The sequence below is a fragment of the Rhinopithecus roxellana genome, chromosome 8, assembly GCF_007565055.1.
Source record: "Rhinopithecus roxellana isolate Shanxi Qingling chromosome 8, ASM756505v1, whole genome shotgun sequence".
Lineage (NCBI taxonomy): Eukaryota > Metazoa > Chordata > Mammalia > Primates > Cercopithecidae > Rhinopithecus > Rhinopithecus roxellana.
The window spans coordinates 9,700,093-9,836,507 of record NC_044556.1 but is presented as its reverse complement, the minus strand read 5'-3'; the positions used below and the strand labels follow the sequence as shown (position 1 = coordinate 9,836,507).

General features: G+C 52.5%; 8 protein-coding genes across 14 annotated transcripts; 3 read left to right on the top strand and 5 right to left on the bottom strand.

Annotated features, from left to right (window-relative positions):
* The first annotated feature begins 26,243 nt into the window (after positions 1-26,243).
* CLPP (caseinolytic mitochondrial matrix peptidase proteolytic subunit) lies at positions 26,244-34,790 on the top strand. Its single transcript, XM_010367177.2, has 6 exons — positions 26,244-26,558; positions 26,657-26,728; positions 27,207-27,303; positions 29,522-29,709; positions 31,023-31,128; positions 34,424-34,790. Exons 1-6 carry the CDS (start codon positions 26,361-26,363, stop codon positions 34,594-34,596), a joined length of 834 nt encoding a protein of 277 aa, XP_010365479.1. The 5' UTR covers positions 26,244-26,360; the 3' UTR covers positions 34,597-34,790.
* A 3,674-nt stretch (positions 34,791-38,464) lies between these two features.
* ALKBH7 (alkB homolog 7) lies at positions 38,465-41,242 on the top strand. The gene is made up of 4 exons (XM_030936400.1): positions 38,465-39,064; positions 40,282-40,455; positions 40,544-40,668; positions 40,802-41,242. Exons 1-4 carry the CDS (start codon positions 38,861-38,863, stop codon positions 40,962-40,964), a joined length of 666 nt encoding a protein of 221 aa, XP_030792260.1. The 5' UTR covers positions 38,465-38,860; the 3' UTR covers positions 40,965-41,242.
* PSPN (persephin) lies at positions 41,139-43,188 on the bottom strand. The gene is made up of 2 exons (XM_010367176.2): positions 41,691-43,188; positions 41,139-41,605 (listed from the first exon to the last, which is right to left on the bottom strand). The coding sequence occupies exons 1-2, from the start codon at positions 41,983-41,985 to the stop codon at positions 41,283-41,285; spliced, it is 618 nt and encodes a 205-aa protein (XP_010365478.2). The 5' UTR covers positions 41,986-43,188; the 3' UTR covers positions 41,139-41,282.
* Positions 43,189-45,467: 2,279 nt separating this feature from the next.
* Positions 45,468-60,703, bottom strand: GTF2F1 (general transcription factor IIF subunit 1). Its single transcript, XM_010367175.2, has 13 exons — positions 60,210-60,703; positions 60,079-60,125; positions 59,147-59,219; positions 55,835-56,028; positions 53,490-53,660; positions 49,159-49,343; positions 47,558-47,711; positions 47,396-47,457; positions 47,200-47,319; positions 46,963-47,036; positions 46,743-46,881; positions 46,417-46,534; positions 45,468-46,329 (listed from the first exon to the last, which is right to left on the bottom strand). The coding sequence occupies exons 1-13, from the start codon at positions 60,219-60,221 to the stop codon at positions 46,125-46,127; spliced, it is 1,554 nt and encodes a 517-aa protein (XP_010365477.1). The 5' UTR covers positions 60,222-60,703; the 3' UTR covers positions 45,468-46,124.
* Positions 60,704-63,253: 2,550 nt separating this feature from the next.
* LOC104665472 (adenylate kinase isoenzyme 5) lies at positions 63,254-80,514 on the top strand. The gene is made up of 3 exons (XM_010367326.2): positions 63,254-63,460; positions 79,784-79,973; positions 80,333-80,514. The coding sequence occupies exons 1-3, from the start codon at positions 63,294-63,296 to the stop codon at positions 80,384-80,386; spliced, it is 411 nt and encodes a 136-aa protein (XP_010365628.2). The 5' UTR covers positions 63,254-63,293; the 3' UTR covers positions 80,387-80,514.
* Positions 80,515-81,160: 646 nt separating this feature from the next.
* KHSRP (KH-type splicing regulatory protein) lies at positions 81,161-92,923 on the bottom strand. 5 transcript variants are annotated; one of them, XM_030936147.1, is made up of 20 exons: positions 92,738-92,755; positions 92,505-92,601; positions 90,360-90,456; positions 89,669-89,707; positions 89,310-89,349; positions 88,455-88,504; positions 88,109-88,180; positions 87,235-87,292; positions 86,750-86,924; positions 86,537-86,635; positions 86,033-86,131; positions 85,802-85,904; positions 85,056-85,156; positions 84,810-84,954; positions 84,569-84,729; positions 84,377-84,486; positions 83,884-83,972; positions 83,611-83,811; positions 83,457-83,534; positions 81,161-83,379 (listed from the first exon to the last, which is right to left on the bottom strand). In XM_030936147.1, the coding sequence occupies exons 6-20, from the start codon at positions 88,495-88,497 to the stop codon at positions 83,102-83,104; spliced, it is 1,812 nt and encodes a 603-aa protein (XP_030792007.1). In that variant the 5' UTR covers positions 88,498-88,504; positions 89,310-89,349; positions 89,669-89,707; positions 90,360-90,456; positions 92,505-92,601; positions 92,738-92,755; the 3' UTR covers positions 81,161-83,101. The 5 variants fall into 5 exon arrangements, with proteins under 5 accessions (XP_030792007.1, XP_010365473.2, XP_010365474.2 ...); XM_010367172.2 differs by having other exon boundaries at positions 81,428-82,197; positions 83,219-83,379; positions 92,505-92,857; XM_010367174.2 differs by having other exon boundaries at positions 81,428-82,197; positions 83,219-83,379; positions 83,686-83,811; positions 92,505-92,857.
* Positions 92,924-94,081: 1,158 nt separating this feature from the next.
* SLC25A41 (solute carrier family 25 member 41) lies at positions 94,082-102,545 on the bottom strand. Of its 2 annotated transcripts, XM_030936654.1 has the most exons (8): positions 102,269-102,545; positions 100,334-100,489; positions 98,813-98,910; positions 98,278-98,430; positions 97,992-98,099; positions 95,372-95,539; positions 95,139-95,286; positions 94,082-94,604 (listed from the first exon to the last, which is right to left on the bottom strand). In XM_030936654.1, the coding sequence occupies exons 4-8, from the start codon at positions 98,377-98,379 to the stop codon at positions 94,432-94,434; spliced, it is 699 nt and encodes a 232-aa protein (XP_030792514.1). In that variant the 5' UTR covers positions 98,380-98,430; positions 98,813-98,910; positions 100,334-100,489; positions 102,269-102,545; the 3' UTR covers positions 94,082-94,431. The 2 variants fall into 2 exon arrangements, with proteins under 2 accessions (XP_030792514.1, XP_030792513.1); XM_030936653.1 differs by lacking the exon at positions 98,813-98,910 and having other exon boundaries at positions 102,269-102,539.
* Positions 102,546-110,572: 8,027 nt separating this feature from the next.
* SLC25A23 (solute carrier family 25 member 23) lies at positions 110,573-131,622 on the bottom strand. Of its 2 annotated transcripts, XM_010367169.2 has the most exons (10): positions 131,301-131,620; positions 130,018-130,144; positions 128,981-129,068; positions 127,890-128,001; positions 126,035-126,193; positions 125,799-125,951; positions 125,456-125,563; positions 123,798-123,965; positions 114,717-114,867; positions 110,573-112,786 (listed from the first exon to the last, which is right to left on the bottom strand). In XM_010367169.2, exons 1-10 carry the CDS (start codon positions 131,454-131,456, stop codon positions 112,602-112,604), a joined length of 1,407 nt encoding a protein of 468 aa, XP_010365471.1. In that variant the 5' UTR covers positions 131,457-131,620; the 3' UTR covers positions 110,573-112,601. The 2 variants fall into 2 exon arrangements, with proteins under 2 accessions (XP_010365471.1, XP_010365472.1); XM_010367170.2 differs by lacking the exon at positions 123,798-123,965 and having other exon boundaries at positions 131,301-131,622.
* Positions 131,623-136,415: the final 4,793 nt, after the last annotated feature.

Genomic DNA, 136,415 nt, shown 5'->3' with positions numbered 1-136,415 from the left:
CACCTGGCTAATTTTTTTTTTTTTTTTTTTTTTTTTTTTTTTTTTTTTTTTTTTGAGACGGAGTCTCACTCTGTCGCCCAGGCTGGAGTGCAGTGGCCGGATCTCAGCTCACTGCAAGCTCCGCCTCCCGGGTTCACGCCATTCTCCTGCCTCAGCCTCCCAAGTAGCTGGGACTATAGGCGCCCGCCACCTTGCCCGGCTAGTTTTTTGTATTTTTTAGTAGAGACGGGGTTTCACCGTGTTAGCCAGGATGGTCTCGATCTCCTGACCTCGTGATCCGCCCGTCTCGGCCTCCCAAAGTGCTGGGATTACAGGCTTGAGCCACCGCGCCCGGCCTAATTTTTTATATTTTTAGTAGAGACAGGGTTTCACCGTGTTAGCCAGGATGGTCTTGATCTCCTGACCTTGTGATCCGCCCGCCTTGGCTTCCTAAAGTGCTGGGATTACAGGCGTGAGCCACCGTGCCTGGTCCACAGTTTGTCTTTCTATGGAGACATCGCGTCAGCTCACTAAATCTTCACAACAGGCCCGAGAGGGCAGTACCATTATTATTTTCACCACCTTACAGGTGAGGAAACTGAGGCGTCAGACAGGTGGTGTGGCTTGCCTGTCTCTATCATTTCCTAATTGTGTGATTTATGGTAAGTTCCCTAACTTCTCTGGGCTTTAGTTTCCTTGCCAGTGATTACTAGCAAAAGATAGGATCGCATGAGCTCAGGATTTCAAGGCTGCAGTGAACTATGATTGCACCATTGCACTCCAGCCCGGGCAACAGAGCAAGACCCTGTCTCAAAAGAGAAAAAGAGGCCGGGTGCAGTGGCTCACGCCTGTAATCCCAACACTTTAGGAAGCTGAGACGGGTGGAGTTCAAGACTAGCCTGGCCAACATGGTGAAACCCCGTCTCTACTAAAAATACAAAAATTAGCCTGGTGTCGTGGCACACACCTATAATCTCAGCTACTCAGGAGGCTGACGCAGGAGAATTGCTTAAACCCAGAAAGCGGAGGTTGCAGTGAGCCGAGATCACGCCACTGCACTTCTGCCCAGGTAACAGAGCGAGGCTCCGACTCAAAAAAAAGAACAGAAAAAGAAAAAGAAAGAAAGATAAATTGTGGTGCTATGTTGCCCTGCATTCCAAATCACTGAACTGGGCCGGGCACGGTGGCTCATGCCTGTAATCCCAGCACTCTGGGAGGCTGAGGCAGGTGGATCACTTGAGGTCAGGAGTTCAAGACTAGCCTGGACAACATGGTGAAACCCCGTCTCTACTAAAAATACAAAAATTAGCCTGGTGTCGTGGCACACACCTGTAATCTCAGCTACTCAGGAGGCTGACGCAGGAGAATTGCTTAAACCCAGAAAGCGGAGGTTGCAGTGAGCCAAGATTGCACCACTACACTCCAGCCTGGGTGACAGAGCGAGACTCCCTCTCAAAAATAAAACAAAATTAAATTAAAACAACAACAACAATAATAATAATAATCCCTGAACTGTCTGAAAATAATCAACTTTTTCAATATCCAATTCTTGCAGGAGAGAGGCTCAGTCAGTGCTAATATGTTTTATGTCTCTTAACACTTAATGACTTTGACAAAAAAGAAAATAAAAGCCCTTCATTAAGCAACAGTACTCACTTGGAATTTAGTAACGTGGTTCGTTTATATTGTATTTATTTTTTGATAAGCTTGTATTCATGGTAAGCCATATCTACTTTCCATTCACAGTAGGGTTACAAAGTTTCCTTTTTTTGTTTGAGATGGCCTTTGCTCTGTTTCCCAGGCTGGAGTGCAGTGGCATGATCTCGGCTCACTGCAATGTCTCTGCCTCCCAGGTTCAAGCGATTCTCTTGCCTGAGCCTTCTGAGTAGTTGGGATTACAGGCATGAGCCACTCGGCCCGACCAAAGTTTTCTTTTTCTTTTCTTTCTTTTTTTTTTTTTTTTTTGGTAATGGAGTCTCGCTCTGTTGCCCTGACTGGAGTGCAGTGGTGTGATCTTGGCTCACTGCAAGCTCCGCCTCCCGGGTTCACACCATTCTTCTGCCTCAGCTTCCCGAGTAGCTGGGACTACAGGCACCCACTACCATGCCCGGATAATTTTTTTGTATTTTTAGTAGAGGCGGGGTTTCACTGTGTTAGCCAGGATGGTATCAATCTCCTGACCTCATGATCCATACACCTTGGCTTCCCAAGGTGTTACAGGCGTGAGCCACCGCGCCCAGCTCCAAAGTTTTCTTTTTAAAATAATAATATTTTGGCCCAGTGCAGTGGCTCATGCCTCTAATCCCACCGCTGCACTCCAGCCTGGGCAAAAAGAGCGAAACTCTGTCTCAAAAAAAAATTAATTAATTAAATAAAATAAAAGTAAAATAATAAATAGATATATTTTTAAAAGATGGAGTCTTGCTCCGTTGCCTAGGCTGGAGTGCAGTGGTACAATCCCAGCTCACAGCAGTGTCAATTTCCTGGGCTCAAGCAATCTTCTCACCTTGGCCTCCCCAGCTGCGGGAATTACAGGTATGAGCTACCGTGTCCTGGCCAAAATAAATTTAAGTTTTACAATTGTGGTTCGGCCAGGCGCGGTGGCTCACTCCTGTAATCCCAGCACTTTGGGAGGCCGAGGTGGGCGGATCACAAGTTCAGGAGATCAAGACCATCCTGTCTAACATGGTGAAACCCTGTCTCTACTAAAAATACAAAAATTAGCTGGGCATGGTGGGTGCCTGTAGTCCCAGCTACTTGGGAGGCTGAGGAAGGAGAATGGCGTGAACCTGAGAGGTGGAGCTTGCAGTGAGCTGAGATCGCACCACTGCACACCAGCCTGGGTGACAGAGCGAGACTCCGTCTCAAGAAAAAAAAAATTGTGGTTGTGTTTGCAGAAATCTATACATGTGATCGTATTGCATAGATTTGTTCCCATTTTTCTGAGAAAATGAAAAGAAAATTGCCTAACACATGAATGCATGGGAAAAGCTGTTGAAATCTGAATATGGTCTATAGGTCATATTTATGTCACCGTTCTGGTTGTGAAATTGTATAGTCATAAAAGAGGTACCACTGGGAGAAACTTAGTGAAGATTACCTGGGATTGTTCTATACTATTATTGCAGGTTCCTGAAAGTTTATAATTATTCCAATTTTTTAAAATGTTTTTGATAGATGGTCTCACTCTGTTGCCAGGCTTGAGTACAGTGGTGCAATCACAGGCCACCACAGCCTCAAACTCCTGGGCTCAAGTGATCCTCACACCTTCACCTCCCAAGTAGCTGGGACTACAGGCCAGGCAAATGTTTTCTATTTTTTTGTAGAGACGGGTTCTCACTATGTCTCCCAGGCTGGTCTCTAATTCTTGAGCTCAAGCGATCCTTCCACCTCAGCCTTCCAAAGTGCTAGGATTACATGTATGAGCCACTGCACCTGGCCTAAAAATCTTTTTTTTTTTTCTGTCGTTAAGACCAAGTCTCTCCCTGTCATCCAGGCTAGAGTGCAATGGCACAATCTCGGCTCACTGCAACCTTCGCCTCCCGGGTTCAAATGATTCTCCTGCTTCAGCCTCCCGATAGCTGGGATTACAGGCGCCCATCACCATGTCCAGCTAACTTCTACATTTTTAGTAGAGATGGGATTTCACCACGTTGTCCAGGCTGGTCTGGATCTCATGACCTCAGGTGATCCTCCCGCCTTAGCCTCCCAAAGTGCTGAGATTACAGGCGTGAGCCACCGTGCCCGGCCTAAAAATCTTTTTTTTTTTTTTTGTTAAAGGTATTGAGTTAGAGTTTTAATTAATACATGAATGGATAAACACAATCTGTGTGGTTCATCCATACCATGGAATATTATTCAGCCCTGAAAAAGGAAGGAAGTTCTGACACAGGCAACAACATGGATAAACTTTGAGGACATCAAGCTGGGTGAAATAAGCCAGATACAAAAGGACAAATCCTGTGTGATCCCACTCCTAGGAAGTCCCTAAAGTCCTCAGAGTCACAGAGACAGGAAGTAGAATGGGGGGTATGAGGGGCTGGGGAGGGGGATGTGGAGTGAGTGTTTCTTGGGGACAGAGTTTCAGTTTGGGAAGATGAGAAAGTTCCGGAGGGGATGGTGGTGACGGTTGCACAGACATGTGAATGTGCTTGATGCTGCTGAACTGTGCACTTGATGATTAAAATGATCAGTTTCCTGTCATGTATCTTTTACCATAATTTTACAAAGTATTGATTTAGGTTTTTAAAAGAGGGGTTTGGGGCTGGGCATGGTGGCTCACACCTGTAATCCCAGCATTTTGGGAGGCCAAGGCTGGCGGATCACTTGAGGTCAGGAGTTCAAGACCAGCCCGGCCAACGTGGTGAGACCCTGTCTCTAATAAAAATAAAAATAATAACAGGGTGTGGTGGTGCCTGCTTATAGTCCCAGCTACTCCGGAGGCTGAGGTACAACGATCGCTTGAACCTGGGAGGTGGAGGTTGCAGTGAGCCAAGACCACGCCACTGTACTCCAGCCTGGGGTACAGAGCAAGACTCTGTCTCCAAGGAAAGGAAAGGCAAGGTAAGGAAAGGTGGAAAGAAGGAGGGAAGGAAGGAAGGAAGGAAGGAAGGAAGGAAGGAAGGAAGGAAGGAAGGAAGGAAGGAAGGAAGGAAGGAAGGAAGGAAAGGAAGGAAAGGAACTAAAGTTTGACGTGACTCTGTATAGCACCCCTCCACAAACATACACCATTTAGCCACAGCCCTAGCCCCCAAATCCCCTCCCCAGGTGGACCAGGAGGGCAAACAGACACCACCACTGCCACCCCAGCTCCCAAGTAGCGACCCTGACTCCTTCCCCATGGAGTAATTTTGAAACAGTCTCCGCCCTGTGTGTAGGTGGAGCAGATGGTCTCTGAGGCCCCTTTCTGCTCATAGCTGGAACAGGACCCAGTTGCTGAGATCCTGAATCTTGGCGAGGGTTTAATAGCAGGCAGTAAGGTAGTGACTGGCGCCCACGCCCAGCCCAGACTGGAGAACTTGGGCAATCATGGTGCTGACTAGGGAGGACAGAGCAGCCAGGCAGGTGGGTGGGAGCCCGGAGAGAGCTCTGCCTTTGCTAGGAGGAGAGGAGGGGCTAGAGAGAGGGTGACAAACAGAGGCATGTGAGCTCTCAGAGGTTATTGTAACAAATGGCACAAATTTAATATCTTAGAACAATACACACTTACCATCTTACCTTTCTACAGGTCAGGACCCTGAAATGAGTCTTACAGGCTAAAGATGTCATCACAGCTATGTTCCTGGTGGAGGCTCCAGGAGAGAACCCACTGCCTGCCCTATGCAGTGTCTAGAGGCCACCCATGTCCCTCAACTCGGGGTCCTGTCCTCCACCTTCACAGCCACAGTGCAGTCTCTTCCAGTCTCTCTCTGACTTTCTTTTTTTTCTTTTGAGACAGAGTCTTGCTCTGTTGCCCAGGCTGGAGTGCAATGGCACGATCTCGGCTCACTGCAACCTCCACCTCCAGGGTTCAAGCAATTCTTGTTGCAGGAGAATCGCTTGAACCCAGGAGGTGGAGGTTGCAGTGAGCCAAGATTTCGCCACTGCAATCCAGCCTGGGCAACAGAGCGAGACTCCATCTCAAAACAAAACAAAACAAAAATTACAACAACAAAAAAACAGTCTAGGCAACATGGGGACCCTATTTCTATAAAATATTAAAAAGCCAGTGGGGGTACACACATGTGGTCTTAACTTCTCAGGAAGCTGAGGTGGGAAGATTGCTTGAGCCTAGAAGGTCAAAGTTGCAATGAGCTATGTATGCATCACTGCACTCCAACCTGGGCCACAGAGCAAGACCTTATCTCAAAAAAAAAAAAAAAAAAAAAGGAACTATATCCATCTTAGCATTGGGCTTTTTTTGTTTTCTTTCTTTTTTTAGGATGGAGTCTTGCTCTGTCACCTAGGCTGGAGTAAAATGGTGTGGCCTCCACTCACCACAACCTCTGCCTCCTGGGTTCAAGCAATTCTCCTACCCCAGCCTCCCAAATAGCTGGGATTACAGGCACCTGCCACCACACATAGCTAATTTTTTTTATTTTTAGTAGAGACGAGATTTCACCATGTTGGCCAGGCTGGTCTCGAACTCCTGACCTCATGATCAGCCCGCCTTGGCCTCCCAAAGTGCTGGGATTACAGGCGTGAGCCACCACGCCCCGGCAGTATTGGTCTTTATACCTGCTTTCTATTTATTTAGTAGCTTTCCATGTAGTGGAGCAATATAAAATTTCCTTTTGAAGTAAATGTATGCATTAATGTTTTTGGAAAATGAACTTGTTTAAAGACAATGTTTAAGTCAATAATGGTTACTGTACAGATTGGCAAAATTTTAGTATGACAATGCCCAAAATCACAAAGAACATTATTGGGTAATTGGTGAAATTTGAATATGGAATATAAAGTAGATAATAGTATTGTGTCCGTGTTCGTTTTCTGAAGTAGATAAATGAATTCTGGTTGTGTAAGAGAGTTTCTTAGTCTTTTTTTTTTTTTTTTTTTTTTGAGATGGAGTTTCCCTCTGTCACCCAGGCTTGAGTGCAGTGGCTTGATCCCGGCTCACTGCAATTTCTGCCTCCTGAGTTCAAGAAATTCTCCTGCCTCAGCCTCCCGAGTAGCTGGGATTACAGGTGCCCGCCACCACACCCAGCTAATTTTTGTATTTATAGTAGAGGCAGGGTTTCGATATATCGGCCAGGCTGGTCTGGAATTCCTGGCCTCAAATGATCTACCCACCTCGGCTTCCCAAAATCCTGAGATTACAGCCATGAGTCACTGTGCCCAGCTCTTTTTTTGCAACCTCTGCCTCCCGGGTTCAAACAATTCTCATGCCGCTGCCTCCGGAGTAGCTAAGATGACAGGCGCCTGCCACCACACCCGGCTAATTTTTGTATTTTTTTTTTTAGTAGAGACAGGGTTTCCCCATATTGGTCAGGCTGGTCTTGAACTCCTGACCTCAGATGATCCACCTGCCTCAGCCTCCCAAATTGCTGGGATTACAGGCGTGAGTCACTGCACCAGGCCAAAAGTTTTTTCTTTTTTTTTTGAGACGAAGTCTCGCTCTGTCGCCCAGGCTGGAGTGCAGTGGCACAATCACGGCTCACTGCAAGCTCCGCCTCCTGGGTTTACGCCATTCTCCTGCCTCAGCTTCCCGAGCAGCTGGGATTACAGGCGCCCACCGCCACACCCGGCTAATTTTTTGTATTTTTAGTAGAGACGGGGTTTCATCATGTTAGCCAGGATGGTCTCAATCTCCTGACCTCGTGATCTGCCCACCTTGGCCTCCCAAAGTGCTGGGATTACAGGCTTGAAAGTTTTTTCTTTAAGTTGCTGATGCTGAGTACTGGTGAGGATGGGAAGTGGGGGAGTGGTGGAAATGTGAAGAGGCCAACCACTTTGGAAAATAATTTGACATTACCTAGAGCATTACTGGGGACAGTAGCTCAACTGTTAGAACAAGACAATTCCACAAATATCAGTGTCCTAAAAGTTATATCTCACATAAGCAAAGAGCATGGAGGGTGAAGTCATCCCAGAAGGCTCAGGCAAGTAGGAATTTAGCAATCCAGGCCCCTTCCTTCCTTCTCATGATGCTTCCATCCCAGCATGTGGCCTCCATCCCAACACGTGGCCTCCATCCCAACACGTGGCCTCCATCTCAACACGTGGCCTCCACTCCCAATATGTGGCCTCCACTTTCAACATGTGGCCTCCATACCCATCATGTGGCCTCCATCTCAACGCGTGACCTCCACTCACAAAATGTGAGGCTCCTCCCAACTTGTGGCTCTCCATCCCAACATGTGCCCTTTGCTCCCAACATGTAGCCTCCATACCCATCATGTGGCCTCCATCTCAACATGTGGCCTCCATACCCATCATGTGGCCTCCATCTCAACATGTGGCCTCCATACCCATCATGTGGCCTCCATCTCAACATGTGGCCTCCACTTCCAATATGTGGGCTTCACTGCCAACTTGTGACCCTCAATCCCAACATGTGGCCTCCATCTCAACATGTGGCCTCCACTAACAAAATGTGAGCTTCCTCCCCAACTTGTGGCTCTCAATCCCAATATGGCTTTGGTGTACCTCCTATTGGTCAGAACTAGTCACATGACCTCCACTAGATGAAAGGGTTGCTGGGAAATGTAATCTCTAGCACAAAAGCCACTTCCTGGTATCCACTTTACCCTGTGGGAAAGGAGCCTGAATCTTTAAACTACAACAGGCTGCCTCCATCACATTTAGTAAAGGTGAAAATGAACATGTCCTACAACCAGGAACTCACCTCCTGGATTTATATCCCCCTGAGAAACTCCCACAAACGGACCCAGGATTCCAGTACAAGATTACTCAGAGCAGCCCTGCCTGCAATAGCAAAACCATGGAACTATTCACAAACATTACTGAGTTAAAGACTTGATAAGTAGGCCAGGCATGGCGGCTCACGCCTGTAATCCCAGGAGCCCAAGATGGGTGGATCACCTGACATCAGGAGTTCGAGACCAGCCTGGTCAACATGGTAAAACCCTGTCTCTACTAAAAATACAAAATATTAGCCAGGCGATGGGAGGCTGAGGCAGAAGAATGGCGTGAACCCGGGAGGTGGAGCTTGCAGTGAGCCGAGATTGCGCCACTGCACTCCAGCCAGGGCAACAGAGCAAGGCTCTGTCTCAAAAAAAGAAAAAAAAAACATTAGTCAGGCATGGTGGGGCGGCTTTAATCCCAGCTACTCGGGAGGCTGAGGCATGAGAAGTGCTTGAACCCAGGAGGCAGAGGTTGCAGTGAGCCAAGATCACGCCATTGCCATTGCACTCCATCCTGGGCAACAAGAGCAAAACTCCATCTCAATTAATTAATGTATCTATTAAAGACTCATTAAGTAAATAGTGGATTCTCCTGCCTCAGCCTCCCTAGTAGCTAGGACTACTGGCGCCCACAATCATGCCTGGCTAATTTTTTTGTATTTTTAGTAGAGACAGGGTTTCACCATGTTGGCCAGGCTGGTCCTGAACTCCTGACCCCAAGTGATCCTCTTGCCTCAGCCTCCTAAAGTGCTGGGATTACATGCGTGAGCCACCGTGCCCGGCCTGTGCGGATGTAAGTTTTCAACGCATCTGGGTAAATACCAGGGGGCACAATTGTTGGATTATTTTGTTGGTTTTTTTCTTTAAACCACATATGTTTGTTATATATCCTCTTGTGAAGGTATATTTCACAACAATCAATTTATTTTATTTTATTTTATTTATTATTATTATTATTTTTTTGAGATGGAGTCTCGTTCTGTCATCCAGGCTGGAGTGCAGTGGCGCGATCTCAGCTCACTACAAGCTCCGCCTCCCGGGTTCATGCCATTCTTCTGCCTCAGCCTCCCAAGTAGCTGGGACTACAGGCGCCCGCCACCGTGCCCAGCTAATTTTTTATATTTTTAGTAGAGACGGGGTTTCACCGTGTTAGCCAGGATGGTCTCGATCTCCTGACCTCGTGATCCATCCGCCTCAGCCTCCCAAAGTGCTGGGACTACAGGTGTGAGCCACCGCGCCTGGCCTTTTTATTTTATTTTTGAGATAGAGTCTTGCTCTTTTGCACAGGTTGGAGTGCAGTGGTATGATCAGCTTATGCAGCCTCCAACTCCTGGGCTCAAGCCATCATCCTGTTTGGCCTCTCAAGTAGCTGAAACTACGAAAGTGTGCCACCACTCCTGGCTAAGTTTTGTATTTTTGTGGGGTAGGGATGGGGTTCCACCATGTTGCCCAGGCAGGTCTCCAACTCCCGGGCTTAAGTGATCCACCCACCTAAGCCTCCCAAAGTGCTGGGATTATAGGCCTGAGCCACCATGCCTGAACAACAATCAATTTAAAAATTAGAAGTGTGGGCTGGGCGTGGTGGCTCACACCTGTAATCCCAACACTTTGGGAGGCCAAGGCGGGCAGATCACGAGGTCAGGAGATCGAGACCATCCTAGCTAACATGGTGAAACTTCATCTCTACTAAAAATACAAAAAAAATTAGCCGGGCATGGTGGCAGGCGCCTGTAGTCCCAGCTACTCAGAGAGGCTGAGGCGAGAGAATGGCGTGAACCCAGGAGGCAAAGCTTGCAGTAAGCCAAGAGCACGCCACTGCACTCCAGCCTGGGTGACAGAGCGAGACTCCGTCTCAAGAAAAAAAGTAACCACAGACAACTTACAAACAAATGGATGTGGCTGTGTGCCAATAAAAATTTATTCACATAACTTCATTTACAAACAATACACGGAGGCCGGGAGCAGTGGCTTACGCCTGTAATCCCAGCACTAGCACTTTGGGGGGGCGAGGTGGGTGGATCACTTGAGGTCAGGAGTTCGAGACCAGCCTGACCAATATGGTGAAACCCCCGTCTCTACTAAAAATACAAAAATTAGCCAGGCGTGGTGGCGGGTGCCTGTAGTACCACCTACTCAGGAGTCTGAGGCAGGAGAATCGCTTGAATCCAGGAGACAGAGGTTGCAGTGAGCCGAGATTGCGCCACTGTGCTCCAGCCTGGGTGACAGAGCGAGACTCTGTCTCTAAATAAATAAATAAATATAAAACAAAATAAAACACAAACAATACACTGGCTGTAGTTGCCAACGCCTGGCCTAGATTCTACAATTAACATTTTGTTCTATGTGTTCAAATCACATAGCTGTTAATATATCCATACTTTCATCTCGTCATCACTCCATTTTATTTATTTATTTTTAAAAATTATTTAATTATTATTATTATTATTGGAAACAGGGTCTCCCTGTATTGCCCAGGCTGCTTTCAAACTCCCAGGCTCAAGTGATCCTCCCACCTCAGCCTCCCAAGCTGCTGGGATTCCAGGCGTGAGCCACTGCGCCTGGCCATCACATTATCTTCCGAGGTGGGTTAATTCCATGACTTACCAGAAGAAGGGTTGCCAGATAAAATACAGGACACCCAGTTAAATCAGAATTTCAGATAAACAAGGGATAAGTGTTTAGCATAAATATGTTCCAAATATTGCATAAGATCGGATTATCCTCAAAATTATTCTTCATGTATCTGAAATTCAAATTTAAATGAGCCTCCTGTATTTTTAGGTGCTAAATGTGGAAACTCTAATCTGGAAGTATCTCTTCAACTGAGCCTGTCTCATTCCTTCCTCCAAAAAAGAGTTTGAAAAAAGTTTTCATTAAGTGGCATTATGTCATTTCTATTGCCTCCTCTACCAAAATCCAATAACCTCAAATGGGTACTCTGAGGTTAGCCTTTTATTTCACTCATTCTTTCCTCCTCCTCCTCCTCCTCCTCCTCCTCCTCCTCGCCTACTCCTCCTCCTTCTTTTCTTTTTTGACAGGGTCTTGCTCTGTCACCCAGGCTGCAGTGCAGTGGTGCTAACTAAAAAAAAAAAAAAAAGATAAGTTACAGACCCCCTAGTCCCTCCTAATGTGATCTTGCTTGGACATAGGCTCTTTTTCTTTTTCTTTATTCTTTTTTCTTTGAGACAGAATCTCACTTTGTCACCCAGACTGGAGTGCACTGGCACGTTCTTGGCTCACTGCAGTCTCAACCTCCTGGGTTCAAGCCATCCTCCCACCTCAGCCTCCTTAGTGATGACTACAGGTGTGCACCACCACACTCGTGTAATCTTTCTGCATTTTTTTTTTTTTTTTTTTTGAGACGGAGTCTCACTCTGTCGCCTGGGCTGGAGTCCAGTGGTCGGATCTCAGCTCACTGCAAGCTCCGCCTCCCGGGTTTACATCATTCTCCTGCCTCAGCCTCCTGAGTAGCTGGGACTACAGGCACCCGCCACCTTGCCCGGCTAGTTTTTTTGTATTTTTTAGTAGAGACAGGGTTTCACCGTGTTAGCCAGGATGGTCTCGATCTCCTGACCTCGTCATCCGCCCGTCTCGGCCTCCCAAAGTGCTGGGATTACAGGCTTGAGCCACCGCGCCCGGCCACTTTCTGCATTTTTTGTAGACATGAGGTTTCGCCATGTTACTCAAGCTGGTGTTGAACTCTTGGGCTCAAGTGATCTGCCCGCCATGGCCTCCCAAAGTGCTGGGATTATTTAGGCACGAGGCACTGTGTGGAAACAGGGTCTTTAGAAAGGTAATTGAGTTAAAATGATGGCTGGGCGCGGTGGTTCACGCCTGTTATCCCAGCACTTTGGGAAGCCGAGGTGAGTGGATTACCCGACGTCAGGAGTTCACGACCAGCCTGACCAACATGGCAAAACCCTGTCTCTACTAAAAATACAAAAATTAGCCAGGCGTGGTGGCAGGTGCCTGTAATTCCGGCTACTCAGGAGGCTGAGGCAGGAGAATTGCTTGAACCCGGGAGGTGGAGGCTGCAGTGAGTCCAGATCGTGCCACTGCGCTCCAGCCTGGGCGACAGAGTGAATCTAAAAAACAACAATAAAGAAGTTATTAGGGTAGGTCCTTGTCCTCCATGACTAGTGTCCTTATAAAAAGGGAAAACGGCCGGGCGCAGTGGCTCATGCCTGTAATCCCAGCAATCTGGGAGGCCAAGGTGGGTGGCTCACGAGGTCAGGAGTTTGAGACCAGCCTGGCCAAGATGGTGAAATTCCATCTCTACTAAAAATACAAAAATTAGCCAGGTGTGGTGGTGGGTGCCTGTAATCTCAGCTATTTGGGAGGCTGAGGCAGGAGAATCGCTTGAACCTGGGAGGCGGAGGTTGCAGTGAGCCGAGGTCACGCCACTGCACTCCAGCCTGGGTGACAGAGAGACTCCATCTGGAAAAAAAAAAAAAAAAGAAGATTAAAGACTGAGCCCTGGAGCTCTCCCAGACAGAAGGGTCTCTTAAAGGACCGATCTGATGAGAGGGAAAAAATCTTTCATCACAAAGAAAACATCCATTTACAGGGGGCTAGTTAACTAAAGTATGGGTTTTGATATCATGGACATGGAATACTTCACAGGCATTAAAAAAAAAAAAAAAAAAGATGACAAAAGTTCTGAGTCACCATTTGGATTCTCCAGAACAGATCCTGAGAAATAATTTGGGGTGTGAGATTTTTATTGGGAATCACAGTTGTCACAGAAAGAAGCAGAGCAGGCCGGGCGCGGTGGCTCAAGCCTGTAATCCCAGCGCTTTGGGAAGCTGAGGCGAGTGGATCGTGAGGTCAGGAGTTTGACACCAGTCTGGCCAATGTGGTGAAAACCCGTCTCTACTAAAAATACAAAAATTAGCTGGGTGTGGTGACGGGCACCTGTCGTCCCAGCTACTCTGGAGGCTGAGGCAGAAAAATCGCTTGAACCTGGGAGGTGGAGGTTGCAGTGAGCTGAGATAGCACCACTGCGCTCTAGCCTGAGCAACAGAGTGAGACGCTATCTCAAAAAATAAAAAAAATAAAAAAAATAAAAAAATAAAAGGCCAGGCGTGGTGGCTCAAGCCTGTAATCCCAGCACTTTGGGAGGCTGAGACGGGTGGATCACAAGGTCAGGAGATCGAGACCATCCTGGCTAACATGGTGAAACCCCATCTCTACTAAAAATACAAAAAACTAGCCGGGCGATGTGGTGGGGGCCTGTAGTCCCAGCTACTTGGGAGGCTGAGGCAGGAGAATGGCGTGAACCCGGGAGGCGGAGCTTGCAGTGAAATCCGGCCACTGCACTCCAGCCTGGGCGACAGAGCAAGACTCCGTCTCAAAAAAAAAAAAAAAAAAAAGAAGCAGGGCTGGGCTTGGTGGCTCACGCCTGTAATCCCAGCGCTTTGGGACGCAGAGGCAGGTGGATAGCTTGAGCCTAGAGTTTGAGATCAGCCTGGGCAACATACGGAGCCCCAGTCTCTTCAAAATAAAAGAAAGAGAGAGAGAGAAGAAAGGAAAGGAGGGAGGGAAGGAAGGTAGCGAGGGAGGGAGGGAGGGAGACAGGAAGGGAGGGCAGGCAGGACTGGGCAAAGGGAGAAGTTAAAGTGGTATTGCTCATGGACAAGGCCTTGGCTAATCAGGCAAGGGGCTCTAGAGCCAGTGAGCCCCATCAGAGCATCCCACGTGAAGTCAGAATACCCAGACCTTTATTCTTCTGCCTTGCCCAGTCACTGGCTGTGGGCTGCCCTGGGACAGATGGGGCTTTGAGGGAGGTGGCTCTCTGCACCTGAAGGTGACCCTAAACATGGAAGCCAGAGGTTTCTGCTTACCATACATCCCTTGGCTGGGCGGCAACTCCCTCCTTGAAAGGGGATCTGGGCGCCGGGCGTGGTGGCTCACGCCTGTAATCCCAATACTTTGGGAAGCTGAGGTGGAACAAACACTTGACCCCAGGAGTTCAAGACCAGCTCAGGCAACATAGCAAGACCTCGTTTCTACCAAAAATACAAAAAGTAGCCCAGTGTGGTGGCACATGCCTGTGGTCCCAGCTACTCTGGAGGCTAAGGCAGGAGGATCACTTGAGCCCAGGAGGTTGAGGCTGCAATGAGCCATGATTGCACTACCGCACTCCAGCCTAGGTGACAAAGTGAGACCCTGCCTTGTGTCAAAAGAAAAAGGAAAGAAGGTGCCGGGTGCAGTGGCTCAAGCCTGTAATCCCAGCACTTTGGGAGGCTGAGACGGGCAGATCACAAGATCAGGAGATCGAGACCATCCTGGCTAACACGGTGAAACTCCGTCTCTACTAAAAAATACAAAAAACTAGCCAGGCAAGGTGGCGGGCGCCTGTAGTCCCAGCTACTCGGGAGGCTGAGGCAGGAGAATGGCATGAACCCTAAAGGCGGAGCTTGCAGTGAGCTGAGATCTGGCCACTGCACTCCAGCCTGGGCAATAGAGCGAGACTCTGTCTCAAAAAAAAAGAAAAAGGAAAGAAGGAAAAGGAAGGAGAGGGGAGGGAAAAGGAGGGAAAGGGAGGGGAGGGAAGGGGCCGGGCACGGTGGCTCACATCCATATTCCCAGCACTTTGGGAGGCCGAGGCGGGTGGATTACAAGGTCAAGGGATCGAGACCATCTTGGCCAACATGGTGAAATCCTGTCTCTACTAAACATACAAAAATTAGCTGGGCATAGTAGCACACGCCTGTAATCCCAGGTACTTGGGAGGCTGAGGCAGGAGAATCGCTTGAACCCGGGAGGCGGAGGTTGCACTGAGCCGAGATCGTGCCATTGCACTCCAGCCTGGGCGACAGAGTAAGACTCCGTTTCAAAACAAAGACATAAAATAAAATAAAAGAAGAGGAAAGGAAGAAGGAAGGAAGGAAAGAAGGGAGGGAGGGAGGGAGGGAGGGAGGGAGGGAAGGAGGGAAGGGAGGGAGGGAGGGAGGGAGGGAAGGGAGGGAGGGAGGGAAGGAAGGAAGGAAGGAAGGAAGGAAGGAAGGAAGGAAGGAAGGAAGGAAGAGAGGGAGGGAGGGAGGGAGGGAGGGAGGGAAGGAAGGAAGGAAGGAAGAAAGGAAGGGAAAGGAAAGGAAGGAAGGAAAAGAAAGAGGATGTGGGAGCTGCAGAAGGAAAACTCCATGAAAGCAGGGATTGTTGTCTGTTTTTCTTTGCATTTGCTTGCTTTGTTTTATAGGAATCAAAACAACAGGAGCTGTACTCCAATGCTGTGTACATAGTAAATGCTCAGTAAATATCAGTGGAATAAATAAACAAATTTCCCAGCTCCTCTGCAGCCAGGTGTGGCCATGTGAGTAGATCCTAGCCAATAGAAACTTTGTGTGACACAATCACCCTACCAACTGGATGCCAACCTCGACTGTGACTGGGAGAGAAAGACATGTCTATCTTATCTAAGTCTTTGGTATTTCTCTCCCTCACAGTCATACCTAACCACGTAATTAAACCAGTGAAGGCACTCAATAAATATGAGTTACGGGCCGGGCACGGTGGCTCACGCCTATAATCCCAGCACTTTGGGAGGCTGAGACGGGCGGATCACGAGGTCAAGAGATCGAGACCATCCTGGCCAACATGGTGAAACCCTGTCTCTACTAAAAATACAAAAAATTAGCCAGGCATGGTGGTGGGCACCTGTAGTTCCAGCTACTCGGGAGGCTGAGGCAGGAGAATCGCTTGAACCTGGGAGGCGGGGGTTGCAGTGAGCCGAGATCGCGCCATTGCACTCCAGCCTGGGCAAAAAGAGCGAAACTCCGTCTCAAAAATAATAATAAATAAATAAATAAGAGTTATATTCCATACTATGGATGCTTGATAATTTGGTTTAAAATTTGGCCAGGCACAGTGGCTCATGCCTGTAATCCCAGCACTTTGAGAGGCCGAGGCAGGAGGATCGTTTGAGACCAGGAGTTTGAGTTCTGCCTGGACAACATAGCAAGACCCTACCAAAAAAAAAAATTAGCCGGGTGTATTGGCGTGCACCTGTGCTCCCAGCTACTCAGGAGGCTGATGCAAGAGGATCGCTTGAGCCTGGGAGGTCAAGGCTGCAGTGAGCCATGATTGAGCTACTGCACTCCAGCCTGGGTGACAGAGTAAGATGCTGTCTCCAAAAATTAAATAATAAAGTAATTTTAAAATTCAAGCCATTTAAGTCGTCCCCTCTTACGAGGCATTTATTTGCAATTCTTTGCTAATATGGGTATGATAGATTATCTCCAGAGACAGTCGCCATCACTTTCCATCCTGTTATGCCCCTGCCACTCCTCCCCAGAGTCTATTTCGTCTCCTCTTCCCCTTGAATTTGGGTTGGGCCATGTGACTTGCTCTGACCAATGGAATGTGGCAGAAGAGCTACCATGTGGCTTCCAAGCTGAGCATTCAAGAAGACAAGTAGCTTTTGCTAACTCTCTCTGAAGTCAGTTGCCATATGGGGAACAAAGACCACCATACCGTGAGGGAGCCCAAGCAGCCATGTGGAGAGAGAGAGGACTCCCTGGGGCTCCAGATATGTGAGTGGAGAATGTTCCTTGTGGATGTTCCAGCCCCAGGAAATCCTAGCTGAGCCCAGTCCAGATTCTCAAATTATGAGAAATGATAAACTGTGGTTGTTTCAAACTCCTAAGTTTAGGAGTGGTTTGTTACACAGCATTAACTAACTGAAACACAGGTGATGAACAACTCTGCCATAAGCAACTTTGTGGTCAAATCTTAGTGCACAGGTGCACACCTTTGATCATTTCCTAAAAACAAATGACTAGAAGTGGGTTCTGCAAATTTGAAATTTAATGTCAACTTGATTCCCAGAGAAGCTGTAGCAAAGTCCATGAGCCATTTATTGACGCATCCATTCATCCACAGCCTCTTCAGCACTGAGAATTTCCTTTTCTTTTCTTTTCCTGATTTTCCATTTCTATCATTTCAATAGGCCCATTTGCATTCATTCCAGAGAAGGTAACAGCGATGACAGCTTCTTTCTGATCGTGGAGGGATAACCAAAAACCAGTAGGGCAGGTTGATTTGCAGCCAAGAGCCAAAATACTCATTCATTCAGAACTTACTGCCGGGCGCGGTGGCTCAAGCCTGTAATCCCAGCACTTTGGGAGGCCGAGACGGGCGGATCACGAGGTCAGGAGATCGAGACCATCCTGGCTAACACGGTGAAACCCCATCTCTACTAAAAAATACAAAAAACTAGCCGGGCGAGGTGGCGGGCACCTGTAGTCCCAGCTACTCGGAGGCTGAGGCAAGAGAATGGCATAAACCCGGGAGGCGGAGCTTGCAGTGAGCTGAGAATCCGGCCACTGCACTCCAGCCCGGGCGACAGAGCGAGACTCCGTCTCAGAAAAAAAAAAAAAAAAAAAAAGAACTTACTGAGCAAGGTTTAGAGGAACAAAAACATCAAATATTTATGGAGTCCAGATGTGCCGGCTCACGCCTGTAATCCCAGCACCGAGAGGCCAAGGCATGAGGATCGTTTGAGGTCATGAGTTCAATATCAGCTTGGACAACAACATAAGAGAAATTCTGTCTCTACAAAAACAAAAACAAAAACTGGCTGGGCGTGGTGGCTTGCACCTGTAGTCTCAGCGACTTAGCAAGCTAAGGTGGGAGGATTGCTTGAACCCAGTAGGTCAAGGCTGCAGTGAGCCACGTTCACGCCACTGTACTCTAGTCTGAGTGAGAAAGCAAGGGAGACAAACTCACCTTCAACTCCTTCCCTGTGTCGACATCCCAGCGCTTTAGGAGGCCGAGGTAAGAGGGTTGCTTGAGACCAGCCTGGACAGCATAGTGAGGCTCTGCCTCTACAAAATAAAAATCAATAAATAAAGTTGCTTTTTCTTTTCCATCTATTTCAGATCACTATCCACTTTCATCTAAATCGTGGTTATTGGCCAGGTACAGTGGCTCACACCTGTATTCCTAGCACTTTGGGAGGCAGAGGCAGGTGGATCACCTGAGGTCAGGAGTTCGAGACCAGCCTGATGAATATGGTGAAACCCCGTCTCTACTAAAAATACAAAATTAGCCAGGCATGGTGGCACGTGCATCTATTCTCAGCTACTTGGGAGGCTGAGGCAGGAGAATCACTTGAACCGGCAAGGGGGAGGGTGCAGTGCGCTCAGATCACACCACTGCACAACAGCCTGGGCAACAAGAGTGAAACCCCGTCATAAAAAAATAAATAAATAAAAATAAAATAAATAAATAAAATAAAATAAAATAAAATAAAATCATGGTTCTCAGGCCAGCTGTGATGGCTCACACCTGTAATCTCAGCACTTTGGGAGGCTGAGGCGGGTGGATCACCTGAGGTCAGGAGTTTGAGAACAGCCTGTCCAACACGGTGAAACCCCATCTCTACTAAAAATACAAAAATTAGCCAGGCATGGTGGTGCGTGCCTGTAGTCCCAACTACTTGGGAGTGTCAGGCAGGAGAATTGCTTCAACCCGAGAGATAGAGGTTGTAGTGAGCCAAGATCACACCACTGCACCCTAGCCTGGATGACAGAGCGAGAAGCCATCTCAAAAAAAAAATAAATTAAATAAATAAGTAAATAAATAAATAAATTTTGATTCTCAGCTGGGAGCGACTCTGCCCCCTGGGGGATACTTGGCAAATGTCTGAGACACTTTTTATCATTAGGGGAGCATTTTGTTTTTAATTGATGGGGGTAGGGGTGGGGGTGCTCCTGCTATCCAATGGGTGGAGGCCAGGGATGCTGCTCAGCACCCTACAGTGGCCTGGGTGGTCTTTTGTCCTCTCGAAGAATTCTCCAACTCAGATTTTCAATCGTGCCAAGGTTGAAAAACCCTACTTTTAGTGAAATGAAATAGAATAGGATCAAATAGAATAGAAAATATCAAAGGACATTGCTCAAATAATAAGTTTCATTTCATAAGACTTTTGTATTTTTGTGTACTCAGACACTATATTAGATACATTTCACCTTGTGAGCCCGAATCAAAAAGCTTTAATGGACTGAGTGCAGCGGCACACGCTTGTAATCCCAGCACTTTGGGAGGCCAAGGCAGGAGGATTGCTCAAGCTCAGGAATTTGAGACCAGCCTGAGCAACATATCAATACCTTCTCTCTGAAAAAAAAAAAAAAAAAAAAAAACTTTAAAAACATTAGCAGGCCCTGTTGGCGTGTGTCTGTGGTCCCAGCTACTTGGTAGGCTGAGGTTGGGAGGATTTACCTGAGTCCAGAAGTTTGAGGCAGCAGTGAGCTATGCACCAGAGCCAAACAAGATAGCAAAATGTTCTGCAAATAGAAAAATAAACAAACGAATTAATGCAATTGTTTATGCTGGCAGTCACACCAAAATGAAAATTAAACAAGGCAAATGTTCTAGAGTGCCTGGGATATTAGCAAAGGTGTTCAGGGAAGGCGTCTCTCGGGGATGACATTTGAACTGAGATTTTTTTTTTTTTGAGATGGAGTCTCACTTTGTCGCCCAGGCTGGAGTGCAATGGCGTAATCTTGGCTCACTGCAACTTCCACCTCCCGGGATCAAGCGATACTCCTGCCTTGGTCTCCCAAGTAGCTGGGACTACAGGCGTGGGCCACCATGCCTGGCTAATTTTTGTGTTTTTAGTAGAGACGGGGTTTCACTCTGTTGGTCAGGGTGGTCTCGAACTACTGACCTCAGGTTATCTGCCCACCTCGGCCTCCCAAAGTGCTGGGATTACAGCCACTGTGCCCGGCTTTGAGTTGAGATTTACATGATGGAAGAAGCCAGGACTCCAAGCAGAGTAAAGCAAAGGCTTTGTGGCTGGACTGAGCTTGGTGTGTTTGGGGCATGAAAAGTGGACCAGGGTAGGGAAGGAGATAAGGGGAGTCGGCAGGGGGGATGGGAAACTGTGGTTCAATTCAGCTTTCTCAGCTCAGCTCGGTGGCTCACACCTGTGATCCGAGGACTTTGGGAGGCCGAGGCGGGCGGATCACTTGAGGTCAGGAGTTGCAGACCAGTCTGGCCAACATGGTCAAACCCTGTCTCTACTAAAAACACAAAAGTTAGCTGGGCGTGATGGTGGGTGCTACTCGGGAGGCCAAGGCCCGAGAATCGCTTGAACCCAAGAGGCAGAGGCTGCAGTGAGCCAAGATCGCTTCACTGCACTCCAGCCTGGATGACAGAGCGAGAGACCCCGTCTTAAAAAAAAAAAAAAAAAAGGCCGGGCGCGGTGGCTCAAGCCTGTAATCCCAGCACTTTGGGAGGCCGAGATGGGCGGAACACGAGGTCAGGAGATCAAGACCATCCTGGCGAACATGGTGAAAACCTGTCTCTATTTAAAAAAATACAAAAAACTAGCCGGGCGAGGTGGCGGGCGCCTGTAGTCCCAGCTACTCGGGAGGCTGAGGCAGGAGAACGGCGTAAACCCGGGAGGCGGAGCTTGCAGGGAGCTGAGATCCGGCCACTGTACTCCAGCCTGTGCCACAGAGCAAGACTCCGTCTCAAAAAAATAAATAAATAAATAAATAAAAATTAAAAAGGCCGGGCGCGGTGGCTCAAGCCTGTAATCCCAGCACTTTGGGAGGCCGAGGCGGGCAGATCACAAGGTCAGGAGATCGAGACCATCCTGGCTAACATGGTGAAACCCCGTCTCTACTAAAAAATACAAAAAACTAGCCGGGCGAGGTGGCGGGCGCCTGTAGTCCCAGCTACTCGGGAGGCTGAGGCAGGAGAATGGCGTGAACCCGGGAGACGGAGCTTGCAGTGAGCTGAGATCTGGCCAGTGCACTCCAGCCTGGGTGACAGAGCGAGACTCCGTCTCAAAAAAAAAAAAAAAAAAAAAAAAAAAAAAAAAATTGGCTTTCTCGGGGATCTCTTAGAGTGAAGAATGAAGAAGAGACAGTGTGTCACAGTGACATGGGCGAAACTGGAGTACCCCTTAGGGAACTATTAACAATGAAGAAAGTGAAAAGCAGTTGCAATGCGGAGAAATGAAGCTGATTAAACAAAGGGAGACAGGGAGGGCATCTAAGAGGACCTTGCCACCCCACGTCAGAGGTTGGGCAGGCAGGGGGTGCAGGGCAGCGTCCGGAGGAGTGGAGGAGTGGCTGCAGGGATGGTGGCAGCTGCTGTCCTGGCCCTTCTCCCCAGGGCGGGGGCAGGAGCTGGGGCCCTGGGGGAACCGGCCGGGCAGGGCCACCCACCTGACTCACAGCAGAAACTGGGACAGCGGCTGTAATCCCAGCTACTTGGGAGGATGAGTCAGGAGAATCACTTGAACCCAGGAGGCAGAGGATGCAGCGAGCCGAGATCACGCCACTGCACTCCAGCCTGGGCGTTAAGAGCAAAAGTTCATCTCAAAAAAAAGAAAAACAAAACAAAACAACAACAAAAAAAAAACAAATCACAGCAGACTCCTGAAGTGAATTTTGATGTATAAGAAGGAGTTTACCAAACAGTAAGTGGTAGACTCTTTTTTTTTTTTTTTTTTTTTTTTTGGTGACAGAGTGAGACCCTGACTCAAAACAGAAAAAGAGTCTACCGGCCAGGCGTGGTGGCTCATGCCTGTAATCCCAGCACTTTGGGAGGCAGAGGCGGGTGGATCCTGAGGTCAAGAGATCGAGACCATCCTGGCCAACATGGTGAAATCCCATCTCTACTAAAAATACCTCCTACTTCCTCAATCCTAGCTGGAAATAAAAGTAAGATTCCAGACCTCTGCCCAACACCCTCTGAGCCCAAATGCCGGCTCTCCACTGTGAGGCCCTGCCTGCCAGCATTGGCTGCCATGTGGGCTTTCTGCTTTGTGAACCTGCAAGACATTCGCCTAACTCTGTCACCTTCAACTCCTTCCCTCTGTCTTACTCCTGATTCTACAGAACTCAGAGTGTCCGTGTCCTCTTCTATCTCCCCATCGGACTGGAGTCCCCTCAAGGTTACAGAGGGCACAAAATTATTCTTATCTAGGGTACCCAGCATCAAGTTTAAGAGTCTAGTGTCCCAGTACTCGGGAGGCTGAGGCAGGAGAATGGCGTGAACCCAGGAGGCGGAGCTTGCAGTGAGCCGAGATTGCGCCACTACACTCCAGGCTGGACGACAGAGCGAGACTCCGTCTCAAAAAAGAGAGGAAAAAAAAAAAAAAAAAAAAGTCCAGTGGCCGGGCACAGTGGCTCATGCCTATAATACCAACACTTTCGGAGGCAGAGGCGGGCAGATCATCTGAAGTCGGGAGTTCGAGACTAGCCTGACCAACATGAAGAAACCCCGTCGTTACTAAAAATACAAAGTTAGCTGGGCGTGGTGGTGGGTGCCTGTAATCCCAGCTACTTGGGAGGCCGAGGCAGGAGAATCGCTTGAACCCGGGAGGTGGAGATTGCAGTGAGCCGAGATCACGCCATTGCACTCCAGCCTGGGCAACAAGAGCAAAACTCCGTCTCAAAAGAAAAAAGAGTCCAGCACAGCTCGGCATGATGGTTCATGCCTGTAATCCCAGCAGTTTGGGAGGCTGAGGCAGGAGGATCACTTAAGTCCAGGAGTTCAAGACCAGCCTGGGCAACATAGGGAGACCCTGTCTCTAAAAAAAATTTTAAGTTAGCTAGGCATGGTAGCATGTGCCTGTAGTCCTAGCTACTTGGGAGGCTGAAGTGGGAGGATAGCTTGAGCCCAGAGGTTCAAGGCTGCAGTGAGCTCTGATCGCAGCATGGTGCTCCAGCCTGGGTGACAGAGCGAGACCCTGACTTAAAACAAAAAAAGAGTCTACCGGCTGGGCGTGGTGGCCCATGCCTGTAATCCCAGTACTTTGGGAGGCAGAGGCGGGTGGATCCTGAGGTCAAGAGATCGAGACCATCCTGGCCAACATGGTGAAATCCCATCTCTACTAAAAATACAAAAAATTAGCCGGGTGTGGTGGCGGGTGCCTGTAGTCCCAGTTACTTGGGAGGCTGAGGCAGGAGAATGGTGTGAACCCGGGAGTCGGAGCTAGGAATGAGCCGAGATTGTGCCACTGCACTCCAGCCTGGACAAGACTCCGTCTCAAAAAAAAAAAAAAAAAGAGTCTACCACTTACTGTTTGGTAAACTCCTTCTTATACATCAAAATCCACTTCAGGAGTCTGCTGTGATTCTTTTTTGTTGGTTGGTTTGTTTTGTTTTGTTTTTGCTCTTATTCCCCAGGCTGGAGTGCAGTGGCGCGATCTCGGCTCGCTGCATCCTCTGCCTCCTGGGTTCAAGTGATTCTCCTGACTCACCCTCCCAAGTAGCTGGGATTACAGGCATGCGCCACCATGCCCAGATTATTTTATATTTTTAATAGAGACACAGTTTCACTGTGTTGGTCAGGCTGGTCTCGAACTCCTGTCCTTATATGATCCATCCGCCTTGGGACCCCAAAGTGCTGGGATTACAGGCGTGAGCCACCACAACACCTCGCCTGAACCTGCTGTGATTGGAAGGACTGCCCAGGAAAAAAAAAAAAAAAAAAAACAAAACAAAACACACACACACACAAAAACAAAAAATAAAACCCACTTCAAATAGACCCCCATGTGGGAGGACTTGAGGATTTCTCAGACTTCCATGGTCCCTGATCTAAGACCTCAATAAATAATTCAAACTGGGCACTTTTTACACATTTTTGGACCCTTTCTGAGGACCTTCTGCACAAATCTAGGAGGTAGGTTATCATTATCCCCACTCTGCAGATGCCTCCAAAGCCCTCTGCCTTTTACCTATCTCCTTTATCACCTCTTCATCTCTTGGTTCAATGTGCATTTAATGAGCACCTACTGTGTGTCAGGCACCATTCTAGACTTTGGGGATGAAGTAGTGACACTGGCTTTCTTGGGGATCTCTTAGAGTGAAGAGTGAAGAAGAGACAGTGTGTCACAGTGACATGGGCAAAACTGGAGTACCCGTTAGGGAGCTGTTAACAATGAAGAAAGTGAAAAGCAGTTGCAATGCGGAGAAATGAAGCTGATTAAACAAAGGGAGACAGGGAGGGCATCTAAGAGGACCCCGCCACCCCACATCAGAGACTGGGCAGGCAGGAGGCGCAGGGCAGCGTCCAGAGGAGTGGAGGAGTGACACTATCTTAGATAGTGACATTGAACTGAATGATGCAAAAGAATCTGCCTTGAGAAGGTGTGGCAAAAAAACAGAAGTCCCAACATTACCAGGAATCTTCCTACTTCCACCCTTTTGCCCATTCTTTTTCCTCTGCTGGAAATGCCTTTCCCCAGCTAACAAACTCCTACTTATCCTTCAAAGCCCAATTCCAATACCCGCTTCTCCTAGGAAAGCTTTCCAGTCTGATCTCCAGGCAGAATCCGCAACACCCTTCTCTGGGCTCCCACAGACTGGGGTCCCTCGCTCTACCCCACAGGTGGCCAAAAAATGAATGAGGAGATCGGCCACAGCAGGCTGGAGGCTCTTCAAGGCCAAGATCCAGGCTAAGTCCTCTCTGGGACCCCTCTTCCAAGATGAGCTGTGGGAACACTGCAGCTTTTTTTCTTTTTTTTTTTTTTTTGAGACAGTCTCGCTTTGCCACCCAGGCTGGAGTGCAGGGGCACGATCTCGGCTCACTGCAAGCTCGACCTCCTGGGTTCACACCATTCTCCTGCCTCAGCCTCCTGAGTAGCTGGGACTACAAGCGCCCACCACCTCGCCCAGATAATTTTTTGTATTTTTAGTAGAGACGGGATTTCACCGGGTTAGCCAGGATGGTTTCGATCTCATGACCTCGTGATCCGCCCGCCTTGGCCTCCCCAAGTGCTAGGATTACAGGCGTGAGCTACCGTGCCCAACCCTGCAGCTATTTTTAAAATAAGGAAAAAGTGGGTTGTGGTGGCTCACGCCTGTAGTCCCAGCACTTTGGGAGGCCAAGGTAGGAGGATCACTTGAGGCCAGGAGTTTGAGACCAGCCTGGGTGACATAGTAAGACTCCATCTCTAATATATATATATTTGCCAGATGTGGTAGTGCACAGCTGTAGTCCCCGCTACTCTGGAGAGCAAGGTGGGAGGGAGGGTCGCTTGGGCCCAGAAATTTGAGGCTGCATTGAGCTAGGATGGCGCCACTGCACTCCAGCCTGGGCCACAGAGTGAGATTCTCTCTCAAAAAAATAAAAATAAATAAAATAAAGCAGAAACAGTAGAAAACGGAGACGAGGCCAGGCGCAGTGGCTCATGCCTGTAATCCCAGCACTTTGGGAGGCCGAGGTGGGAGGATCACGAGTTCAGGAGTTCAAGACCAGCCTGGCCAACATGGTGAAACCCCGTCTCTACTAAAAATACAAAAATTAGCTGGGTGTGGTGGTGTGTGCCTGTAATCCCAGCTACTGGGGCAGCTGAGCCAGGAGAATGGCTTGAATCCAGGAAGCAGAGGTTGCAGTGAGCCAAGATCGTGCCACCGCACTCCAGCCCGGGTGACAGAGCAAGACTTCGTCTCAAAAAAAAAAAAAAAAAAAAAAAAAAGGGCCGGGCGCGGTGGCTCAAGCCTGTAATCCCAGCACTTTGGGAGGCCGAGACGGGCAGATCACGAGGTCAGGAGATCGAAACCATCCTGGCTAACACAGTGAAACCCCGTCTCTACTAAAAAAATACAAAAAACCCCCGTCTCTACTAAAAAAATACAAAAAACTAGCCTAAAAAAATACAAAAAACTGGGACACCTGTAGTCCCAGCTACTCGGGAGGCTGAGGCAGGAGAATGGCGTGAACCCGGGAGGCGGAGCTTGCAGTGAGCTGAGATCCGGCCACTGCACTCCAGCCTGGGCGACAGAGCGAGACTCCGCCTCAAAAAAAAAAAAAAAAGAAAAAAAAGAAAACGAAGACGAATTGATCGGTAAGGGAACTCGAACTCTGGACTCTAAAGCTTCTCCAGCCCCGCCCACTCTATTTACTTCACTGGCTCCTCCCTTTCAGGTTCCGACCCTAGCCCACCCTTAACGGCACCCGCCCACACTCCCGGAAGTGGGCGGCTTAGCGAGCGTGCTCCTAGGCGCAAAGCACGCCGGAAGTTGTAGTTCCGCCATCGGACGGAAGCCGACCGGGGCGTGTGGAGGGATGTGGCCCGCAATATTAGTGGGGGGGGCCAGGGTGGCGGCATGCAGGTACCCCGCGCTGGGACCTCGCCTCGCCGCTCACTTTCCAGCGCAGCGGCCGCCGCAGCGGACACCCCACAACGGCCTGGCCCTGCAGCGGAGCCTGCACGCGACGGCGGCCCGGGCTCTCCCGCTCATTCCCATCGTGGTGGAGCAGACGGTACGGCGGCCGGGCGGGGACACGGCCCGGGGGCTCCGGGCTGGGTGGGGATCGGGGGTTCTGCCCGCGACCCCTCACCTACATCTTTCTACCCCCAGGGTCGCGGCGAGCGCGCCTATGACATCTACTCGCGGCTGCTGCGGGAGCGCATCGTGTGCGTCATGGGCCCGGTGAGCGCGCCGGGACCCTCCCCAGGACTCTCCCAAGCGCCTGCCCAGACCCCCTGCGCCCCTCCCTCCCTGGCCCCAGACTTTCTTTCCCCAGGCTCCGCTCCCCTTCCAACCCCCTTCCCTCTCCTTCTGACTCCCCTCCTGGCTCCCGGTCTCCCCACCCGCTCCTTATCCCTTCCCCTCTGCTCCTCGCCTCTTGAGCTTCCACTGCCTTCCTGACACCTGGCACCGCTCTCCTCATTCCTACGCGCAAGACTCTCCCCAGCCGTTCTGACCCTTTCCTTTCCTGTGTCCTGAGCCCCCCCCTGGATCCTAGCCACTACTCCCTCCCCATCCGCTTCTGGGTCCTAAATTCTTCCCCACCCATTATATTTAGGCCCTGGTCCCCCTCCCTGGTTCTCTGACCCATCCCCAGCAGCCTTAAAACTCTCTCTCCCCGCCCCGAATCTGGGAACACCCGTGCCCTCTCCACCTGCAGATCGATGACAGCGTTGCCAGCCTTGTTATCGCACAGCTCCTCTTCCTGCAGTCCGAGAGCAACAAGAAGCCCATCCACATGTACATCAACAGCCCTGGTGAGCAGGGGCTTTCCTAGGTGCCAGGGGCGCTCGTCAGGGCGCATGGGTGACTCAGGGGACCAGATTCCCGGGTCAGGGATGTTCTCTCTCTGGGAAAGGGTGTAGAGCGTCAGAGTTCCAGAAGTGGCTTGAAACCGCCAAAAGGTGCCTGTTGCTGGCTTTTGAGCCTCGGTTCACAAGTCAGGATGTGGCCTCTTTGATCCTGCACATACTGTTCTGCCAACCTGACCTGGCTGACATTTAAAAATTGTAAATTAAAAAAAAAAAAAAAATTGTAGATTTTAGGCCGGGCACGATAGCTCTCACCTGTAATCCCAACACTTTGGGAGCCCGAGGTGGGCAAATTGCGTGAGCTCAGGAGTTCAAGACCAGCCTGGGTAACATAGTGAGACCCCCATCTCTACAAAAAAAGTACAAAGATGTGATGCGTGCCTGTAGTCCCAGCAACTCAGGAGGCTGAGGGAGAAGGATCACTTGAGCCCACGAGGTCGGGGGCTGTAGTGAGCCCGTCTCAAATATAATAATAATAATTGGTAGATTTTTCCACTCCCCAAAAAAAGTAGTCAATTTGGATTGAGCACTTACAATTGAGGCTTCTTTTTTTTTTTTTTTTGAGAGAGAGAGTCTCGCTCTGTCACCGAGGCTGGAGTGCAGTGTCGCAGTCTTGGCTCACTGCAACCTCTGCCTCCAGGGTTCAAGCGATTCTCCAGCTTCAGCCTCCCAAGTAGCTGGGAATTACAGGCATGTGTCACCATGCCCATCAAATTTTTTGTATTTAGTAGAGGTGAGGTTTCACCATGTTGGTCAGGCTGGTCTCGAACTCCTGAGCTCAAGTGATCCGCCCACTTCGGCCTCCCAAAGTGCTGGGATTACAGGCATAAGCCACCACGCCTGGCCTGATTTCTAGTTTCTCTTGGAAATTTAGTAGATCTGGTCCCGTGGGTCCACTGGCACATGTGGCAAGAGTCAGCACATTGTAAAGCAAGCACTCTTCCTTTTGTCTGCACCTGGCCTGTGTCACCTGTTGTTGTCGCCTCCCAACCCCTGGAAGCATTTGTGTTTATGAACCCCGCTTTAAAGAGCTGCTTCTAGGCTGAGCGCGGTGGCTGACGCTTGTAATTCCAGCACTTTGGGAGGCTGAAGCGGGCTTCACTTGAGGTCAGGAGTTTGAGAGCAGCCTGGCCAACATGGTAAAATCCCATCTCTACTAAAAATACAAAAATTGGCCGGGCACAGTGGCTCACGCCTGTAATCCCAGCACTTTGGGAGGCCGAGGCGGGCAGATCACGAGGTAGGAGATCAAGACCATCCTGGTTGACATGGTGAAACCCAGTCTCTACTGAAAATACAAAAAAATTAGCTGGGCGTGGTGGCGGGCGCCTGTAGTCCCAGCTACTTGGGAGGCTGAGGCAGGAGAATGGAGTGAACCCGGGAGGCAGAACTTGCAGTGAGCCGAGATCGTGCCTGGGCAACACAGCCAGACTCTGTCTCAAAAAAAAAAAAAAAAAATTAGCCGGGCGTGGTGGCATACTTGTAATCCAGCTACTCAGGAGGCTGAAGCAGGAGAATTGCATGAACCCAGGAGGTGGAGATTGCAGTGAGCCGAGATCGCACCACTGCACTCCAGCCTGGGTGACAGAGTGAGACTCTGTCTCGAAATATATATATATATATAGCTGCTTCTGGCAAGGCGTGGTGGCTCACATCTGTAATCCCAACACTTTGGGAGGATCGCTTGAGCCCAGGAGTTCGAGACCACCCTAGGCAACATAGTGAAACCCAGTCTTAATTTTTTTTTTTTTTTTTTTTGAGACAAGAGTCTTGCTCTGTCGCCCAGGCTGGAGTGCAGTGGCGCGATCTTGGCTCACTACTGCAAGCTCCGCCTCCCGGGTTCATGCCATTCTCCTGCCTCAGCCTCCCGAGTAGCTGGGACTACAGGCGCCCACCACCATGCCCGGCTGATTTTTTGTATTTTTAGTAGAGACAGGGTTTCACCGTGTTAGCCCAGATGGTCTTGATCTCCTGACCTCGTGATCCTCCCGCCTCGGTCTCCCAAAGTGCTGGGATTACAGGCGTGAGCCACCACGCCTGGCGGTCTTAATTTTTAAAAAAGGAAGGGGGCTGCATCTGTTCCACCCTCCCCAGGATTAGGAGATGAAATAGGAAAAGGGTTGGGGGAGCTGGTCCAGCCGCTCACTTGCTCCCCCACTCACAGGTGGTGTGGTGACCGCAGGCCTGGCCATCTACGACACGATGCAGTACATCCTCAACCCTATCTGCACCTGGTGCGTGGGCCAGGCCGCCAGCATGGGCTCCCTGCTTCTCGCCGCCGGCAGCCCGGGCATGCGCCACTCGCTCCCCAACTCCCGTATCATGATCCACCAGCCCTCAGGAGGCGCCCGGGTGAGTGCCAGACACACGAGCTGCTGTCAGGATTCAGGACAGGGTTTAGACAAAAGGACTGACTGGGCGGAAGTCAGGAGTGGGAGTGGATGTCTTAAAATGTGCAGGCTGGGCGTGGTGGCTCAGGCCTGTAATCCTAGCACTTTGGGAGACAGAGGTGGGAGGATCATGTGAGCTCAGGAGTTCGAGGCCAGCCAGGGGAACATAATGAGACCTCATCTCTATTTGAAAAAAAAAAGGCCCAGCATGGTGGCTCACGCCTGTAAATCTCAACACTTTGGGAAGCCAGAGCAGGTGGATCATTTGAGGTCAGGAATTCGAGACGAGCCTGGCCAACATGGTGAAACCCCGTCTCTACTAAAAATACAAAAATTAGCTGGGCGTGGTGGTGCACACCTGTAATCCCAGCTAATTTGGGAGGCTGAGGCGGGAGAATCGCTTGAACCCAGGAGGTGGAAGTTACAGTGAACTGAGATGGCGCCACTGCACTCAAGCCTGGATGACAGAGCAAGACTCTGTCTCAAAACAACAAAGAAAAAAAAAAGAAAGTACACTCAGGAGTTGTTTGCTGTCTCTTAAGAATTAGCTTCAGCCGGGCACAGTGGCTCACATCTGTAATCCCAGCACTTTGGGAGGCCAAGGCAGGAGGATCACTTGAGGCCAAGAATTTAAGACCAGCCTGGGCAGTGGTGAGACCCCATCTCTACCAAAAATTTTAAAATGACTCAGGCATAGTTATGCTTGCCCCTGGTCCCAGCTACTCAGGAGGCTGAGGTGGGAGGATTGAGCTTGAGAGGTCAGGGCTACAGTGAGCTGTCTTGCACCACTGCAGTCCAGCCCTAGGAACAGAGGAAGACCCTGTCTCAAAAAAAAAAAGAAAAAAAAAAAAGCAAGACTACAACTGAGCATGATGGCTCATGTCTTTAATCTCAGCACTTTGGGAGGCCGAGACGGGAGGATCACTTGAGGCCAGGAGTTTGAGACCAGTCTGGGCAACCTAGCAAGACCCCATCTCTAAAAAAAAAAAAAAAAAAAGGTTTAGCTAATGCAAGGCAGAGAGACACTGTTCCTCCCAGTCTGCAAGGCTTCAGATGCAGAAAATAAGAAAATATACTTAATCCAGTCAGAAAGCCTTCCTGGTGGTGGCAAGATTGAAGCAGGATATCAGGGGATTTACAGAACCCCAACCCACCAACCTCAAACCAGAAGCCCAAAGCCCGGGGAGGGCTCCTGAGTACCACCTCCAACCTCCCTGTGAGGGGCTGACACTGATGCCAACCTTTACCCCCTCACTCCCCTTGGACGTCCCTCAGGGCCAAGCCACAGACATTGCCATCCAGGCAGAGGAGATCATGAAGCTCAAGAAGCAACTCTATAACATCTATGCCAAGCACACCAAACAGAGCCTGCAGGTGATCGGTGAGCACCCTCCTTTATTTCATCCTGGTCTATGCACAGGCGGACAAGGCGTTGTTCTAAGCCAGGGCTTCTCCAGCTGGGCCCTGTGGACTTTCAGGGCTGGATCATTCTCTGGGATGGGACCATCCTGGGCACTGCAGGATGTATGGTAGCATCCCTGGCCTCCACCCACTCCACGCCAGTACCCTCCTCCAACTGTGACAACCAGAAATGTCTCCAGACGTCACCAAGTGTTCCCTGGTGAGCAGAATTGCCTCCAGCCAAGAAACACTGTTCTAAGCCCTTTAAAAATATCCTTGGCCATGGTGGCTCACGCCTGTAATCCCAACACTTTAGGATGCCAAGGCAGGTGGATCACTTGAGGCCAGGAGTTCAGCACCAGCCTGGGCAACATAGTGAAACCCCATCTGTACTAAAAATATAAAAATTAGCTGACTATGGTGGTGGGGACCTGTAATACCCACTGCTCTGGAGGCTGAGGCACAAGAATCGCTTGAACCTGAGAGGTGGAGGTTTCAGTGAGCTGAGTTCGTACCACTGCATTCCAGCCTGGGTCACGGAGCAAGACTGTCTCAAAAAATAAAAGAAAAAAATCAGCTTAGCCAGGTGTGGTGGTACACATTTGTAATCCTAGCACTTTGGGAGGCCAAGGTAGGAGGATCACTTGAGCCCAGGAGTTCGAGTCCAGCCTGGGCAACATAGGGAGACCCCATTTCCGTAGAAAATTTAAAAATGGGGCACAGTGGCTCACGCCTGTAATCCCAGCACTTTGGGAGGCCGAGGCGGGGTGGATCACCTGAGATCAGGAGTTCTAGACCAGCCTGGCCAACATGGTGAAACCCCATCTCAACTAAAAGTACAAAAATTAGCCTGGTCTGGTGGCAGGCACCTGTAATCCCAGCTACTCGGTGGGGCTGAGGCAGGAAAATCGCTTGAGCTCAGGAGGCGGAGGTTGCAGCAAGCCAAGATTGCCCCATCGCACCCCAGCCTGGGCCACAAGAGCAAGACTTCGTCTCAAAAAAAAAAATTTTAAAAATTAGCCAGGCATAGTGGCTCATGCCTTTAGTCCCCAGCTACTCAGGAGGCTGAGGCTGGAGGATCTGTGGAATATATGAGAGTTTGAGGTTACAGTGAGCTAATTTTTTTTTTTTTTTTGAGACAAGGCGTGGCTCTGTCACTCAGGCTGGAATGCAGTGACATGATCTCGGCTCACTGCAACCTCTGCCACCTGGGCTCAAGCAATTCTCCTGACTCAGCCTCCTCAGTAACTGAGACTACAGGGATGCACCACCATGCCTAGCTAATTTTTTGTGCTTTTTGTAAAGACGGGGTTTCACCATGTTGCCCAGGCTGGTCTCAAACTCGTGAGTTCAAGTGATCCAACTGCCTCAGCCTCCCAAAGTTCTGGGATTACAAGTGTGAGCCACCATGCCCAGCCATAATTTTATTAAAAACAAAAAATGAGGACAAGTGCAGTGGCTCACACCTGCAATCCCAGCACTTTGGGAGGCTGAAGTGGGAGGATCACTTCAATTCAGGAGTTCAAGACCAGCCTGGGCAATATAGTGAAACCCCATCTCATAAAAAAAATAGGCCGGGCACGGTGGCTCACGCCTGTAATCCCAGCACTTTGGGAGGCTGAGGTGGGCAGATCACCAGGTCAGGAGATTGAGACTATCCTGGCTAACATGGTGAAACCCCTTCTCTACTGAAAATACAAAAAATTAGCTGGGCGTGGTGGCGGGCACCTGTAGTCCCAGCTACTCGGGAGGCTGAGGCAGGAGAATGGTGTGAACCCGGGAGGCGGAGCTTGCAGTGAGCAGAGATCGCACCACTGCACTCCAGCCTCAGCGAGAGAGTGAAGCTCCGGACTGTCTCAAAAAAAAAAAAAAAGAAAGAAAAAATTTTTGCTGGGCGCCATGGCTCATGCCTGTAATACCAGCACTTTGGGAGGCCGAGGCGGGTGGATCATGAGGTCAGGAGTTCGAGACCAGCCTGACCAACACGGTGAAACCTTGTCTCTACTAAAAATACAAAAATTAGACGGGCATGGTGGTGTGCACCTGTAATCCCAACTACTCAGGAGGCTGAGGCATGAGAATCACCTGAACCTGAGAGGTGGAGGTTGCAGTGAGCTGAGATCCCACCACTGCACTCCAGCCTGGGCAACAGAGCAAGACCCTGTCTCAAAAAAAAAAAAAAAGTGAATGTGCCACAGCATCACATATGAATCTTGCAAATATAATGTTGCATGAAAGAAGAATAAACACTCTGTGATTCCATTTATTTAAACCATAAAAAGAAGCAGAGCTAATTTATGCCGTTAGAAGAGTGGTTGTTTTGGGGCACAGGGAGGGGGTGGCAAGGATTAGTGACTGTTGTGGGCCCAAGTAGGGTTTCAGGGCTGCTGGCAATATTCCATCTCTTGGTCTGGGTGTTGGTCCTGTAGGGTATGTTCAGTCTGAAAATCCATCCCACCAGACATTTACGAATCATGCCCTTTCCTGGGTGTATATGATACATCAAGAACAGTTTTTGTGTTTTTTTTGAGATGGAGTCTCGCTTTGTTACCCGGGCTGGAGGGCAGTGGTGCAGTCTCAGCTCACTGCAACCTCCACCTCCCGGATTGAAGTGATTCTCTTACCTCAGCCTCCCCAGTAGCTGGGATTACAGGTGTTTGCCACCACACCTGGCTCATTTTTGTATTTTAAGTAGAGACAGAGTTTCACCATGTTGGCCATGCCTCCCAAAGTGCTGGGATTACAAGTGTGAGCTACTGTGCCTGGCCCAGAAACAATTTTTTAAAAAACAAAATTGAAATTGGTATTCTACTGATACCTAGGGGAAACCGAGGCACTGCAGAATGAGGACATGTCTCAGTCAGCTTGAGCTGCTTAACAAAACACCACGGACCTCCACAGAGATTTATTTCTTACAGTTCTGGGGGCTGAGAAGTCCAAGGTCAGGGTGCTGGCTGATGTGGTTCTTGGTGAGGCCTCTCTTCCTGGCTTGCAGACAGCCGCCTTCTCCCTGTGTATTCACATGGTGGAGAGAGAGCAAGTGCACTCGTGTCTCCTCTTATAAGGCCATTAATCCCATCAGGGGGCCCCGACCCCATCTCTCCCTAAAGACTTCCCAAGGACCCCATCTCCAAATCCCATCCCACTGGGGGTTGGAGCTTCAACATACGAACTTGGGGTGATGGGCACAAACATTCAGGCCAAAACACGAACCAGACCTGGCCCCGGGTCTCTGCTGTTACCCTAATGTGTATCACCTCCTGCTTCCCCACCAGAGTCCGCCATGGAGAGGGACCGCTACATGAGCCCCATGGAGGCCCAGGAGTTCGGCATTTTAGACAAGGTTCTGGTCCACCCTCCCCAGGACGGTGAGGATGAGCCCACGCTGGTGCAGAAGGAGCCTGTACAAGCAGCGCCAGTGGCAGAACCTGTCCCAGCTAGCACCTGAGAGCTGGTCCTCCTCTCCAGAATCACATGGAGGGGCCAGGGGCCAGCCAGACCCCCAGCTGGGCCCTGCTCACCCCTTGCTGCTGGGCCTGGAGGGGCCCCTTGAGGAACTTTTAATTTGCAAGGGTGCCCCCTATGGACGGGGCATTCCAGCTGAGACACTGTGATTTTAAATTAAATCTTTGTGGTCTTTGCTCTGCGTCCGGGACACCCTCCCTCTCTGCACGATGACAGCGTGTACACATCTGTATTTCACAGGCCCCTTGTGTTTTTGTCCCGACCCCAAGAGGTAAGCCATGTCTTCCTTCAGCAGATTCTCCTGATCATATCCTATATTCCAGGCAGTGTTCTTTTGTGAAGAAGACACAAGCGGGGTTGGGCACGGTGGCTCAAGCCTGTAATCCCAGCACTTTGGGAGGCCGAGACGGGCGGATCACAAGGTCAGGAGATCGAGACCATCCTGGCTAACATGGTGAAACCCCGTCTCTACTAAAAATACAAAAAACTAGCCGGGCGAGGTGGCGGGCGCCTGTAGTCCCAGCTACTCGGGAGGCTGAGGCAGGAGAATGGCATAAACCCAGGAGGCGGAGCTTGCAGTGAACTGAGATCCAGCCACTGCACTCCAGCCTGGGTGACAGAGCCAGACTCTGTCTCAAAAAAAAAAAAAAAGACACAAGCAACCATCCTCAAAAGAGCTCCATTCTTGTGGCAGTAGACAGTTACTTAAAAAAAAAAAAAAAAAAAAAAAAGTCCTGGCCTGGTGGCTCATGCCTGTAATCCCAGCACTTTGGGAGGCCGAGGCGGGTGAATCACAAGGTCAGGAGATCAAGACCATCCTGGCTAACACGGTGAAACCCTGTCTCTACTAAAAATACAAAAATTAGCTGGGCATGGTGCACCTGTAATCCCAGCTACTCCAGAGGCTGAGGCAGGAGAATCACTTGAACTTAGGAGGCGGAGGTTGCAGTGAGCAGGATCACGCCACTACACTCCAGCCTGGGCAACAAAGCAAGACTCTGTCTCAAAAAAAACAAAAACAGGAAAGGTAGCATGCAAGCGTGAGGGTGAGTGTGTTACAGTTTTCTATGGGGTAATCAGGGAAGCCCTCACTGAGAAGGTGGCGGTTGAGCAAAGCCTCAAAGGAGGGGAGGGATGGAGCCTGTGTCCAGGCAGGGGACACAGCCAGTGCAAAGGCCCTGTGGCAGGATGGTACCTGGCATGTGAGAGGACCTACGAGGAGGCCTGTGGTTGAGGGAAGGTGGAAGAGATGAGATCAGAAAGTAGAGGTGAAAATTAGCCAGGCATGGTGGTGTGCTTGAACCCGGGAGGCAGAGGTTGCAGTGAACCAAGATCGCACCACTGCACTCCAGGCTGGGCAACAGAGCGAGATTCTGTCCAAAAAAAGTGGAGGTGATTGAGGAGAATAGATCATAAAAGGCCTGACATCTAAAAGGAGGGAGGTGAACCATGGAGCGTTTTGAGAAGAGGAAGGAAAATAAGGATGACTGGGACTCCTGAGGAGTGCACCCTGGACAGAAACTGGAGAGCAGTTAGGAGAGCTGGAGTAATCCAGATGAAAGCTGATGGCAACCCTGGCCGAGTGGCGAGAAAAAGTCAGATTCTAGCTAGGTAGGATGTGACAGAGAGACCAGTTTCCAGAAACTCCGAGCTGATGGCCCAAAGCAGGAAGATGGAGACCTGTCACCTGAGATGGGAAGTGTAGGGAAAGGAACAGGCTTGGGGAGGGATCGGGACTTGATTTTGGATTATGACTGGTGTTTGTTATGTCCCTCGACATCAGGGTCAAGAGGTTGAAATAAAAATGTAGGCGGCATTAGCATGTAGGTTAATTACCAGTCAGACTGAGACCTGGCTATTGGATTCGGTGCTGTGGATGTCACTGGTGGCCTTAAATCAGGGCATTTCTGGTACTGTGGGAGCCAAAAGCCAGGCTGGAGTGGATCCAGAAAGAATAGGAGGAAACATCAGACATAGACAAGTCTTTCGAGGAATTACACTATTTCCTCGATAGTGTAGTGATTACTACACTAAGTGGAGCAGGAGGTTGGGGGGTGGATGTAGCCGGAGGGAGAAATGGGGTCAATAGTTTTCAAAATTAAAGCATTCGGGAGGGGGGCAGGCTATGCTTAGCAGTTACAGTGTTGCACTTTGCATTATGGACATTAAAAATACATAACAAAAGTACCCTGAGCTTTGAGAGGCTGAGGGGAGAGGATCACCTGAACCCAAGAGTTCGAGGCTGCAGTGAGCTACAATCCTGCCCGTGCACTCCAGCTTGGGCAATAGAGGGAGAAAATAATAAAACATTTTATTATTATTATTCTGCAAAAAATAATAATAAAATATAGGCCGGGCATGGTGGCTCACTCCTGTAATCCCAGCACTTTGGGAGGCCAAGGCAGGCGGATCACCTGAGGTCAGGAGTTTGAGACCAGCTTGGCCAATGTGGTGAAACCCCATCTCTACTAAAAATACAAAAATTAGCCAGGTGTGGTGGCAGCTGCCTGTAATCCCAGCTACGTGGGAGGCTAAGGCAGGCAAATAGCTTGAACCTGGAAGGCTGAGGTTGCAGTGAGCCAAGACCGCACCATTGCACTCCAGCCTGGGTGGCAAGAGGGAAATTCGGTCTGAAAAACAAAACAAAAAAAGTTGGGCATGGTGGTTTGGTGCCTGTAATCCCAGCTATTTGGGAGGCTGAGGCATAAGAATCACTTAAACCCAGGAGGCAGAGGTTGCAAATCTCCAGGGCCCAAGATCGTGCCACTGTGCTCCCGCCTGGGCAACAGAGTGAGACTGTCTCAAAAATAAATATAAATAAATATAAACAAAAGTAGAGAAAACAGGATAATGAGACCCCACGTACTTATCACACCAGTTCAACAATTAATTCACGGTTAAATGTGATTCTTCCCTACCCGACCCCCTCCCTGCCTCCACAGCCTGGATTATGTGGAAGAAAATCCCAGAGATCTTTTCATCTGTAAATATTTTTTTTTCAGTTTGCATTTGTAAAATACGAGGACTTTTTTTTTTTCTTTTTTTTCGATACAAGAGTTTTGCTGTGTCGCCCAGGCTGGAGTGCAGTGGCGGGATCTCTGTTCACTGCAACCTCCACCTCCTGGGTTCAAGCAATTCTCCTGCCTCAGCCTCCTGAGTAGTTGGGATTACAGGCGCGCGCGCCACCACGCTCGGCTCATTTTTTTTTTTTTTGAGACGGAGTCTGGCTCTGTCGCCCAGGCTGGAGTGCAGTGGCCGGATCTCAGCTCACTGCAAGCTCCGCCTCCCGGGTTTACGCCATTCTCCTGCCTCAGCCTCCCAAGTAGCTGGGACTACAGGCGCCCGCCACCTCGCCCAGCTAGTTTTTTGTATTTTTTAGTAGAGACGGGGTTTAACCGTGTTAGCCAGGATGGTCTCGATCTCCTGACCTCGTGATCTGCCCGTCTCGGCCTCCCAAAGTGCTGGGATTACAGGCTTGAGCCACCGCGCCTGGCCTTGTATTTTTAATAGAGACTGGTTTTCACCATGTTGGCCAGGCTGGTCTCGAACTCCTGACCTCAGGTGATCCGCCTGCCTCGGCCTCCCAAAGTGCTGGGATTACAGGCGTGAGCCACCACGCCCGGCCGAGGAATCAAAAAGACAACCATAATGCCATTTTCAAACCTAAAGCAAAGTAATACGGAGACAGGGAAATGAATGAAGCCTCGCTTTGACCTTTTACTGTAAGCCCTAACTCTGAATAGCTGGCCCCACCACACTCATAATCGTGGCCTTGACGTCAGTCCCCTCACCCCGGACCCTCATCTTGGCCTCACTGTACTCTGCCCTTAACCTCTAGCCCTAGTCGACTCCATAACTGTGGCCTTGGCCCCAGCCCCCCTGACCTCCAGACTTCAGACCAGGTACTGCCCATATCCCCTTGTGGGGTCTTGGTCAAGCAACCCCTAGGTTGTACGTTTTCTCTTTAATCATTAAAGAGGCGGTGCTAAGCTAAAGACTGACTTCCGACTCAGCCAATGGTGTAAACCAGGCAGGAGGTGGCGCCCAATAAGCTCGAGAGGAGGCGGGTTCTGGAAGGAAGCCAATAGCTTGTCGAAGACGAGTCTAGCAACAACCAATAGACATGAGGGAGAGGCGGGACTCCGAGTGAAGTCAATCGCTGGAGGGGTCTGGCGCAGCTACAGCCAATGACTTTTGGCGGAGGCGTTCCCCAACCCTGGCCTCTCCCATGACCCCGGTCCGGGGCTATGGCCGGGACTGGGCTGCTGGCGCTGCGGACGCTGCCAGGGCCCAGCTGGGTGCGAGGCTCGGGCCCTTCCGTGCTGAACCGCCTGCGGGACGCGGCCGTGGTGCAGCCTGGCTTCCTGAGCACGGCCGAGGAGGAGACGCTGAGCCGAGAACTGGAGCCCGAGCTGCGCCGCCGCCGCTACGAATACGATCACTGGGACGCGGTGAGACTGGCAGCGCGGGGGGCGAGGGGCGGGGGCTCGTCGGGGGCGCGGCCTGGGGACGTGGAGCACCGGATGGGGCGAGAACACGCTGGGGGCGGTACCTAGAGCGGGGATTTGGAGCTGGGACAGAGGATACGAGCGCCGGGACGGGCCAGGGTTACACTGGGGGCGGTTACAGTGCAGTCTAGCGTTGGGGCGGGGATACGGTGCTGGGCGGGGGGGAGGGGCAGGGAGTCGGGCGCAGGAATGGGGCGGGGCCACGCTGGGGCGGGGACAAAGACCAGCGCAGGGATGGGGCGGTGACACTCTGGGGGCGGGGACAGGAGTCTAGCGTACGGACGGGGCGTGGCCACGCTGGGGGCGGGGACAGTGGGGACCTGTGCTGGGATGGGGCGTGGTCACGCTGGGAGGTGGTTACAGCTCAGTCCAGCGTGGGGGCGAGGCTTGGTGGGGGTGGGCCAGGGGGTTGGGAGTTGGGTTGGGGTGCGATTACGCTGGCAGCAGTTAGAGTGCGGTAGAGCGTGGCAGTTGGTATTGGGACGTGGTCAGGTCGTCGAGCGCATGGATGGGGCGGGACCAAGCTTGGGGCGGGGTCCGAGGAGTCAAGCGCACAGAAGGGTTGGGGCCATGCTGGGGGCAGGGTGCCGGGGAAGTCGTTTAGAGACGGCAGAACCAGGCTGTGAGCGGAGATAGGGGAGACACACATGCTGGGATGGGGCAGGGCCTTGTTGGGGTCGGTAGCTAGAGCAGGGATTTGGGAGCCGGGCTATGGTGGGAGCCGGGCTCTGGTGGGAGCTAGGCTGAAACTCAGGCTGTGGGAGGGGTGGGACCTGGGGGATGAGAACACTGGGGTCAGGGAGAGCACTTCCGCGATCTGGGACCAAGGTTAGGGTCAGAAACGGATGTGGAACCAGATGATGTTGAGAGACAGAGACAGGACACTTGGGTGGGGTCAAGTTGTGGGGAGACTCAGCCAATTGAATATTGGGGCCGGGCCAGCATTGGGGACCTGAAATTGTAGCCTCATGGTGAGTACTAAGGGCTGAGGTCACACCTAGGTAGGGCCATGGTTGGGGGGACTAGGGGAGTTTGAGTTGAGGGCAGGGTCGAAAGTCACATTAGGGACACCAGCCCCTTTCCCTGTTTTCTGCCCCTCCATGCCTCCATTTCCTTGTTCCCTCTGGGAACTCCCAGGCTTGACCAAGCTCTCTGTGCAGGCCATCCACGGCTTCCGAGAGACAGAGAAGTCGCGCTGGTCAGAAGCCAGCCGGGCCATCCTGCAGCGCGTGCAGGCGGCCGCCTTTGGCCCCGGCCAGACCCTGCTCTCCTCCGTGCACGTGCTGGACCTGGAAGCCCGGGGCTACATCAAGCCCCACGTGGACAGCATCAAGGTGGGCAGAGGCCTACGCCTTGGCACTCCCATCCAGGGGATAGGCAGGCCAGACCAGAGCCTGACCCATCCCCACACCCCTTTTGCAGTTCTGCGGGGCCACTATCGCCGGCCTGTCTCTCCTGTCTCCCAGCGTTATGCGGCTGGTGCACACCCAGGAGCCGGGGGAGTGGCTGGAACTCTTGCTGGAGCCGGGCTCCCTCTACATCCTTAGGTACCTCCAGCCCTCTCCAAAGAAGCCTTTACCCCAGGGCCTGTGTGGGAGGCAGCAGGGGGCTGGAATCCAGATCTGCCTGGAGCAGGGGCTGCCCTCCTTGCACCCAGTCACAGCCTGTTTCCTCTTGCAGGGGCTCAGCCCGTTATGACTTCTCCCATGAGATCCTTCGGGACGAAGAGTCCTTCTTTGGGGAGCGCCGGATTCCCCGGGGCCGGCGCATCTCTGTGATCTGCCGCTCCCTCCCTGAGGGCATGGGGCCAGGGGAGTCTGGACAACCGCCCGCAGCCTGCTGACCCCCAGCTTTCTACAGACACTGGATTTGTGAATAAAGTTGGGGAATGGACAGCCTAACTGGGACATTGCAGTGGCTGCTTGCTGGGGCCGGGATCTGCAGGGGAACCCAGGATGTCACTGGCCCACAGGGAGCTCCAAGTGTGGCTGGCTGGACACACGGTCAAGGTCACACAGCCGGGAGAGTGGTGTCCTTTATTGCATTCATTGCTGGTCGCCCCCGCCCACTCCCATCCTTGTTGTCTCTGCATCCTGGTCTCCAATAAATAAATCAGCCGAGCTCCCCCAGCACTGCAGCTCCTGGGTGCCAGGCCGGGCACTCAGCCACCACAGCCGCAGGCAGCCGCCGAGAGCTGGGGCAGCCGCTGCCAGCGGTGGCGGTCGTCAAGAAAGGCCACGTCGGTGTAGCGAGTGGGCCAGCAGCAGGGCCCGCCGTGGGCTCGGCCCTGGCCCTGCAGCCGGGCCAGCGCCAGGCCGTGCTGGGTGTGGGCACCACGGGGGCAGCTGCCGGCGCAGTAGCGGAAGATGACCTTCTCCTCTGAGGCGTAGCCCAGGCCCAGCTCTGCCACCGATAGGGTCAGGCTCCACAGCTGGCATGGACCGGACGGGGCTCGGCGCAGGCGGGCAAGGGGGCGGTGGGTGCCTGTGGGAGAGAAGGGCGCTGACAGTGAGCAGGTTCAGGGCTGGGGGATGTTGGGAAGTCACAGAGGGTTCCTGGGGGTCCTTACCCAGCCAGGTCCCTCCAGCCTTTGCCACCTGCTCAGACGAGAACTCTCCATCGGCCACCGGAGCCCCATGGGCATCAGGGCCCCAGCCCTGTCCCAGCTGCAGGGACAGGAGCAGCAGAGAGCCCAGCAGGACCTTTCCCACAGCCATTGTGATGGGCAGGTCCTGAGGGTGGGAGCTGTCCCCCGAATTTATGCCCTGCCTGGGCTGGGAGCTAACCTCTTCACTGCCGGCCCCTGCAGCCAGGAGGCCCCACGTCTGCACCAGCCCATCTCCTGCACCCTGGGATCCAGGCATCTCCTGCCCTGCACCCCACCCTTCTAAGAGTTAAGGGCTCACCCCCAGCCTACCCCACCCCGACATTCCACACACCCATTTCCTACGCCCCAGACACCCCCTGATTTACGAGTGCTGTGCTGGCGGCCAGGGCAGGCAACTGGTGTGTCCCCCGACCTGCTGCCTGGAGCGGAAGTCGGGGGGCTTCGTGGGACCCCATTGGGGTCCCTCCCCACTAAGTCAGGGTGCTGGGGCTCAGGAGCCCCCACATGTATCATGTGCCAGGCGGGGTGTATGTGAGTGCTGGGAAAGGTGGCTTGGCAGGAGACCGAGTCCACGGGAACCCTCCGTGGTGGCTCCCGCCTGGAGGATTAGGACATCATGCCCCTGTCTCCGGGCCTGGCTGAGCCAGCATCAAAACAGGAAAAGGGAGAGGCCTGGGGACAGCCAAGGGTGGGGACACAAGGGGACAGGGACGCCTGTCTTGGGAAGGCCAACCTGAGAGCCCCATAACTGCAGCCCCATCCTGGGATCTGAGCGTGTCAGAGCCCCTGGGGTGATGGAGGCCGTCCAGGTCATGGTAATGTCCAGCATGATGCAGCCAGTGAGAATAAGGGCTCTCCAGGCTTCCATACCCAGCCCTGTGTGAGCCCAGTCCCCTTCCCGGTACAGGGGAGCTCCTCAGAACCCGTCCTAGTCAGCTTGGTTACAGAGTGTAAGGCAGTACCCGTAGCTTTGAATGCAAAAACAAGCAAACAGCTTGTGATTGTCCGAAGGGGTACTTGACCCTAAGCACCCACAAGATTGGTGAAAATCAGAAAACCCTCACACACAGCCCGCGTGTGACCCAGGCGCACCCCCGTGCTGTTGGTGGGGGTGTAAATTGCTAGCAGCTCTTTGGATGAGCAGCTGCTACTGGGGAATTGTAAATTACACCCTCTGCCCCAGGAGCCCTGTTTGCGGGGTTCCCCCCACACAGGCCAGTGAAACTGCTGGCATAGGGACATCTGATGCCTTCTTCGTATTAGGAAAGACTGGAAGTGACCGCAACTCCATCCATGGGGGATTGCTTCGATGATGATGTTGTGGTTTTTCTTCCTGAAGTGCTTATTGAGATAATTTTCAGATGGAAAGAAAAGCCTGGGCTTGGCATGGTGGCTCACCCCTCGGGAGGCTGAGGCGGATGGATCACCTGAGATCAGGAGTTTGAGACCAGCTTGACCAACATGGTGAAACCCATCTCTACTAAAAATACAAAAATGTGGTGGGCGCCTGTAATCCCAGCTACTTGGGAGGCAGAGGCAGCAGAATTGCTTGAACCTGAGAGGTGGAGGTTGCAGTGAGTTGAGATTGTGCCATTGCACTCAAGCCTGTTCGACAGAGTGAGACTCTGTCTCAAAAAAGCCTGGCTGGGCCCAGTGGCTCACACCTGTAATCCCCACACTTTGGGAGGTTGGGGTGGGAGGATCATTTGAGGTCGGGAGTTCGAGACCAGCCAGGCCAACATGGTGACTCCCCATCTCTAATGAAAATACAAAAATGAGGCCGGGCGCAGTAGCTCACGCCTGTGATCCCAGCACTTTGGGAGGCCGAGGTGGGCAGATCACCTGAGGTCAGCAGTTCAAGACCAGCCTGGTCAACGTGGCAAAACCCCATCTCTATTAAAAAATTAGCTGGGCGTAGTCCCAGCTACTCGGGAGGCTGAGGCAGGAGAATCACTTGGAACCCAGGAGTCAGAAGCTGCAGTGAGCCAAGATTGCACCACTGCACTCCAACCTGGGCAACAGAGTGAAACTCCATCTCAGAAATAAACCCAAAAAACAAAATTAGCTGGACGTGGTGGGGCGTGCTTGTCATCCCAGCTACTCAGGATGCTGAGGTAGGAGAATTGCTTGAACCCAGGAGGTGGAGGCTGCAGTGAGCCGAGATCATGCCACTGCACTCCAGCCTGGGCGACAGAGTGAGACTGCATCTCAAAAAAAAAAAAAAAAAAAAAAAAAAAAAAAAAGCCTGAAGTCACCCAGAATTAAGCAACGGACCTGGCATTTGAACCCAGGTCCTACCTGAATGCAAAGCCCCTGCTCCTAACCACAGGGCCACACCACCCAGCCTCCTTGGATGAAGGTCCATGCAGTGGGGACGGCTGGGGCGAAACTGCTGAGGCAGCAGCTCCCTCGAGGGCTGCCTCCCTGCTGCCCAAGAAGGCCTGGGGGGAGAAGGGGCGGGGAGGTTGGCCTGAACTGGGACATTCCGAGGAATTAGCCGGACATCTCAGGCATTCCTGCTCGGCAGCCAAGGGCTGCAGAACTGGGTGGGGAAGACATCCACCTGCAAGTTTCCAACCACCGGCAAGACGGAAGGGATCGCCCGGAAGATGGGTTCAAAAGTAGTGGCTGCAGCCAAATTCCATTTCCAGCTACATTACTGACCAGGAACTGGAAAAGCCCTACCTTACAGGAGCGCCTGGCAATGCCAGATCAAATATATGCATGACCAAGCTTGTAAGAAGGGAAGGAAGCCCCCCGAAAACATCCCTGGGAACCTGAAACATACGGACCCACCATCGGGGGGGGGGGGGGGGGGTTGGCTATGGCGGCCCCCTAGGGACAAAGCCTGCAAGCCGAGAACCACACACAAAATGAGCTGGGTAGCTAGCGAAAGCCAAGGCGGAACCATCTGGAAGGACTGCCTGCAAAGTAGGCCACCCCAGATTCCCACAGAGCCCCCAGCTGGCCGTGGGCCTCCGATCCCAAATCACAAGAAAATCGATCCCCACGGGGAGTCACAAGAAACAGAAGGCTGCCCAGGAACTTCAGTTTCTAGGTTTATCAGGCCACAAAGTCAGGCTGCGTCAAAAAACATCAGCTGGGCGTGGCGGGAGCGGTGGCTCACGCCTGTAATACCAATACTTTGGGAGGCCGAGGCAGGCAGATCACCTGCGGTCAGGAGTTCGAGACCAGCCTGGCCAACATGGTGAAACACCATCTCTACTAAAAATACAAAAATTAGCCAGGTGTGGTGGCGGGTGCCTGTAATCCCAGCGACTCGGGAGGCTGAGGCAGAATTGCATGAGCCAGGGAACCGGACGTTGCGGTAAGCCGAGATTGCACCACTGGACTCCAGCCTGGGCAACAAGAGTGAAACTCCGTCTCAAACAAAACAAAAACACATTAGCCGGGCATAATCATACATGCCTGGCTGAGCCATGAGTTCAAGGCTGGCCAGGGCAATACAATGAGACCTCACCTCTACAAAAAATTTAAAAATTAGCTGGGCGTGGTGGTGTGCACTACTTGAAAGGCTAAGCGGGGAGGATGGCTTAAGCCCACGACGTGGAGGGTGCAAGGAGCTGAGACAGTGGACACTGCAGTCCAGCCTGGGCAACAGAGCAAGACCCTGTCTCAAAAACTAAAAAATAAAAACCATGAAAGGTGGCACCAAAACATAAGGAACAAGACATTTATCCCCAACAGAATAGCAGATCTAAAACAAAGAAATCTGAGCAATTTATTTTTTTATTTACTGAGAGAGAGTCTCACTCTGTCATCCAGGTTGCAGTACAGTGGCATGGTCTCGGCTCATAGCAACCTCCACCTCCCAGGTTCAAGTGATTCTCGTGCTTCAGCCTACAAAGTAGCTGGGACCACAGGCGCCTGCCACTATGTCTGGCTACTTTTTCGTGTGTGCCAGGATCTCATTCTGTCACCTGGGCTGGAGTGCAGCGGCACCATCAAAGTTCACTATAGCCTTGAACTGGGCTAAGCCTCCCAGGTAGTGGGGACTGCAGGCGCGTATCATCACGCCCAGCCCGAACTGAAGACTTCCTGGGCTGTGCGGTGGACAAGTCACGGCTGTTGAGAGACCTAGGGGAGTGGAAGGGAGAACTGTGGAAGTGGGCAGCACGGGCCCTTGGCCAGTGTGAGGGAGGCTGAGCCAGGAGGACAGTAAGAAGGCCTATCAGGCATCTGAAGATTCCAGAAGCAGGGGCCACAGGGCTTAACCTTTCCAGAATTGCTAACTATGGGGCCCTGGGAGTCAGGGAGCAGGATGGCGAAGGGGCAGTGAGAGGCTGAGTTCGGGGGCAGGGCCGTGTGCCGGACAGTGGAGAAGGGGCAGTGAGAGCCTGAGTTCGGGGGCAGGGCCGTGTGCCGGACGGCGCCTCACTCCTTGAGGGAGAAGTGCATTTTGTCGTTGACCATCTTGCGCTCGGGGTTGAGGCGCTTGAGGATCTGGGCCAGCACGTTCACCGTCTGCTCGCTGCTCAGTCCTGTCTTCTTGGTCTGGAACTTTTTCAGCAGGTCCTTAGTGGTCATGGGCTTCCGTGTCAGGTAGCGGCGCACGGCATCCTCAGTCACCTGCACGTCACTGAGGATGGGAGGGTGGGGAAGGTGGCATCAGTGAGCTTGTCCCCGGTAGCCCTTGCCCTGCCCCCTGCTGTCCTCGTCAACTTACCCGCTACTGGGTGTTGACTTGCCCGATGGCGGCTGGGGGGTCGACTTCCCAGACAGGCTCTGGGGCCCTGCGTCCAGCCGCAACCGCTTGGCTGCAGGCATCTCGCTCACCCGCTTCCCTGTGGGAGTGGCATCAGGGCTGAGTCTTGGGGGCAGGAGGCTGAACCCCTGAGCAGGACCCCGGGCTGGGCAGTGCCAGGATTAGGATTCAGGGGGGATTGGGGACAGACAGGCCTCCACCCCCATCTCCATCTCCTCTCTGTCTTAAGCCCCAACAGAGGTCGGGAGGCTGTGGCTGTGGGGAGTGGGGAGGCCACAGGCACTCACCTTGCTCGAGTTTGCTGGCAGCCGCCCGCAGGGTGGAGGAGGTGCTGCCGCCCTCTGCGCTGGGCGTGCCTGGGCGGCTGTTGCCCCTCGAACTCCCTCCCGACGGCTTCCGCTCTCTCTTGGGTGGCGTCTTCTTCTTCTGCGGAGGTCAGGGTGGGGTGAGGGGTGTGAGTCTGGAAACAGACGCTGAGGCCTCCCCTGTCACCGGGCTGGGCCTTACCGCCATGAAGAGGGCCGAGGAGGCCTCGCTGTCAATGTCGCTGTCCTCTGAGCTGTCCGACTCCTCGCTGCTGTCTGCGGGGCACAGGAAAGGGGTCAGGGCCAGAGCAACCCTGGGACCCGGCATCCACCCGTACCTCCACTGCAGATGAGGGAGGCCTGCAGGGGAGAGGGGAGGAGGCAGCAGAGCGCCAGGGCCTGACCCGAGCCTCCAACATGGGGGCCACACCAGCCTCACCTTTCCTGCGCTTCTTCTCCTGCGGTGTGGGCGCCTTCTTCTCCTCCTCCTCCTCCTTGTCCTCCTCAGGCGGCTTCTCCTCCTCACTCTCCTCGCTACTGTCGCTCTGCTCATCAACACCTGGGGGGACAGGGTATGAGCAAGAGCAGGGATGCACTGCCCCCATCTCCCTGGGGCCCGCCTAGCCGCCACCTACCCTTGGGCCCCTCCTCCTGCTGGGGCGGCTTTGCCTTGCTCTCAGGCTCGTCCTGGGAGCTGCTGTAAGACAGTGACGGCAGAGGGTGAGTGCGCGCCCGCGAGGCCGCACGGGGTCTGGAAGCCGCCTCCCGTCGGCCTCACCTGGAGCCGTCAGCCTCACCTGGAGCCGTCCGACATGTAGTCCACCTCCTGGCCCTCGAAGTCCCCATCATCGCTGTCCTCGAAGGCCTCGTCGTCTGAGCCCTTCTTCTTCTTCTTCTTCCTGCCACCCTTGGCCAGCGGCACCTTCTTCTTGGCCTTGGGGGCTCTGCCGCCTGGGAAGGGAGGAAAGGAAGGAAAAGCAGGGGAGGCAGTGGGTATCTGTTGTGTTTTTCACATTTTGTGCAGTTTTCACATCCTGGGGGGCCTCACTGACTGGGGAGACTGCCCCACCAAGGCCAGCCCGGGAGCTCAGCTCCCCTAAACAAACTCCTGGTCCAGACCCCACACCCCAACCCACGTTCTCTAACGCTCACAGACCACTCCGCCTCTCCCAGACCACCCCAGGCGAGGCACCTGATAACTAGGGACAGCCCCTACAGCCCAGAGCGCACAGGAATTATTGAAACTGGCCAGCCCAGAGTTGCAGTTTCTCATAGGAACCCCCGTAAAGACCATAGCCAGGCCAGGTGCAGTGGCTCATGCCTGTCATCCCAGCACTTTGGCAGGCTGAGGCGGGAGGATGGCTTGAGCCCAGGAGTTTCCAGACCATCCTAGGCAACATAGGGAGTGAGACCCCAGTATCTACAAAAAATACAAATATTAGGCCAGGTGCTGTGGCTCACACCTGTAATCCCAGCACTTTGGGAGGCCAAGACAGGCAGATTACCTGAGCTTGGGAGTTTAAGACTAGCCTGGCCAACATGGTGAAACCCCGTCTCTGCTAAAAACACAAAAATTAGCCTGGCGTGGTGGCTGTAATCCCAGCTACTCGGGAGGCTGAGGCAGGAGAATCACTTGAACCTAGGAGGCAGAGGTTGCAGTGAGCTGAGATCGCACCACTGCGCTCCAGCCTGGGCAACAGGGCAAGACTCTGTCTCCAAAAAAAAAAAAAAAAAAAGAAAACTTAGCCAGGCATGGTGGTGCATGCTGTAGTCCTGTAGCTACTCAGGAGGCTGAGGTAGGAGGATTGCTTGACCCTGGGAGGTCAAGGCTGCAGTGAGCTGTGATTGTACCACTGCACTCCAGCCCTGGTGAGAGAGAGAGCTCCTGTCTCAAGAAAAAAAAAGGAAGAAGGGCTACAGCTCAGTTCTCCCGGGCTCTGGCTTTGCCTCCTGACTGACATCACTGCTCCTCCAGGCAGCCTCGCCTGACTCTCATTCTTTTTTTTCTGAGACGGAGTCCATCTCTGTCGCCCAGGCTGGAGTGCAGTGGCACGATCTCGGCTCACCACAACCTCCATCTCCCAGGTTCAAGCGATTCTCCTGCGTTAGCCTCCTGAGTAGCTGGGACTAGAGGCGTGCACCACAATGCCCAGCTAATTTTTGTGTTTTCAGTAGAGACAGGGTCTCACTGTGTTGGCCAGGCTGGTCTCAAACTCCTGATCTCATGTGATCTGCCTGCCTCAGCCTCTCAAAGTGCTGGATGACAGGCATGAGCCATCCCACCTGACCCCACGTGCCTCGAATTGCAGGGCCATGGTGAGCAACAGTAGACTTTGCCTTCACTGGCACCGCCTGAGCAGGTACCTCTGTAGCCTAATACCCAGGCCCCCGTGCTCACCCTCCTCACCGCTGGCGTCACTGGCATCAGACGACATCTCCAGGTCATCCTCCAGGTCGTGGATGCGCAGCTCGCTTGCCTTCCTGCGGCCGCGTTTCTCCTTCTCCTCCTCGTCCTCATCCTGGTCCTGATCCTTGAGCCGCCGCTGCTGCATGATGCTGAAGTGGTTCAGCACCTTGTTCCTCCTGAGGGCCAGGCACAGGGTGGCTCATGCCGGGCCTGGCACCACCCTGCACCTGCGCTTGCAGGGGGCGAGCCCTAGGGCACCACCCACACAGCCTTCAATGTGATGTGGACCCCGGGGACTTGGGCTGTGGCCCAGGACTCCCTGAAACCACACGGATAGAACCAGCCCTTCCTGCCTTCCCTTTCCACCCCGAGTCCCTCAAAGAACAGGTCCCCATGTGCTGCTGGAGTCTCAGCACCTCCCTTGGCCTCAGAGTCTGGCCCCAATCCAGTCACACTGGTTTCTTGCTATTTTTTTTTTTTTTTTTTTTTGGAGACAGAGTCTCGCTCTGTCACCCAGGCTGGAGTGCAGTGCAATCTTGGCTCACTGCAACCTCCACCTCCCAGCTTCAAGCAATTCTCCTGCCTCAGCCTCCCAAGTAGCCGCGACTACAGGCACACACCACCACGCCCAGCTTATTTTTGTAGTTTTCGTAGGGACGAGGTTTCACCATGTTGTTCAGGCTGGTTTCAAACTCCTGACCTCAGGTGATCCACCTGCCTCGGCCTCCCAAAGTTCTGGGATTACAGGCGTGAGCCATTGCACCAAGCCCGGCCTGCGGTCCTGTTTTTTGAAGCTTCCATGAGCAATGAGACAACGTTACATTGTTCCAGTGGAAACAGTAGGTTTTGTCATTAAAGAAAAAGACATCTATAAATTAAGATGACAAGAGATCTGGCCAGGCGCAGTGGCTCACAACTATAATCCTAGCACTTTGGGATTGGTCACTCCTCACCTGAGGTCAGGAGTTTGAGACCAGCCTAAACAACATAGTGAAACCTCGTCCCTACGAAAACTACAAAAATAAGCCGGGCGTGGTGGTGTGTGCTTGTAGTCGCGGCTACTTGGGAGGCTGAGGCAGGAGAATTGCTTGAAGCTGGGAGGTGGAGGTTGCAATGAGCCAAGATTGTACTGCACTCCAGCCTGGGTGACAGAGTGAGACTCTGCCTCCAAAAAAATAAAAGACTGCATGTGATGAGAAGTGTTAGGAATACATCTAACATGGGCAAAGCCCAGGCTGCTGTGAAAGATAATGCAACTGCTGCATAACACTGTGAGCGGCTTTACCCCACTGAGCGGTGCACCAAAAAAGTGACAGTTGGGTGCAGTGGCTTAAGCCTGCCATCCCAGCACTTTGGGAGGGGAGGCCGAGGCTGGATACTCGCTTGAAACCAGGAGTTTGAGGTTAGCCTGAGCAACATAGCGAGACCCCATCACCATTTTAAATTTTTTTTCTTTTTTTTTTTTTGAGTCGGAGTCTTGATCTGTCACCCATGCTGGAGTGCAACAGTGCGATCTTGGCTCACTGCAACCTCTGTCTCCCAGGTTCAAGCCATTCTCCTGCCTCAGCCTCCTGAGTAACTGGGATTACAGGTGCCCGCCACCATGCCCGCCTAATTTCTGTATTTTTAGTAGAGATGGGGTTTCACCAAATTGGCCAGGCTGGTCTCTTGGCCAGGATGGTCTTGAACTCCTGGCCTTGTGATCCGCTGTCCACGTGCCCAGCCTGAACAGCTCTTAGCTAACTAGATTTAACATCTGATCAAGAGATGGCATTCTGGCCGGGCACCATGAATCACACCTATAATCCCAGCATATCGGGAGGCCAAGGCAGGCAGATCACTTGAGGCCAGGAGTTTTGAGACCAGCCTGGGCAACACGGTGAAACCCCTTCTCTACTAAAAGTACAAAAATCAACTGGGTGTGGAGGCGCACGTTTGTAGTCCCAGCTACTCGCGAGGCTAAGGCAGGAGAATTGCTTAAACTCCGGAGGTGGAGGTTGCAGTGAGCCAGGGAGCTGAGATGGCACAACTGCACTCCACCCTGGGCGACAGAGCGAGACTCTGTCTCAAAAAAATAAAAATAGGCCGGGCGCAGTGGCTCAAGCCTGTAATCCCAGCACTTTGGGAGGCTGAGACGGGTGGATCACGAGGTCAGGAGATCGAGACTATCCTGGCTAACACAGTGAAACTCCGTCTCTACTAAAAAATACAAAAAACTAGCCGGGCGTGGTGGCGGGCGCCTGTAGTCCCAGCTACTCGGGAGGCTGAGGCAGGAGAATGGCGTGAACCCGGGAGGCGGAGCTTGCAGTGAGCTGAAGTGAGCTGAGATCCGGCCACTGCACTCCAGCCCGGGCGGCAGAGCAAGACTCCATCTCAAAAAATAAAAAATAAAAAATAAAAAATAAAAATAAAAAAAAAGGCCGGGCATGGTGGCTCACGCCTATAATCCCAGCACTTTGGGAGGCTGAGCCAGATCACAAGGTCATGAGATCGAGACCATCCTGGCTTACACGGTGAAACCCCATCTCTAGTAAAAATGCAAAAAAACTAGCCGGGCGTGGTGGCGGGCGCCTGTAGTCCCAGCTACTTGGGAGGCTGAGGCAGGAGAACGGCGTGGACCTGGCAAGCGGAGCTTGCCGTAAGCTGAGATTGCGCCACTGAAGTCCAGCCTGGGCAACAGAGCGAGACTCCATCTCAAAAAAGAGATGGCATTTCTCCTTTGGTTAACATTCAGGTTTTACACAATTCTATAAAATCCCAAATTCTTCTCCCTAAAACTTTCAAAGCAGATTCTAAGGAAAATACACCAAAAGGGAACCTGCCCTCCCAGCAAAGACTGATCGATGGATTTTACAATGGAGCCCCAGGAACTCAACCAACGTGGAGCAGGAAGAGCAGGGAATGCTGTTCCAGGAGACCAGGGGCACAGGCTCGGAGGCTCAAGACCTGGAGGGGAAGATGCTCTGACCGCGTGCCATTTACGGGGTTGCTTTTGGAGCTGAGCCAACCTAGGACTCCAGAAATTTTAAAACCAAAGAAAATGACTAAAAACTAAAGTGGGCCGGGCGTGGTGGCTCATGGATGTAATCCCAGTACTTCGGGAGGCTGAGGCGGGCAGATCACCTCAGGTCAGGAGTTTGAGACCACCTGGCCAACATGGGGAAACCCTGTCTCTACAAAAAATACAAAATTAGGCTGGGCACACTGACTCGGCCTGTAATCCCAGCACTTTGGGAGGCAGAGGCGGGCGGATCACGAGGTCAGGAGATGGAGACCATCCTGGCGAACACGGTGAAACCCCGTCTCTACTAAAAATACAAAAAATTAGCCGGGCGTAGTGGCGGGCGCCTGTAGTCCCAGCTACATGGGAGGCTGAGGCAGGAGAATGGCGTGAACCTGGGAGGCGGAGCTTGCTGAACCTGGGAGGTGGAGCTCGCAGTGAGCCGAGATCGCGCCACTGCACTCTAGCCTGGGCGACAGAATGAGACTCCGTCTCAAAAAAAAAAAAAAAAATACAAAATTAGGCAGGCATGGTGGTAGCTAACTGTAATCCCAGCTACTCGGGAGGCTGAGGCAGAAGAATTGCTTGAACCTAGGAGGCAGAGGTTGCAATAAGCTGAGATTGTGCCACTGCACTCCAGCCTGGGTAACACAAGTGAAATGCAGTCTCAAAAACAAACAAACAAACAAACAAACAACACTAAAGCAAGGAGGGAAAAAGGTGTTTTTTAACCCTTTGGGAGCCATCAACTCTTTGAGCATCTGCTCATCTGTGACCTGTGCAAATGCCATTTTGCAGATGCGTTCAGAGTGCCCTCCCCACCATCTGCAAACACCCTTCGGCGGTGGTGGCCCTAAGGTCTCATCCAAAACCACAACATCCAAGACCAAGTGCTCTGGGGCCCCAGCCTCGTCCCCCTGGCCACAGTCACTCTGCACTGGCCTCATGCACTGTGTCTCTCCATAGCCCTTAACTGTACCTGCCCCACCTCTGAGGCCGAGGACACTGCTAAAGAAACCCTCCCAGAATGCCCTTACGGGGTTGCCTGGAGCTGTTGCCCTGCAGTGGATCAGGCTGTGTGACCTGCGGCCTGTGGGAAGCCAAGGGGGCAGTTAGATCCCATCCTGCTCTGCCAATCTGAGCTCCAGGCCACCCCCTCCTATCTGTTTCCCCCTGAATTGACAGCTCCGAGATGGCCGAGTGGGGTCTGCCCTGGTTACCCCTGAGTCCCCAGCTCCCAGCACAGGGCCTGGTGATATACCCACAGCAAGGCACCCCATTTCCCTCCCTTCTGTCCCCGACCGCCACACAGTCCACTCACCTCTCCCACTCCTCCTCGGCCTCCTCGGCAGTGAGCGTGCGGTGCCGGGCCAGCGGCGTGAAATTATACCAGTTGTGCACGGGGAAGGCCTCGAAGGCCCCGTCGGGGCACTGGGTGAAGATGTAGTAGGACGTGTTCTCTGTCACGCCTCCCTTCTTGATGCCCTTGAACCTGCAGGGAGCTACGATCATGGCCTGGCCCACAGAGACCGGCCCAGCCCTGCCTGTGTCCCCCCAGGCCTGCCTCCTTTATGGCACTTGCCATAGGAGGAAGACCAAGGAATGCCTATGAGGCCTTCAACCAGCTGGGCCTCGTCAATTCTCACATCTGGGGAACAGCGCCGGCACGCCTACACTGCAAAGGGCTGGGCATGTGCGCATCAGGATCATTTCTGGTAAGATCATGTGAGATTATCTCAGAAGAGCCTAACCCTGCAGTCAGATCATCTACATTTGCCTCCAGCTCTGCTACTTGTGGGCCATACCCGGGAAACTGAGGAGCCAAGTGAGAGGATGGGGCGGGAAGGCATGGCCAGATATTTTTTTTGACATGGAGTCTCGCTCTGTTACCAGGGCTGGAGTGCAGTGGCACAATCTCAGCTCACTGCAACCTTCGCCTCCCGGCTTTAAGCGATTCTCCTGCCTCAGCCTCCTGAGTAGCTGGGATTACAGGTGTCCGCCACCACGCCCAGCTAATTTTTGCAGTTTTAGTAGAGACGGGGTTTCACCATGTTGGCCAGGCTAGTTTCGAACTCCTGATCTCAAGTAATCTGCCCACCTCGGCCTCCCAAAGGGCTGAGATTACAGGCGTGAGCCACCACGCCCAGACATGGCATGGCCAAATCTGAGTGGACACCTGGCCCCGGCCACCATTCCCTCAAGCCTAAACAACTGCCCAGCCTCCTAAGGCCTCCACTTCATTCTCTTCTACCCTAAAGGTCCAGGCAATCTGGGTGAGCGCCCCTTCCCTGCCTATAGCTTTCCAAGGCTCCACTGGGTCCAGCACATCCTGGCACCCACTGCTCTGTGTGAGCTGCCTGTGTCTGTCACTATCACCCAACTGCTATGCCTGGAGCGCCCTTCATCAACCTAACCTAGACCCGTCCGTTCTGCCCTCAGTCTGCCCCCTCTGAGAGGTCATCTCAAGTGTCATGAGCCCCCAGGGCTGGCCACCCAAGCTTCCTGCATTGTGGTACTCTGAGCTGCCTCAGAGCCAGGCACAAGCACCAACTCAGTGAACTATCTTCAAAAATACAACCCCACGGCCTGGGCGGTGGCTCACACCTGTAATCCCAGCACTTTAGGAGGCCAAGGTAGGAGGATCGCTTGACCCCAGGAGTTCAAGACCAGCCTGAGCAATGCAGCAGGGCCCCATCTCTACCAAAAATACAAAAATGAGCCAGGCATGGTGGGGCACACCTATAGTCCCAGCTACTCAGGGGCCAGGGTGGGAAGATCTCTTGAGCCCAGGAGTTACAGCCTGCAGTGAGCTAGGATCACACCACTGCCCTCCAGCCTGGGCAAAAGAGTGAGACCCTGTCTCAAAATAAATAAGCAGGCTGGGTGGCTGGGCACGGTGGCTCACGCCTGTAATCCCAGCACTTTGGGAGGCCGAGGCGGGCAGATCCCAAGCTCAGGAGATTGAGACCATGCTGGTTGACACGGTGAAATCCCGTCTCTACTGAAAATACAAAAAAATTAGCCGGGCATGTTGGCGGGCACCTGTAGTCCCAGCTACTCCGGAGGTTGAGGCAGGAGAATGGCATGAACCTGGGAGGCAGAGTTTGCAGTGAGCCAAGATCGAGCCACTGCACTCCAGCCTGGGTGACAGACTGAGACTCCATCTCAAAATAAATAAATAAATAAATAAGTAGGCGGGGTGGGGTGGCTCACGTCTGTAATCCAGCACTTTGGGAGGCAGAGGCAGGAGGATCATGAGGTCAGGAGTTCCAGACCAGCCTGACCAATATGGTGAAACCCCATCTCTACTAAAAATACAAAAATTAGCCGGGCCTGGTGGTGGCAGGCACCTGTAATCCCAGCTACTCAGGAGGCTAAGGCAGCAGAATCCCTTGAAACTGCGAGGTGGAGGTTGCAGTGAGCCGGGATCGTGCCACTGCCCTCCAGCCTAGGCGACAGAGCAAGACTCCATCTCAAAAAAATAAATAAGTAAAATAAGATAACATAAATAAATAAAAAACAAAACCCTACAGGGATGAAAGTGCCAGCACCTCCATCGCAGCAGTGGGAATCCGAGGTTCAGAGAGGGTACCCCACAAAGTATGTAAGTTGAGGGGGGATGTGGACCGGTCGCTAAGCCGGCGCCGCCACCGCCCCACCGCTTACTTCCTGCCCGATTTGCCGTTGACGCGGAGCAGCCAGGGCTGGTCCTCGGGCCGGAACTCCTTGAGGACGATGCCGTACTTCTTCCTCCGAGCCTCCTCCCGAAGCTTGCGGTTGAACTCACTGCCCGCGCCCGATTCGGGCATCTCCTCCTCTTGGTAGATTTTCTTGTTGCTCAAGTCCCGCTCCAGCCGAGCCTAGGGGAGCAGGAAGCAAAGCCTCTCAGGGTCCCTGGCTTTGCTTGGGCGGTGCCCCGCTCCAGGAATGCCCTTCCTCACCCTAGGCCAAGCTCTAGATGATCAAAACCAACTTACCACTTGACAACAAGGAAGGAGAATGGTAGCCTTTGATAAATCTGGGTAAAGGGAATTTGAGCGAGCCTTGTGTTCTATTTTTGCAACTTAAAAGCTTAAAATTACTTCCAAATTAAAATTAAAGAGAAAAAGACCACCTGGTGGCCATCGAGCAGGCCATCGGAGGCAAAATTCCTTATCTGAGGAATGTAGAAGGAATGAAGACTTCCCTACTCTGTACGTCAGGCATCTGGTTCCAGGCTTCTTTTCCCAAAATTTATAAGTAACTAGAATGTCTACACATCTCCAGAATGCATGCATATCGAAACTCATTGTGTGGTGGCTCGCGCCTGTAATCCCAGAACTTTGGGAGGCCAAGGCAGAAGGATCGCTTGAGCTCAGGAGTTTAAGACCAGCCTGGCATCAGAATGGCTTGAACCTGGGAGGCAAAGGCTGCAGCGAGCCGAGATCATGCCACTGCACTCCAGCCTGGGTGACAGAGTGACACTCTGTCTTAAAAAAAAAAGCTGGGCGCAGTGGCTCATGCCTGTAATCCCAGCACTTTGGGAGGCTGAGGCGGGTGGATCACCTGAGGTCAGGAGTTCGAGATGAGCCTGACCAACATGGGGAAACCCGGTCTCTACTAAAAATACAAAATTAGCAGGGTGTGGTGGTGCATGCCTGTAATCCCAGCTACTCGGGAAGCTGAGGCAGGATAATTGCTTGAACCCGGGAGGCAGAGGTTGCGGTGAGCTGAGATCACACCACTGCACTCCAGCCTGGGCAACAAGAGCGAAACTTTGTCTCAAAAAAAAAAAAAAAGGCCGGACGCTCAAGCCTGTAATCCCAGCACTTTGGGAGGCCGAGACGGGCAGATCACAAGGTCAGGAGATCAAAAATACAAAAAAACTAGCCGGCGAGGTGGCAGGCACCTGTAGTCCCAGCTACTCGGGAGGCTGAGGCAGGAGAATGGCATAAACCCGGGAGGCGGAGCTTGCAGTGAGCTGAGATCCGGCCACTGCACCCTAGCCTGGGTGACAGAGCGAGACTGTGTCTCCAAAAAAAAAAAAAAAAAAGACCAGCCTGGGCAACATAGTGAGACTCTATATCTATTTTTAAAAAATAAAAAGGCCGGGCACAGTGGGAGGCTGAGGCAGGTGGATTACTTGAGGTCAGGAGATCAAGACCAGCCTGACCAACATGGCGAAACTTCATCTCTACTAAAAAGACAAAAATTAGCTGGGCGTGGTGGCAGGCACCTGTACGCCCAGCTACTTGGGAGGCTGAGGCAGAAGAATGGCTTGAACCTGGGAGGTGGAGGTTGCAGTGAGCCCAGGTTGTGCCACTGCACTCCAGCCTGGGCAACAAGAGACTCCATCACAAAAAAAAAATAAATAAAATAAAATAAATAAAAAGAATCTCATTGTGCAACATTTGCTGACATTAAGGCACCAAAATCTCTACAAATGTTACCATTTATCGTGACCTATGTGGCTAATACGATCCGAATTACCCTGCTCTTGATTTAAGGTCCATATATACCATTTCTAAAACACTCTAGAATCAGCCACATCTCATAACCTCCACTGCCCCCAGTGCCCACCAGGACTCACCTAGACCAGATCAGTAGCTTCTACCTGGTCTCCCTTTAACTGCCCTCAAACCCACAGTCTGTCTCCCCACAACAGCCAGATCACACTACAACCTTTAATGGCTCCCAAAGTCCTTTCTAGAGCCTCTGATGGCAGGGGCTTTGGGAAAGCCCCCAGCCCAGTCCCCTCCCTTGCCCAGATAAACCTTGGCCAAAAATGCCCATCGGTGGGCACAACTTCTAACTGTTCTCCTTTAAGGAGAGGCCTCCGGTGGGCCTACCAAACCTAACTTACAGGGACACCCAGGAGCTTTACCTGGGCCTTTGCCATTCTTTTTTTTTTTTTTTTTTTTTTTTTGAGATGGAGTCTCGCTCTGAGACAGGGTCTTGCTCTGTTATCCAGGCTGGAGTGCAGTGGTGCAATCATAGCTCACTGCAGCCTTGAATCCCTGGACTCAAGCGATCCTCCTACCTCAGCCTCCTATGTAGCCTACAGACCCACACTACCAGCTCCAGCTAATTTCTTTTTTTTTTTTTGAGACAGAGTCTCACTCTGTCGCCCAGGCTGGAGTGCAGTGGCTGGATCTCAGCTCACTGCAAGCCCCGCCTCCCGGGTTTATGCCATTCTCCTGCCTCAGCCTCCCGAGTAGCTGGGACTACAGGCACCCGCCACCTCGCCCGGCTAGCTTTTTTGTATTTTTTTTAGTAGAGACGGGATTTCACCGTGTTAGCCAGGATGGTCTCGATCTCCTGACCTCGTGATCCGCCCGTCTTGGCCTCCCAAAGTGCTGGGATTACAGGCTTGAGCCACCATGCCCGGCCCCCAGCTAATTTTTTAATTTTTTTGTAGAGTTGGGGTCTTGCTATTATATTGCCCAGGCTGGTTTTGAACTCCTAGCCTTTTTTTTTTTTTTTTTTGAGACGGAGTCTCACTCTGCAGCCCAGGCTGGAGTGCAGTGGCCGGATCTCAGCTCACTGCAAGTTCCGCCTCCCAGGTTTATGCCATTCTCCTGCCTCAGCCTCCTGAGGAGCTGGGACTACAGGCGCCCAGCCACCTCGCCCGGCTAGTTTTTTGTATTTTTTAGTAGAGACGGGGTTTCACCGTGTTAGCCAGGATGGTCTCGATCTCCTGACCTTGTGATCCGCCCGTCTCGGCCTCCCAAAGTGCTGGGATTACAGGCTTGAGCCACCGCGCCCGGCCTTAACTCCTAGCCTTAAGCAAGCTTCCTGCCTCGGCCTCCCAAAGTGCTGAGATTAGGGGTGTGAACTACTGCACCCAATCCTTTGTCATCTATCTTTTCTTCACTTTGAGAAAAGTGAGAAAATTAAGACTTAGTTACTATGACAGTTAAACAACTATTACAATCACCAAGGTCAGGGTCATGTTCTCCCACCACCCCAGCCCCCAACCCCCAGGACCCAGGGACTTACCTGATTCCATGTAGCAAAGTTGACTTTATCGGCTGCATTAAAAGCCATGATGTTATATTTTTTGGTTGTATTCCTGGAGTGGATTAGAAGAGGTGGTGTCAATCCAATACAGCAGTTCAATCATTAATTTAATGAATTAATGCGACTGAACCATTAATTCAATCAGCCATCCAACTGGATCATTAATTCAATCAAATCATTAATTCAATCGCTCAATCCAATTGAACCATCAATTCAATTCAATCATTCCATTCAACTGAATCATTTATTCAATTCAATCACTCAACAAACCCACCCCGATTCATTCAGCCTGTTTTGCCTGGCTACACTGGATACAGAAGACTCCAAGGATTCCCAGTCTGCCAGAGAAGCTAGACCCATCCCCTCTTGACCCCAGGCAGAAGAAGAGCAGATGGAGGGACAAAGATTTGGGGGAACCCAAGATGTGGAGATTATTGTGAACTCAGCCTTGGGGAGGAGGGAGGACAGGCAGGGAGTGCTTCCTGGAGGAGGAAGATACTGGAGCTGAGTTTTGCAGAATCAACAAGAATTCACCCAGCAGAGTCACAGTTGAGGGGAGGCACTCATGGCAGAGGGAACAGGATGTACAAAGGCCTAGAAAGGAAAGATAGCCTGACCATTTTGAAACAGGACGAGGAATATGTCCTTACAGCTGGCCTGAGCATCATGGGACCGAAGGTTAGGCCAGGGGGCTGGATCGCCGTGTTATTAATGCACTCATTCATTCATTCGTTTAAAAAAGCAGTGTTGTCCCCAGGGAAGCCTCAGCTTAATCCCAGCCCTGCCCTCCAAGTCTCTCCCAGTCTGGAGGGAGAATCACAGACAAGGCCAGAAACGCCTGGCTAAGAAGACCGTGAAGGTTTTCATTTTTGGAGGGTGGAGAGGAGTGGGAGATGGGGCTGGGGACTTACTTGGGAACTCGAACGACGTATTCAGTGACATTCTGGCTGCTAGGGCCCTGCGGAAAGAGGAACCGGACGGTGAGTGAGGAGTTGCCGAGGTCGCCGTCGGGACCCCGGAACCCCGCCAAATCCACACTCACTAGGGCCGCCATGGGCAATGGTCAGTGGTTTCGATCTGGTCCGACCCGGGCTCCTTTCGTCTCCTCTGGCGTGCGCGTCCCTCGATCCCGGGGAAGCCGCCGCTCGCTGTCGGGTCTCTGTCCCTGAGCGAAGACCCCAACCCCAGGAGCCTCTGGCACTGGGAAAAGGTAACCGGAAGAGGCGCTCCAGCTACTCCGTCTACGCTTCTGCGGCCGCCTAACCCGGAAGCAAAACCCTCCAGCGGCCGCGTCGCGATGGCAACCTTCTTAGCGACTGTGGCCGCCTCAATGCGCAGTCACTTATGCTCCTCGGCGGCTATAGTCACCTCAAAAGGGCCACCACCGTCCCTTCTTAGACTCAGCAAACCCAGGCCGAGTCTGAAATAAACTAACCAGCCTCTGTCGCTGGCGCTCTTTTATATAACACGGTTAACTTCATCAAATGGGGGACCGCCCTCCCTCGTGACGTCAGCACCTAAGGACCGCGGCATCCTGGGTAGGGAGAAGGAGGAGAGTCCTCCTTGCGGGCCCCCATGCACTTTGCGCATGCCCCATGTCGCTCTGGACCTGGTGGGGCCAAGAAGGCCGCGTCACCATAGCAACCGAGGCCTACATCGGTCGGGTCGAACCGCCGTTTGGCTCCCCATGGGCCTGTTTGGGGTTCATTGCCTCTCCCTACCCCGAAGGGGGACCCCGGACCCCGTCATTGTCGCAAAATGACCGGGGCGGGGACCCTTGTGACGTTGTGCCGAGCCAGGAGGGGTCAGAGCCTGGGCGGGGTCGGGGAGCGACCACCCCAAGGGCTGCTGGCTGGATGGGTCTCTGCAAGTCCAAGCTGCCCGAGATGGGCAGGGCTCTGAGGCCCCAGGAGAAGGGTAAAGTCGCGGGGGCGGCTGGCTGGCTTCCTGGGGGGAAGGGAAGGAGGCTGCAGAGAACAGTAGGGAGATGTAGGATCCCCTACCCCGTTCCAGGCATGCACGCACGCCCCAGTCTTGGCAGTAACACAACTGCGCATGCTCACGGCGCAACCATTCATTGCTCCACTTCGGATATACTTGAGCACCTCCTGGGTTCGGGGCCCCGCAAGGTGAATCTGTCAAAACAGCTCCCAACGGAGGGTTACAGTGTCCTCTCGAGGGTTACAGTGTCGTGGGGGAGACAGACTCATAACATGGGAATCTACAACCCAGGAAGGAGCAGGAGAAGCACAGTGGGCTCTGAGGGCTCAGAGAAGAGGGGAGGTTTCAGTTGGGCACTGAGGGATGCATAGGAGTTGGCTAAGCAAAGGGAAGGGGAGCAAGACACAAAAATTGGGCCATGAACTACAGACACCGTCGATGTGTCTGGTTTCATTTATTCCTCATCCACCACTAAATGTCAGGAACTGCCAACTCCTAGGAATATAGGAATGACGGAGGCACAAATAGTCCTTGCTCTCATGGAGTCGACTCTGGCGTGGAGGAGACAAGAACGAGTAAACGGCCGGGCACGGTGGCTCACGCCTGTAATCCCAGCACTTTGGGAGGCCGAGGAGGGCGGATCACCTGAGGTTAGGAGTTTGAGACCAGCCTGACCGACATGGAGAAACTCTGTTTCTACTAAAAATACAAAGTTAGCCGGTCGTGGTGGCACATGCCTATAATCCCAGCTACTCGGGAGGCTGAGGCAGGAGAATCGCTTGAACCTGGGAGGCGGAGGTTGTGGTGAGCTGAGATCGCGCCATTGCACTCCAGTCTGGGCAACAAGAGTGAAACGCCATCTCAAAAAAAGAAAGCAGGAAGAAGAAAGAAGAAGAAAAAAATTAAAAGAACAAGTAAACAGGGAAGATCATGACTGACTGTGGCCATTGCTGTGGAGGAAATAGGTGTCTGAGACAAGGAGTGATGGGGGGAAACTCTAGACAGTGGCTAGAGAAGGCCAGATGGAAGTTGTGGACAGAAGGAACTGGGGCAGGCAGGGATTTTCCAGGCAGAGGAAACAGCAAAGGAGAAATGAGTTTCAAATTCAAAGAACTGGGGCCGGGCGCGGTGGCTCAAGCCTGTAATCCCAGCACTTTGGGAGGCCGAGGCGGGCGGATCACGAGGTCAGGAGATCGAGACCATCCTGGCTAACACGGTGAAACCCCGTCTCTACTAAAAAAAAAAAAAATACAAAAAAACTAGCCGGGCGAGGTGGCGGGCGCCTGTAGTCCCAACTACTCGGGAGGCTGAGGCAGGAGAATGGCGTGAACCCGGGAGGCGGAGCTTGCAGTGAGCTGAGATCCCGCCACACTCCAGCCTGGGCGACAGAGCAAGACTCTGTCTCAAAAAAAAAAAAAAAAAAAATTCAAAGAACTGTAGCCCCCTGGGGCTGGGACAGAGGAAAGGGGAGTATGGGATGGGGCTGGGACAGAGGGAAGGGGAGTATGGGATGACGCTGGGAGCATGGGTAATTCCCTGCCTCTCTCTGAACCTCAGTTCCCTCCGCTGTAAAATGGGATGATAGAGTTCTCAGGATGCTTTAAGGAGATGCCATGTGCGAAGGGCCTGGCCTGCTCAAGTTCACATCATTTTTTTTTTCTTTTGTTTTTTTTTGAGACGGAGCCTTGCTCTGTTGCCCAGTCTGGAGTACAGTGGTGCAATCTCGGCTTACTGCAACCTTCAGCTCCTGGGTTCAAGCGATTTTGCTGCTTCAGCCTCACGAGCAGTTGGGATCACAGGCGTGCACCACCACACCAGCTAATTTTTTTGTATTTTTCGTAGAGACGGGGTTTCACCATGTTGGCCAGGCTGGTCTCAAACTCCTGACATCAAGGGATCCACCCACCTCGGCCTCCCAAAGTGCAGGGACTATAGGTGTGAGCCACCACACCTGGCCTCAAGTTCACATCTTCATCCAAGCGGCACAAATACACAACTTGCCTGGCTATACCCGTGAGAACAGAAACATACCCCCAAGATGCCACCCTACAGCAAAAGAGAGTATGCCAAGAGACTTTGTCCAGTGTCACCCAGGGACACCTGTGCCCCTACAGGCACTAACCCATCTCCCTCCCTCTTCCTGGGTGCCACAGACATCCTCAAGTCCCCTCTGATCATCTTCGTGATGGGCGGCCCAGGCTGTGGCAAAGGGACGCAGTGCAAGAATATGGCGACCAAGTATGGCTTCTGCCACGTAGGGCTGGGCCAGCTACTGCGACAGAGGCTCAAAGGAGCACGCAGCGGGGCTGGCAGATCTGTGACATCATGCTGCAGGAGCTCCTGGTGCCCGCAGTAGGAGCTCATGAGAGGGGGTAGGAAGGAAGGGGGTACGTTGGGACAGCCACCCACCAGCAGGGCTCACAGGACCCAGAAGGTTGCAACTTCCCACGTGGCTATTGCCTTGCTGCACTAAGCTTTCATTTCCTTATCTGTGAAGAGGGGAGATCCCATCAAAAGGCTGTAGGGGTCCGGCCCAGTGGCTCACTCCTGTAATCCCAACACTTTGGGAGGCCAAGGAGGGTGGGTCACCTGAGGTTGGGAGTTCAAAACCAGCCTGACCAACATGGAGAAACCCCGTCTCTACTAAAAACACAAAATTAACTGGGCATGGTGGCACACGCCTGTAATCCCAGCTACTTGGGAGGCTGACGCAGGAGAATAACTTGAACCCGGGAGGCGGAGGTTGTGGTGAGCCGAGATTGTGCTATTGCACTCCAGCCTGGGCAACAAGAGCAAAACCCCATCTCAAATCACTAGGGAACCTCTCGCTGTTTGGTGAAGTGGAGGGTACCCCATTCACGAATTGCAAATAAAGGTCAATTTGAGCTAAACAAAAAAATCACTCAAGGACAGGCACAGTGGCTCATGCCTGTATTCCCAACACTTTGGGAGGCCAAGGTCTGGGCATCACTTGAGCCCAGGAGTTTGAGACCACCCTGGGCAACATAGCAAACCCTATCTTTTTTTTTTTTTTTTTTTTTTTTTGAGTCGGAGTCTCACTCTGTCGCCCAGGCTGGAGTGCAGTGGCGTGATCTTGGCTCACTGCAAGCTCCGCCTCCCGGGTTCATGCCATTCTCCTGCCTCAGCCTCCCGAGTAGCTGGGACTACAGGCGCCCACCACCACGCCTGGCTAATTTTTTGTATTTTTAGTAGAGACAGGGTTTCACCGTGTTAGCCAGGATGGTCTCAATCTCCTGACCTCGTGATCCGCCCACCTCGGCCTCCCAAAGTGCTGGGATTACAGGCGTAAGCCACCATGCCCAGCCAAGCCCTGTCTCTTAAAAAAAATAAATTTATTTGTTTATTTTGAGATGGAGTTTCACTCTTGTCGCTCAGGCTGGAGTGCAATGGTGTGATCTCGGCTCACTGCAACCTCCACCTCCCTGGTTCAAGCGATTCTCCTGCCTCAGCCTCCCAAGTAGCTGGGATTACAGGTGCACACCACCACACCCTGCTAATATTGTATTTTTAGTAGAAACAGGGTTTCACCATGTTGCCCAGGCTGGTCTTGAACTCCTGACGTCAGGTGATTCACCCACCTCGGCCTCCTAAAGTGCTGGGATTACAGGCATGAGCCACTGTGCCTGGACTAAATTATCCATTATTTAATTTATTTATTGACACGAGTCTCACTCTGTTACCCAGACTGGACAGCAATGGCATGATTTCAGCTCACTGTAACCTCTGCCTCCCGGGTTCAAGTGATTCTCGTGCCTCAGCCTCTTGAGTAGCTGGGACTACATGCGTGCACCACCACGCCCAGCTAATTTTTGTATTTTTAGTAGAGATGGGATTTCCCCATATTGCCCAGGCTGCTCTCGAACTCCAAACGCCAAGTGATCCACCTGCCTTGGCCTCCCAAACTGTTAGGATTACAGGTGTGAGCCACCATACCTGGCCAAAAAAAATAATTTTTTTTTTTTTTTTAGACGGAGTCTCACTGTGCCACCCAGACTGGAGTGCAGTGGCCCAATCTCGGCTCACTGCAAGCTCCACCTCCTGGGTTCACGTCATTCTCCTGCCTCAGCCTCCCGAATAGCTGGGACTACAGGTGCCCGCGACCACGCCCGGCTAATTTTTTTGTATTTTTAGTAGAGACGGGGTTTCTTTTTTTTTTTTTTTTTTTTCAGACGGAGTCTAGCTCTGTCGCCCAGGCTGGAGTGCAGTGGCGCGATCTCGGCTCACTGCAAGGTCCGCCTCCCGGGTTTACGCCATTCTCCTGCCTCAGCCTCCTGAGTAGCTGGGACTACAGGCGCCCACCGTCTCGCCCGGCTAGTTTTTTGTATTTTTTTTTTTTTTTTTTTTTTTTTTTGAGACGGAGTCTCGCTCTGTCGCCCAGGCTGGAGTGCAGTGGCCGGATCTCAGCTCACTGCAAGCTCCGCCTCCCGGGTTTACGCCATTCTCCTGCCTCAGCCTCCCGAGTAGCTGGGACTACAGGCGCCCGCCACCTCGCCCGGCTAGTTTTTGTATTTTTAGTAGAGACGGGGTTTCACCGTGTTAGCCAGGATGGTCTCGATCTCTGACCTCGTGATACGCCCGTCTCGGCCTCCCAAAGTGCTGGGATTACAGGCTTGAGCCACCGAGCCCGGCCTCAGTTTTTGTATGTTTAGTAGGATGGGTTTTTCACCGTGTGTAGCCAGCTGGTCTCGATCCCTGACCTCGTGACCACCCTTCTCCGGCCTCCCCCGCCAAAGTGCTGGATTACAGGCTTGAGCCACGCACCAGCCGATTTTTTTTTTTTTTTTTTGAGACGGAGTCTCGCTCTTCGCCCCTAGAGTGCTGGCCGAATCTCAGCTACTCAAGCCCGCCTCCCGTTATCTCCTGCCTCAGCTCCCGCTAGCTGGACTAAGGCCCCGCACCTCCCCCGCTAGATTTTTCTGTTTTTTTACAGGCTTGAGCCACCGCACCCAGCCGATTTTTTTTTTTTTTTTTTTTGAGACGGAGTCTCGCTCTGTCGCCCAGGCTAGAGTGCAGTGGCCAGATCTCAGCTCACTGCAAGCGCCGCCTCCCAGGTTTACGCCATTCTCCTGCCTCAGCCTCCCGCGTAGCTGGGACTACAGGCGCCCGCCACCTCACCCAGCTAGTTTTCTGTATTTTTTAGTAGAGACAGGGTTTCAGCGTGTTAGCCAGGATGGTCTCGATCTCCTGACCTTGTGATCCGCCCGTCTCGGCCTCCCAAAGTGCTGGGATTACAGGCTTGAGCCACCGCGCCCGGCCAGAGACGGGGTTTCATTGTGTTAGCCAGGATGGTCTCGATCTCCTGACTTTGTGATCCGCCCACCTTGGCCTCCCAAAGTTCTGGGACCGCCCCCGGCCCAAAACAATACATTTAAAAAAGTTAGCTGGCACTGCAGGAAAAAGGCATATACTAAAAATGAACCAAAAAATAAATATTTAAAAAAGAAAAAATTCAGCTGGGCATGGTGGCATGAATCTATAGTCCCAACTACCTGGAGTCTGAAGTGAGAAGATTCCTTGAACCCAGGAAGTCGAGGCTGCAGTGAGCCATGACTGCACAACTGCTCTTCAGCCTGGGCGACAGAGCAAGACCCTGTCTCAAAAAAAAAAAAAAAAAAAAGAAAAAGAAAAAAAAAATTCCAGGCGTGGTGGCTCATACCTGTAATCTCAGCACTTTGGAGGCCAAGACAGGTGGATCACAAGGTCAGGAGTTCAAGACAAGCCTCGCCAACGTGGTGAAACCCCTTCTCTACTAAAAATACAGAAATTATCCGGGCGTGGTGGTGGGTGCATGTAATCCCAGCTACTCGGGAGGCTGAGGCAGGAGAATCGCTTGAACCCGGGAAGTGGAGGTTGTGGTGAGCCGAGATCGTGCTACTGCACTCCAGCCTGGGCGATAGAACCAGACTCAGTCAAAAAAAAAAAAAAAAAAAAAAAAAAGGGCCAGGTGCAGTGGCTCATGCCTGTAATCCCAACAGTTTGGGAGGCCAAGGCGGGTGAATCACTTGAGGTCAGGAGTTCAAGACCAGCCTGGCCAACATGGTGAAACCCCATTTCTACTAAAATTACAACAACAACAACAAAATCAGCCGGGCATGGTGGCATGTGCCTGTAATCCCCAGCTACTCGGGAGGCTGAAGCAGGAGAATCGCTTGGACCGGGGAGGTAGAGGTTGCAGTGGGCCGAGCTCATACCATTGCACTGCGGTCTGGGCAACAAAGTGAGACTCTGTCTCAAGAAAAAAAAAAAAAGGCTAGGTGTGATGGCTCACACCTGTAATCCCAGCACTTTGGGAGGCCAGATCACCTGAGGCCAGGAATTCGAGACCACCCTGGCCAACATATAGTGAAACCCCATCTCTACTAAAAAATACAAAAATTAGCTGGGCATGGTGGTGTATACCTGCAATCCTAGCTACCTGGGGAGCTGAGGCAAGAGAATGGCCTGAACCCAGAAGGCAGAGGTTGCAGTGAGCTGAGATTGCACCACTGCACTCCAGCCTGGGCGACAGAGTGAGACTCCATCTCTTTAAAAAACAAAAACAGGCCGGGGCGCGGTGGCTCAAGCCTGTAATCCCAGCACTCTGGGAGGCCGAGATGGGCGGATCACGAGGTCAGGAGATCGAGACCATCCTGGCTAACACGGTGAAACCCCAGTCTCTACTAAAAAATACAAAAAACTAGCCGGGCGAGGTGGCGGGCGTCTGTAGTCCCAGCTACTCGGGAGGCTGAGGCAGGAGAATGGCGTGAGCCCGGGAGGCGGAGCTTGCACTGAGCTGAGATCCGGCCACTGTACTCCAGCCTGGGCGACAGAGCGAGACTCCGTCTCAAAAAAAAAGACAGAGTCTCTCTCTGTTGCCCAGGCTGGAGTGCAATGGCATGATCTCGGTTCACTGCAACCTCTGCCTCCTGGGGCCAGTGATTACACTCCTGCCTTAACCCACCGAGTAGTTGGGATTACAGGCGCCTGCCACCATACCCGGCTAATTTTTTTTTTTTTTTTTTGGTATTTTTAGTAGAAATGGGGGTTTCTCCCTGTTGGCCAGGCTGGTCTCGAACTCCTAACCTCGGGTGATCCACCCACCTTGGTCGGCCTCCCAGAGTGCTGGGATTATAGGCATGAGTCACCACGCCTGGCCAAGTATCTTTTTTTTTTTATTATTATTGTTTGTAGACATAGGTTTCCTCTATGTTGCTCAGGCTGGTGTCTAACTCCTGGCCTCAAGCAACGCCCCCACTTCAACCTCCCAGTGTGCCTGGAGTACAGGCATGAGACCCTGCACCTTCCTGGGAAACGGAGTGTTCTATTATCAAGGGAAAGTCAGGGTGTTGGAAGTTTCTGGAACTCTGATAAGGAGTTAAGGAGCTCTCTGAGGGCAGGGAGGAAGTCATTGCAGTATCTTCCTGCCCAGCTCCTGGCATATGGTGGGTGAACCATTTGCCCACTGAGTAGCGTGTGGGTTTAGCTCCTCCCTAGGCCATACAGAGGGATTCATGTTGTTCATTCATCTGTTTATACAACCACCTGTCCCCGAAGTGTTCTCAGAGCAAGCGCTGCCCTCGGAGCTGGGGTTACAGAGTTTACAGGATGCCGACATCAGAGTGGGAAAGAGAGGCACGGAGTCATGCCAAACAAAAACATTTCTGGGCTGGGTGCGGTGGCTCACGCCTGTAATTCCAGCACTTTGGGAGGCCAAGGTGGGCGGATCACCTGAGGTCGGGAGTTTGAGACCAGCCTGACCAACATGGTGAAACCCCCTCTCTCCTAAAAATACAAAAAAAAAAAAAAAGACATTTAGTCAGGCATGGTGGTGCGTGCCTGTAATCCCGGCTACTCGGAAGGCTGAGGTACGAGGATCGCTTGAACCCGGGAGGCGGAGGTTGCAGTGAGCTGAGATCGCGCCACTGCATTCCAGCTTGGGTGACACATCAAGACTCTGTCTCAAAACAAACAACAACAACAAAAACCCACAAAGGCATTTATGATAGCAGTTAAGTGCGGCGAAGAATAGAAAACAGAATGACATTTGGAGGAACGAGAGTGTGCTCTTTCGGGCGGGGTGGGCTGGATGGTGGCCTCCCTGACGTGGATACACTGGGGCCCTGAGTGGAGGTTGAGGAACTGGTGCTGGGAAGGTTGGAGTAAATTTTTTCAGGTGATTTTCACACTTCAGCGTGGCTTTTGTGCAAGCAGCTGTCTGAACACATGAACAGTGATGATACTGTGGACCGAACAAGGAGGAATCTTTTTGTCTTTTTTTTTTTTTTTTTTTTTTTTTTTCCTTTTTGTGGAGAACGGGGTCTCGCTGTATTACCCAGGCAGGTCTCGAACTCCTGGGCTCAAGCTATCCTCCCGCCTCTGCCTCCCTGAGAGCTGGGATTACAGGCGTGAGCCACCGCGCCCGGCGGAGGAATCTGATTCCATTTGGAAACAGTTCAGCAGGAAAAGAGAGGCCGGGTGCAGTGGCTCATGCTTGGAATCCCAGGACTTTGGGAGGCCAAGGAGCACAGATCGCTTGAGCCCAGGAGTTCAAGTCCAGCCTGGGCAACATAACAAGACTTCTGTCTCTACAAAAAAATTAAAAACTTAGCCAGGCGTGGTGGTGCATGCCTGGAGTCCCAGCTATTCAGGAGGCTGAGGTGGGAGAATTACTTGAGCCCAGAAGGTGAAGGTCACAGTGAGATATAATTACACCATCGCCCTCCAGCCTGAGTGACAGAGTGAGACGCTGTCTCCAAACAAACAAACAAAAAACAGGAAGGAGAAGAGAAACTGTCCGTCCGGCTACAGACCTTAAAGCTTCTCTGAGGATTGCTGGATTCCAGTTAAAATACCTTTCGATTCGAGACCAGCCTGACCAACATGGAGAAATCCCATCGCTACTAAAAATACAAAATTAGGCCGGGCGCGGTGGCTCAAGCCTGTAATCCCAGCACTTTGGGAGGCCGAGACGGGCGGATCACGAGGTCAGGAGATCGAGACCATCCTGGCTAACACGGTGAAACCCCATCTCTACTAAAAAATACAAAAAACTAGCCGGGCGAGGTGGCGGCGCCTGTAGTCCCAGCTACTCGGGAGGCTGAGGCAGGAGAATGGCGGGAACCCGGGAGGCGGAGCTTGCAGTGAGCTGAGATCCGGCCACTGCACACCAGTCCGGGCGACAGAGCGAGACTCCGCCTCAAAAAAAAAAAAAAGAAAAATACAAAATTAGCCGAGTGTGGTGGCGCATGCCTGTCATCCCAGCTACTCGGGAGGCTGAGGCAGGAGAATGGCTTGAACCCGGGAGGCAGAGGTTGCAGTGAGCTGAGATTGTGCCACTGCACTCCAACCTGGGCAACAAGAGTGAAACTCAGTATCAAAAAAAAAAAAAAAAAAAAAAAAACCTTTTGAAGAAGCACTTTGATGGAATCAAAGGTCACGGGGGCCAGGGCAGCTGTCCCCACGTGCAGGTGGGGGCCCTGCCCTTTGTTCACACCTACATGCAAGGAATTCCTTGTGATGGGGTTAAAGGGCAAATCTCAGGTCCCCGCCTCAAGACTGGGAGCTCTCCGAGGGCAAAGGCCGGGCTCATTCATTTCTATGCCTGCCCCAGCCTCAGGCCAGGGCCCGGAAGAAAGCAGGTCCCCAGCTCCACCAGTGTCTTCTAAATCTCAGAACAGAGGCTACAGACCGTGGCGTGGGCCCCTTTGGGTCCACCAAAGTGTTCGGTTTGGACTTTACAGAATTTTGCATTTTCCTTTTTGGATTCACGGCCAACATTCGACAACAGGGAGCTTCCACATCAAAACTCCCAGCTTCTCTTGAAAACCGACTGACTTGGCAACGGAGGGCCTGCACGTCCCCATGGCAACAGCTGCGTGAACGCTTCCTGAGCTTTTATTGAGCCCAGCTCTGTTCTCAACACTCTGCACGGATGAACTCATCTTCTGGAACGTTCCAGGCATTAGCATCCCGATGTTTTGCAGAGCGATCAGGGAGCTGCAACAGGGTCACACAACGTAGGTGGGGGAAGCAAGGCGGAAGCCCAGGCAGCCCCACTCCTTGGGCCCATATTTTTTAACTTTTTATTTTATTATAGAGATGGGGGCCAGGCCCGGTGGCTCACACCTGTAATCCCAGCACTTTGGGAGGCTGAAGTGGGTGGATCACCTGAGGTCAGGAGTTTTGAGACCACCCTTGTGTGATGGCCAACATGGTGAAACCCCGTCTCTACTAAAAATATAAAAATTGGCCGGGCGTGGTGGCTCATGCCTGTAATCCCAGCACTTTGGGAGGCCAAGGCAGGTGGATCACCTGAGGTCAGGAGTTCGAGACCAGCCTGGCCAACATGATGAAACCCCATCTCTACTAAAATACAACAATTAGCCAGGCATGGTGGTGAATGCCTGTAATCCCAGCTACTCGGGAGGCTAAGGCAGGAGAATAGCTTGAACCCAGGAGGCACATGTTGCAGTGGGCTGAGATCGCGCCACTGTGCTCCAGGCTGGGCAACAGAGCGAGATTCCCTCTCAAAAAAAAAAAAAAAAAAAAAAAAAAAAAAAAAAAAAATCAGCTGGGCCTGGTGACGTGAGCCTGTAATTCCAGCTACTCAGGAGGCTGAAGCAGGAGAATCTCTTGAACCTGGGAGGCAGAGCTTGCAGTGAGCAGAGATCACACCACTGCACTTCAGCCTGGGTGACAGAGCAAGACTCCATCTCAAAAAAAAGGGGGGTCTTGCTGTGTTGCCCAGGCTGGTCCTGAACTCCAGGCCTCAAGCTCCCACCTTGGCCTCCCAAAGTGCTGGGATTACAGGCATGAGCCACCACGCCCAGCCACCAAGGCCCCAGTTTTATTTCCTCTACTGTGCAACTGACTTTGCCACAGTCACTGCTATAGGCATTTGGGTCTGCAGTGGCCTTGCCTTAGAGTCTGTCCATTAGTTCCTAGTAGCACAGCATCCCTGGAGCCTGAAACACAGACCATGCCTAGCCCCATCTGGGACCCCAGCTGGCTCATGCATCTTTGTTTGGTGCATTTTGGTGCAGCAGGTCTGGCTTGATGATGGATCCCCAGAACGGAGATCTCCGTGCACAAGAACACGATGTGCAGGAAGGGTGTGTTGATTTCCCTTACGATTCCCACTGTCCTGTATACTCCAGACACCATGGGGGGCCGTCCTGGATCAACCCACTGAAATCCACGGGAAGCCAAGGCTGCACACAGCCTCAGCATTCCAGGGAGACTCTCGCCCCTATTTTATAGATGCGGAAGCCAAGCCCCAAGGAGGAAGGGTTGCCTCCTCTTAATTAAAAGTTATAGGGCCAGGTGAGGTGGCTCATGCCTGTAATCCCAGCATTTTGGGAGGCTGAGGCAGGTGGATCGCTTGAACCCAGGAGTTCCAGACCAGCCTGGGCAACATGGCAAAACCCCATCTGTACAAAAAAATATATATATATATACAAAAAAATTAGCCAGGTGTGATGGCGAGCACCTGTGGTCCCAGCTACTAGGGAAGCTGAGGTGGGAGAATTGCTTGAGCCCAGGAGCGTTCAGTGAGCTGAGATTGTACCACAGCACTCCAGCCAGCGTGGCAGGAGTGAAACCCTATTTCAGAATAAATAAACAAATAAATAAAATATGTGTTTTTGTTTGTTTTTCTTTTTTTTTTTCTTGAGAGAAGTCTGGCTCTTGTCCCCCAGGTTTGAGTGCAATGGCTTCATCTTGGCTCACTGCAACCTCCACCTCCCAGGTTCAAATGATTCTCCTGCCTCTGCCTCCCAAGTAGCTGGGATTAAGGTGCCTGCCACCACACCTGGCTAATTTTTATATTTTTTATAGAGATGAGGTTTCACCATGTTGGGCAGGCTGTTCTTGAACTCCTGACCTCAAGCGATCCCCCCGTCTCGGCCTCTCAAAGTGCTGATTATAGGCGTGAGCCACCTCGCCCAGCCATGATGTCTTAATTGATGGAACTGATGGTCATATAACATCAAAACCAGCCAATTGACATTGATATATATTTGTTTATACAGTTACCTGCATGTGGAGATACCATTGTCTATAAAAAAAAAAGAAAAAAAAAAAGTTTGCCAGGCATGGTGGCTCACACCTATAATCCCAGCATGGAGGATCTCTTAAGCCCAGGAATTAAAGACCAGCCTTGGCAACATAGCAAGACGCCATCTCTACAAAAATAAAAATTAAAAAACTAGCTAGGTGTGGTGGCCCACACCTGTAGTTCTAGATACTTGGGAGGCTTAGGTGAGATGATGGCTTGAGCCCAGGAGGTTGGGGCTGCAGTGAGCTGTGATTGAGCCACTGCACTTCAGCGGAAGTGACAGAGTGAGACCCTGTCTCACAAAACAAAACAAAACACGGATCACTTGAGGTCAGGAGTTCAAGAGCAGCTTGGCTAACATGGTGAAACCACATCTCTATGAAAAATACAAAAATTACCCGGGCGTGATGGCACTCCAGCCCGGGTGACAGGGCGAGACTCCGTCTCAAAAAAAAAAAAAAAAAAAAAATAACAACAGCAACAAAAAATATATATATATACAAAAAACAAGAAAGAAAAGACCTGTCACCTCGGCTGGAGTGCAGTAGCGGAATCATGACTCACTGCAGGCTTGAACACTGCAGACAGAAGGAGCTCAAGCGATCCTTCTGTCTCAGCCTCCTGGGTAGCTGGGACCATAGGCCACCTCTGTTTTTCTTTCTGATGCTAGAGTGCTCACATCTTGGGCTACTAGGAGCAATTTCCTGTTGATGCTGGTGTCCTTTTGGGTTGAATGCTGCCTTTTTTTTTTTTTTTCTTCAAGACAGAGTTTCGCTCTCCGCTCACTGCAAGCTCTGCCTCCCGGCTTCACGCCATTCTCCTGGCTCAGCCTCCCGAGTAGCTGGGACTACAGGCGCCCACCACTGCGCCCGGCCAATTTTTTGTACTTTTTTTGGTAGAGACGGGGTTTCACTGTGGTCTCGATCTCCTGACCTCATGATCCGCCTGCCTCGGCCTCCCAAAGTGCTGGGATTACTGGCGTGAGCCACCGCGCCCAGCTCAATTTTTTGTATTTTTAGTAGAGACAGGGTTTCACTGTATTAGCCAGGATGGTCTCGATCTCCTGACTCATGATCCACTCGCTTTGGCCTCCCAAAGTGTTGGGATTATAGGTGTGAGCCACCGTGCCCGGCTGTGGTTGAATGCTTCTTGTTTTCTGGTACAAGACTTTAAACTCCCACTTTTTTTTTTTTTTTTTTTTTTTTTTTTTTTTTTTTTTGACAGAGTTTCGTTCTTGTCACTCAGGCTGGAGTGCAATGGCATAATCTCAGCTCACTGCAACTTCTGCCTCCCAGGTTCAAGCAATTCTCCTGCCTCAGCCTCCCGAGTAGCTGAGATTATAGGCTGGCCGCCACCACACTTGGCTAAATTTTGTATTTTTAGTAGAGATGGGGTTTCACCATGCTGGCCAGGCTGATCTAGAACTCCTGACGTCAGGTGATCCACCCACCTCGGCCTCCCAAAGTGCTGGGATTACAGGCATGAGCCACCATGCTTGACCTCGTTTTCCCTTAATATGTAGGCCCTCTGTATCTATGGGGGATTGGTTCCAGGACCTGTCTCAGATACCAAAATCCATGGATGCTGAAGTTTTTTTGTTTGTTTGTGTGTTTTTGAGACGGAGTTTTGCTCTGTCACCAGGCTGGAGTGCAGTGGTGCAATCTCGGCTCACTACAACCTTCGCCTCCCTGGTTCAAGCAGTTCTCCTGCCTCAGCCTCCTGAGCAGCTGGGATTACAGGTATGCACCACCACGCCTGGCTAATTTTTTGCATTTTTAGTAGAGACGGGGTTTCACCACGTTGGCCAGGCTGGTCTCAAACTCCTGATCTCATAATCTGTCCACGTCAGCCTCCCAAAGTGCTGGGATTACAGACATGAACCACCACACCTGGCTGCTCACGTTTCTGATATAAAATAACATAGTAGTGGCCAGGTGTGGTAATCACACCTGTAATCCCAGCACTTTGGGAGGCCAAGGTGGGAGCCCAGGAGTTTGAGGCCAGCCTGGACAACACAGTGAGATCCCATCTCTAAAAAAATTACATATTCAGACAGGGCACGGTGGCTCATGCCTATAATCCCAGCACATTGGGAGGCTGAGGCGGGCGGATCATGAGGTCAGGAGATCGAGACCACCCTGGCTAACACGGTGAAACCCCATCTCTACTAAAAATACAAAAAATTAGCCGAGCGTGGTGGTGGGCACCTGTAGACCCAGCTACTCAGGAGGCTGAGGCAGGAGAATGGTGTGAACCCGGGAGGCAGAGACTGCAGTGAGCTGAGATCGCGCCACTGCACTCCAGCCTGGGTGACAGAGTGAGACTCCGTCTCAAAAAAAAAAAAAAAAAAATTACATATTCGAAGAGTTAAATAATAAAATACCGTGGTATTTGCCTAGAACCTATTATCACCCTCCCATATATTGTAAGTCATCTGTAGATTACTTGTAATACCTAAAACAATGTAAACGTTATGTAAATAGTTGTTATAGTGTATTGCTTAGGGAATAATGACAAGGAAAAAATTCTGAGCTGGGTGAGGTGGCCCACGCCTGTGGTCCCAGCTACTTAGAAGAGTGAGTTGAGATCACTTGAGCCCAGGGGTTCGAGGCTGCAGTGAGCTATGATTGCGCCACTGTACTCCAGCAAGACCCTGTCTCAAATTAAAAAAAGAATTTTAATTTGGACATTATGAGGTATGGGGAAAAAACCAGACCCTGTCTAAAAAAAAAAAAAAAAAAAAGAAAGAAAGTCTATACATGTTCAATACAGAGACAACTTGTTTTCCAAATATTTTCTTTTTTTTTTTTTCTTTTCTGAGACAGTTTCCCTTTTGTTGCCCAGGCTGGAGTGCAATGGGGCCATCTCGACTCACTACAACCTCTGCCTCCCGGGTTCAAGTGATTCTCCTGCCTCAGCCTCCTGAGTAGCTGGGATTACAGGTGCCCGCCATCACGCCCGGCTAATTTTTCGTATTTTTAGTAGAGACTGGGTTTCACCATGTCGGTCAGGCTGGTCTCAAACTCCTGACCTCAAATGATCGCCTGCCTCAGCCTCCCAAAGTGCTGGGATTACAGGCCTGAGCCACCGTGCCAGCCCTTTTGTTGTTGCTGTTGTTGAACTTTGCCATATATCCAGAAGATCTCACATTAATAAGTGTAAAGAGATCTTCCTTGTTCCTTTTTTTACAGCTGTGTAGTATTCCATTGTTTGGCCATGCCATTGTATATTCAGCCAGTCTCCTATGGGCCATAAATTACTTTCTTTCTTTCTTTTTTTTTTTTTTTAGGACAGAGTGTTGCTCTATCGCCGGGGCTGGAGTGCAGTGGCCAGATCTCAGCTCACTGCAAGCTCCGCCTCCCGGGTTCCCGCCATTCTCCTGCCTCAGCCTCCCGAGTAGCTGGGACTACAGGCGTCCGCCACCTCGCCCGGCTAGATTTTTGTATTTTTTAGTAGAGACGGGGTTTCACTGTGTTAGCCAGGATGGTCTTGATCTCCTGACCTCGTGATCCGCCCGTCTCGGCCTCCCAAAGTGCTGGGATTACAGGCTTGAGCCACCGCGCCCGGCCTATAAATTATTTTCAGTCCTTTGCCAGTACAGACAATGCCACATTAAATAATAACCTTTGCATGTCATTTCACCTTTTTGCTAGTATCCTTGAAATAGATTAAGGGTGCAATAGCTGGATTAAAGAGAAATGCATAATTTTGCTAGCCATCACCAAATTCCTCTTCATTTTATATTTACAGAAAGACCTACAGAACATGCTGCCGAGGTTTTGGATTTTTGTCAACCTGTGTAGGTGAGAAGTGGTATTTCGGTGTGGTTGTAATGAGCATTTCTCTGGCTACAATTGAGTGTTAAATATCTTTTGCAAAGTTTAAGGGCCACACTGGGCACAGGGGCACATACCTGTAGTGCTAGTTATTCAGAAGGCTGAGGTGGGAGATCGCTTGAGCCCAGGAGTTCAGGGCTGCAGTGAGCTATGATCTTGCCACTGTATTCCAGCCCAGGCAAGAGTGAGACTCTGTCTCTAAAAATACAGAAAGCTTGAAAAGTGTTTTGTTGTCTTCTTCAGTGAACTCTTTATATCTCTATATGTTTGGGTTTTTTTCTAACAGGTTGTTGATTTTTTCCTTCTTCTTTTTTTGTTTGTTTGTTTTGTTTTTGTTTTTGTTTTTGTTTTGAGACGGAGTCTCGCTCTGTCGCCCAGGCTGGAGTGCAGTGGCCGGATCTCAGCTCACTGCAAGCTCCGCCTCCCGGGTTTACGCCATTCTCCTGCCTCAGCCTCCCGAGTAGATGGGACTACAGGCGCCCGCCACCTCGCCCGGCTAGTTTTTTGTATTTTTAGTAGAGACGGGGTTTCACCGTGTTAGCCAGGATGGTCTCGATCTCCTGACCTCGTGATCTGCCCGTCTCGGCCTCCCATAGTGCTGGGATTACAGGCTTGAGCCACCGCGCCCGGTCGTTTTTGTTTGTTTTTTGAGGCAGAGTCTTGCTTTGTTGCCCAGGCTGGAGTGCAGTGGTATGTAATCTCTGCTCACTGCAACCTCCGCCTCCCGGGTTCAAGCGATTTTCCTGCTTCGGCCTCTCCCGAGTTGCTGAGACTACAGGTGCGCACCACTACGCCCGGCTAATTTTCCTGTTTTTAGTAGAGATGGGTTTCACCGTGTTGGCCAGGTTGGGCTGGAACTCCTCACCTCAAGTGATCCACCTGCCTTGGCCTCCCAAAGTGCTGGCATTACAGGCTGAGCCACCATGCTTGGCCACTGCATCACATTTGGATCACATTACAATTATAAACTAGTTTGGGAAGACTCAGCTCCTTTATAATGTTGAGTCTTTCTATCCAAGAATATATACCTGATCCTTTTGTGCAAGTATCCTTTTGAGTCACTTAAGAATATTTTACTTTTTAGGCCAGGTGCGGTGGCTCACGCCCATAATCCCAGCAATCTGGGAGGCCAAGACAGGAGAATCACCAGAGGTTAGGAGTTCGAGACTAGCCTGACCAACATGGCGAAACCGCGTCTCTACTAAAAGTACAAAAATTAGCTGGGTGTGGTGGTGTGCACCTGTAATCCCAGCTACTTGGGAGGCTAAGGCAGGAGAATGGCTGGAACCTGGGAGGAGGTGGTTGCTGTGAGTGGAGATCTTGCCATTGCACTCCAGCCTGTGCAAGAGTGGGTCTCTGTCTCAATAAATACATATATACATACATATATACATACATATAGACCAGGGCGGCCTGATTATTTCTTATTTATTTTTATTTTTTTTTGAGACAGAGTCTTGCTCTGTCGCCCAGGCTGGAGGGCAGTGGCGCGATCTGAGCTCACTGCAAGCTCCGCCTCCTGGGTTCACGCCATTCTCCTGCCTCAGCCTACCGAGTAGCTGGGACTACAGGCGCCCGCCACCTCGCCCGGCTAGTTTTTTGTATTTTTTAGTAGAGACAGGTTTTCACCCTGTTAGCCAGGATGGTCTCGATCTTCTGACCTCGTGATCCGCCCATCTCGGCCTCCCAAAGTGCTGGGATTACAAGCTTGAGCCACCGCGCCAGCCTGATTATTTCTTTTTTTTTTTTTTTTTTTTTTTTTTTTTTTTTTTTTGAGACGGAGTCTTGCTCTGCCGCCCAGGCTGGAGTGCAGTGGCCGGCTCTCAGCTCACTGCAAGCTCCGCCTCCCGGGTTCACGCCATTCTCCTGTCTCAGCCTCCCGAGTAGCTGGGACTACAGGCGCCCGCCTCGTCGCCCGGCTAGTTTTTTGTATTTTTTAGTAGAGACGGGGTTTCACCGTATTAGCCAGGATGGTCTCGATCTCCTGACCTCGTGATCCACCCGTCTCGGCCTCCCAAAGTGCTGGGATTACAGGCTTGAGCCACCGCGCCCGGCCTTCTTTTTTTTTTTTTTTGAGGCGGAGTCTCGCTCTGTCGCCCGGACTGGAGTGCAGTGGCCAGATCTCGGCTCACTGCAAGCTCCGCCTCCCGGGTTTTCGCCATTCTCCTGCCTCAGCCTCCCGAGTAGCTGGGACTACAGGCGCCCGCCACCTCGCCCGGCTAGTTTTCGTATTTTTTTTTTTTTTTTGAGACGGAGTCTCGCTCTGTCGCCCAGGCTGGAGTGCAGTGGCCGGATCTCAGCTCACTGCAAGCTCCGCCTCCCGGGTTTACGCCATTCTCCTGCCTCAGCCTCCCCAGTAGCTGGGACTACAGGCGCCCGCCACCTCACCCGGCTAGTTTTTTGTATTTTTTTTAGTAGAGACGGGGTTTCACAGGGTTAGCCAGGATGGTCTCGATCTGCTGACCTCGTGATCCGCCCGTCTCGGCCTCCCAAAGTGCTGGGATTACAGGCTTGAGCCACCGCGCCTGGCCTAATTTTTGTATTTTTAGTAGAGACGGAGTTTCACCGTGTTAGCCAGAATGGTCTCAATCTCCTGACCTCGTGATCCGCCCGTCTCGGCCTCCCAAAGTGCTGGGATTACAGGCTTGAGCCACCGCGCCCGGCCGCCTGATTATTTCTTATACCTGCCCATGTAATCCTAGATACCTGGTTTCTAGGGAAACCGGGGTTCTGGGACCACCGTGCCTGTCCCTCCTCATCCAGCCCCATTGTTCGGGTTCCTAGGTGGACTGGTCCCCAGTGTCATCAGTTTGACTGCTCCACGGAGACGATGGTCCGACGAGTGCTACACTGGGGCCAAGTGGAGCACTGGGCAGACGACTCGGAGCTGGCCATCTGCCAGCGCCTGGACACGCACTACACCTTGTGTGAGCCAGTCTTGACCTTCTACCAGCAGAAGACCCTGCTCCAAAACGTCGGTGTTCCCTGCTTCTGGCTCACTACACCCCAGCCCCTAGAGAACAAGTCCTGCTTCAACAGCCCAGGGTCAGCCGGGCCTGGTCCTCGCTTTCCTACCAGGTAACCTGGGGGATTCCCATTCCCCCAGGAAATGCTCTGGGAACCCAGCCTCAGCTTATGTGGGCAGGCGATGGGACGCTGGTGGGGCCTCCCTGCACGTCCTCACACAGCAGTCAGCAACACAAGCTTTCCTGACCCTGTCCCCACTCTCTCTTCATGTGCATGCCTCTGGGATTTTCCCAGGATCTGAGCGGGAGAGGGTGATGTCCCTGCTGTGGGGCCCAGACCTGACCCTTGCGGCTCCTTCTTCTCTAGATCCTGGCAGAGGAAGCACCAGAGACCATCTTTGCCAAGCACTGCTGTCATTGAGAGTCTGCAGTGAGATGGAGGGGCTGGGGGTGGGCCTTGCCCCTCACCAGAACCCGTGCAGGACGTGGGAGGGTGCGTGCCTAGATGAGGCCTCCAGAAATGAGGGGTGATGCCCCTGTGATTCCAGAGCAACAGCTTCCCCTTCCCTGGGTCTGTTTCCCCATCAGGCAGGTTGGCCAGGGGCCACCAAGGAACACGCCCCACCAGGCCAGGTGCCTGGCACACCTGCATGGGTTGGGGGGCTGTAAACAGTCCCCCCTAGAGACCACATCTGTGACTGGCTTCTGCTGGAGCTCTCACCGGGCCTGTGAGCCCAGGACATTTGAGATGAAGCCAGTTTTAAATGCTGGCATTCAGCAACAACCTCAGAGACCCTGCAGCTGCATGGGGAGTTACAAGATGCCCGCCCAGGTCCAAACAGCTCAGGTGGCCCCTCAGTGCCCTCTCCCACCTCACATCCAGTGCCATCACCCACTGAGCACTGGCGCGGGCCTGGCTCCTACCTCAGGGCTCTGAACGTTAACAGGCCAGAGGACTTCCTGTAGCAACAGCCCATCCATGGGAACACTGGTCCCTGAGGCCCTCCTGAGCGCCTTGCTCCCCAAGGTGCTGGAGGGAAACTGGGTTGGGGAAGACAGCAGTGCTGGGCTTGGCCAGCCTCCCCTTCCCACATCGGAAGGGGAAAGTCTTGGGGGCCACACCCCACTCTAATAGCCGAGACTTGCTCCTCAACTTGTTTCCTCTCACAAACACAACTGCGGCCGGCACGCAGTCTTTTTTTTAAACAAAAAACACTTTATTTAACAAAAAAAAAAGGTGGGGGGGGGGGGGCAGGGTTAGGAAAGCACATTGCGCCTGAAGAAAACTATTTTCTCTTATACTTTTCTTGAAAAAAAAAAAAAAAAAAAAAAACAAAGTTTGTAATTTTCAGTCACCATTATCAGGCTTTTTAAACAACATCTATAAAGAACAAACATCTGCTTCAAAACTACAGGGAGGGAGGGAAGGAGCGGGGGGAGACAGACAGCACCCGCAGACGGGGAGGTTTTGTTATCATTTATTTGTGAAGTTAAAAACGAGCGATAAAAAGTAAAAACTGCCATACAATTTTTTTTGTTGTTCTCATTTTGTTTTCAGTTTCAATCTCCTCTTGAACAGATGAAAAGACAACAGACCAGTCCTGGGAGGGGACGGGCGGGGCCGCAGGAGCTGAGCCAGGGCGGGAGGAGAGGAGAAGAGGGGGCTTGGCTGCTGGGGGAAGGGGTCCTGCAATACAACACCTGGTCCAAGGAATGTTCCACCTCTAACTAAAAAAAAGAAATAGCAAGAGTGATTTTTTTTTTTCCTTTTTAAAAGTTTATTTTAAAAACAAGAAGAGGGCCGAGGGTGGGAGAAAATGAATTGCTTTATCCTCAGAGAGGCAGGTTCAGGAAGGCTGGGGGGTGAAGAATAGAGACTTTTTAATATATATATATATAATTTTCTAAGTTCTGCTTTGCTCTTTGTGTTTTAATGTTTAAGGTGTTTTTGGCAGAGATCGAGATCTCGCTATCTTCTCTGGCTGGCTCAACATGAAGAATCCCAATTTTGAAAGAAAAAGCATGTGAGACACAGAACAGGCGAGAGAGTGAGGGCCCAGCACACCCCCAAGCCCCCTCCCACCGCTTGCCGCGAGGGCTCCCCAATACTCCCCACGGCAGCCATCGCTCTCTCGCCAAACAAAACAGAAGCCCCCAAACAGAACAAAATGGAAAAAAAAAATAAAGATTTTTCACAGATGAAGAAGTTCACATTCATTCGATTCATTGAGCCTGCGGAGAGGGAAGAGATAGGAATTGGTCACTACGGGGAGGGGAGGGTGGGAGACTAGGGGGCGGAAGAAAGGAGGGGCTGGAACACCGTTGGGGGGGGGGGCAGGAAGCCCCCTCCCAAACCTGCGCTGGCTCAGGCTGGAAGGACGTGCTTGTTAACTGTCTAGCCAGGTGCTCGCGGGACTCGCTGAAGTCACGCTGCTCCCTGATGGAGAAGGAGGGACAGAGCAGGAAGAGAGGAACTGGGGCCGCGGAGGGTGGAGGCGCTAGGGTCGGAGGGGAGCTGCCCTGTCTCCGGAGGGCGGCGGCTCCCGGCGCAGCACAACAACATGAACAATCCAGAGATCATGGTGTCCCCACAACACCCCTGTGAGGTAGGTTGGAAGGTGGCAACGATCTTCATGCCCACTTCACAGACAAGCCCGGGACACAGGCAAGCGCGAGCGCATGGGAGGCTAAGCCCGGCGGGGCAGGGGCCTGGGCCGCTCCCTGCGTCCCCACCAGTCCCTGCCAGAGCCGGGCCGCCTGCAATACAGTCACTTGGACACGGGAAAAAAGATCATGGGTTTAAAAAACAAAAGAATAAAAAGAACAAAAACCAAAAAAGTGATGCAGAGAAGGGGAAAAAATAGACGTTTTCTTCCCAAGTGGCCAGATTGTGAGCAAGGTGGCGGCCGGGCCAGTGCCCACCGTCCGCGCTGTCTGCCTGCCCCCCGACTCCCCAGCAGTTCAGAAGTCCCGCCTGCGAGTCTCAGCGCTCCCCAGCATCACGACAGCGGCACACAGGAACGAGCAGCCGGCGCAGGGAGGCCTCTTCGTTTAACCTCTGGACCCAGCGAATGCTTCCCTGGTGGTGCGTGGGGACTCCCGGAGACCTCCAGCCACACGGCCCCCGCTGCAGGCATCAAGGGCACACCCCGCAGGGGAAGGGGTTTCCGGCGCTACCCACTAAGGCAGGATGGACGGTGGCCGGGGGTTGGAAGGAGAAAGGAGGAGGAGGAGGGTGGCAATTCCCACTTGCCTGCTGCTGTCCCTGCTGCGTGGGCGGTGGCTGGGGGCCGCCAGGACCTGGGGTCTGTCCGTAGTAAGCGGCCTGCTGTCTGTAATATTCCGCCCAGGCGGCACTGTAGTCTGGCTGGGAGCCTGGGGGAGCTCCTGGACCCCCTCCGGTGGCCACTTGAGCTGTGGGTGGACAGACACAGGTGAGAGGCTGTGGGTGAGGGCGGCCCCTGCCCCGTCCCCAGTCGGTGGCCACTCACCTTGCTTCTTGTAGTACTCCTCCCAGGCCTTCGTGTAGTCCTGCTGTGGGGGCGCTCCAGGCTGCTGGGGCTGCTGGCCTGTGGGGGCGCCGAGACAGGTCAGAAACCACTCCCCCGGCAGGGCTGGAGCCCCCCCACCGCCCTGCAGACTCACCGATCTTTTTGTAATACTCTTCCCAGGCCTTAGTGTAGTCCGACTGGCCGGTGGGTGGGGGCTGAGGGGGCTCACCCTGAGCCGGTGGGGCCGCAGGGGCCGGCGCAGGGCCTGGGACGGGGCCCGGGGGCTGCTGGTAGTAGTGTGAGTAGTAGGCGGCCCATGCGGCGTTGGGGTCCGCGGCCGCTGCAGCTGCTTTGCCTGCAGGAGATACCCAGGGTGAGACATGGGCACAGAACAGGGCCCTCCCTCCCCAGGCGGCACACCACTTACTTGGGTCGTGAGGAGCAGGCGGTTGCCACTGGGGGTAGGTATTGCCCCAGCCCTGGGGTGGGTACTGATGAGGAGGGGGCCCCCCGGCACTGCAGGAGAGAAGAAAGGGATGCTTGAGCAGTGGTGCAGGGGTGGCCGCAGTCGGCCCACCTGGGGTGGGCATGTTTTTCAGTGGGGAGGCGCAAGAGACCCAGACCACCAGGCTCAACAGGGCGCCTGGGAAAGGCCTAGACAAGAAGCAACTCGAAGGACATGCACTGTCAGCTTGAGGACACAAAATAAGCCCCCGAAACTTCCACGTGCGCAGAGAGATGCTGAAAGGCATATGTGCTGTAGCAGTGGACAAGAGAGTGCCTGTTGATGGTATCCACCAAAACGGGCTGGATGAGGCCCCCCACCTGCACTTCTAGGGCAAGGGGAATGGGGTCTGTTATTCTTGCCAGCTCAATGAACCCCCGCCCCCAAAGCCCAGGAGGCAGAGAGGGAAACTCACTGTGGGGGAGCCCCGGGTGGCCCTTGGTTGAAGGGCCCAGGATTGAAGGGCCCCATTGGGCCAGCAGGGCCTGGGCCACCTGGGCCTGGTCCAACTGGACAGAGAGGACCCTGGAAGGAAGGAGAGTAGCCGAGGTGAGTGGGCTGGGATCCGGGCTGCGAGCCCAAACCCCCAGAGCCCGCCCCAACCCACCTCGATCTTCTCCTCGATAAGCTGCTTGGCGTGGTCAATCTGCTGGGGCGAACCCCGGATGATGAACAACTTGAAGTTGGGGTCCCCGTTGGGTGGCAGCTGCCGGGAGATCTCTACGAAGGCTCCCGTCTGCTGGTTTATGGCTTTCACATTCTCGCCACCTGCAAAAATGCAGAAGGTAAAGGTGGCCTGCAGGGGTGGCCCAGGAAAGAGGGGGCAAGGAGCAGGGGGCCACACTCACCTCGGCCGATGACCAGCCCACATTTGTGAGTGGGGATGGAGAAGGTCATTTCCCCGCCAGGGGGACCCCAATTGCCTTGGCCTCTTCCTCGGCCTCGCCCCCCTGGAGGCATGCCTGGACCCCCTGGAGGACCTGGGGGACCACTCTGCAAGACAAGAGGAGGAAGAAGATGAACCCTGGAAGCCGGTCTGGTCTCCACACTCCCCTGGAGGCCCTGCCAGCCCTTCAGCAGCCAGGGCCACCTACCCTGAGGCTCTGGAGGAGGTCGTTGATGATTCGGGCTGCGTGCTCGCACCTGTCTGGGGGCCCCATTATATGAGCAATCTTCTCGGGCCCTGTCCCGTCATCTGAGGCCAGCACCAAGAGAGCAGAGAGACAAGTTTAAAAGAGCCCACCCCAGAGCCCTGCAACGCCGCCTCCAGCGCAGACACCACGCTGGCCTGAGCTCTCAGACGCGCTGCGCCGCTCCCAGCCTCCACCCGCTCAGGGATCGAGGGGGAGGCGGCCCACATTCCCAGAGAAGGAAACCCACGGCCAAGCCAGGGGGTGGCTCAAGCTTCTTCCAGCACACAGCACCCCCAGCACTGTGAGACTTTACAGAACAATAAATATCTGAAAAGCCAGAGGGGCCCTTCTCCCCATGGCAGGCAGCTGAGACTGGCTGAGGACTGGCAAGAGTCCAGAGCTGAGGTGGAGTGACTTGATCCAGCCCGTGGGGCGCCCAGGGCTGTCCTGTCAGGATGGGCTCCATCGTGGGGGGAGGAAGAGGAGATCTGACAGGGACAGGAACACCCGGTCCCCCTGGATGTGGAAAGCCCATGTCACCCCCTCATGCAGCCATCCCAGAGGAGAGAAGGGACTGGGCATGTTCTGACGGCTGGACTAGGAGCCATGAGGTGCTATGGAGGCCACCTGGCTGACCACGGTGCCCAGCTCCCTCAGAGCCTGCCTCCTGAAGAGGGTGGGGGGAGGGGCGCTGGCCAGGCCCTGACCTTGCTTGAACTGTATCCGCACGCCAGCATCATTCTGGATCTTCTTGATCATCTCTCCGCTCCGGCCAATGACCACGCCAACAGAATGCCTGGGCACTGGCACCTGAGAAAGGAGGCGGCAGGGTTGTCTCGGCCCGCAGCTCTGCTGCCCTCTGCTGTCCAGTGGCCACGAGGAGCCACTCACCCCGGCCCCTCCCTCCACCGGGGGGTGAAGGCAAGGCCCACACTCACATCGATGCCTCCGCCAATCCGAGATCCGTACTCATTCCGGTCCCCAAAGCCGCCTTGGTCACGTTCCCGGAGGATGTCCATCACCATCTCGCAGGCTTGCTGCAAACACACAGGAGAGGCAGCCCTCACGGGTGAGTCTTGCTGCCCCACACACCCCCCACCTTCTCGGGGGATGTGGGCCTCGGCAAAGGACCCACGAACCCTGGCTGAGCCCAGCATGGCACCCTACTAAGCTTTCTACCTGCCACTTGAATGGGGAGTCACTGCCAACAGCCCCATTTCCAAATAAGAAAGCAGAAAGTCAGAGGTGAGGCCGGTGCCTCACACACACAAAGCTGGGAGTCAGTTCAGGGCCGCCCTCCGAGCCAGCGCTCTTGCAAGCCTCTTGGTGTTATGACCGACTGTTCACGTATCTCTCTGGCGGAATGCAGACCCGAGGCCGCTGGCCCTGCCCACCTGCCATGCTGCTCCAGAGCCCCGTCCACCACCCCAGGGTGTGCTCACCTGCACTTTGTAAGGATCCCCAATGATCCGGAGAGGTTTGTCCACATTCGTATTCTGAGATCCGTCCTGAATTAAGATCATCTTCACTCCAGCACGTTCCTTTACAACCAAGGTTAACTGTTAGTGCTGGGCTCTCCCAGGACTTCCTGGGCTGCTGTGGTGGTGGGGGGTGGTGCACGGATGTGGAGGAAGCTGCCCAGGTGCTGCCCTCACCTGCAGCTGCTTAATGGTCTCCCCGCCCTTGCCGATGACCAGGCCGGCCTTGCCCGCAGGGATCATGATCTCCTGCACAGTGCCGTTCTGACCCCCGTTGGCGTTGTCGTGGAACTGTCCTGGGGGGCCCCCACGACCCCGAGACACAATGTCGTCCAGCATCATCTTCGCTTTCCTGGGAAGGGGAGGAGCGGGTGCCACCACTGGAGAAAGGTACTGGTCTGGTGGCCCACCCAGCTCAAAGGGAAGGCGACCCCAACATGTATAAGGATGACAGGGAAAAAAGGCCAGTCACTGGAGCTGCTCAGGCTCCAGATTCCCCAGGTCTTGGGCTGCTAGGGAATCAGCCTAATGTTAACATGGCTTTCTGGAAAAGGGGGCAAGAGTGGAGCACATGCGAGTTGCTCCCAACTTTCAATTCAAAGGGATGCAGCGGGCTTCTGCCTGTCCCCCACATCACAATGAGAGGTCCTGCGGGGACTTACTGGACAGATTCTGGGGCTCCTGTCAAGGACACGCTGCGCTCGGGTAGGCCACCGCTGTCTGGAAAGAGGAAATAGGGTCAGTGCCCACCCTGGCCCACAGGCAGAGAAAGGCCTGCCTTGGACATGAGACTTTCAGAACAACCAAGAGCCACTTCTGTCCCATTCAGCAGCCTGACAAATCAGTTTACTTCCCCTAAACACCTGGGAGGCTGCTTGAGGCAAGGCCGAGGCTGGGAAGGCGTCCCAGAAGAGAGGCAGGACTTGTAGGGAAAAGGATGAGGTGGAGGGAATGGCAGATTCCAGAAGGTCCAGGACCTGGCCACCCCCACTACCAGCGGTGACCCCCAGAGCCTATTCTACAGACAGCACGTGCTACACACCCACGTGAAGCCTCAAAGGCCCCTACCGAGCAGGCTTTCTGTACCTCAGGACTCTGAGATTCAAAGAGGTAACTATATTGCCTGAGAGCAGATGTACAGCCAGAACTGGGATTTGCACCTGGGCCTGACCTCAAGAGTGATCACTCTTTCCAAGGCACCACCCTGCCTCATGCAGTCTTGCCGGGGTGCTTTCACTCATGCGGCAGGTCAGTGCACTGCTGCGGAGCTTGGTGTCTGCAACCAGGCCCCTGTGTGAAATGCTAGCCCTGCCACCTCAGTCCATCCCTACCCACTGAAAATGAAAGAAGTCACAGCTGCGCCCCGTGGGCAGTACTAGTGCAGTGAGATACTGCACTGAGCCCAGTCCGTAGTAAGCACCAACAAGCGCCAGCTCGCTTCCTGTCCACAGTCCCCATGAAAATTAAGTAATTAAAGGAAACTGCAAAGGGCCCGACCCTGGCCCCCTTTCTGGCAGGAATCTGACGCTCTTGTACCTGGAGAAATCTGTACTTTGCAGCCTGAATCCTGTTGGATTTTGTTTATTTGTTCACCTCCTCTGCCAATAACTGGATGGAGAAAGGAGAAAAGCACAGCGTGATGAGGGAAAGGAGCCCGGGCCTCAGGAGACTGCGTGGCCAGGGCCCCAGCCCCTCTGACGCTCAGGAGGGCAGCAGTCCTCTAGAGAGCTCCTATCCTCTGCCCAGAGGGGACGAAGGAGGGACAAATGAGAACAGCACACAGGAGCCCCCTCAGACCAGGGCTTCTAGGCTGGCAGGAGCTCACAGGACACTTCCTCCTGGGGAAGAGTGGACCTCCCCACCCAAGGTAACCCACACTCACTCAGGCCCACCATGCCGTCTGGGACCCTGTACTCTTCTGTCATTGAAGTCCTGTAAAGAGACATGCCCAAGGTCAGTCCTGAAGTGGGAAGGGAGGAGGACAGAAGCTCTGGAAGGTCTACTTGAAACCAATGCCACCATAGGCCTAAGCAGAATCTGACCAGACAGGCCACCAAACCTCTGGAGGCCTCAGTTTCCCCATCTGTGCCCTGAGAAGTTTGGTCTGGGCATTGTGGGCTGTGGCCCGGTGCCGTCCCATTGATTCAGAGCGGGAGCGAGCACTGAGACTCCCAGCAAACTGACAGTCACTCTATGTTGCTGAGCTCTAAAAAGCCAGCTGTATGTCCTTTTCATCTTATTTTCCTAGTATTTGATGAAACTACCGGCTCATTAAAAAATAAACAAACAAAAAACTGGCCCCCGACGACTGCCCTGTGTCAGGTTCACCTCAGTCCATTGGGTTGGGCAAAGAGCCCTGAGCTCCAAAGCACGGAGCGGGATGGGTACTTGCAGATGTGTGAGGGAGGGAGGCAAGGCCCTCCCAGCCTCTTCCAGGACGACAATATTTGTTCTGCTCAGAGTCCCCACCCCAGCGGAGGAAGCCATAGGGTGCGGAGACCACCCTGTCACTACAGTGACTGCCACGACCCTCTCTTCCTACAGCCCTACAGATAAGGGGTATGAGGAACGGACACAGCTCCTCTGTCTCGTTCCCGTCTGAGCACTCTCTGGTCAACTGGCACTGGGGGATAAAACCTGAGAGATGCGCCCCTAGTCAGAGCCCTCCCAAGTCAGAAGAAAGGCCAGTCTGCTGGCCAACAGACAAGAAAGCAGTGTGGGCCCCACCATGGCTTACCTTGGAGGAGGATGGATGGGTCCAAGTTGAGAACTGATTGCTGTAGAAAGAAAACCCAAAGCAAAGACTGGCTTAGCTCCTCCTTGGGCACTTGGCACTGCCTGCCCCGGGGCAGTGGGAGCTGAGTTTGGCACCATGGTCCCCAGCCTGCTCCAGTGCCTGATGGATGCTGTGGATCCCCTCCCCATAAAAGCAGAGTTCATCTGCCTCAATTTCAGGGGTCCTGGGATCCCTCAAATGTATGGGCCCCAGAATAGAAGCACCACGTGCCTCTGTAAAGAGCTGCCACCTCCTCATTGACTCCTGAAAACCTCAACCCATTGAAGCCACGTATCTGCCTGCAGACCCCCTGGACTTACAGTCTCCCTGGGAAGCCAGCTTCTTGCTCTCCGGTTGATCTGGGAAAGAAAGAGGGTGGCAGATGCAGCACCCACCCACCCACGGCCACCTCGAACCTGATGCTGGTGCCACATGTCCAAGGTAACCAGTGCCCCTCAGCACCCACCCTTAACAGGAGCTGAGACAGGAGCCTAGGAGAGACCGGCCCCTGACGGGGCCAGACTCCACCAATCCCACCACCAACGCCCAGAGTAAAGAAGCCTTCGGAACACGCAAACACCACCAGGCACCTGAGTCCTCCCGGTTTAGGACAGCACCCGCCTCTAGCAGGGAGGGGTGTCACGGATAACAGTGGAGTTGGTCAGGAGATGATCACCCACTACTTGCGGTCACGCGACGCAACCCAGGGCTGGGCCAACTTCACATCAAGCCTCACTAACTGCTCCTGGTTGCCTCAGTCTCCCAGAAGGGGAGGAATCATCTTGGGAACTTACAACTTCGACCCAGTCACAATCAATCTGCCCTCCTTTCTGCCACCTGATACCTCAGGATGGCAGACGGAACAAAAAGAATTAACAAAGCCCGGATTGCTGAAGTTTTAAAAGACCAAACAGCAGCAACACCCACCCCCTCTAAACCACACTCAAACAGAAGCACCTCTTTAGGCCCCCAGCCCTTCCTCCTAAGCTAAAGGCGGCAGCAGGGAGTTACCTCCATCTTCCAACTGTCTCTTTTGGCCCCCAAAACCAAAATCAGGAGTGCTGTTATTCACTGTTGTGGCAGCATCGCCTCCAATTTTGGCTGCAATCTAGAATATAGTAGTAAGCACAGAAGAATTACCACCAAAAACAACCCTCCATGGCACCCAGGTCAACTTCTCAGAACGTTTCCTGGATATGAAAGCCCGTCAGGTCTTGGTGTCTGGCCCTCCAATTTAGGGAAGAGTCAGTTGATTAAAACATCCTAGAACGAGTTTTGAACCGAGGTCTCAAGGTTCTCACCAGTTATCTAGGATTATCAAAATTCCTCTCTTCCCGTCTGCTGTGATTTGTGTCTTAATTGTGGCCAGCCCATAATCCACACTGACTTCATTCTAGGGGTGACGGGAACACAGGCTCAGGTGCCGGGGAGGGTCCCCAGGTCATTCCAGGAGCTTTCAGACACTTCCTCCTGCCAGTGGCCCCAGATCACACAACCAGAAAGTGTGTGTTTTTTTAGCCCAGTTTTCCTGGGATGCTGAAGAGTTCAACTTTCCCTTATCTCCCCCCCTCTCAAAATCCTTTTTCCAATTTACTGAATAAATTTGATCAGAGTGGTCACTTCAAGGGATATGAAATCCTCATTTGACCAAAACAAAAGATTCTTTGGATGGCTGGACGCGGTGGCTCACGCCTGTAATCCCAGCACTTTGGGAGGCCGAGGTGGGCAGATCACTTCAAGTCAGGAGTTCAAGACAGCCTGGCCGACATGGTGAAATCCCATCTCTACTAAAAATACAAAGATTAGTTGGGTGTGGCGGTACACACTTATAATCCCAGCTACTCGGGAGGCTGAGGCAGGAGGAGCACTTCAACTGGAGAGGTAGAGGCTGTGGTGAGCTGAGATGGCGCCACTGCACCCCTGCCTGGGTGATAGTGCGACTCCGTCTCAAAAAACAAAACAAAAGAAAAAACGAAAACAAGACTCTATGGGACACAAGTTCCATCTCAGACACATGAAGAGCAACTTTAAAGAAACCTCAACCCAGCAAACTTAGTATCAGAATCCAGGTTTAGAAACCCAAATCATATTAAGAATCTCCCTTTCTACCTGTCTCCATTTTTCTATGCTGCCCTAGAGCCAAAGTTCATGGGACGCCCACAGGGGGCCTGTCCCCACCAACTGACAGCATCAGCTCCCTCCCTTCAAGCTGCCCCATGGGCAATAAGACCAAGTGCACGCTAGAACCCACCCAACTCCAAGGGTGAGTTAGTCAGAGACCACAGAGGGCCAGAACACAGGCGTTCACCTAACGGGACCTCCCACCTTGGGAGGAGCCAGTCTCTAGCCTCGGAGGCATTGGGACAGCCCAGGAGCCGGTCGGTTTCCTGAAAGGCTGCAAAGTCCTCCCATTCTACAGACCACCAACCCTCCAGGCCATGAGGAGGCTGCAAATGGAGCTGGAGAGGTCAGTCCTAGCAGCATGTGACACTTCCTTGTTGTCATCACTCCTTAATACACGGTGGTGGGAGACCCTCCCTTCTTTCCCCCAAAGAGACAGACCACGCTTTCAAGCCACCAAAGCATCCAAAAGCCAGTCCCCAAAGCATCCAAAAGCCAGTCCCCATGCTCGTCTTCCCCATGTCGCACAAGTGCTCAGTCCTAGACAGGTCCCCATCCACTTTCCCGACTCAAGAGCAAGGACTGTCCCTCCCACCCCCACAATGTCCCTTCCTTCGAGGGAGGCAGCAGAAATGGGATAGGGTTGGGGGCAAACACTGCCCTTTGCCCTGATTTGGGGAGGAGAGTAAAAGCCCTCCGCCCGGGAAGGTGGACTCCTGCCTCCGGGCATGTCCTAAAGCGGGGGGGCTAAGGGGGGCTCCCAAAAGTGCGTCCCCAAGCTCAGGGGCACCTGCACACCCAGGGGCCGCTCCTGGTGACCCCCAGTGCGCCCCTACCCCCTGCAAGGGGGTCACCCGCAGGGAGCCCACTCGAGGCGCAGCGGGAGGGCCAGGCCCCCGCCTACCGCCCACGTGACCCCGCGACAGCCCGGGCCCCCCCTCCGCGACCCCGCGCGCGCGCGCGCACGTGACCCCCGCCCCCTCCCCCGCTTGCGCGCGCGCGCGAGCGCGCCCCTCAGGCCCTCGGCCTCCTCACCTGGCGGGCCCGCTGCACGGCGTCTGCGAAGGCGTCCTTGCGGATTCCCGGGCCGCCTCCGCCGGGTGGCTGAGAGGGGCCCCCGGCCGATCCCCCGCCCGGGCCGCCACCGCCAGGGCCGCCGCCGCCCCGGTCCCCCGCGCCTGGCGGGCCCGGCGGAGGGCCTCCCCCGGCGCCCCCAGCTCCCCCGCCCCCGCCGGCGGGTGGCGGCGGCCCGGGCGGGGGTCCTCCCGTGCTGTAGTCCGACATGGCGCGGCGGGGCCGGGCCTGGCGCGGAGGCTGAAGCTGAGGAGGCGGCGGCGGCGGCGGCGGCTCAACGCGGGAACAAGGCCTCGCTCCACACGGCCGCGGAGCACTCTGGGAACCCAGCCGCTGGGAAGACGACGAGGGGGGAGAGGGTGGCCCCCTCCCGCCGCCGGCGTGACGGACGGCTCCTACGGGCCAATGGGAGGCAGCCGCCGCACCCCGGACACCAATCGCGAGCTCTGAAGGAGGTGGCCAATCGGAGTGCAACAAGGGGCAGTGGGCGGGAGGCTCAGAGTGACTGACAGCTCTCAGAGACAATAGCTGCGAGCTACCGGTGCTGGGCGGGCAAATGAAGGCTATCAGAGAAGGCAGGAGGCCCAATGAAACGCGAGTGCCAGATTCGCGGGGCGGCTTCAGAATTAGATTGACGGTTCTGAAGAGTCACGTGGACTGTAAGGCAGGGCCTAGTGAAAGACTCCTATGGACTGGCTGGGTGGGCGTTCGGCTTGATAGTCGTGGACACAAGCCAATGAATGCACGCGAGAGGTGGTGCTTGTAAAGATGGGCAGTGAATTTAATCCAATCCCTGACGAGTTCTGGGTGATGAGGTTGGCTTTGGACTTTAATTGCTTCCCTTGTTAACCAGAACCCCTTTCTATCTCTGACTTCTAAACCAATGGCTGAGCGACATGGGTGGGTGTTCGGTGACTGACACTGGTCTGGACAAATAGGAATGAAGGAAATCAAGGCGCCCAGTTTTGGTGGGAGCCAGTGGAAGTGCCGCTGCATTGGGGCGGAATCGGCCACCAGACAGCGAGAGGGGATTAGTGGGAGCTGTAGTGAATGGCAGCCGACGTGGGCGGTGGCAACCGGCTGCCCGAACTCAGGCCTGACGTCTGGGTTAGCTCCCTGGGAGCCTGGCTGGGTAGGCCCGGCACGTGGCCCGCTTGAAGCGTTAGAGATCGACCGCTTCTGGGGGTGGGGAGGCCAGAAAGCAGGAAACCTGGGATCCCCCGGGCCCTCTTCTCTCTCGACCCCCCATCTAGAGCATCCAGTTCTCTTGCGGGACTCAAGGAACCAGCCCCCCTCCCGAGTCCAGAGCGGTTCCAACAACCGGGATCGAGGGATCACAGCCCCTCACTTCACACCCCTCACTCCCTTCGCATAATGCCCTGGGAATCGAGCCTCAAGCTCCTATCCTAGGTCCTCACCTCCTCTCCTGGACACAAATTCCCATTCAGGACCCAGAGGCGCAAGGTCCCCAGCTCCCCTACTGGGTCCAGGGATCTCATGCACCCAGTTCCACTCCTAGGTCCAGGTATCCAGACACGTTCAGCAAAAAACATCTCTTTATTCCTTGTTGTGTGACATGTTCACCATTTCGCCCTGGAGCCAGGACGACCCACAAGGAGCCAGCCTGGAGTCCACGTTTCTTGTCTCAGGCTGCACCCCGGGGAGGGAACCCCGGGAATCTTCTGACGCAGCACCACCCCCCACCTACCAATCCCAGCCTCAGGAATCTTCTGACCCAGCGCCCCACCCCCACCCCAGCCCCAGCCTGCTTTTGCCACCAACAACTGCTCCAGGGCCTGAGCCTTGAGGCCTTGAGGGCTCTTTGGGGCCGGGGTCATCAGGTCCTCCTGTCCCATTTCTGCCTAGGCTGTGTCGTCCAGCTCACAGCCTATACGCCCAGGGTTTTCTTCATGGCTTCGTACACCACATAGCTGATGCCACCTGCTGGTAAGACCTTCAGTAGCGTGGGGGTCATGCCTCGGTACAGCCCTAGCCAGCCCTGCTGGGCCAGGATCCGCTGGAGGACTCCGCGCATGGTGGGATTTGAGCCCTCCACGGTATCTGCAGGGACACAGACAAGATCAGAACTAGGCCAGAGATGACCCGGCCTCCTAGGAGTCTGGAATGTTGCAGACAGGTGCTGAAGCCACCGGTAGGGGCCCCAGGGGTCAGTAGGAAAGGAATTTCGAAGAGTCTTAGAGGAAATTGGTCAGTTTTAGGAAGAGTGGGGGAGTGTTTGAGTAGGAGTTTTCAGGATTAATTTTAGGAAATTTTCTTCGGGGGTGGCAGTGGGGATAGGGTCTGGCTCTGTCACTCAGGCTGGAGTGCAGAGGCACGATCATAGCTCACTGCAGCCTCGACCTCCAGAGCTCAAGGGATCCTCCAGGCTCAGCCTCCCAAGTCGCTGGGACCACAGGTCTGTATCACCATGCCTGGCTACTTTATATATAATATTGAGATGGAGTCTCAAAAGCCATCAAAAGTGGGCTAGGATCAGACATGGAGGGTGCCAGACTCAGTTTTGGGGGATGAGAAAAGACAGCCAGGGCCTTGCAGGGAATGGGCATGCGTGGTGGCTGCTGGGGGCAGGCTGACCTTGGGCCTGCATCCTGGTGCGCACTAGAGTCAGTGGGTAGCTGGCCATCTGGCCACAGGTCGTGGATAGCGTCACAGATGACAGACTGACCAGGCCACTGGGGTCCCCCATATCCCTGCCTGACTTCAGCCAGAAGCACTGGAGCATCTGCAAGAGAAGAGGAGCCAGGAGAAAGCTCACTAGCAGCCTGGGCTCCGGCCACCCCTGCCACGCCCTCTGCAGGACCCCGTACCTCATAGACAGCCAGGTCGGTGCAGGCATAGGGGATGATGCCGAGCATATTAGGCAGGTAGCCACGGTAAAGGGCGCGGGCGCCCTCCCGCTGCAAGATCTGCCTGGCGCAGTCCAGCAGCCCTTTGTACTGGCCCGTCCGTCGCAAGGTCAGCCGTGTCTTCAGCACCTGGGGATGGCGGGGAACAAGGCAGCTCATTCAATTGAATCCTGTCAATGATTCTCAGGGGTAGCCATTGTCCCCACCCTACAAACAAGGAAAATGAGGCTCAGGAAGGCAATTAGTGCCTGGGACCAGTAAACGTTAATAAATGCATCTGGGCCAGGCGCAGTGGCTCCCACCTGTAATCCCAGCACTTTGGGAGGCCAAGATAGGTGGATCACTTGAGGTCAGGAGTTCAAGACCATCCTGGGCAACATGGTGAAACCCTGTCTCTACTAAAAATACAAAAATTAGCTGGGTGTAGTGGCAGGCACCTGTAATCCCAGCTCCTCGGGAGGCTGAGGCAGGAGAATCGCTTGAACCCGGGAATTGGAGGTTGCAGTGAGCAGTGAGTCAAGATCGCTCCACTGAAACTCCAGCCTGAGTGATAGAGTGAGACTCTCAAAAAAAAAAAAAAAAAAAGGAGGGTTCCTGGTCCTCAGATGAGGAATGAAAATATGTACGTATACATATATATGATATATATACATATTATATACATATTATATATTATGCATATATGTAGCATGCGTATACATTATTATATATTTTTATATTACATTATATACATACATATATAAATTATTTATATAATATATACATGTTATATGCACAATATATAACTATATAATATAACAAGTAATGTATATATGTATGTTATATATAAAACATATATATATATTTTTGAGACAGGGTCTCCATCTGTCACTCAGGCTGGAGTGCAGTTGTGTGCCATCACAGCTCACTGCAGCCTCGACCTTCTGGGCTCAAGTGATCCTCCCACCTCAGCCTCCTGAGTATCTGGGACTACAGGCGTGCGCGCCACCATACCTGGCTGATTTTTTTTTTTTTTTTCCAGTAGAGATGGGGTCTTGGTGTATTGCCCAGGCTGGTCTCAAACTCCTGGGCTCAAGCAAGCAGTCCTCCCTGCTCAGTCTCCCAAAGTGTTGAGATTACAGGCCTGAGCCATGGTGTCTGGCCTGAAAATGTTTTATATATATATACACACACGTACATATACATATATAAATACATATGTATATATTGTATATGTATATGTGATATATATAATATAATGATATATACATATATAAATTTATAGAAAGGAAGAGGAGATTGGAGAGGAGGAGGAGAAAGAGGTAAAGGGGGAGGAGGGAGAAAGGAGGAGGGAGAAAGGAGGAGGGAGAAAGGAGGAGGGAGAAAGGAGGAGGGAAAAAGGAGGAGGGAGAAAGGAGGAGGGAGAAAGGAGGAGGAGGGAGAAAGGAGGAAGGGAGGTGGAGGGAGAAAAGAGGAGGAGGAGGAAGGAGAGGAGGAGGAGGAAGAGGTGAAGGGGGAGAAGGGAGAGGAGGGAGAATAGAGGAGAAAGGAGAGGAGAAGGAAGGAGAACGATGAGGGGAGGGGGAGGGAGAAAGGGGAGGGGGAGGAAAAGGTGAAAGGGAGGTGGGAGAGGGAGAAAGGAGAAAGGGAGGAGGAGGAAGGGGAGGAGGGAGAAGTGGGAGAAAAGAGGAGAAAGGAGGTGGGAAGGAGGAAGAGAGGAAGGAGGAGGGGAGGAGGAGGGAGAAAGGAGGAAGGGAGGAGGAGGGGGAAGGAGAAGGGGAGGAGGAGGGAGAAAGGAGGAGGGGAGAAGGAGGGAGAAAGGAGGAGGGGAGGAGGAGGGGAGGAGGTGGGGAGGAGGAGGGAGAAAGGAGGAGGGGAGAAGGAGGGAGAAAGGAGGAGGGGAGAAGGAGGGGAGGAGGTGGGGAGGAGGAAGGGAAAGGAGGAAGGGAGAAAGGAGAACGGGAGGAGGAGAGAGAGGAGGTGGGGAGGAGGAGGGAGAAAGGAGGAGGGGAGGACAAGGGGAGAAAGGAGGAGGAGGAAGAGGTGAAGGAGGAGGAAGGAGAAGTGGGAGAAAAAAGGAGGAGAAAGGGGGAGGGGAGGAGGAGGGGAAAAAGGAGGGGAGGAGGAGAAGAAAGTAGGAGAGGAGGAGGAGGAAGAAAAGGGGAGGAGGAGGAGAAGAATGTGAAGGGGAGGAGGAGGGAGAAAGGAGGGGGGAGGAGGAAGAGGTGAAGGGGGAGGAGGGAGAAGTGGGAGAAAAAAGGAGGAGAAAGGGGGAGGAGAGGAGGAGGGGAGAAAGGGGAGGAGGAGGGGAGAAAGGAGGGGAGGAGGAGGAGAAGAAAGTGAAGGGGAGGAGGTGGGAGAAAGGAGGAGGGGAGGAGGGAGAAAGCAGGAGGGGAGGAGGAGGGAAAAGGAGGAGGGGAGGACAAGGGGAGAAAGGAGGAGGAGGAAGAGGTGAAAGGGGAGGAGGGAGAAGTGGGAGAAAAAAGGAGGAGAAATGGGGAGGGGAGGAGGAGGGGAGAAAGGAGGAAGAGGAAGTAGCCCAGCAACGTGGGTAACTAATTTCCACGGCGTTTCCTCACCTGTGGGGCAGATGTTCTCTTACCTCCATGGGGTTAATGAGGGTCTGGGAGATGGCCACAGCCAGGGAACCAGCGAGGAGACGCTCCTGGAAGGGCGGGGACCCTTGTAGTCCACAGAAGTAATTCTTGCACTGGGAGAGGAGAGAGGAGGATGAGAGAGAAGTCAGCCACCCTCCGACACAAAACCCACGCAGGGAATAGGCCTGGGGTCTGCAGGGTGAGCGTGTGTCTTGAACAAGGGCCTGGAGTTTTGGGGGTGTGGGAGGGGTTTGGGCTTGAGCTGGGGGAAGCAGACCCCTCGTTCCCCACCTGCTCAAATACGGAGAACTTGATGGCATACTCAGGAGCAATCTTGAGCACGTTGATGCCGTTGCCCCGCCACAGGGAGCGGAAGCCTCCCTCCTGGACCATGCTCTGTAGCCCCCCCAGCAGGTTGGTGAAGTTCGTCTTGGAGGAGTAGACCTGGGTGGAGGGAGGACCCTGGAGGAGCCCCTCCTTACCTCTGTCTCTGTCCCCATCCCCACCCCAAGTGCAGCCCCACCGGGAACTCCGCAGCCACCCAACCCCAACCCATCCCCATCCCATCCCCATTCCTTCTTCAGCTCCTTCCCCAGCCAGTTCTAGAATCGCACACAACACTGACCCAAAGCCAACATCGACCCACATTCCTGCCTCACCCCTCTTCTTCATCTTCTCCTCAGTTCTTTTCTTTCTTTCTTCCTTCCATCCTTTCCTTTCTTTCTCCCTTTCTCCCTTCCTTCCCTCCCTCCTTTCTTCCTTCCTTCCTTCCTTCCTTCCTTCCTTCCTTCCTTCCTTCTTTTTTTTTTTTTTGACGAGGTCTCACTCTATTGCCCAGGCTGGAGTGCAGTGGGGGGATCTCGGCTCATTGCAACCTCCGCCTCCCTGGTTCAGGCAATTCTCCTGCCTCAGTCTCCCGAGTAGCTGGGATTACAGGCTTGCATCACCACACCCAGCTAATTTTTGTATTTTTAGTAGAGACGGGGTTTGCCATGTTGGCCAGGCTGGTCTGGAACTCCTGACCTCAGGTGATCCGCCCACCTCAGCCTCCCAAATTGCTGGGATGACAGGCGTCAGCCACCATGCCTGGCCTTGTTTTTCTTTTCTTTCTTGTTTTTTTGTTTGTTTATGTTTTTGAGACAGGGTCTTGTTCTGTTGCCCAGGCTGGAATGCAGTGGTGCAATCACAGCTCACTCAGGCTCCTGGGTTCAAGTGATCCTCCCACCTCAGCCTCCCAAGTAGCTGGGACTACAGGTGCATGCTACCATGGCAGGCTAATTTTGTAAAATGTTTTGTATAGATGGGGTTTTACTATGTTGCCCAGGCTGGTCTCAAACTCTCGGGCTCAAGTGATCTTCCCACTTTGGCCTCCCAAAGTGCTAAGATTACAGGTGTGAGTCACCATGCCCAGCTCCTTTTAAAATTTTTATTTAATTAATTTATTATCATTTCGTAGAGATGTGGTGTCACTATATTGCCCAGCTGGTCTCAAACTCCTAAGCTCAAGCAATCCTCCCTCCTTGGCCTCCCAAAGTGTTAGGATTATATATGTGAGCCACTGCACCCATTTATTTTTTTATTCAGGGATCTCGCTCTGTCACCCTAGCTAGAGTTTTTGGCATGATCATGGCTCACTGCAGCCTCCAACTCCTGGGCTCAAGCGATCCTCCTGCCTCAGCCTCCCGAGCAGCTGAGACTATAGGTGTGAGGTATCCTGCTTGAGATAGCTCCAGTCCTACATTGCCTTTATCTTTTTTGAGACAGAGTGTCACTCTGTTGCCCAGGCTGGAGTGCAGTGGTGTGATCACGGCTCACCGCAATCTCCATCTCCTGGGTTCAAGCAATTCTCCTGCCTTAGCCTCCTATGTAGCTGGGACTACAGGCACACGCCACCACGCCCGGCTAATTTTTTTGTATTTAGTAGAGACAGGGTTTCGCCATGTTGGCCAGGCTGGTCTCAAACTCCTGACCTCAGGTGATCTGCCTCCCCTGGGCCTCCCAAAGTGCTGGCATTAGAGGCATGAGCCACCACGCCTGGCCCCTACCCTGTCTTTAAACTCATCCAAAGACCCCGCCCCCAATTCCCTGACCTCCAACCCCTACCTTGGCCCAGCGTTGGTCCCTGTCCCTGGTTAAGTTCTCTGAACTCCTCTAACTCGACTCCAAGCTGGGTCCACACCAGCTCCATCACCACCCACAGCCTCAATCTCAACCAGTCCAGGAGAGCCCAACTCCAACCAGCACTCCCATCCTGAACTCCATCTACGTCAACTCTATCTGTCCTCACCCCACGTTCTCCCCAATGGCGCCAGCACTGCGTCCCGTCCTCCCTCCAACCCACACACACCTGCATGTACACTCTGGCTCTGTCCAGAGGTGCCGTGCCTGTGCGAGACACCGCCCCAGCCATAGCTCCCGAGAGCAGAAACTTCCACAAGGCCCCCTCGTTATCCACTTCCAGGACTTCCACAGGGACCATCAGCTGCTCTCCTGTGTCCAGCACCTGCAGGGCAGACCCAGCCCTTCCTCATCCTCAGCCAGGTAGGGGCACCTTCCCCAGACACACATCTAGGGCACCCTCCTGGTGAAGGACCCACCGGGTTTCCCCCAGTCTGCATTTTTTTTTTTTTTTTGAGACGGAGTCTTGCTCTGCTGCCCAGGTTGGAGTGCAGTGACCCAATCTCAGCTCCTTGCAACCTCCACCTCCCAGGTTCAAGCAATTCCTGCCTCAGCCTCCTGAGTAGCTGGCATTATAAGTGTGCACCACCACACCTGACTGATTTTTGTATATATATATTTTTTATTAGAGACAGGTTTCACTGTGTTGGCAAGGCTGGTCTCTAACTCTTGACCTCAAGTGATTCGCCCACCTCTGCCTCCTAAAGTGCTGGGATTCCAGGCGTGAGCCACTGCACCCGCCTTCCCACCCGTTTTTTTTTTTTTTTTTTTTTTTTAAGGCAGAGTCTCACTCTATCACCCAGGCTGGAGTACAGTGGTGCAATCTCGGGTCACTGCAACCACCGTCTCCCTGGTTCAAGCGATTCTTGTGTCTCAGCTTCCCAAGTAGGGACTATGTCCAAAGCTTGTCCTTATACTGGGTGATAAATCATATCTCTACCGAAGGAATTGATACCATATAGACTCTTTTTTTTTTTTTTTTTTTTTTTTTTGAGGCGGAGTCTGGCTCTGTCGCCCAGGCTGGAGTGCAATGGCCGGATCTCAGCTCACTGCAAGCTCTGCCTCCCGGGTTTACGCCATTCTCCTGCCTCAGCCTCCCGAGTAGCTGGGACTACAGGCGCCCGCCACCTCGCCCGGCTAGTTTTTTGTATTTTTAGTAGAGACGGGGTTTCACCATGTTAGCCAGGATGGTCTCAATCTCCAGACCTCGTGATCCGCCCGTCTCGGCCTCCCAAAGTGCTGGGATTACAGGCTTGAGCCACTGGGCTCGGCCTCTTTTTTTTTTTTTTTTTTTTTTGAGATGGAGTTTTGCTCTTGTCGCCCAGGCTGGAGTACCATGGTATGATTTCGGCTCATTGCAACCTCCGCCTCCTGGGTTCAAGTGATTCTCCTGCTTCAGCCTCCCGAGTAGCTGGGATTACGGGGGTGTGCCAACATGCCCAGCAGATTTTTGTATTTTTATTTTTAGTAGAGATGGGGTTTCACCATGTTGGCCAGGTTGGTCTTGAACTCCTGACCTCAGGTGATCCACCCGCCTCAGCCTCCCAAAGTGCTGGGATTACTGGCGTAAGCCACTGCACCCAGCTGATATAATATAGACTCTCTAAGTTACTCATGGAGGATCCAAGGAGGAATACAAATGTAATTAGGAAAATATCTAGACTCTTAATTTATTCTTATTTTTTGAGACAGAATCTTGCTGTGTTGCCCTGGCTCAAGTGTAGTGATGAGATCTGGGCTCACTGCAACCTCTACCTCCTGGGTTCAAGCGATTCTCCTGCCTCAGCCTCCCGAGTAGCTGAGACTACAGGCACCCACCACCATGCCCAGCTAAGTTTTGTAATTTTAGTAGAGATGGGGTTTCGGCATGTTGGCCAGGCTGGTCTTGAACTCCTGACCTCAAGTGACCCATCCACCTCAACTTCCCAAAGTGCTGGGATTACATGCGTGAGTCATCGCGCCCTGCCTCCCTGCCCTGCCCTGCTTCAAGGTGGAATTCTAGGTCTGCTAGCGGGGGAGTGGGCCCGTAGAGAGTGGGGATAGCCTGGCCTCTCCCTGCAGTCCCGACCAGAGGCGCTCGGACACCGGTATTTCCTGAACTCACCTGCTGTGACAGGAGATGGTCAAGGTTGTTGTCATGCATGTGTCCAAACACGTATTCATACACGTGTGTACAGCCAGGGTTCCAGGATGGGGGTGGGGGTGGAGGTGGTGGGGGAGGCGGGGCTTTGATGAGTAAGGTCTTGACCCTCCTAAACAGCGTCTGGATCCTGGAGCAAGGGTTCTGAGGTTCTCCAGGCTGAGCGCCCATGGAGGAAGTTAGGACACCTGGCTTCAAATCCCTAAGCAGTCGTTTGCCGCTCCAGCTACCATGCGGGAGTGTCTAGTGGGAGGGTTGTGTGGGGGACCAAGAGGAGGATGAAGTCACAAACGCCCCTGTGACCTCGCTGGGTGTGGTGGGCAGCTTGATGGCCCCTTTCCCCCAAATGTCTACCTCCTGATCCTCCAAACCAATAAATATGTTATCATTATAAATTGAATTGTGTCCCATCAAAATTATTATTTTTATTTATTTATTTATTTATTTATTTATTTGAGACGGAGTCTCACTGTGTTGCCCAGGCTGGAGTGCAGTGGCGCGATCTTGGCTCACTGCAACCTCTGCCCCCTGGGTCCAAGTGATTCTCTGTCTCAGCCTCCCAAGTAGCTGGAATTACCAGCATCCGCCACCACGCCTGGATAATTTTTGTAATTTTAGTAGAGATGGGGTTTCGCCATGTTGGCCAGGCTAGTCTTGAATTCCTGACCTCAAGTGATCCACCTGCCTCAGCCTCCCGAAGTGTTGGGGTTATAGGCGTGAGCCACCACGCCCAGCTCAAAATGAATTTTCTGTTAATTTTGTTTTTCAGAGAAGCGGTCTTTGTCTGTTGTCTAGGCTGGGCTGAGAGTGCAGGGGTGCAATCATGGCTCACTGCAGCTTCAACCTCCTGGGCTCAAGTGATCCTCCCACCTCAGCCTCCTGAGTGGCTGGGACTACACAAGCACACGCCACCAGCCTGGCTACTTTTGGTTTTCGTTTCTGTAGGGGGGTCTCGCTATGTTGCCCAGGCTGGTCTTGAACTCCTGGCCTCAAGTGATCCTCCTGCCTCATCCAAAGTGTTGGGATTATAGGCATGAGACACCACACTGGGCCCTATCAAAATTCTTATGTTGAAGCCCTGTCTCCCAGTGGGCTGGAATTTGGAGACAGGGCCTTTGGGAGCTCATTAGGGTTAGATGAACTCAGGAGGATGGCCCCTGCAAGATGGAATTAGTTCCATAAGAAAGAGACAAACCTGAGCTGTTTCTCTCTCATTGTACCATGGGAGTACACAGCAAGAAGGCATGGCAGGAAGAAATCCCTCAGCAGGAACTGAGCTAGCCAGTCACCTTAACCTTGGATTTCCCAGCCTCCAGAAATAAACGTCTGCAGTTTAAGACCCCACTCTGTAGTGTTTCATTATAGCAGCCTGGGCTGACTTACATTTGTTACATGGCAAAGGGGAATTAAGTTTGCAGATACAATTGAGGTTGCTAGGCCAGATGTGCTGGCTCCCGCCTGTAATACCAGCACATTGGGAAGCCAAGGCGGGTGGATCATCTGAGGTTAGGAGTTCGAGACCAGCCTGACCAACATGATGAAACCCAGTCTCTCCTAAAAATATAAAAATTAGCCAGGCTTGATGGCGGGCCCCTGTAATCTCAGCTACTCTGGAGGCTGAGACAGGAGAATTGCTTGAACCCAGGAGACGGAGGTTGCAATGAGCCGAGATCGGGCCATTGCACTCCAGCCTGGGCAACAGAGCAAGACTCCATCTCAAACAAACAAATAACAACAACAACAACAACAACAACAAAAACTTTGCTAGGCCGGGCGCAGTGGCTCATGCCTATAATACCAGCACTTTGGGAGGTCGATGCAGGTGGATCACATGAGCCCAGGAGTTCGAGACCAGCCTGGGCAACATGGCCAGACCCCTGTCTCTATAAAAAATACAAAAATTAGCTGGGCATGGTGGTCCATGGCTGTAGTCCCAGCTACTCAGGAGGCTGAGGTAGAAGGATTGCTTGAGCCTGGGAAATGGAGGCTGCAGTGAGCTGAGATCTTGCCACTGAACCCCAGCCTGGGTGACAGAGCGAGACCCTGTCTCCAAAAAAAAAAAAAGAATGAAGGTTGCTAAACAGCTGATGGGAAGATGGTCTCACTCTGTCACCCAGGCTGGAGTACAGTGGCACAATTAAGATCAATCCCCTTGACCTCTCTGCTCAGGTGGTTCTCCCACCTCAGCCACCTGAGTGGCTAGGAACACAGGTGCGGACACTACACCCGGCTAATTTTTTTTTTTTTTTTTTTTTTTTTTTGAGATGGAGTCTCGCTCTGTCACCCAGGCTGGAGTGCAGTGGCGCGATCTTGGCTCACTGCAAGTGCTGCTTCCCAGGTTCACAACATTCTTCTGCCTCAGCCTCCAGAGTAGCTGGGACTACAGGCGCCCATCACCATGCCCCGCTAATTTTTTGTATTTTTAGTAGAGATGGGGGTTTCACCATGTTAGCCAGGATGGTCTCGATCTCCTGACCTCGTGATCCGCCCACCTCGGCCTCCCAAAATGACGCCGGCTAATTTTTAAAAGTTATTTTTGGCTGGGTGTGGTGGCTCACACTTGTAATTCCAGCACTTTGGGAGGCCAAGGCAGGTGGATCACCTGAGGTCAGGAGTTTGAGACCAGCCTGGCCAACATGATAAAACCCCGTGTCTACTAAAAATAACAAAAATTAGCTGAGTGTGGTGGTACATGCCTGTAATCCCAGCTACTCAGGAGGCTGAGGCAGGAGGATCACTTGAGTCCAGGAATTCAAGACCAGCCTGGGCAGCAAAGCAAGAAATTTTTCTACAGAATTTTTTTTTTTTTTTTTTTTAATTGAGACAGAGTCTCGCTCTGTCGCCCAGGCTGGAGTGCAGTGGCCAGATCTCAGCTCACTGCAAGCTCCGCCTCCCAGGTTCACGCCATTCTCCTGCCTCAGCCTCCCGAGTAGCTGGGACTACAGGCGCCCGTCACCTCGCCCAGCTAGTTTTTTGTATTTTTTAGTAGAGACGGGGTTTAACCGTGTTAGCCAGGATGGTCTCGATCTCCTGACCTCGTGATCCACCCGTCTTGGCCTCCCAAAGTGCTGGGATTACACGCTTGAGCCACCGCACCCCGCCCAGAAAATTTTAAAAATTAGCCAGGTGTGGTCCTGTACACCTGTAGTCCCATCTACTTGGAAGGCTAAAAGGGGAGGCTCCCTTGAGCACAGGAATTAGAGGCTGCAGTGAGCTATGATTGTGCCACTGCACTCCAGCCTGGGTGACAGAGTAAGACCCAGTCTCTAAAAAAAAAAAAAGTAGTCAGGCATGGTGGTGTGCACTTGTGGTCCCAGCTACTCTGGAGGCTGAGGTGGGAGGATCGCCTGAGGCTGGAAGTTTGAAGCTGCAGTGAGCCATGATTGCACCCCTGCACTCCAGCCTGGGGAGGGGACAGAGTGAGATCCTGTTTTAAAAACCAAAACCAAAACCAAAAAAAAAGTGACAAAATCATATACATGCAGGTGCATATATATTAGCCAGCTATTGCCATGTGACGAATTACCCCCCGCCAAAGCTTGACAGCTTAACACAACAAACATTTATCATCTCACCCATGTTCTGAGCATTAGGAACTTAGGAGCTGCTGAGCCAGCTGCTCCTGTGGTTCAGTGTTTGAAGTATAAGAGTCTAAGATTCAGGATTCAGGTACTGGGATCCAGTTATTCTGGTGGAGGGATCCCCAAAGCTTGGACTATCCAGGCCATGCAACTGGTAGAATTGCAGTGAGATGTTGGCCAGGACAGCAAGATCCTCTTCCAAGCTCAGTTACATGGCTATTGGCTGAGTTCCTCACCACATGGTCCTCTCCATAAGGTTGCTGACTGCCGGCTTCCTTCAGAGCAAATGTTACGAGAAAGGGAGAGAGAGAGCAAGAGAGAGCATATAACCAATAACTAAGATGGTAGCTACAGTGTCTTTTTTTTTTTTTTTTTCTTTCTTTGAGACGTAGTTTCCCTCTTTCGCCCAGGCTAGAGTGCAGTGGCACAATCTCGGCTGACTGCAACCTCTGCCACCCGGATTCAAGCAATTCTCCTGCCTCAGCCTCCTGAGTAGCTGGGATTATAGGTGCCTGCCACCACGCCTGGCTAATTTTTGTATTTTTAGTAGAGACAGGGTTTTGCAATGTTGGCCAGGCTGGTCTTGAACTCCTGACCTCAGGTGGTTCACCCGCCATGGCCTCCCAAAATGCTAGGATTATAGGTGTGAGCCACTGCACCCAGACTTTTTTTTCATTTTTTTGAGATGGAATCTCGCTCTGTTGCCCAGGCTGGAGTGCAATGGTACAATCTTGGCTTACAGAAACCTCCGCCTCTCAGGTTCAAGTGATTCTCCTGCCTCAGCCTCCCGAGTAGCTGGGATTACAGGCATATGACACCACGCCCGGCTAATTTTTCTATTTTTAGTAGAGACGAGGTTTCACCATGTTGGCTAGGCTGGTCTGCAACTCCTGACCTCAAGTGATCTGCCCACCTCGGCCTCCCAAAGTGTTGAGGTTATAGGCATGAGGCACCATGCCTGGCCTACAGTGTCTTTTTTTTTTTTTTTTTTGAGACGGAGTCTCGCTCTGTCACCCAGGCTGGAGTGCAGTGGCTGGATCTCAGCTCACTGCAAGCTCTGCCTCCCGGGTTTACGCCATTCTCCTGCCTCAGCCTCCGGAGTAGCTGGGACTACAGGCGCCCGCCACTTCGCCCGGCTAGTTTTTTGTATTTTTTTTAGTAGAGATGGGGTTTCACCATATTAGCCAGGATGGTCTCGATCTCCTGACCTCGTGATCTGCCTGTCTCGGCCTCCCAAAGTGCTGGGATTACAGGCTTGAGCCACCGCGCCCGGCCTACAGTGTCTTTTATAACAGAATCTGGGAAGTGATACAGGATCACTTCTATTGTATTCTCTTAGTCAGAGAAGCCCACCCTGGTACAACATGAGAGGGGCTACACAAAAGTGTGAATTCTATTAAAAACATTTTTTTTTAACACCTCTACTGGCAGGAAAAGAGTGTGAATTCTTTTTTTTTTTTTTTAATTTGAGACAGATCTTGGCTCTCTGCAACCTCTGCTTCCTGGGTTCAAACTATTTTCCTGCCTCAGCTTACCTAGTAGCTGGGATTACAGGCGTGCTCCACCACACACAGCTAATTTTTATATTTTTAGTAGAAACAAGGTTTTGCCATGTTGCCCAGGCTGGTCTCAAACTCCTGGGCTCAAGTGACCTTGAACTCCTGAGCTCAAGTCATCCTCCCATCTCAGCCTCCTGAGCCGCTGGAACTACAGGTGTATGCCATCATGCCCAGCTAATTGAAAAATTTTTTGCAGAAATGGGGTCTCACTGTGTTGCCCAGGCTGGTCTCAAACTCCTGGTCTCAAGCGATCCTCCTGCCCCGACCTCCCAAAGTGCTGGGTTTACAGGCATGAGCCTGAATTTTCTATTTTTTCTACAATGAATTTGAATTACTCGTTGCGGGTTGAACTGTGTCCCCTAAAAAGATGTGTTCAAGCCCTAACCCCTGTAACCTGCGAATGTGACCTTATTTGGAAATAGGGTCTTTGCAGATATAATCAAGTTAAAATGAGGTCACACTGCATTGGAGGGGTGCCCTAATCTGATGACTGCTGTCCTTCAAGACATGGAATCGGCCGGGCACGGTGGCTCATGCCTGTAATCCCAGCACTTCGAGAGGCTGAGGCGGGCGGATCACGAGATCAGGAGTTCAAGACCATCCTGGCTAACATGGTGAAAATCTGTCTCTACTAAAAATACAAAAAAAAAGGCTGGGCGCGGTGGCTCAAGCCTGTAATCCCAGCACTTTGGGAGGCCGAGACGGGCGGATCACGAGATCAGGAGATTGAGACCATCCTGGCTAACACGGTGAAACCCCGTCTCTACTAAAAAAATACAAAAAAATTAGCCGGGCAAGGTGGTGGGCGCCTGTAGTCCCAGCTACTCCGGAGGCTGAGGCAGGAGAATGGCGTGAACCCGGGAGGCGGAGCTTGCAGTGAGCTGAGATCCGGCCACAGCACTCCAGTCTGGGCGGCAGAGCGAGACTCCGTCTCAAAAAAAAAAAAAAAAAAAAAAAAAAAAAAAAAAAAAATTAGCCAGGTGTGGTGGTGGGCACCTGTAGTCCCAGCTACTGAGGAGGTTGAGGAAGGAGAATGGTGTGAACCCAGGAGGCAGAGCTTGCAGTGAGCCGAGATCGCGCCACTGCACTCCAGCCTGGGCGACAGAGCAAGACTCCATCTCAAAAAAAAAAAAAAAAAAAAAAAGACATGGAATTTGCACTTTGGGAGGCCGAGGCGGGTGGATCACTTGAGGTCAGGAGTTCGAGACCAGCCTGGCCAACATAGTGAAACCCCGTCTCTACTAAAGATACAAAAATTAGCCAGGTGTGGTGGTGTGCACCTGTAATCCCAGCTATTCCGGAGGTTGAGGCAGGAGGATCACTTGAACCTGGGAGGCAGAGGTTGCAGTGAGCCGAGATCACATCATTGCACTCCAGCCTGGGCAACAGAGCAAAACTCTATCTCAAAAAAAGGATGGAAATTTGGGCAGAGAGACACAGACACACAGAAGGCAGCATACAGTATGAGGAGAGGCAGGCAATGGAGTGATGGATCTATCATAAGCCAAGGAACACCAAGGACCAAGTGTGATGGCTCACACCTATAATCCTGGCACTTTGGGAGGCTGAAGGTTGATGAATTGCTTGACCCCACAAGTTCAAGATGAGCCTGGGTAACGTGATGGTATCCTATGTCCGCAAAAAATAAGTAATAATAATTAGGCCAGGCATGGTGGCTCACACCTGTAATCCCAGCACTTTGGGAGGCTGAGGTGGGCAGATCACCTGAGGTCAGGAGTTCGAGACCAGCCTGGCCAACATGAGAAAACCTGGTCTCTACTAAAAATACAAAAATTAGCTGGGTGTGGTGGTGCACGCCTGTAATCCCAGCTATTCTGGAGGCTGAGGCAGGAGAATCGCTTGAACTCGGGAGGCAGAGGTTGCAGTGAGCTGAAACCAAGCCACTGTACTCTAGCCTGGGAAACAAGAGCAAGACTCTATCCAAAAAAAAAAAAAAAAAAAAAAAAAAAAAAAAAAAAAAAAAGCCAGGCATGGTGGCATATGCCTGTGGTTCTAGCTGCTTGGGAGGCTGAGGTGGGAGAATCGCTTCAACCTGGAAGGCAGAGATGGCAGTGAGCCGAGATCGTGTCACTGCACTCCAGCCTGAGTGACAGAGCAAGACTGCATCACAAACAAGCAAAGAAACAAACAAAAAGTTAGCTGGGCATGGTGACGGTTGCCTATAGTCCTAGCTACTTGGGAGGCCGAGGTGAGAGGATCACTTGAGCCCAGGAAGTGTAAGCTGTAGTGAGCTGAGATCGCACCACTGCACTCCAGCCTGGGCGACAGAGCGATATCCCTGTTTCAAAAAAAAAAAAAAAAAAAATAGCTGGACATAGCAGTGCATGTGCCTGTGGTCCCTGTGGTCCCAGATACTCAGGAGGCTGAGGTGGGAGGATTGCTTGAGCCCAGGAATTCGAGGCTGCAGTCAGCTATGATTGTACCACTGTACTCTAACCTGGGCTGCAGAGTGAGATCCCATTACACACACACACACACACATTGTTTTAAGCCATCCCGTTTGTGATAATTTGGTCTGGCAGTCCCAGGACACGGATAATTTGAAAAAAATTTGAAATTTCTAATTTGACAAAAAATACAGGGCCGGGCGCGGTGGCTCAGCCTGTAATCCCAGCACTTTGGGAGGCTGAGGTGGGCGGATCACAAGGTCAGGAGTTCGAGACCAGCCTGGCCAACATGGGGAAGCGCTGTCTCTCCTAAAAATACAAAAAATTAGCCTGGTGTGGTGGCAGGCGCCTGTAATCCCAGCTACTTAGGAGGCTGAGGCAGGAGAATCACTTGAACCCGGGAGGCAGAGGTTGCGGTGAGCTGAGACCGTGCCACTGCATTCCAGCCTGGGCAACAGCGTGAGACTCTGTCTCAAAAAATAAAAAAAACAAAAAACCAAAAACCAGAACATTTAGAAAATTTAGAAGAGGTTATAAACATGGATTCCCTAACCCTGCTCCCATTTTATAGATGTGTAAACTGAGGCTCAAAGAGGGACTCGTTTCCTGGCTCTTGGAACTGTGGGTGTTGGGAAGCAGCCCCTTGTGCCTTCTTCCCTCTAGGGGTAGGCTAAAGTGGTCCCATAGCCACCCACCCCCTTTTCAGTAAAAACCACAATAAAAGAGCTTAGAAAATTTATTCCTTTTGTTCTTTTCCTTTGAAAACACATACAGGCAGGGAGGTGGGGCGCAGTGGAGGTGGAAGCGTGCAGAAGACCTCCAGCCCCTCCCCGAATCCCCATTCCCCTTTCCAAGTCCCTCCATGGGGTCTCCTGATGGTCCTAAGCTCAGAATCCAACTATGAAGTGCAGAATGTATGGGCGTAGGAGAGGGGGACTTTGCTCCTCTCTCTCGTAGAAAAATAGATCTGGAATGAATTTGGGGATTTGGCGTGTTTCTGTTTTGCTCTTTGCATCATTGCGTGCTCGGGTTCAGGGAAGGGTGGTCTTTGCTGAGTTTCTCCTGGCTTTCAACTCTGGAAGCCTGGGGAGGGGCTGGCAGTGCTGGGGTGGGGACATCCCTTCATGTGTCTCTGGCCTCAGACTGTCTCCTTGGCAGCCGCCAGGAGTGAGTGATTCCTCAGACCCCTTAGAGGGACACAGCTCTGGGGACTATTCGCCTAGAAGGTGGGAGGGGGATGGAAGATGCTGTAAAGTGAGGGGGATGCAGGGAGTGGGTCCTGGGATGCAGGGATGAGTGTTCCAGGGAACAGTTTCCCCACAGGGCTGGGAGGGGGTGGCCATGCAGAGGAGGTGGGGTGAGGAGGAATCCAGCATCCGTGCAGGTCGCAGGAGGTTCATCTCTGCCCTTGCTGCCTGGTGATGAGCTGTATGAGGACCTGGGACCATTCCCCCGGGGTTTTCTGCAGCCAGGACCTGGGCTTCCTTTCCCACAGGCTCCCTCGACCATGCAATTTCATGTCCCGAGAAGTCGGCTCTGGGCACCAGTGTGTGTGTGATATTGTGTAATTGGGCTGCCAGGATCTAGACTTGGGGCCTGAACATGTGAGACCTGGCGCCTGGAAGATTCAGACCAGAAACCAGGGGTTAAGGGCTTGGGATTCAGTGCCTTGGAATATCAGGGTCTGCCTTTAAGAGATGAGGTTTCAACATCGAGGGACTGGGCAGAGGGACTGGGGATCTAGAATGTGGAATCCAGCAGCTGCAGTTGCCAGGATCCACTTGCTGTATGGTTGGGGTCTCCACACTTGTTTTAGGAGCCAGAATCTGGTGGGTGAGGGCTTGGGGATCTGGGATCCAGTGGCTCGGGGTGGAAGGCGCAGTGCTTGAAATGTAGGGATCTGGTAGTCAGAGTAGAAGGATCGGAGACCCAGTGTCAAGGTTAAAAAACAAACAAACAAATAAAAAACCAATGCAGGAATCCAGTGGATGGGGTGAGGGGATCTGGGATCCAGTGATGAGGGCCCCAGGATCTAGGCATTGCGATTGTCAGGATCCGGTGGTGAGGTCTGTTGACATCCAGAATCCAGTAGCTGAGCATGAAGATCCAGGGCTCGAGGCATGGGGATCTAGGGTTGGGGATCTAGGATCCAGTGTTTCACAAGGACACTGGATCTGGTGCTCGAGGGAGGCGGGGTCTGGGTGTTGAGGTACACAGGGAATTCGTGCTCCTGTGGTTGGGGTGTTGGGATCCATTCACTGATTTGTGTGGGATCCAGTGGTTAAGACGTGGAGGTACAGGATCCAGTAGGGGGGACAGGGAAGCGTGGGATCCACTTTGGGATGTGGGGCTGCAGGATCCAGTAATTTGGGGATGGGGATTAAGGGCTGGGGTGTGGATAATCTTGGATCTTGTGGTTAGGGTAGCAGACTTGAGTTGCTGAAGGGATCCACAGTTATGGTTACAGGGGGATCTGGGATCTAGATATAGGGTACTGGGATCTAGTGGCTGAAGGGTGGGGATCCCATGACCCAGTGGTTGGGGCATAGGAGTCTAGGATCCAGGATCTGGGTGCTGGGATCCCATAACCCAATGGTTGGGCATAGGAGCCTAGGATCCAGGATCTGGGTACTGATTTCTCGTGGCCAAAGAGTAGGGATCCTGTGGTTGAATCATCAGTCTCCAGTGGCTGAGGTGTGGGGGACGTCATGCCTGGGGTGAGGGATCGGGGGGACAGGCTCCTGGTCCCTCACCTGGACGTGACCCCCAAGGCCTGCTTCATGTTCTCGTAGACCACATAGGAGATGCTCACAGCTGGAATAACCTTCATGAAGTTGGGGGCAATGCCCCGGTAGAGGCCCCGCATGCCCTCCTGGGACAGGATGTGACGTAGTAGACCCAGCATGGACAGCTGGGGGCCACCCTCGATGGAGGCTGGGAGGGGGCGGGGGGGCACCAGGTAAGGCCAATGTTCCCCTTTCACTTGCCCCTCCTACCCCCCAGGGTTGGGCCAGGTGGTGTCATTGCAGCAGGAGGGAAGGAGGTTAGACTAACAGTGGGACCTACCACTCAGAGGGAGACTTGTATTGACCTTGGAACTGGCTGCTCACCTTTTCGCCCCAAGTTTGGGGACAATTAGAAATGGAGCAGGTATGGGTGTGCAAGGTGGGAGAGGACAGAAATGTCCTCCTCCTGGAGCCAGGTTCCCTTCCTCCTTTCCCAGCTGACTCCTACTCATCCTCCTAACCCCTATCCCAGAGCCAAATCCCCAGGGGAGTCCTCCTTGGTGCTCCAGTCTAAGTCAGCCTCCTCCCTGCACTCCACCCACTTTTTTTTTTCCCCAGAGATGGAGTTTCGCTCCTGTTGCCCAGGCTGGAGTGCAGTGGTGCGATCTCGGCTCACTGCAACCTCCACCTTCCGAGTTCAAGTGATCCTCCTGCCTCAGCCTCCCAAGTAGCTGGGATTACAGGCATTAGCCACCACACCTGGCTAATTTTTTTTGTATTTAGTAGAGATAGGGTTTCACCATGTTGGTCAGGCAGGTCTTGAACTCTTGACCTCAGGTGATCCACCTGACTCGGCCTCCCAAAGTGCTGGGATTATAGGTGCGTGCCACTGTGCCCGGCCTTTTTTTTTTTTTTTTTTTTTTTTGAGACGGAGTTTCACTCCTGTTGCCCAGGCTGGAGTGCAATGGCACGATCTCGGCTCACTGCAACCTGCACCTCCTGGGTTCAAGCGATTCTCCTGCCTCAGCTTCTCGAGTAGCTAAGATTACAGGTGCCCGCTACCACGCCCAGCTAATTTTTGTATTTTTAGTAGAGACGGGGTTTAGCCATGTTGGTCAGGCTAGTCTCGAACTCTTGACCTCAGGTGATCCACCCACCTAGGCCTCCCAAGGTGCTGGGATGGCAGGTGTGAGCCACTGCCCCTGGCTCCCACCCACTTTTTTGAGACAGGGTCTCACTCTGTCACCCAGGCTGGAGTGTGGCGGCATAATCATAGCTCACTGCAGCCTCGAACTCCTGGGCTCAAGTGATCCTCCGGCCTCAGCCTCCCAAGCAGTTGGTACTACAAGCACCTGCCACCACGCCTGGCTAATTTCTTCATTTTTTTTTTTTTTTAAAAGATGGGGTCTTGCTATGTTGCCTGGGCTGGTCTCAAACTCCTGGACTCAAACGATCCTTCCTCTTTGGCCTCCTAAAGTCCTGGGATTACAGATGTGAGCCACTGTGCCCGGCCTCCTTCTCCCCTTTATACAACCCTAAATCAATACTTAATTCCAGAATGATTTATTTTGCATCTTCCTTCCTCTCCAGCCTGTGAGCTCTATGAGGGTGGGGACCGTGTCCGTCTTGTGCACTGACACATCCCCAGTGAAAATCACAATACACAAACACTAAAATTCCCAAGAAAATTCTCAAAACAGATTCAGAGAGAATGGGAGGGTAGTGGTGGAGGGGACAGGGGCGAAATAATTCATAAAAGAAAAATACAGACAAAAACAATCACCAGTCTGGCCCTGACTGCTCCCTACCCTTGCTCCTAGCCTCCCACTCACGATAACCCAGGCTTGCAAATTAGAGTTCAAGTTACCACCTGGAAATGCTAGATATTTGCCAGCAGTGACATCCCAGCTAAGTCTGCAAGGGATCTCTTCCTGTACTCACTGCATCTGTTTTCCTAGTTAATCCTCAGCTCCATGAAAGTAAAGGACTCCCATTTCAATGTCACAAATGGGGAAACTGAGGCCCAGAGAAACCCATCCAAATCCAGGAGAGGGGTCCCAGCCCAGGGCTTTACCTGGGAGAAGCTGGGGCCCAAGCGATGAGACTCTCCCTGCCCCATCCTCCCGCCCAGGCCTCACCTTGTGCCTGCATGCGGGTCCGGACCAGGGCCAGGGGGTAACTGGCTATCTGGCCGCAGGTGCTGGATATGGTACCGCAGGCCAGGAGCACGAGGATGCCTGGGTCTGCCGAGTCGTGGCTGTACTGCTGAAGCCACCAGTTCTTCAGAGTCTGGAGTGGAGAAGGGAGTAGGGAAGGTTGGGGTGGGTGACCCCAGGACCCTGGCTTCAAAGGCCTTGCTGGCCGGTTCTGTATCCCATGACAGCTGCTACTAGCTGAGCACTTAGTACCTCCTAGGGGCTGAGCCAGCCCTTTCCCTGCATCCCCTCACCCAGTCCTCATCTGGACCCTCTCTGGTAGGTGGAATAAGGGTCCCCTGTACTGACTATGCCCTAATCTCTGGAACCTCTGCATATGTTACCCAAGATGACACAAAGGACTTTGTAGATGGGAGTCAGTTAAGGATCTTGAGATGAGATTATTTTGCATTATTGGAGTGGCCCAATGCCATCACAAGGGTCCTTCTTTTTTTTTTTTTTTGAATTATTATTACTATTCTGAGATGAAGTCTTGCTCTGTCATCTAGGCTGGAGTGCAGTGGCATGATCTCGGCTCACTCCAACCTCCGCCTCCTGGGCTCAAGTGATTCTCGTCTCAGCCTCCCAGGTAGCTGGGACTACAGGTGTGTGCTACCACACCCGGCTAATTTTTGTATTTTTAGTAGAGACGGGGTTTCTACCGTGTTGGCCAGGATGGTCTCAGTCTCCTGACCTTGTTGTCATCTGCCTGGCTTGGCCTCCCAAACTGCTGGGATTACAGAGGTGAGCCACTGTGCGCGGCCTCATTATTTTTCTTTTTTTACAGATGGAGTCTCATTATGTTGCCCAGGCTGGTCTCAAACTCCTGGGCTCAAGCGATCCTCCCTCCTCAGCCTCCCAAAGTGCTGGGATGACAGGCATAAGCCACCATGCCTGGCACAAGGGCCCTTCTTTCCCCCCCCCCCCCCCCCGAGATGGAGTTTCGCTCTTGTTGCCCAGGCAGGAGTGCAATGGTACAATCTCAGTTTATTGCAACGTCCGCCTCCCGGGTTCAAGCGATTCTCCTGCCTCACCCTCCCAAATAGCTGGGATTACAAGTGTGTGCCATCATGCCTGGCTTATTTTTGTATTATTAGTAGAGACGGGGTTTCACCATGTTGGCCAGAGTGGTCTCAAACTCCTGACCTCTGGAGATCCACCTGCCCCGGCCTCCCAAAGTGCTGGGATTATAGGCGTGAGTCACCGTGCCTGGCACAAGGCCCCTTCTAAGAGTTAGAAAAGTAGGTTTAAAGACAGAAGAAGAAGCAGGAGAGAGATTGGAAGATGCTATGCTACTGGCTTTGAAGACGGAAGAAGGAACCACAAGCCAAGGAGTGCAGGCGGCCTCTAGAAGCTTTGTCAAGGCAAGGAAACAGATTTTCTCCTGGAGCCTCCAGAAGGAACACAGCCCCACCAACATCTCAATTTAATAAAGCCCAGTAAGACCCCCATTTTGGATTTCTGACCTCCAGAACTGTAAGGTAATACATTTGTGTTGTTTTAAGACACTAAGTTTATAACGTGTTCGCTTGCAAGAAGGGTAAAGAATAAATTAAAAATGGCCAGGTGTAGTGGCTCACGCCAGTGATCCCAGCACTTTGGGAGGCTGAGGCAGGCGGATCACGAGGTCAGGAGATCAAGACCATCCTGGCTAACATGATGAAACCCCATCTCTACCGAAAATACAAAAAATTAGCCGGGCGTGGTGGTGAGTGCCTGTAGTCCCAGCTACTCGGGAGGCTGAGGCAGGAGAATGGCGTGAACCCGGGAGGTGGAGCTTGCAGTAAGCCAAGATCGCACCACTGCACTTCAGCCTGGGCGACAGAGCAAGACTCCGTCTCAAAAAAAAAAAAAAAAAGAATAAATTAAAAACAACAACAGCAACAAAAGGCTGGGCATGGTGACTCACGCCTATAATCCCAGCACTTTGGGAGGCCGAGTCAAGAGGATCGTTTGAGCGCAGGAGCCAGAGACCAGCCTCAGCAATATGGCGAGACTCTGTCTCTACAAAAACAAACAAACAAACAAACAAACAAACAAACAAACAAAAAAACTGGAAGTGATGGTGCATGCCTGTAGTCCCAGCTACTCGGGAGGCTGAGGTGGGAGGATTGCTTGAACCCAGGAATTTCTAGTGAGCTGTAATGCATTCCAGCCTGGGAGACAAGAGTAAGACTCAGTATCCAAAAAAAAAAAAAAAAGGTTGGGCCTGGTGTCTCACGCCTATAATCCCAGTGCTTTGGGAGGCTGAGGTGGGTGGATTACTTGAGGTCAGGAGTTTGAGATCAGCCTGGCCAACATGGCAAAACTCCATCTCTACTAAAAATACAAAAATAAACTGGTGTGGTGGCAGGCACCTGTAATCCTAGCCACTCAGGAAGCTGAGGCAGGAGAATCGCCTGAACTGGGGAGGCGGAGGTTGCATCGAGGCAAGATCACACTACTGCACACCAGCCTGGGCAATAAGAGCAAGACTCTATCTCAAAAGCAAACAAACACTCTCCAAAGTCCTGTGGCAGATGCTGTGAGTATACCACCTTCATCCCTTCCCACTCCAATTCAGACCTGCCGACTTCTTACTGCCAGCATCTACCCAAAGACTTTGCTTGTGGACTTTCTCTGAACCCAGGCCAGCCTGCTCTGACCACTTAGGAATGGGCAGGAAGCACTGGGAAATTAGCATCTTCAGATGCAACCTTCAAAAGACTGACTTGGTGTATCAATACCCCAGCTCCCTCACCTCTCTGATGCAGAATGTCCTATGCTGCCTCCCACAGGTTTCTAGAAGGCTGGAACTCCATTTGCTAGGAATGGTAACTTGCTTGATAACATACTGTTATGAGTTGAATCATGTCCCCACTTTGGGGGGAAACATGTTGATGTCCTGACCCCCAGTACCTTAGAAGGTGATGTTCTTTGGAAATAGGGTCTTTGCAGATCTAATTCATTAAGATGAGTAGGGTAGTAGGGTAGACACTTAGGCCAGTATGACTGGTGTCCACAGAGGAGAAAGACAGACACACAAAGACAGAGACACACATGGAGAAAGGCAGCCAGGTGACAGCAGAGGCAGAGATTTGAGTGACTATATCTACAAGCCAAAGAATGTCCAGGGTTGCTGGGAACAAGTAGAAACTGAAAGAAGGAAGGAAGGATTCTCTCCTACAAGTTTGAGAGGGAGTATGGCTCTGCTGACACCTTGATTTTGCACTTCTGGCCTCCAGAACTGTGAGACAATAACTTTCTGTTGTTTTAAGCCAATCAGTTTGTGATACTTTGTTACAGCAGTCCTAGGAAACTAACATACTCATACTGTATACATTGACTCCCTGTCTCATTACCTCCCCAATAAATCACTTGCCCTCACGTCCCAGTTTCAGGGTCTGTTTTGGAAGGATCTCAAACTAAGACCAAAACTATTATTATTACTGAGACAGGGTCTTGTTCGGTCACCCAGGCTGGAGTGCAGTGGTACAGTCTCAGCTCACTGCAACCTCTGCCTCCTGGGCTCAGGTGATCCTCCCATCTCAATCTCCCAAGTAGCCAGGATTACAGCTGTACACCACCACGCCTGGCTAATTATCTTTATTTTTATTTTATTATTATTTTTTGAGACAAAGTCTCACTCTGTCGCCTGGGTTGGAGTGCAATGGCACCATCTCGGCTCACTGCAACCCCACCTCCCAGGTTCAAGTTATTCTCCTGCATCAGCCTCCCAAGTAGCTGGGATTACAGGCATGTGCCACCAGGCTTGGCTAATTATTTGCTTTTTTTTTTTTTTTTTTTTTTTGAGACGGAGTCTCGCTCTGTTGCCCAGGCTAGAGCACAAGCTCAGCTCGCTGTAACCTCCACCTCCCAAGTTCAAGCAATTCTCCTGCCTCAGCCTCCCAGGTAGCTGGGATTGCAGGCACACACCACCACACCCAGCTGATTTTTGTATTTTTAGCAGAGACGTGGTTTTACCATGTTGGCCAGGATGGTCTCCAACTCCTGACTGCAAGTGATCCGCCTGCCTCTGCCTCCCAAAGTGCCGGGATTACAGGAGTGAGCCACCATACCCCTTCCCTATTATCTCTATTTTATAGAAAAGAAACTGAAGCTCAGGGAAAGTTACTTGCCCAAAGCTACAAAATAAAGGTGAGAACTAACATTCACAGCCGCATGTGAATCTAGAACTGTACGCCTGAAGGCTTTAGGGTGGCTAATCCCTTCTGAAGCCTTCTGCCAAGGTGACTGTAAGAACAAGACCTTCTTTGCCTTGTGGCTGGGAGAAGCTTATAAGTTTCATTTCCTATGCCAATTCTAATCCACCAGAAATTGCTGCCTGAAACTGGAATTGTGTTGAGAGGGGCTCAGTGCTGTGATGGATTAGTAATGCCTAGCCCAGGCACAGACTGGGTAAAACAGGCAAGTACTTAACATTATTGCCTTTGCAACTTTAGAAGCCTTCTGTTGGGTCTAGAACAGCACTTGCCAAATAGATGTTTAATGGGTTATTCTTAAGATTAATCTATCGAAAAGAAGTTCTAAAGATGGCTGGGTGCAGTGGCTCCTGCCTATAATCCCAGCATTTTTTTTTTCTTTTTTCTTTTTAGAGATGCAATCTTGCTCTCTTGCCCAGGCTGGAGTGCAGTGGCGCGATCTCGGCTCACGGCAACCTCCGCCTCCCGGGTTCAAGCCATTCTCCTGTCTCAGCTTCCCGAGTAGCTGGGATTACAGGTGCCCACCACCACACCCAGCTATTTTTTGTATTTTAAGTAGAGACAGGGTTTCACCATGTTGGCCAGGATGGTCTTGAGCTCATGACCTTGTGATCAACCTACCTCGGCCTCTGAAAGTGCTAGGATTACAGGTGTGAGCCACCACATCTGGCAATCCCAGCATTTTGGGAGGACGAGGTGGGCGGATCACTTGAGGTCAGGAGTTCAAGACTAGCCTGGCCAATGGTGAAACCCTGTCTCTACTAAAAATACAAAAATTAGCCTGACGTGGTGGCGCACACCTGTAATCTCAGCTACTTGGGAGGCTGAGGCAGGAGAATTGCTTGAATCCAGGAGGCAGAGGTTGGAGTGAGCTGAGATCGCACCACTGCACTCCAGCCTGGGTGAGAGAGAGAGACTCTGTCTCAAAAAAAAAGAAAAAAAAAAGTTCTAAAGACTAGATTAATATGGAAAGCACTGGGTGAAAAACAAAAACATTAAATCACTTTACTAAGAGACTTCTCGGAGCCTTTAAGGGACAAACACAGATTTTGAAACTCCAAGAGGGTACAGGGTTTCTAAAACCTCTTAGACTTCTAAAGTCCCTTTTTGGGCAAAGAATGCATTAAATAAGATTGTGTCTTCTTTCTTTCTTTTCCTTTCTTTTTTTTTTTTTTTTTTTGGAGACAGGGTCTTGCTCTGTTGCTGAAGCTGGAGTTCATTGACATGATCACAGCTCACTGCAACCTCTGCCTACTGGGCTCAAGCAGTTCTCCCATCTCATCCTCCTGAGTAGCTGGGACTACAGGTGTGCACCACCACACCTGGCTTTTTTTTTTTTTTTTTTTTCTGAGACGGAGTCTCGCTCTGTCGCCCAGGCTGGAGTGCAGTGGCGCAATCTTGATCACTGCAAGCTCTGCCTTCCGGGTTCACGCTATTCTCCTGCCTCAGCCTCCCGAGCAGCTGGGACTATAGGTGCCCGCCACCACATCTGGCTAATTTTTTGTATTTTTAGTAGAGACGGGGTTTCACCATGTTGGCCAGGATGGTCTCGATCTCCTGACCTCGTGATTCGCTCGCCTCGGCCTCCCAAAGTACTGCGATTACAGGTGTGAGTCATGCGCTCGGCCACCTGGCTAATTTTTAAATTGTTTTGTAGAGACTGGTCTCGAACTCCTGGGCTCAAGCAATCCTCCCACCTCGGCTTCCCAAAGTGCTGGGATTACAGGCACAAGTCACTGCGCCCGGCTGCATCTTATTTTTACTCCCAACTCTTTTTTGTTTTCGAGACGGAGTTTCACTCTGTCACCTGTGCAGTGGCGAGATCTTGGCTCACTGCAACCCCCACAGCCCGCCCTGGGTTCAAGCGATTCTACTGCCTCAGCCTCCTGAGTAGCTGGGATTATAGGTGCCCGCCACCACGCCTGGCTAATTTTTGTATTTTTAGCAGAGATGGGGTTTCACCATGTTGGCCAGGATGGTCTTGATCTCCTGACCTCAAGTCATCCACCAGCCTTGGCTTCCCAAAGTGCTGGGATTATAGGCGTGAACCACCGTGCCCGGCCTGTCCTCACACTTCTTTTTTTTTTTTTTTTTTTTTTGAGATGGAGTCTCGCTCTGTCGCCCAGGCTGGAGTGCAGTGGCCGGATCTCAGCTCACTGCAAGCTCCGCCTCCGGGGTTTACGCCATTCTCCTGCCTCAGCCTCCCAAATAGCTGAGACTACAGGCGCCCGCCACCACGCCTGGCTAGTTTTTTGTATTTTTTAGTAGAGACGGGGTTTCACCGTGTTAGCCAGGATGGTCTCGATCTCCTGACCTCGTGATCCGCCCGTCTCAGCCTCCCAAAGTGCTGGGATTACAGGCTTGAGCCACCGCGCCCGACCTTCCTCACACTTCTTAATGGCTTCTTATTGCACTTAGAAGAACCTGTCTCCTGCCTTGATCAATTCCCCCCAGCCAGCTAAGACTTCCACTCCTCCAAAAGGCCGTATTTGTTCCTGCTTCCGGACCTGGGTGATAGATTTGTGCACACTCCCTTGTGATAATACGCCCAACCCATGGCTTCAATGTCACCTTCTTGGAGGTGTTCCTCAACCCCCCTCCCGCCCACTGTTACTGAAGATGACAAATCCTGTCTTGTGATCTTCTGAGAGCTTTTCCAGGAGCTAAAACTATCTTATTTGCTGGTTGATTGCCTGCCTTGTTTATGGAAATGGGCATTCCAGGATGGCAGGGACTGTGCTGGTCTCACAACACAATACATCTGCAACAATCTGCACAGGGCGTAGCACACAGTAGATGCTCAGTAAATAGTCACTAAGTGAATGAGTGAACAATAAAATCAAGGAACAAATGAATGAGTGAGCAATGGTCTTGTCTCATTTGGTTGTCTAGATGCCAGGTGCTGGGGCGGGCAGGTAAAGATGGCAGGAACAGAGTCTATTAGATCAGAATCAGCTACATAATTTGCAGGATCCAGTGCAAAATGTAAAAGGGTGAGGGTCCCTTGTTCAAAAATTACTGATCAGGTGTGGTGGCTCATACCTGTCATCCCAGCACTTTGGGAGGTTGAGGTAGGGGATCACCTAAGGTCAGGAGTTTGAGACCAGCCTGGGCAACACAGTGAAACCCTGTCTACTAAACATACAAAAATTCGCCAGGCATGGTGGCAGGCACCTGTAATTGCAGCTACTGTGGAGGCTGAGGCAGGAGAATTCCTTGAACCTGGGAGGTGGAGGCTGCAGTGGGCCCGGATCGTGCCACTGCACTCCAGCCTGGGCAACAGAGTGAGACTCTGTCTCAGAAAAAAAAAAAAAAAAAAATTAAGAATTTCAGGCCTGGCATGGTGGTTCACACCTGTAATCCTAGCACTCTGGGAGGTCGAGGTGGGTGGATCACTTAAGGTCAGGAGTTTGAGACCAGCCTGGCCAACATGAAGAAACCCCGTCTCTACTAAAAATACAAAAATTAGGCCGGGCGCAGTGGTTCATGCCTGTAATTCCAGCACTTTGGGAGGCCGAGGTGGGTGGATCATGAGGTCAGGAGATCGAGACCATCCTGGTTAACACGGTGAAACCCCGCCTCTACTAAAAATACAAAACAATTAGCTGGGCATGGTGGCGGGCACCTGTAGTCCCAGCTACACAGGAGGCTGAGGCAGGAGAATGGCATGAACCCAGGAGGCAGAGCTTGCAGTGAGCTGAGATCACACCACTGCACTCCAGCCTGGGAGACAGAGCGAGACTCTGTCTCAAAAAAGAAAAAACAAAAAAAAAATAGCCAGGCATGGTGGTGCCTGCCTGTAATCCCAGCTATTCGGGAGACTGAGGCAGGAGAATTGCTTGAACCCAGGAGGTGTAGGTTGCAGTGAGCCGAGATCGCGCCATTACACTCCAGCCTGGGCGACAAGAGCAAGACTCCATGTCAAAAATAAATAAATAAATAAAAATAATTTCAAGACAGCAGCAGCAGAGCATTGCACCAAGCGCAGGGCCCTTCTGAGCATGTGGTCCTTTGTGACTTCACAGGTCACATGCCCATGAAGCAGGCCCTGTCTTGCATACAAAGATTTTGGGGGGAACGCTTGGGGATATCCAGGACCATGCTAATTAGGGAGACTTGGCAATCCCAACTAGGAGAAGGTAAAAACCACAGATAAGGCCCCTGGAAGAAAAAGAGCAAGAACTGTCTGGACCTGCCTGTGTTGATAAAGGTCTCCAGATGCTGGTGATTGGGTGTGGTTCTCATGGTAACAGCAGATGCTCAAATGGGCAGGCCCTGAAGATGACCTTGACTTAGAGACAGAGGCCGGGTCTGATACCTGCTTCGGGGAAGTTGGGTGTCTTTGAGACTCATCTTTGCCTGCTTTTTCTTTTTCTTTTTTCTTGAAAAGGAGTCTTGCTGTGTCGCCCAGGCTGGAGTGCAGTAGCGGGATGTTGGCTTACTGCAACCTCTGCCTCCCAGGCTCAAGCAATTCTCATGCCTCAGCCTCTTGGAGTAGCTGGGATTACAAGCACACACCACCATGCCTGGCTAATTTTTGTAATCTTTGCCTGCTCTTATGGTTCTGTCAGCTAGAGTGGTCCCTGACTTTCAGGTGACCCGGGAAGGCTGAACTGCTAATCAAAATTAAGTGGAGAAGTGGGAGAGTCCAATACCTGGAAGGGTTCTCCAGGATTCCCAGGTCCAAGGTGCTCCTCACTTCATAAATGCCTTTCTCTAGCTATAGGAGGTCAACTGAGCCAGCCCCAGGGGAAGGGGAAGAAATGTCCTGTGGGCAAATCCCAGAGGGGAGCAGGGAGGGAGGGGCGGGCTGCCCACAGACCTCATAGACGGCCAAGTCGATGCCCGCGTAGGGGATGATGCCCAGTACGTTGGGCAGGTAGCCACGGTAGAAGGCACGGGGCCCCTCCCTCTCCAGGATCCGCCTGGCGCAGTCCAGCAGCCCCTTGTACTGGCCCGTCCGGCGCAAGGTCAGCCGCGTCTTCAGCACCTGGGGAGAACCTGGTTATCCCTGGAAAAGCTGCCCCCACCAAATCACTACATCCAGGAATGAAGACACCTAGAAATAGCTACTCCTGAAAACAGATCCCTGAGAACAACCGAATTTTAAAAACCACCTACTCCAGAATCTTCTGCTATCCCCAAATCTCTATACCTAGAAATAGTTACACCTACCAAAGTGCACGCATGTGGCACCACCAGTAACTGTGTCCTGATATCTTTATTTTATTTTTTGGTCATTTTTGTAGAGATGGGGACTTGCTACGTTGCCCATGCTGGTCTCGAAATCCTGGGCTCAAGCGATCCTCCTGCCTCCACCTCCCAAAGGACTGGGATTACAGGCATAAGCCATCATGCCCAGACCTCCAGTATCGTGTTCCCTTCTGCTTTCACACAGAAACTGTAACTTTTAGCAAGCACACAGCCACTAGAAGGAAAGATGACATTTCCCAGATGCCCTGGGTATGTGGCTATGTCACTATGTCCCAGCCAAAGAAATAGAAGGAAGAGAGAACATGAGGTTCAGAAAGCATCCTTAGAGGTGGGGAGGTGTTTCCTCTTTTGTCTCTTCTTCCTTCTTGGCTGGACTGTGGAATGTGATGAATGGAGCACAAGCAGCCACATTGGTCCATGAGGTTGTGTAACAAGATAGACAGAAATAAACCTGCATCTCTGACACTCTGAAGCTACCATCCCAGCCTGAAATGCTCATCTGTAGACTTTGTTGACGTGATTGAAGTTTTTCTTTTTTTTTTTTTTGAGACGGAGTCTTGCTCTGTTGCTCAGGCTGAGTGCAGTGACACGATCTTGGTTCACTGCAACCACTGCCTCCCAGGTTCAAGTCATTCCCCTGCCTCAGCTTCCCGAGTATCTGGGATTACAGGCGCCCACCACCATCCCCAGCTAATTTTTGTATTTTTAGGAGAGACGGTATTTCACCATGTTGGTCAGGCTGGTCTCGAACTCCTGACCTCAGGCAATCCACCTGCCTCGGCCTCCCAAAGTGCTGGGATTACAGGCGCTAGACATCGCGCCCAGTTGACTTGATTTAAGTTTTCTGTCACTTTCAGAATCTGAACAATATACTGCATAGCCTGAAACCTGAAATAATTTATCTGAAAACATATAGCTAGGACAGTCTATCCTTAGAAGAGGCATATTCATAAACAGTTGGTGACACCTAGACACAACGTCCCTGGGAACGTGCACCCTATCCTTAGAGGACGCATATTTATAAACAGCTGGCTCCTGCAACTACCGTCCAAACAAGGATAACCAACACTACCTTCCCCAGAAATTATATCTCAGTTGTAATACCCAGACAGGCTACATATGAAATAGCATTACTCTGATGACCTATACTCCAAATCAGAGAGACAAAGGTATAATCCTAATGGATATCATAAAATGTGGAGTGAGATGGGTACAGCAGGCCCCCCACCCTGCCATGGGGCCTCCGCCAGGGTCCCTCCTTCTCACCTCCATGGGGTAAATGATGGTTTGGGCTGTGGCACCAGCCAGGGAGCCAGCCACGAAGCGCTCCTGCACATGCAGCGTCTCCTGCTGCCCCAGGATGGCCCTCTTGATCTGAGGCGGGGAGACACAGGGATGGGTAGGACCATGGGGGTTGAACCTTCCTTGCACTCCACTGTTCTCCTGGCTTCCACAGAACTGGCCTGCTGTGGGCATTCATGCAGAGGAGCAGATGCCTGATCCTGGGGAACTGTGTTCACCACCCACCCCCCAAGCCAATCCCGTAAATCTTTATGTACAGCCCAGTCTTTCCTGTGGCAAGTACATTCCTCCCTGTACCTGCTCTCACCTGCTCATAGGCCATGAACTTGATAGCTGACTCGGGGGCAATCTTGAGTACATTAATACCATTGCCACGCCACAGGGAGCGGATGCCCCCCTCAAGGACCATGCTTCGAAGCCCCCCCAGGATGTTCAGCCGGTTGGTCTTTGAGGCATGGACCTGAATGGGGAGACAACAGCTTGGAGTTCCCCTCCCAGGTGTCAGGCCTTGGGGAAGGGGCAGATCTCTCCAGGGTCCCTCACCTGCATGAAGACCTTGAGGCGGTCCAGAGGGGCCGTGCCTGTCCGTGACACGGCGCCTGCCACTGCGCCAGCCACCAGCTGCTTCCACCACATGCCCGTCAGTTTCTCCTGCTTTGAGAACTCATCCGGCACTGTCAGGCATTCGCCAATGTCCAGAACCTGAAGATACAGGTGCTGGGGGTGTCATGCCATGGTAGGGACAGGGAGATGTGACTCAGTCCTAAATAGGGGAGTTTCCTCCATGAATCCTAGGATACCCTAGAGTCTGCCAATGACTCTTGCTTGGAGATCCCAGAAGAGTCCTGTTGGGTCCTACCAGGTGTCACCAAAGCATCTAACCTAGCAGCCTCCTTAGAAGATCCCAATATCCTACCAAATCCGACCATAGGATCTGCCAAATCCCACTAAAGAATCCTATTCAAGTATCTGCCACATAAAGATCCCTCCAGGCTGGGCGTGGTGGCTCATATCTGTAGTCCCAGCATTTTGGGAGGCCAAGGTGGGAGAATTCCTTGGGGCCAGGAGTTCAAGACCAGCCTGGGCAACAGAGCAAGATCCCATCTCTACAAAAATTGGCCAGGCATGTGCCTGTAGTGCCAGCTACTCAGGAGGCCAAGGCGGGAGGATTGCTTGAGCCCAGGAGTTCGAGGCTACAATGAGCTATGATCATACAACTGCATTCCAGCCTGGGCAACAGAGTAAGACCCTGTCTCTAACAGCAAATAAAGATCCCTCCAGGGCAAATGAGATTCTACTGAAAGATCCTACTCAAGTGTTTTCCATATAATGATTCCAGAAGATCCCTCCAGGGCCATACAAGATCTTACCAGGCACCTCCCATATAAGGACCCCAGCAGATCCTTCTCAGGGACCCACCAGATCTCATAGGGATCTCCTCCACAGGGAATCCCTGTGCAGGAATTATCTCCTGTCTAGAATTTCCAACCAAAGTCCCCATGAATCCTCTGGGGTGGGAGTCTCTGGATCTCCAAAGAGGTTCTCACCGGATTCCACAGATGGATCCCCCTCCGGATGCCATCAGATCCTACTGGATACACTGCTCATAGATACTTCACCCAGGAACTAGGGATCTACAGCAAATTCCCACTACCCTCTCTAGTGGCTCCCACTGGATCCTCTGAAGACCGTGGGTTTTTTTTGTTTTTTTTTTGAGATGGAGTCTGGCTTTGTTGCCCAGGCTGGAGTGCAGTGACATGATCTTGGCTCACTGAAAGCTCTGCCTCCCAGGTTCACACCATTCTCCTGTCTCTGCCTCTCTAGTAGCTGGGACTACAGGCGCCCGCCACTACGCCCAGCTAATTTTTTTTGTATTTTTAGTAGAGATGGGGTTTCACCATGTTAGCCAGGATGGTCTCGATCTCCTGATCTCGTGATCCGCCTGCCTCGGCCTCCCAAAGTGCTGGGATTCCAGGCGTGAGCCACCGTGCCCAGCCAAGACTGTGGTTTTTGAACGATTCCGTTCAGCGGTAGAATCCTTTATCCAGGCAGAGAACCCAGCAGAAGGGAGCTGTGTGGGTGGAAGGTGGGAGGCCTGGTGCCCCATCTGGTGAGCTCTTTCTTTCCTGCACCCGCAACCCCCGCACACTGTCCCCAGAGGCCCCAATGTAAGTCTTAAGGGCTGCGCTTCAATCAGACAGCAGAGATGTCCCAAATGGGACCCTTGAACCCCAAGTGGAGAAAGAGAGGAACAGACCCTCATCCCTCAGCTGCTGCCAGTGCCTTCTCCTTCTGGAAAGTCCTGGCCCAGCCCGTCCAAGCCCTGGGGAGATCGGCGCAAGGCCCCCCTGGGGAAGAGGGTACAGCCTGCAGCCAGGGAAAGCCACCCCCACCTCACCGTGGAATGCTTCCAGAAATATAGCACGTCCTCCACATTTTCCAGCGAATGCAACAGGAAGTGGTCGCGCCATTCTTGCCAGTCAATGGTCATTGTGCCGTCTCGGTCCATGCTGGGGGGAAGAGTGAGGGTGGAGGAGGACAGGCTCAGTGCCTGGGGGTGGGCTAGGCTTGGGTGAAGTTCTGCTATGTTTTGCAGTTTGGGAGGTTCAAGTCCTCATACCAACCCTATTGGAGACGTAGCAGTATTGCCATCATTTTCTTTTTTCTTTTTTCTTTTTTTTTCTTTTGTTTTGAGATGGAGTCTTGCTCTGTCGCCCAGGCTGGAGTGCAATGGTGCGATCTCGGCTCACTGCAACCTCCGCCTCCCGGGTTCAAGAGATTCTCCTGCCTCAGCCTCCCATGTAGCTGGGACTACAGGTGCACACCACCACGCCCAGCTAATTTTTGTATTTTTAGTAGAGACGGGGTTTCACCATGTTGGCCAGGATGGTCTCGATCTCTTGACCTCGTGATCCACCTGCCTCAGCCTCCCAAAGTGCCAGGGTCATAGGGGTGAGCCACCATGCCCAGCCACATTATCCTCATTTTCTAGAGGGGGAAACTGAGGCTAAGAGAGGCAACTGGTCCCAGATCTGTCTGGCTTCAATTTGAATTTTTCTTTTTTTTTTTTCCAGACAGAATCTCACTCCGTCACCCTGTTTAGAGTGCCCTGGCATGATCTTGACTCACTGCAACCTCTGCCCTTTGGGTTTAAGGGATTCCCGTGTCTCAGCCTCCCAAATAGCTGGAATTACAGGCATGTGCCACCACGCCTGGCCAATGTTTGTATTTTTAGTAGAGATGGGGTTTTACCATGTTGACCAGGCTGGTCTCGAACTCCTGACCTCAGGTGATCCACCTGCCTCCATCTCCCAATGTGCTGGGATTGCAGATGCAAGCCACCGCACCTGGCCAGATCTGTCTGACTTCAAAGCCCCAGTCTCTCAGCTGTATCCTCCTTGGGAGTGAGTCTGGAGCCCAGAAGACAGAGATGGTCAAGGGGTCACTGTGTCCTGAGTTACTTTGGATTCCAGACCCCTAGTGACTCACCTGTGCAGAATTTTCTCTGCCTGCTCCAGCGAGATGGAAATGCCCAGAGCTCGGAAACTCTGTTGGATCTCAGAGACGTCAATGTGACCTGGGGAGGGGGCCAGAGGTGGGGAAGCATGTGCGTGTGAGGACACCTGGGGAGCCCCAGGACCAAAAATCAGAACAGCTTGGAATGGAGGTGGTCTAGCAAGATCAGGGGCTCCAGAAACCTAGGACAAGGCTTGCAGCAGGGCTGTGGGGGGATCCCTGACTCAGTGGGGTCAGAGAGGTGGAACTGGGAAATACGGGGGGGGGCTTCTCTGTTCTGTGAATGAATGAAGGAATCCAGGGGTAATTGGGGGTCTCTATGTCATGGGGAATTGAGAGGCAATATCCGCAACCCAGATGCTGCTATGAGGGGATCTCTGTCCTACAGGGTACCCAGGAACAGCATGGGGTATCTTTGCTCCCTAGAAAAACCTAAGGGTGTCAGGCACGGTGGCTCACGCCTGTAATCTCAGCACTTTGGGAGGCTGAGACGGGTGGATCACAAGGTCAGGAGATCGAGACCATCCTGGCTAACACGGTGAAACCCCGTCTCTACTAAAAAATACAAAAAACTAGCCGGGCGAGGTGGCGGGCGCCTGTAGTCCCAGCTACTCGGGAGGCTGAGGCAGGAGAATGGCCTGAACCCGGGAGGTGGAGCTTGCAGTGAGCCGACATTGTGCCACTGCACTCTAGCCTGGGCGACAGAGCGAGACTCCGTCTCAAAATATAAATAAATAAATAAATAAATAAATAAATAAATAAATAAATGAAAAACCTAAGGGTAATTATCAGAGTTCTGCCCCAGAAGGGAAAGGAGGTGGGATGGGCTGGCTGGGCCTCGAACCACCTAGCTGGGGGGGTGAGGAGCGCTCCTGAAATAGCCTGTGAGTCATCAGAGAGAAGCGGCCCTCCCCCTCTCCTCCTAGGCTGCCAGTTCTAACCCCATTGATGTCTCTAGGGCCCCCACAGCCCTATCCCTGGGGGCGTGCAGGCAGGCCACCGGACCTTACCATCCTGGTTCCGGTCAAGACTGTGAAACATGAGCAGCAGACGCTGTTCCCGCTCCTGCAGGTAGCGGGAAAATTCCTCCAGGTCAAGCCCGCCATCTGGGTCAGCGTCACCCTCACAGGAGATACCCTGGCAGAGGAAAAGGGGACAGAGGTGACTCCAGGAACCTGCTCCTGATCTGGAGGGGACGCACGTCACCTTATGTCTTAGGAGCCCAGAGCCCCCAGTGCCTTGAGGAAGGGGACAGAAAACATCACCCCACTTCTCCCTCAGTCAGCCAGCTTCTCAGTCAGATCCCTACAGCCACCACAGGTCTGTGCCGTGGGTGTGAGTAGTCTAGTTTTCCTGGTGAGCAAACTGAGGCTCTGCAAGGTCAAGCCACCAGTTCAAGGTCACAGAACCAGGAAATGGTAACCTTGGGTTCTCGTCTCTAAAGCCTGTCCTCCCAGCTGTCTCTTGTTTTTATTTTTTATTTTTTTTTTAGGTACCTCATTCCTGTTGAACCCAACTGCCTCTTTAAAAAACCCTGTCCACATGGGGGTCCTAGGAGTTCCCTTTGGAGGCAGCCCTGGGTGCTGTGGGGTAGGAGAGAACCAAGCGGAGTGGCTGAGGCCTTGGTTTTTCCCAGTTGGGAAGTGGGAGGTTGGACTGGTCTCGGGGACGCTGTGGTTGTTTTAGGGCGATCTGGGGCTACAGGTGTGGGAAGGGCCTGCAAGGTGGAGGTGGGGGTGGCGGGGTGGGGGGGGCAAGTCCTTGTGATAGGTGCATTTCCAGCTGCCGGTGACCGCAGACAGGATTGGGTCCCTGGCTGGGGCAACACGGGACAGTGAGCCAGGCCTGTGAACAGCCCATGAAAGGGCAGGCCAGGGAATGTAAACACAGGGACGGGGGCAGCTGCAGGCCAGGGCAGTAGGTGCCCAGAGGATGGAGGGTGTGTCTCCTGGAGGTGGGAGCAGGGTACGTCTTGGGCTGTGCAGTCCGGAGGAGGGTGTGTCCCGGGCAGAGGGCAGAAAAGCGCCCCCATCTCTTCCCAGGCAGACGCCCCCTGCTCCCCCGGAGGGGGATCGGGTGTTGGCCGCGGAATTGCAGGCTTGGGGCCTCGGCGGCCCTGTCTTGAGCGACCCCGTTAGGCCAAACACGAGTGGGCAGGGGGAAGGAGATAGAGACACAGACCCTGGAGTCCAGCCACAGGTAGTCCCTGGGCTCCGGCCGCCCCATTCAGGGGCATGGGTGACCGGGAGCGGGCGGGGCCGGGAAGGGAGGAGGTCCCCGGGATTGGGGGTACCTGTTGGGCGCCGGGGTCTGGGTTGCCCCCGCCCAGCCTGGCCAGCCCCTGGCGCAACTCGTGCACGTCCACGCGGCCATCCTTGTTACTGTCCAGCTCCTCGAACAGGCGACCCCAGCGCTGCCGCCGCTCCGCGTCACCCGGGCTCCCCCGCATGGCTCCCGCCCGGGGGGGAGGGGAGGCCCGGCAGCGGCGGCCTCAGCGGGGGCTTCTCGGCTCCCCCTCCCCCCCGGGACCCCGCAGGGTCAGCTCCCGCGGCCGCCGGCTCCGCAGCCTCCGCGCAGTCCGCTCGGCTCTGGCACTTGCGGGAGGTGGTGATTGCTAGCCGTCGCCGCCCGCGCCAGAACTTGCGTCTCCTCCCCCGACCCGCATTGGGGGGAGGAGACCGAGGGCGGAGCTGGGGGCGTGGGGAGGGAATGTCTGGGATGGTCTGGTATTGCACAGCCGAGGGAACACAAGAGTTCTTTCTGGGAAGGGGGCTAGGGAGCTCAGTGGTCTCAGAGTTCCGCCTCTGCGTGCCTCAGTTTACCCTTTCCCAAAGGGGCAAAGTAGAGAGCTGTCGGGGATTGGGTTTCATAATCCCCTTCCACTTGACCTCCCCGCCACACCCACTAATCTTCAGGAACTCAAGTTCTCGCTTCTGCCAGACGCACGCAAGAACCCTGCAACATCTCGCTCGCTCTCTGCTCGCCCACGCCTGACACCTTCTCCTCTCGGCCGCAGAAACAGAAGATTCAGGCGCTATGCGCTCCCACCGTCCCTTCCTCCCGCCCGCGCGCCTCCTTTCTCTGTCCCACTCCGACCGGGAAACAGAAAATCAACACGCGGCGCGGCTGCAAAGTCGGTTTCCTATTGGTCAGCGCCGCCTGGGCTGAGCCCGCCCGCCCCGCCTCTTCTCCCACCTGGGCGGGGCCTCTCCGCGGACCCCCGGCTGCCTCTTGCCCGTAGTCCAACAACCTGCCACGCGATCTTAAAGAGGCCGCGGCCGCATTCAGACGCTGCGCGGCATGGGGAGGGGGGTGGCTCAATGTCCCGGGCGCGGGGTTGAGGATCCCAGTGTTCGAGCGCTGGAGGCGGGGCTCTAGCCTGTAGCACTCGCTGCACCTGCGGAATGTCCCTACTACTAGTTTCAGGCGCAGTTTCCCTATTCACCATTAGGGGGAAGGGAGCCCAGACCACTTGACAGCGAATAATCATAACAAAAGCTCACTTTGATTCAGTGCGTTGCACATGCCAGGGCTTTTACTCACCTCTCGCGTCGTCGTTGCCGAAACCCTATAAGGTAGGTGGTACTGGCGTTCACACTTTGCAGATAAGGAAACGGAGGTTAACTCATTCTCCCCAGTCCTGATGCCCACTAAGGGGCAAAGTAGGGGTTTAAAGAGATCTGGGATCCTTAACCATCACTCTATCCCCTAGAAGAAATTAATCTTTTTTTTTTTTTTTTTTTTTGAAACGGAGTTTCTCTGTTGTTGCTTAGGCTGGAGTGCAATGTCGCCACCTCGGCTCACTGCAACCTCCGCCTCCCGGGTTCAAACGATTCTCCTGCCTCAACCTCCCGAGTAGCTGGGATTACAGGCGCCCGCCACCAGGCCCAGCTAATTTTTTTTATTTTTAGTGGAGACAGGGTTTCACCATGTTGGCCAGGCTGGTCTCGAACTCTTCACCTCGTGATCCACCCGCCTCGGCCTCCCAAAGTGCTGGGATTATAGGCATGAGCCACCGCACCCAGCCGTGAGTTTTGTATTTTTAGTAGAGATGGGGGTTTCACCATGGGGGCCAGGCTGGTCTCGAACTCGTGATCTCAGGTGATCCTCCTGCTTCAGCCTCCCAAAGTGCTGGGATTACAGGCGTGAATCACCGCGCCCGGCCTGGCCTAATTATTCTTTAATCATCACTCGTCACCCAAGGGTCCTCAGGAGGGGATCTTGTTATTATCATCATCGTTTATCCAAAGATACAGCATTGGCCAGGCTCAGTGGCTTAGGTCTCTAATTCTAGCAGTTTGAGAGGCCGAGATGGGAGGATCGCTTGGGGTCAGGAGTTCGAGACCGGCCTGGGCAATATAGCAAGACACCCATCTCTACCAAAAATAATAAATAATTAAAAAAAAAAAGAAAGAAAAGAGACAGAGAGAGAGAAAGAAAACAAAGATACAGCCGTGAGGGCACATTTGGTTCACTCCCAGCCTCTGCCTAGACAGGTGTGCTGGAACAGGTGTGCCCCAGACAAATGAGTCTCTTCATAGAGATGCCCCTAGCAGAGGTTTTCATTCACAGTTGTTCCTTGCAGGTGCCATACAGCATGGAGTGATACAGAGGTTTTTTTCCATGTAAGTGCCCCCAAATAGGTGTTTTCTCACAGATACATCCTTGACAGGTGGGCCTCAGTATATGTGAGCCCCTGCCCTGATGGTTTTACCCACAGATGTGCGTCAATGTGAGTGTGCCCCATGCAGAAGTTCCAAGTTCTTCCCCTCACTTGAGCTCAATCCCATACAGGTGTTCCTCCTACAAAGCGCTTTCCCTTACCTCACAGGTATGTTTCTGAACAGGTTTCCCTCCACCCATGAATGCATTCTACAGTCTCCCGCCCCATAGGTGTGTTTCAGTTAAGTATACACCCATCTGGGTATGTTTCCATATAACCAAGTCCCATATAGGTCTACGTAAATGCAGGTATGTCTCATACAGATATTTACAAGACACTGACACCCCAGTAATTCCCCAATACAAGTGCTGTACATTTCATAGGTGAGCCATGCAGATGTGTTCCTAAAACAGGTCTATTCCACATCAGAGTGCCTTAGCTGTTTGTGATGACAATGCAGGCGTGTTCTGTAGAGATATTGTCCACCCTGGTGGTATGTATCCATTTGGTCATATTTCTTTTCTTTTCTTTTTTCTTTTTTTTTGACAGAGTCTTGCTCTGTCACCCAGGCTAGAGTGCAGTGGCATGATCTCGGCTCACTGCAACCTCCACCTCCAGGGTTCAAGCGATTCTCCTGCCTCAGCCTCCCAAGTAGCTAGGATTACAGGCGCCCGCCACCAGGCCAGCTAATTTTTGTATTTGTTTTAGGGATTTCACCATCTTGGCCAGGCTGGTCTTGAACTCATGACTTCGTGATCCACCTGCCTCGGCCTCCCAAGTAGCTAGGATTACAGGCGCCCGCCACCATGCCAGCTAATTTTTGTATTTGTTTTAGGGATTTCACCATCTTGGCCAGGCTGGTCTTGAACTCATGACTTCGTGATCCACCTGCCTCGGCCTCCCAAAGTGCTAGGATTACAGGCGCCCGCCACCACGCCAGCTAATTTTTGTATTTGTTTTAGTGATTTCACCATCTTGGCCAGGCTGGTCTTGAACTCATGACTTCGTGATCCACCTGCCTCGGCCTCCCAAAGTGCTAGGATTACAGGCGCCCGCCACCACGCCAGCTAATTTTTGTATTTGTTTTAGGGATTTCACCATCTTGGCCAGGCTGGTCTTGAACTCATGACTTCGTGATCCACCTGCCTCGGCCTCCCAAAGTGCTAGGATTACAGGCACCCGCCACCACGCCAGCTAATTTTTGTATTTGTTTTAGTGATTTCACCATCTTGACCAGGCTGGTCTTGAACTCATGACTTCGTGATCCACCTGCCTCGGCCTCCCAAAGTGCTAGGATTACAGGCGTGGGCCACCATGCCCGGCCTTGGTTATATTTCATATAGCTGTGATTCAATGCAGAGTTTTCTTTCTTTTTATGGGATGGAATTTCACTCTTGTTGCCCAGGGCGGAGTGCAATGGCCCAGTCTCGGCTCACTGCAACCTTTGTCTCCTGAGTTCAAGCAATTGTCCTGCCTCAGCCCCCGAGTAGCTGAGATTACAGGTGCCTGCCACCACACCCAGCTATTAATTTTTGTATTTTTAGTAAAGACAAGAGTTTCACCATGTTGGCCAAGCTGGTCTGGTCTCGAACTCCTGATGTCAGGTGATCCTCCCGCCTAGACGTCCCAAAGTGCTGGGATTACGGGCATGAGGCGCCGCACCTGGCCAGATGTTTTCTGTGTGTTCTTATATGTGAATGTCTGTGCAGTTGTCTTCTGTACAGGTTTGATTGCACACAGGTGTTAACCGTACAGGTGTTTTATCTTTTTAAAAATATTTTAGAGACAGGGTCTCACTTTGTCACCCAGGCTGGAGTAAAGTCGTACAATTATAGCTCACTCACTGTAACCTCCACTCCTGGGCTTAATCCATCCTCCCATCTCAGCCTCCCAAGTAGCTGGGACTACAGGTGCGTGCCATCACATCCGGCTAATTTTCTTATTGTTTTGTAAAGATGGGGCTCCCTATGTGGGCCAGGCTGATCTCGAACTCCTGGCCTCAAGTGATTCTCTTGCTTTGGTCTTTCAAAGCGCTGGGATTACAGGATCACGCCACAGTCCTGGGCTTATTTTCTTCTTCTTATGCTGGCTTAGGAGTGGCGGATGGGTGGCGGGCAGGAGGAGAAGGAGTGAGGAGGGAGGAGGAGGAGGCGGGGAGGCGGGGGAGGAGCGAGGAGGAGGAGTGAGGAGAGGGATCTTAGGCTATCTTCTCGGCGGCTTAGGTGTCTGGACTGAGAAGGATGATGGAGACGCGCAAGAGAGAATGGACGAAGGAGAAGGAGAAGGAGGCGAAGGAGAATGGCGAGCCCTTAGGCGGAGGTTACCGTATCCATCTATTATGAGACAATGCTCGGATTATCCTTATTAGGATTATTATTATTCCTATCTCATTGTCTCTTCTTCTGTCTTCTTCTCCTTCTTCTCTTCTCCTTCTTCTTCTCCTTCTTCTTCTTCTTCTTCTTTCTTTCTTCTTCTTCTTCTTCTTCTTCTTCTTTTTTTGGTAGAGAATGAGGCCTCGCTGTGTTGCCCAGGCTGGTCTCGGACTCCTGGCCTCAAGCGATCCTCTTGCCTCAGCCTCTCAAAGTGTTGGGATTACAGGCGTGAGCCATTGCGCCTGGGCAGGTGTTTTTTCTCCTTGAGCGCTCCCCATCCAAGTCTGGCCTAGGCAGGAGTGCCTCGTGCACGGATACATGCATACCCTGTGCGTCTCCACACCTGTGCGCTCCTACACATGGTTCGCAATGC

Excerpts from the sequence above, each read along its gene's own strand:
- SLC25A41 (XM_030936653.1), bottom strand. The coding sequence starts at position 102,475 with ATGGGCGCTCAGCCTGGAGAACCTCAGAACCCTTGCTCCAGGATCCAG. Across the intron at positions 98,431-100,333 it reads GAGCCAGAGTGTACATGCAG|GTCTACTCCTCCAAGACGAA; the intron begins GTGTGTGTGGGT and ends CCCTCCACCCAG. Across the intron at positions 95,540-97,991 it reads CCCTCATTAACCCCATGGAG|GTGCTGAAGACACGGCTGAC; the intron begins GTAAGAGAACAT and ends CGCCATCCCCAG.
- LOC104665472 (XM_010367326.2), top strand. The coding sequence starts at position 63,294 with ATGGGCGGCCCAGGCTGTGGCAAAGGGACGCAGTGCAAGAATATGGCG. Across the intron at positions 63,461-79,783 it reads AGGAGCTCCTGGTGCCCGCA|GTGGACTGGTCCCCAGTGTC; the intron begins GTAGGAGCTCAT and ends TCGGGTTCCTAG. Across the intron at positions 79,974-80,332 it reads AGAAGACCCTGCTCCAAAAC|ATCCTGGCAGAGGAAGCACC; the intron begins GTCGGTGTTCCC and ends CTTCTTCTCTAG.
- ALKBH7 (XM_030936400.1), top strand. The coding sequence starts at position 38,861 with ATGGCCGGGACTGGGCTGCTGGCGCTGCGGACGCTGCCAGGGCCCAGC. Across the intron at positions 39,065-40,281 it reads AATACGATCACTGGGACGCG|GCCATCCACGGCTTCCGAGA; the intron begins GTGAGACTGGCA and ends CTCTCTGTGCAG. Across the intron at positions 40,456-40,543 it reads CCCACGTGGACAGCATCAAG|TTCTGCGGGGCCACTATCGC; the intron begins GTGGGCAGAGGC and ends CCCCTTTTGCAG.
- CLPP (XM_010367177.2), top strand. The coding sequence starts at position 26,361 with ATGTGGCCCGCAATATTAGTGGGGGGGGCCAGGGTGGCGGCATGCAGG. Across the intron at positions 26,729-27,206 it reads TCGTGTGCGTCATGGGCCCG|ATCGATGACAGCGTTGCCAG; the intron begins GTGAGCGCGCCG and ends CTCCACCTGCAG. Across the intron at positions 29,710-31,022 it reads AGCCCTCAGGAGGCGCCCGG|GGCCAAGCCACAGACATTGC; the intron begins GTGAGTGCCAGA and ends GACGTCCCTCAG.
- SLC25A23 (XM_010367169.2), bottom strand. The coding sequence starts at position 131,456 with ATGCGGGGGAGCCCGGGTGACGCGGAGCGGCGGCAGCGCTGGGGTCGC. Across the intron at positions 130,145-131,300 it reads CAGACCCCGGCGCCCAACAG|GGTATCTCCTGTGAGGGTGA; the intron begins GTACCCCCAATC and ends TTCCTCTGCCAG. Across the intron at positions 129,069-130,017 it reads TCTTGACCGGAACCAGGATG|GTCACATTGACGTCTCTGAG; the intron begins GTAAGGTCCGGT and ends CCCCCTCCCCAG.
- KHSRP (XM_030936146.1), bottom strand. The coding sequence starts at position 92,753 with ATGTCGGACTACAGCACGGGAGGACCCCCGCCCGGGCCGCCGCCACCC. Across the intron at positions 87,293-88,108 it reads CAAAGTACAGATTTCTCCAG|ACAGCGGTGGCCTACCCGAG; the intron begins GTACAAGAGCGT and ends TCCTCTTTCCAG. Across the intron at positions 83,973-84,376 it reads CCACCCGGGGCTCCCCCACA|TGCCGGGGGGCCCCCTCCTC; the intron begins GTGAGTTTCCCT and ends TCTCTCCTGCAG.
- GTF2F1 (XM_010367175.2), bottom strand. Across the intron at positions 56,029-59,146 it reads ACTTTGCTACATGGAATCAG|GCTCGGCTGGAGCGGGACTT; the intron begins GTAAGTCCCTGG and ends CTGCTCCCCTAG. Across the intron at positions 46,535-46,742 it reads TGCCAGCAAACTCGAGCAAG|GGAAGCGGGTGAGCGAGATG; the intron begins GTGAGTGCCTGT and ends CCACTCCCACAG.
- PSPN (XM_010367176.2), bottom strand. The coding sequence starts at position 41,985 with ATGCCTGGATCCCAGGGTGCAGGAGATGGGCTGGTGCAGACGTGGGGC. Across the intron at positions 41,606-41,690 it reads GGCTGGAGGGACCTGGCTGG|GCACCCACCGCCCCCTTGCC; the intron begins GTAAGGACCCCC and ends TCTCTCCCACAG.